At 45.6% G+C, this 143,478-nt stretch overlaps 2 protein-coding genes across 12 annotated transcripts in view; one reads left to right on the forward strand and one right to left on the reverse strand.

Moving 5' to 3' along the window:
- The first annotated feature begins 7,857 nt into the window (after positions 1-7,857).
- On the forward strand, positions 7,858-121,324 carry SLC8A3 (solute carrier family 8 member A3). Of its 11 annotated transcripts, XM_026060959.1 has the most exons (10): positions 7,858-9,623; positions 92,757-92,868; positions 95,172-95,207; positions 97,951-97,975; positions 102,016-102,040; positions 110,985-111,021; positions 116,528-116,635; positions 117,141-117,240; positions 119,695-119,970; positions 120,948-121,324. In XM_026060959.1, exons 1-10 carry the CDS (start codon positions 7,858-7,860, stop codon positions 121,322-121,324), a joined length of 2,862 nt encoding a protein of 953 aa, XP_025916744.1. The 11 variants fall into 11 exon arrangements, with proteins under 11 accessions (XP_025916744.1, XP_025916745.1, XP_025916748.1 ...); XM_026060960.1 differs by lacking the exons at positions 95,172-95,207; positions 97,951-97,975; positions 102,016-102,040; positions 110,985-111,021 and adding exons at positions 101,512-101,544; positions 113,696-113,720 and having other exon boundaries at positions 92,757-92,863; positions 116,524-116,635; XM_026060963.1 differs by lacking the exons at positions 92,757-92,868; positions 95,172-95,207; positions 97,951-97,975; positions 102,016-102,040; positions 110,985-111,021 and adding exons at positions 94,298-94,403; positions 101,535-101,544; positions 113,696-113,720 and having other exon boundaries at positions 116,524-116,635.
- Positions 121,325-138,497: 17,173 nt separating this feature from the next.
- The window catches only part of SMOC1 (SPARC related modular calcium binding 1), a 133,557-nt gene continuing 128,576 nt past the window's right edge, over positions 138,498-143,478 (reverse strand). The window contains exons 13-14 of the mRNA XM_026060989.1: positions 139,343-139,393; positions 138,498-138,532 (exon numbers count right to left, since the gene is read on the reverse strand). Coding sequence (XP_025916774.1) covers positions 138,498-138,532; positions 139,343-139,393 — 86 coding nt within the window. The remainder of the gene's footprint in view (positions 138,533-139,342; positions 139,394-143,478) is intronic.

Below are 143,478 nucleotides of genomic sequence, written 5' to 3' on the forward strand. Positions count from 1 at the left end.
AGCCTTGCTGACTGCTGGGAGTAAGGGGGGTATTTTTATAGGCGTGGTAGAAATGGCAAGGGCGAGCTTCACCCTTTCTAAACAAGGTGCCTCCTTGTACATACCTCTCCCAAGTTGACATACACATAGTAACTCTTGATTTTTGAATTTTTCTGAAGAACAAAATCACTTATTCACCTGGCTGAATCCTACACCTTTTGGGTGCAGGACCTCCCCAGTGCTSTTGATAAGAACTAAGAAGTAAACCTGATGTCTGTCTTTGGAGAAGATGGCAGTGACCTCTCATAGTTGTTTGATTACCTGCAGAAATTTTAAATCATATTTTGGTGTCTAATGGAAAATCCTTGATTTCTGTGGGATCAGGATGCCTGAGTGGATTAAAGGGCTGCTCCATTAAGCTTCTAACTACCTTTGAAAATCTGGCCCTATGCGACTCCCTTGGTGAAGTATCCAAGACAAAGCATGGTGAGACCATGGATGAGGCAAAGGACGAAGTAAGTGGTTTTGTAATGGTGAAAGAGAAGACATGTAATGGTGACTAGCTCCAGACAGTATTTCAGATTATCTACCCTTGAAAGAACAGAGGGAGGCAGGCTGCCAGGGAGGGCAGACAGTAAGCAGACCTGCAGTTGAAAGACTTGTAAAGAAAAAAAGGTGAATAATCCTGTCTAGTGATGCTGTAGTGAAGAGTAAATCTCTGCCTACCTACACGATAGAGATCAGAATGGCATATGGCTTTATACAGCCCACAAGAAAAGACATCAGAGGGTGGGGGGAGCAGAAATGAAGGTGGGGCAGAGAATAGCCTAGAGAGTGCTGCCACTTACTGTAATTGTTGTAACAGATCAACTTCCACTGTTTGTTGTCCGTGTGATCTCTGCAATTACCATATGGTAAATATGACTTGAGTCTCTAGCAAATAACAGAGCTAATATTAAGAGAGAATCTGTAAACAGCTAGTGCATAAATGAACAAAGAGCAATAAACAGCCTGGACTTATGAAGACTGAATTAATCATGCTGGATGTGAGGGTTTATTTTTTAAAGCAATTGCAGAATTAACAGCTGAATAAATGCTGAAGCAGTAAGATATCTAAATCATCGGTAAAGGATATTGTGTCAGGAAAGGGTGAGAGTGCTCTGTGAAATCTTACTTGAGAACTTTATTCACCTGGGTGAATTTACAGGTTTTGGCACTACCAAACAAATTGGGAAGTATTTTGAGGGTAACCTGTAGTTCAGTGTATGTTTCATGTCTCCTGCTATACTCAGATCCACAGAAGCAGTGTGGGTGTTACAATATATTACACTTCTTTCAGCTTAAGAACCTAACTCCTTGGGTGAAACCCTGGAAATCTCTACTTTATTCCTATGTATTTCAGTCAACATGGCAGTCCACCATCAATGGCAAGCACCACCAATCTGGACACACAGTAAAATGGTGAAGAGATCTTCAGAAATTTGAGCAATAAAATGAACTGGTATAAATCAATCTAGATTTAATTTTCAGAATGGTCCAGTACCTCATAAAAAACTATTGTATGACAGATCTGAGGGATGAGACTTAATTTCCCAGGTTCTGATTACCTGCTCCGAAAGGAACAGGAGATCTGCTGATTTTGGTGGGAGTGGATGCTAGGATTTGGAGCTCCCAGATACCAGGCTGGTTCTGACCATTTAGAGAGATCAAGAAGAGATGAAGATAAATGATTAAAGGGCTGCCTAGGCTAATTTATGAAGATTAAAATAAATTTGTGTGGTTTGGCCAAAGAATAACTGCAGAGGAGAATAGCTATTTACAAATATCTGAAGCATGTAAATCTCAGGACGGGAGGAGAATGGTTGAGAGTGTTCCAAGGACAGTCTAATAAGAACTAGCAGCATAAATTTTCTTAATTTCATCCTAAATATAAGGAAGACGTCTAAAACCTCTGAGATAAATTACATCATGGCATAGTCTCTCTGGGAAGTTGTGGAAATGCCATCACTCGGGTAATTTAAAGCAGGACTGGACAAAGTACTGGAAAATAATGTTCACAAAGGGAACAATCTAGCACTAGCCCCTTAGGAATGGACTAGACAACTCTTCTGGCTCTAGTTTGAGTAATTCTGTGAAATCCATGCTAATTGGGTTAAGCCAGAACTTTTCCTACCCACCTCCTTTTCTGTGCCTGTCACATAGAGGAGTGTAAAAGTTTTCAGTTTAACAAAGTGAATGACAAGCTTCTTGTTCTCTGCTGCAGTGGGGAAAATTATTTCTGAAGCGTAGCCTTTTCGTCCCGCTCCCTCGTTGCCTTCTGCCCTGTCTCCCCTGCCCAGTTTATACTGCTTCTGCCTCCATTCTCTTTTTCAATACTTTCTTCCTTGCTGAGCCAGGAATGAGCACTTCTGAGTGGAGTTGTGCAGAACCCAGACTTTCTGTTGTGGATAATGTGGCATTTTTGGTAAAACATATTTTTTGCTGTATCCAGACCAAAAATAAATCAGAAATGTGTTTTTTCTTTTTCCTTGGAGGAGGACATAAGAAAGAAACAAGTTGGTCCCAGGTGAACTGGAGTAGCACTTCCCCCAGATGCCCAGGTTAGCTCCCAGCAAAGCTGGTGGCTACCCCAGGAGCCTGCTAGCTGGCAGGGGAAAGGCTCACTGCCTGGCTACTTGTTGCATCAAACTCAGCATATCACATGGTGTGCTTTGTTTTTTTCAAATCAGTGTTTTCTGTCAGAAAACTTGTTCAAACTTGTATTTTTCTTAACCAATCCTGCATCTAAAGAGGTTGAGGTATGACTACAATGCTTTTTCCCCTCTCTTATTTATCATTTAGCACACCTCTGTGTACAAATAACTACTGGCTCTGCAGCACAAATGCACCATTGGGAACAAATCCTAGAATCTTTAATTTTAGCAGTTGCAGATCTCGGTCACCTGTGTGCTAGAAAAATGTCACAAGATGCCACTGTCATCTTTCCTCTAGGCTGCTGTTAGCTGCTAGATAAGTTGCACCCTGATGGTGGCACCTGAGCTAGCAACATAGTATGTCCTTGATACAGGAGCAGTAAATAACACGCACTGTGTGCTACCACAGGCAGTACATAAAATGTCTTTTACTGACAAGAAGTTTTCCTCACACCACTAGAATCATTTTTTTCCCTCCTACTGCCCACCACCCCCTCAAAAGTCGTCGTTGCTCCTTATAAACCAGAGTGAGGAAGACTGGTGGCGTGTGTTCTGGAGTTGAGGAATGTGAGGTAATTTTTTCCTTTTCTGACCAACCTTGTTATTAAGGTGAGCCTCATTTCTGTCTCCTCCAGCCTAGAAGTGGGGAGTGCTGCAATAACCACTAATAGCTGTACTGTATCTGCCCTGTTCTGGGACAAATGCTTGCCAAGCAGACAAAACCCTTGATCTTGAGATGTCTGTATCTGTACCTAGTGCAGCGCCCAAGCCTGAGCGGGGCTAACCCAGCAGTCTTTCATAATCAGCAGCATTTCCTTGCTAGTCCAGAGTCAGGGAGAGAGAGTATGTATGACCACAAATATACTCAGTGTGTCTGATTTATTTGGGGGGTGGGAGGGAGAGCAGAAGGAGAGGGAAATGCCAGATGACCTGATTTTATTTGCAGACAAAATCCAAAGATTCTATTTTTGATGGTGGCTTAAGGGGAGTTTTGGCTAAATAAGAAATGAATAGAAACTTGGAGCTTTGCTTTTGATTTTGTATTTATTGACAGTGATCTTCAGAACTTGGTATGTGGAGGATATGTGTTAACAGCAATCAGTGTGTTATCCTACCTCCTGATTAGATTTCTTATTGTGAACACTTTCTTTTGAAAATATCCCTGCCATTAGAGTCATGTGGGTAGCTGTATACAAAAAGCTAAATTTTAAGGTATAACCTTCCCAGCTTTCTACCTCTTTATAGACCAAGAGCACACAAAACATCAGCATTCTGAAACTCAGCTATTGTAAGAGGTATAACTAGCTTGATAGTTGTTTGAAGTCATTTTCCATCTCAGGTCTAATGTGACAATATCTCCCAAGCGCAAACCATGCTACTTTCTGGACTGTCTCCAAAAGTATTTCAAGAACTGATCCTTTCTGTTTATGGATTTTATTTATGGATTTATGGATCACTTGGCCATTGTCAGCTCTTGTAGAATAAGGCATTCTCCCTGCTAAAATAGCTGTTATGCATCTTCCCCAGAGCCTTCCTACTGAACACTAGCTTGTTCTGTTGCACTGATGCTTTCAGCTTTTTGTCTCTGTTGCATTGATTGAATGCTTTCATAACTTATCCTACCAGATAGGAGAAATATCCCTCTGTACCACTGCCTTTATTCGCATGTACTCCATGGGATAGTGATAGCAGGCACAGATCTGTGTGAGCAGAAGATGTCTGATATCAAAGAGGTGGCAGAAATCAACAGACTCATGATCCTAATGGTGTCAAGCTGAAGATCACTCAATACTAACTGACTTTCCGCTATTGCTGCAGTCTCCTGTTGTTTGTATCCCACACAGCCAAGGCAGTGACGTAGTTGGACTTGCACCTCCCTGTACCAGGYGTGGATTTGCTGTTTTGTTGGACTGAAATAGGAGGAATGACACTGACTCCTCCTGGGTGACTTGCTGTGACTCAGGACTGTGCTCCAGACCTGCCTGCCAGATGAAGGCTCGATCCTCAGAGCAGGACTCCTGCTGAAGGGTAGATCGTGCTACAGTTAGCCCTGTTGAGATCAATACCGTTACTTAAAGGAAGGATGGGGAATGTCTCTACTTCATTCTGGGGAGGCCAGAGCTACACAGATCCCCTCCAGCGATTTCTGAACTGAGTTTAGTAGATATATCTGAGGGCAAAAGTGGATCTTGTATAAGCAACATGGCTGACCTAGAGTTAGAGTGTGAATTTTAACTCTTCTATCCTCTGACTTCTGAATGTTAAAACTGTTACCTCAGTGTTTTATTAGCAACAGTGTTAAAATCTAATAGTCTGTTCTGTGTTATAAAGTTCTTTTACACCAATTCCCAAGGGAAGGGGGGCAGGGGTAAGAATGCTCCACTGTGTTTTTTAGATTGGTTAGGTTAATGCTTTTTGTATTACTGAAAGCATTTTAAAATCTTATCAGACAGTGTCTCTATGGGCAAAGTTCCTGTTGATTTCACTGGGGAATTTTATCTGTGTCAAAGAATTGCAGGATGGGTCGTTGTTGTATTGTATTAGAAAATGATTTTGACCTCCACTTAACATTGAGATGTTCATCAAAGCAAATGAAAACCAGTGAAACAACTTGCTGCCAAATTCTGAGATTTTACTCTACAACCCGTAACTTGAGTTTGGAGTTTCAAAAGTATAAACAGAAGCTACCTCTGATAGAGGTTGTTTTTGAAATCATGCACAATTAGTTTGAGGAATAATCAGTAGACTTACCCTCTGCTTAAAATCAAATTAAAAATTAAAAAAGAACTGGCAAAGTCTGGAGTGTTTTGAGGAATGGCTAGCAATAGAAACCATTACAGCCTTATATAAGGTAGACAGATAGTGTTAATTACAAAAGGTGGCTGTACCACAGAGAGGGAAGTTGGTGGTAGCAGTGATTTATTTCAGAGGGCAGTGTAGTCATTGTACTCTTCCTAGACAAGATTCTGAATTAAGTGATACTTAGATTCTTAAGTCATTTTTGAAGCCAAATTTAGGCACTTGAGTCACATAGATGTTTTTGAAATTATTCCTGTCTTTCCGACAGCCGTTTCTACATGACTTACCTTGGAAGACACAATGCCTACTGGCTGCTGTACAGTTAACTAGACTCGGGGAACTGGAAGAGTCAAGAGGTTGGTGGATACCTGCCAGCAATTGCAGTGCAAAAAAAGGATGATCTGATGTGCCCTGGGTGTATTGGAGCTACTGTGCGCATGCAGTTGATCTGTGCATGCACCTTGAGTCAGAGGCACCTGGAACATGTCTTCTTTACTGTGCATGTGCACACATCTACCTTGCAGCCCGAATGTCCTGGGCTTGCTGCATACAGTTACTCTGCATGTGTACTGTGGCCCTTTCTCAGGGATTTCCCAACATCCTACTGCTAGAAATTTGGCAAAATATCATGCAAAAAGGAAAGGGAACCAAAATGGCAGAGTCAAACTATACCCAAGTTGTACATATTGGATAGCTCAGTCTTCCCTGTCACCCTGAGCTATGCAGACAGCGAAGCATTTTAAAAAGACAGCAGGGCTGGTGCTGGTGCAGCCTAACAATGCTCACTGGGACTGTGGTTCCTCGGATCCCTGGGGGTTCAATCAAGCACCACATCTAGGGTGAAAAGGAAGATAAGTAGACATTTGAGAAAGCTAATGTGGGAGAATCTGTCTCCTTTGAATTAATCCAGGTGACATGAAATGTATTATTTTTTCATATCAAGGGTGTTTGATATGGATTTGTGATCCTGATAGTGCATAATCAATTCTCTTCCCTCTGCTGGGCTTTGTCAGGAACAGTTTTGTTCATTTGCAGTCCTTGTTCATGCTTTTCTTCCTGTTTTGCTTGTCTTTATAGATTTTTATCTGAAAGTTGAAAACATTTTTGTTGATGTCGGGGAGATTGCACCTGCTTTTGAGAAGATGCAAGTGACACAACATGATGATAAAATAACCATTTGAGATGCATTTGTTAATGCTGATAACATTAAAATGCTGCCTGGAATACATACAGTGCAAGGGGGAAGGGGAGGGACCTTCTGAAGTGTTCAGGGGCCATTTCATCTCTTTGAACTGTAGCCATCTGAAGGTTAGGCATCTGCTCTAAACTGGCTGTCTGGGCACCCTCTGYAGACCAAGGAAAGAGAGGAGAAAGGATTAAATCCCTTCTGGAGATGTGTGTCTTAAATACATCTTTCAGGTCAGATTGGGGTGGGACACAAGGACTGTCCCCTGGAAGTGACTGTCTCTTTCCACTGACTACAAAGAGAGACTAGGTGACTTCTTTTAACTTACTGCTCAAGCTTTAGATAGTTACAGTAGGGGGAAAGAATGCCAGGCCTACTGATTTAAGAGTACAAATCTCAATGACAGTTAGTGGGAGCTGAGACTCTTGAACCTTCCAAGTGTTTTAGATAATGCTGCTATTAAGTTTGATGTTTCCTGTGAGATACTTGGCTGTGTCTGGGCTCACAAACCTTGTGATTTGTCAGTTACTAATACTGAGACCAAGTTCTTCCAGAGGCTGGTTATAAAGGAAAGAGAATAGTATGGTTCATGACAAGGTGAAGGGCTGAGAATCCAATCTTAACTGATCAGTAAGTCCTTGGCCACCATGGTACCTCATAACTGAGTTATGTCTTACAAACAGAGTTTCATTTGGAGACTGCTCAGTGGCCAAAGATGGTGCTTCTTTTGTTGCTGGTGATTCCTTGATTTGTCTCATGCCCTGGATGGTGAGACAGGGGAGCCATTAGATTTGGTTTCTTCTGCTGAGTTCAAGAGCTATGTTCTGGATAACACCGTGGCATCATTAGATGACTAGTAGCTGAGTGCTCAGTATTCCAGCTACATATGTTGTAGGCCAAGAATGGGGTATTATGTACAGTTTTCCTCCGAGCTACTTTTTTAGCAATTCATCTTCATCTGTTAGGCCTGTAAATACTGCAGTTTGTTAGAGTTACCAGCTAACGGTAAATACCTTCTTCAAAGTGACAGAGAGACAACCCATGCATCTCTACCAGTCCTCTTCAGTGGTGAGATACTGAAGCGCGTATGGGCAAATGTTGCATCTTCCTTTTCTCTCATGCTTCCCTCCACCCTCTCTGTTTTTTTTTTCCAGGTTCTCGGCCTTTTTGGATCTACACAGTGGAAGTTGCATCTTGTGTATGGCGTGGTTAAGCTTGCAGCCTCTCTCCTCGGCCTTCCTCCATTTTGGGCTGGTTACTTTTGTGCTGTTTTTGCATGGTTTGCAGGTGGATGCTGGCCTGACGGGAGACTCAACCAGTTCAGTACAAAACAGTTCATGTTCAGGATCTTTTGACTGCAAGGAGGGTGTTATCCTTCCAATATGGTACCCAGAAAACCCATCCCTTGGGGACAAAATTGCCCGGGTTATTGTATACTTTGTAGCACTGATCTACATGTTTCTTGGAGTCTCCATCATTGCAGATCGTTTCATGGCATCTATAGAGGTCATTACATCACAAGAGAAAGAAATCACAATTAAGAAACCCAATGGAGAGACCACAACAACCACCATTCGGATTTGGAATGAAACTGTTTCCAACTTGACCCTCATGGCTCTGGGCTCTTCTGCTCCTGAGATCCTTCTATCACTGATAGAAGTATGTGGGCATGGATTCATAGCTGGAGACCTGGGGCCTTCCACGATTGTTGGCAGTGCTGCTTTCAATATGTTTATCATCATTGCCATCTGTGTCTATGTGATCCCTGATGGGGAAACCAGAAAGATAAAACACCTGAGGGTTTTCTTTGTCACAGCTGCATGGAGCATTTTTGCTTACATTTGGTTGTACATGATCCTTGCTGTCTTCTCTCCAGGTGTGGTTCAGGTCTGGGAAGGTCTGCTCACACTTTTCTTCTTTCCCCTTTGTGTCCTTCTGGCTTGGATAGCAGATAAACGTCTGCTTTTCTATAAGTACATGCACAAAAAATACCGTACTGACAAGCACAGGGGCATTATCATAGAATCAGAAGGTGATCACCCTAAGGGAATTGAGATGGATGGCAAGATGATGAACTCCCACTTTCTGGATGGAAACCTAGTGACTGTGGAGGGGAAGGAGGTAGATGAATCTCGCAAAGAGATGATTCGGATCCTTAAGGACCTGAAGCAGAAGTACCCAGAAAAGGACTTGGACCAGCTAGTAGAAATGGCTAACTACTATGCCTTGTCTCATCAGCAAAAGAGCAGAGCTTTTTATCGCATTCAAGCTACCAGAATGATGACTGGAGCTGGAAATATTCTGAAGAAACATGCAGCTGAGCAAGCCAAGAAGAGCACCAGCTTGCATGAGGTGCGGCCAGATGAGCCTGAAGAATTCATGTCCAAAATTTATTTTGACCCATGTTCCTACCAGTGTCTTGAGAACTGTGGTGCCGTTCTCCTGACAGTGGTGCGGAAAGGAGGGGACATGTCCAAGACCATCTATGTGGACTATAAAACAGAGGATGGCTCTGCCAATGCTGGTGCCGACTATGAGTTCACAGAGGGGACTGTTGTCCTGAAATCAGGGGAGACCCAGAAGGAGTTCTCTGTGGGAATTATTGATGATGACATCTTTGAGGAGGATGAACATTTCTTTGTGCGGCTCAGTAACCTGCGTGTGGTGGAGAGTGAGGAACATCCAGAGCTCAGTAACTCCATAAACACAAAGGCCATACTGGCCTCTCCTTGTGTGGCCACAGTGACTATACTGGATGATGACCATGCTGGCATCTTCACATTTGAATGTGATGTTATACATGTCAGTGAGAGCATTGGTGTGATGGAAGTCAAAGTCCTAAGGACATCAGGTGCTCGGGGTACAGTCATAGTGCCATATAGGACAGTAGAAGGGACAGCGAAAGGAGGTGGAGAGGATTTTGAAGACACTTATGGGGAGCTGGAGTTCAAGAATGATGAAACTGTGTAAGTACCCCATTAATTTCTGTTCCTGGGTCTAGTTTTAGTGTTTAACCCTACATTTTCCCTCCATTACAGGTGAATGCTGACAAGGGACAGGCTACTTTCTTCAGCTTCCCTTCAGTTTCCCTACTTACCTCTTTCAGGCAAGAACCGACAGCAGGATTCAAGAGCTCAGAATCTCTTCTCCCTTCCCTCTTGGGAACAACAAACAAAGGCTTAGAAATATTGTGGGAGTGGGAAGAAAATATATTATCCTCTGAGAGCCTGTACTCAGAATAACGGGTTAATTGTGAGTAAAGGCAGAGAGAGAAGAAAACAGGTGAAGCTTTCACCTGGCTGGGCAAATATGGGAAAGCCTCTAAATGTGTGAGTAAAATCTTTTTGAAAACCCAACATAGAGGGCACAGGAGTTTCTTAATAACCTCAGATGAAAAGTGTGCAACAGGTATTCCCAGGCAAGCAAAAGCTGCTTAGTAGACAGGGGGCTTTCTTTTCACAAGAGCAACACATCATATCTGTCTCCCTAGGCTGCCAGTGCAACTTGCAGGTCGATGTGGTAGCTAATTCATAGCACAGGCACAGTTGCAAGCTGTTCTGCTGGACTTGTACAATCATTCCAGCCTTTATGTCGCTGTGGTCTACCCATATCCCCCCCCCCCCAACCTTGGCTGTCTGTTCTTTTGCTACCTGTGGCTTTTCCCCTTACAAAATACCATGGCAATTGGCAATAATGCTCTTAAAGCACTGCAGCTCGCAGCCTGTCCATGTAGCTCCATGACCCAGTGTTTTCATACAGAATAAAGAAGGGAAGCAGAATAGCCTGAACTGGTCCTGTTAATTCAGCTCTTATTGCCTACGAAGTAGCTGATATGCTGGTAGGAAGTAATAAAGACCAGAGAGGCGATAATGTCTAATTACTTTAAGTACCTGCTGTTAACATTAGTGGGGAAGGAGAAAAATCCCTTAGCAGAGTAGAGAGAGGGAGGGGGTGTGGACCTGGTGCTAAAATCGCTATTGTTAAGTGCCTAGGTTCCTCTTGTTAACACCTAATCACTTGAGCTATCAAAGGAAGAATTGTGCAGACTTGCAACTGGCATCAGAGAAAGGAAACCTCTGTACCAAGCCTCCCTATACAGTACCCCAAAAGATGTTAATATTTAAATGCTATGGAATAGAGATGTTCTAATTCAATAGCAACTTCTGCCTTGACCGCTAAACCACTTAATCCAGCTAATATCTACAGTCCTGATGCTTGATTCTAGTGTGTGTTCTTTCCGTTCCTGTTTGGCTGGATTCAGCCATGATCAAAGATGGAAAAGGATCCACTGTTCTCATCTGGCCTCTCCAGGAAGATGGGTCAGGCAGGTTAGTCTCCTTAATTGAGCCTCAAGCTGATTTCTCTAGAGAAAGGGAAGAAGAATGTTAGCTGTGTGATTACAGTCTCTTGTGAGGAGACTATCTAAAATATGGTGGATACTACCATGCTCCAGACAGGTCTTCAAGAAAACAGACTTTACGACCCAGCAGTGAAAGGCCAGCAGGTTTGGCTTACCAGAGAATAACCCCACAAGCCATTTCACTCCAAACTGTGCTCCCTTTCTTTCATCTCCCTGTTGATGGAAGGCTTCCTTTTTTCTTTGAAGAGTGTGACAAAACATACCCACATGGATGCCTTACGTGGCTTAAAATAAATGATGTGCAGTAGAGCCATGAGCATCCTTGTAGGTCAAACTCTTAAAAATTTAGGCTGGTCCAGACAACAGATACAAGCAGGATGCTTAATGCTGTGGTTTGTGACCCAAAGAGGATGTCCTGGAGCACAGCTGAGGCCTTTGTGTTGTACTTAAATTGTGCCCACATCTAATGCATTACGGTGACTTTCCCTTCTACTTCAAAAGGCCTTTGGGAACAAAGCCTCCTAATTACAGGGGAGTTACTCTACCCTTTAGGACACAGTGACCATGGARACCATGCTGCTAACAGAGATGAGTTTCTTTTGAAACTAGAATTAGTATAGCTAGCTGAGCATAGTGCTTAATCAAACTAATAAGCTTAACAAGGAGGTGAAACACACTAGCTTGACCATGTAGTTCAGCAGGCTACCTTTATTCACACCAAGGTTTCATTCCAACTTGCCAGGTCTTCTGGGAATGGAGTCCTGAGCTAGAAGCATATGAAGTTTTCAGTAATTATCCTTTGGCCCCTAAACTCAGTAAACACCGTTTAGTTGCTATACTTTACAAGTTCTATCCAAGAGGCAGGTGAATACAAACACAGAAACTTGCAAGAACTGAAGCTTGGGTTTAGTCTCTTCCTCCGTTTTTGTTTTCTAAATCTGAATGAGGAAAAATAATTTTGATAACATATTCAGGCTACAAACAAATTAGAGGCAATTCAGATCTGAATTTGGAGTTTGGACCCATATTCCACTATTCCTACAATAAGTGTCTAGTTTTGGTCACCTCTAGTTTATAGAGATGTGTGGATATGGTGTTTGGGATAGTTTGGCTTAGTTTGGGATAGTCTGATACTGACTGATAGGCTACTGGTAGTCTGGGCTGACCCAGATGACAACATGKGAATGACTGGTCACTGTATCACTTCAAGGCTGTATGAAGACACTGGGTCACTGAACAGCCTGGGGGTTGCCTTGTTGAATATTCTGGGGAGTACTTTTTAAATGCCTTGCTGCTGAGGGGAATCCACTGCAAGGTATTAACATCCCATACATGCTGAAGGGATAACTGAGGAGCCACAAAATCCAACACAGAAGAGAGGGAAAAGCAGGAAGATTAAAATAGTCAGTGGACAATGCTAAGGACAGGGGACCAGAAAGCAATGAAAAGTATGTGTTCCCCTCTTCAGTCTAGTGATTGGGCTCTAATATAGGAAAGGGGAAACTTGGGCAGTAGTTTCTGTTCTGGTGCAGGAGCAATTTATGATTTTACGCATACTTGATATGGATTCCTTGCCTCCTTCACTGTCATTCTCCTCATGGAGCCCTTTTTTAAAAGATCTTTGACCCATGGAGGAAGCAAGTGAATTAACACCATCTTGCAAACACATAAGACAGTGCTAAGCTTTACTGTGGTTATGCATGTATGCTGAGGAACTGCAGAACTGCAGCCACAAAGAAAGCTCTGATCAGTGTAAATTGAAGGAGGGTAAAAACTTCAGTTTACGCTCTCAGCTCGTGCATTAAAAACTTCAGACTGTGTTCTGCAGCAGCAGACCCTTAAGTATAACAATGTCTAAATTAATCTGAGGGTCACTGAATTACACAGCAACTTTGAGATTAAGCTGTTGGAGAGACACTGTGATCTACCAAATTCCCAGGGCTAATGTTCTGGTGATGCTTAGAGCGGGCACTTTCCCTGAAAAATAACAGCAAAGGGAACTTCACTTAAATGTAATGAGATAAAATAAACTATCTGAGGGTTGATTTTTAAGAGGCTTTCCCTAAGGAATGTGGGACTAAAAACAGATGAGTTGATGCATAAATTACAGAATGAGAGGGAAATGGATCCTGCCACCGGGTCTTGCTTATTGCCTCTGTGATTCTTTCTAGACTAACATGGTCAAAGTTTCCTTACTCACGTTTGGGTGGGAGCACAAAGAAAGCAGGCTGAAATGAGGAGGCTTGAAATAATGCAGTTATTACTGAAATATTGTTTTATGCAATGTGTGTGTGTATGGATATGTATGGGTGTTGGGTAGCTATAAATCACAACATGTAATCCTGTACAGTCATCTCTTGAGAATGGAATTGATCATATCTCAAATATTTGATTCTGCTGCAGCTTTTTCAATACATTTGTTATTTCTGAATTCCTGTGAGGGTCAGATATGAACTAAGCAGCTGAAGTAGGATCCTGGTTCTCTTGTTCACTAAAAGGAAACTCTCAAGAGATCAAGTCCAAAACTTAGATTTTTTGCAAGATGACTAAACACTTTTCTATTAAACATTTTTGTGTGGAAATAAGTGTTGGGTTCTTGGAGATGTGAAAAAGCAAAAGAGGGATTGATCTAGATGCTTTATCATGTCCAAGCAATACAGAAAACATCAGGAGCCAACAGCAAAAAGTCAATTGGATTTTAAAGGATTTTCTTTTTGCATAATAAAAGGAACTTTCAGCCAGTCAGGAGAGGAAAACTGTTTAAACTCGTATGGAAATTGATCTCTGTCTTGCTTTAGAAATTTTAGGAAGATACATAAAGTACCAGTAGTGAATTGATATGCTGGGTAGAAGACAAAGGGCCAAGTTCTGCTGTGACCATGTCATTTGCTGAAGCTATACTGAATTATATTTTAGGCCAAGAGACCTACTTAGTTGCTTGTCTGTGTTGCTGTTTTCTCAAGCATTTATAGGATCTGCAGCCTCCTAGAGATGTAGCTAGCCGTCTGCCATGAGTCCATAGTTCTCTAAGTATTGCCTATGACTCAGAAGGAATGGGGTGTTGAGAGAAGCTGTGGCGTTAAACTGTTATTAAATGGTCTGCAAAATCTCTCTGCAAAGGTAGCATGGCTGAACTTTCAGGTAATGTGTGGAAACCTATAGTCATTTCTCTATGTATGTTATGCAGAGCTCTCAGTGATAGAAGGGCAAACTCCTCTATTTATACGGATACTTTTGGAGACAAAAATATGAAGACCACCTTGGTAGGCAGTGAGATGTTTTTTGCCTTTGGTCTTCAGAGTTTGGGGAGGAAGCTCTCTGTAAGTTACATGCTGCCTTCTTCTATGGCTTTTCCCCAGAGGAGCACCTAAGCTGTTGTGTGCATGGCTATGGCTGCTCTACTGAATCTCTGTGCCTGTGGGATACATGATCCTTGGCCAGGGACCTGTCCTATCTCTGAGTGTATGCTTAGCTCAGTGGGGCTGACCCTGCAAAGTGCTGCCACAACACCAAGTGATGGAAAACTGCATGCCTTTCTTCCTATTTGGGTCTTCAGACATTTTCTGGCAGGAGCATTGTTCACTCAGAATGCAGGGTGTGGGGAAAGGCATGAAGGCCAGAGCTGTGCTGGAGGTGGACCTCTCTGTGTCAAGTTCAGATTGCAGCTATGTCCCAAGTCTGGTGGCTGACAACTGCCCCATGCAGCCACCACTTGCTGCTGCTGCCCTCTCTCCTGGGTGTATTACCACACTTGTTTGGTGAGAAGGTCAGTATCTGTTCTTCCTTCTTTTCCACCCATGCTTGGACCCAGAAATATTTGGGCCCTAACCCCTAGCTCATAACCCTGATATGGTGGTTGTTAACTTGCCCCAGTAGCTCTGATGAAGGTGATAATGAAGAAAGGTGACTGGCAGTTACCTGTTTGAAGGACACCGTACTGAAGTTTGGTGCAATTAATTGTCCTTCCTTTTTGCAATTCAGTGCTTGAGGAAACTGTCAGCTTAATTTTTTAATTTGATCACTTACACAGCCATGGCTATGGCATTTTGAGAGGAATGCTATTAATGATATTTAGCTCTTTTGCATGGCATCTCATCAGTAGATCTAACAGCACTTTGCAAAGGAGATTGAAGGTCATTATTCCCATGTTATAGATAGGGGAAGAATGCAGAGAAAGTGACTTCTCTTACCTATGGATTACCCTGCAGTTCAGAGGCAAAGATGGGAATAAAAAATATCTCCCTGAGCTGCTGGCCAATGCTCTATCCAGAGGAGGGTCTGCCTACATTAAGCTTGTAATTTCATATGATTTAAAACTGCACTGAGTCTAGGCAGATTCATTGACCTCTCCCCAGCTATCACCAGGCAGCTTGTACAGATATAGGCAGTAGCTGAAATATTTTCCTACCTCCCCAAAACTGTCAACAGTAGCTATGATTTTGGGTGCTTATTTTCTTAAATTAAATTTGGGTCACATAACGTGGAGGTGTGCTGAATCTGGAGACCTTGGTTTGGCTTTATCAGCCATGGTGACTTGAATTAATGACCTAGGTGGTGAAGGGACTGTTTTTATAATCTAGTCTGAACTCTTGTTCAGTATCTTTTGTTCATTATGTGCTGATCCTAACAATTTGTGCTTGAAGTAGAACCTTCCTTGAAAAATCAAGCCTGAGTAGTGGGATTCCAGGCAGTGAGAATTTGCCATGCCAGGCAGACAGTTTCCTTCCCTCAGGACATGCTTCCTTCCCATTAGAGCTCTCTTTGGATTGAACTTTTAATGAAACCTCCAGACTCTTCTTCAGTCTGTCACCGTCTGTGGGTAAGCTCCTTCTGGCTTTCTCTCTCTGCCCCTTCACATAAATTAGAATTTCTTGGTTCCTATTTTAATCCAAATTAAGGAAAAATAGTACCATCTCTTCCCAAAGGGAGATAGTGGCAGTACAGAGAACACTGAAGTCTCACTTCAGAGGAGAAGCTCCAAGGCTATTCTGTGGCCTTGTTTAATGATTTCCTGAAGAGGCAAGAGACGGTCAATTTTATTTCCCATGTTTAGTTAGCCCACCTGTCCATCTGAATTCTTATTTGCTCCAGGCAACAAGTTCTTTCTAGGCCTTGATTTAGTTACTGGTATTGACAGTCTCAGAGCTGGTCCCAGTTAAAAAACTTTCCCTCACCATGTTGTGGTGAAAGGCTGTTGTATTTAGTTCTTGCTCTGAAATTCTCTTTCATGTTAGTATTTTTAACAGTATCAATTTCTAATTTAACTGAAGTTATTTTTACATATACATATTCTGAGTTTCTGCTTTAGTCCTACTGGGAGTTCTAGGTAGTGTAGTAGTCTATGGGGGATTAGTATGAGGTGTCAGGGGACTGTTCCTGGAGTGTGTGTAAAATCAGCCCGTAGAAATGTGAGACTGTGAGACCATCCTCGGAAGAAGAGAAGCCCTGAACTGACCTTTACCTTCCCAGGTAGTTGAGATAGTTGACAGGTTTTGACCGGAGTTACTTGTCATCTGTCCATGAAGAAGGACAAATGACATCTTGTCTGAAGGACTGTGACTTGTTGCCCATCAAAGGAGGCATTTGTATGAGTTTATGCAACAGCATTAAACAAGGGGAGCCTGAGACCCCAGCTCAAAAGAGAGAAATGCAGTAGTGGTCAGTTTTCAGAGCTGCTATGTAGTCTCAGCTAACAGAGAAGTCACCAGAAACCTTTCAGATGCCTGAAGTACAAGACCCAATTCGGGGTGGGGGGGTGGGGGGGAGTGTTGAGGCAATATTGTAAAGGGCAGGGATATTCCTAATGAGAGCAAACACAGGGAAATTCCCTGTGCCAAACAGAACAACCAGGTTTGGGGTTTAAAAAAACAAGCAAACTTATACCGATCCAAGATAAAACTAGTTTACTGTGGCTTGAATGAGTTTTGCCTCCTTTACTCATTCTGACTCCTGTATTATTGCATGAAGCACCTTAGCAAATGAGTGACTTGTAGGCATGTACTTTACACACAGGTTGGCAGAGGCAGAGATCACGTTTATTCCCCCTTATAAAGAGGAAGAGAAGGCCATTGTTCAAATAATGCAGCCGCAGGCCTGAGATGAGATGGCGTTTTTATGCATCTCACATCTGAATGTTAAAGGTAAGATTCAACATTGGTCTTCACCTCTGGATACCCAAGGAGAGAAATGGGAAGCAGACAGAACTGGATTTGCACACAGAGTTACCAGCAACCTCCTCTTTTGGGCAGGAGAAATGATCTGTCTTTGTGTGGAGAAGGAGGAAAGAAGGAAAGGCACTTAAAATAAATAAGACCTAGGGATGAGCATCATACTTCCTTCACTTGCTTTACATAATTTGCATTTGTGCAAGAGTAGCATAAGGCAGCGAGGTTGATGGGCTAGCATTTGAGATGCATTTGCAGATATGTTGTCCTTGGCATTACAACAGAGGTAAGATGTGCAAAATCTTCCAACATACACCAACTCTGCTCTGTGGAGACAGTGACAGAAGTAGGATATTAGTCTGTGATGAGGCTCAGACAATTTGCCCTTGAAAAGCAGGCAGTGGCTTTTGGGGTGCTTCAGTGCGCACTCTGAAAAAGTTCTGCAGGCTTTAACAAAAGGTGTAGAGGATGGCACAGAGTGTTTATGCTTTGCTTGTGTTGCCCACATCCTCCCTGTTATGCAACTGAGAAGTAGCAAGATACTTCACTCCTCCTCATGTCCCACTGACCTGTCAATATTGGGAAGATAACCACTGTGATACTGCATGAGCTTTGATTTGGGACAAGAAGAAAGATTGGAATTGAATGAAATGCTTCCAAAAGTCCTAAAGCACTGACAGATGGGACAACTGTTGCTGATTTAATYGGGTTCTTGTGGCTACTCCGTGTCCAACCACAAGTGCTAGCCAGCAAAGCTGTGCAAACCTTAGGTGGGGTCCTGACAAAAGCCCTGTTTTGGATACAGTCTGGTGTGCCAACAAAACTTTGCCTTTTATTTTGTGTGGGGACTGGAATAAGTTCCTGTGGCCAAAGTATGTTTTTGCTAGCATGATGCGTATCCAAATTCAGCATGCTTTGTCTGTATCTACTAGGTCTGGATACACTGGATGGGGCATACCAGAAGTTGGCTTTTGTGTACTATGCTAACATCCCTTGCAATATGTACTTATGCACTGGTACAAATACCCTAGCACAAAATTGGTCTCGAGTACCAAATTGCTAAATACTTACGATTTAGGATTAAACCAAATTAAAATAGTTTCCATGATGGTATGTATTCATATAGATAAAAATTCTTCCTGCTACACGAGTCCTCTTTTAGATGAAGTAGAGGTATTTATCTTTTTAAAGCAGGATTTTTAACCCATCTGGGCAAAGCTTGACATACCTGACATCACTCCAGTACAAGTATATATTTTTTAATCTAAAGTGGGAGTATTACTTACAGCATCACTGTGATGAGCCTGTGGTTTCTAACATACCAGAGTCCCAGCAAAGTTTCGAAGTTAAATGTGAGTGTATCATTTTCTTAAAGGGGAACGGCAGAGTTCAGAATCTCCTAAACCAGAGGTTCTCAAGCACATTCCTGATATGGCTAAACAGCAGCAGCTGCACTTGGTGAAAATAGCAGCTGTTTTAAATAAGAGATGTTTTACCTGTTAGTAGCAATGTGGCTTTTTTTTTTTTTTTTTGGTATATATACTTTATTCATGTCAATATAAAAGCTAATGATAAGAGAATTTAACCATGCTGGGTAATATAAGCACTGTGAACCAAATTCATCCTCTGTTTAGCTGCAGTGAAGACAGCACATTTAAAGCTGGGAGGAATCTGGCCTTATACATATTTACAGATGTCTTGGCAGTTGGACCTTTGACAGATGAGACCCCTCAAGTCTCTGCTTAGATCCCAGTACTGGCTGCTGTTAGCATTTCAATTGAAGCCTGTCCCAGTGTTGAGCAGGCACTAGCTACTCTGAACACTGGGCCTTTTGGATGATTTATGCTAGAAAGTCAGCATGCTGGAAGTTTAAGCCTCAGATTTTGAACTAGGATCAGTTCTTTCCACCTGGGTTTGCAAGGCCTGTTCTTATGAGGCGAAAGGAAACATCTGCTAGACTGCTTCTAAGCCTGAGCAATCTCGGATGGAGCACGGCACCGCCTTGTCGTATCCGACTGTACCCTGTGACCCTGTTCTTCCTGAGTGCCTGCCAGCTCTCTGCTTACGGAGCCATTTCTCTCTTGAATGGCTCTGCCACAGGCCAGGCTGCAGTGCCCCTGCCCTTTCCAAAGCTTTCCTTCCTACTCCCAGCCTTGTGCTTGGCTGCCCCAGTCCACCTGGGTTCCCTTTACTCTTTGGCTGCCTGCTTTTCCTCTGTGCCTGGCTGCCTCCCAGCAGGGCAGAGTGAAGGGAGTGCCTGGAAATCCACCTTCCCTCTGGACTTTGGGTGTGTGTCAGCTTCCACTCTTTCCTTTTACTTTCAGAAATAATTTCACACCAGCTGCTCAGGCAGTGATTGATAGAAGCAACAAAAAACCTTTCCCTTCGCGAGCTCCTTCCAGATGCTGGTGGTGTTCAGCCATTCTGGGTATTATAGGAGCCCAGGATGAAATGCTATACCACATGTAAGTAAAAGCTATCGATCTGTTCTCATGATCTCTGCATCACTGAAGATCTTTGGTGTTTATAAATGATGCTGGGGAGAAAAGAGGGTGGTTTTTTTTCTCTCTTTAATGCTTACCTATCCAAATGGAGTTTCCAAGAGAGGTTGTTCCTGCCTTTGCTGAGGCTCTGTTGTGATGAGTGTGTCATAGATGGTTTGTCTACTGCTAGGCCTCTTTAGTCCTCTGTATAAAAGCATGCAGTTAAAATGAAATGTGGTAGGAATTACCTTTTGTGCCTTTGTGTATTTCTTTCAATGAGACAAGCAAGCCAAACAGCTCCCACCCTTATAAAAATCATCACCTGACCACTGTGCTGCTCTGCTTATATCCTATAAGAAAAAAGCATGATAAAACCATCAATATTTATTTAATTTAATTTAATAAGTTATCTCTGCCTTACATGTCTTTCCTGTTGAATTAAAATATCTCTTCTGTAGCTCAGCAGCTTGATCATGTTGGCTTGATACTTCTGTCTCCATCTCCTTTAGTAAAGACACGAGTGGACCACAGTGGTGTTTAGGAAGGATGTGTCAGGAGCAATATACTGTCAGTGCAAGACTAAATAAGCACTGAGCCATCTGTTTTCTAAGACATCAAACCCACTTTTTTTTTAAAATGCCCAAAGCCCTTTTGGGGTCTACTATGGTCAGTTTTGATAATTCATAGTAGTTTTCTCTTTCTTTAGTGGAGYTGGGGAATAAAAATGTGTGATTTGGCAGTTTTTCACAGATGTGTCCTGTTAGCTGACAACACCCGAGGTGGGCAGAGCGGTGAATAATTCAGAAGTGCAGCAAATGTACTATGTATGAGCAAGAACTGCTTGCCTAGCAGCCAGACTCCTGAATTTTGGGCAGTTGTATACTGCAGTTGCAGCACAGTACCTGAAAGATGTAACAGGGTGAAGTATATTAGACTCCTGCTAACACACGAGGCTGCAGCACTGTGGAAGCCTAAGCAGCTGTGTGCTTTATCTCGGTGGTAACTGTGGTGCATTTCCTATAAGAAGTTCTTTGTCTTCTATAATTAGCAAGTTCTTGGCATAACAGTCTTTCTTGCTCTTTTTGTGGCCTGACAGGTGGAATGGTGCTGGACGTGGAAGTGACCACAGTTTGTAAGAGTCAGAGCTGATGGCAGCTTCAGTAGGTCATTAGAATTTGTGGTAGGCAGCTGGTGCTGTTTTTCCCCTTGAGGTGACAAAAAAAATAGGCTCAGGGGCCTGATTATCCCATCCTTTTTATGGTACAGAACAGCAAAAAAAGGCACAACAGATGTGACATCTGCCCTGGATGACAGTATTTTGTAGACAGCAATCTCAGAGCATGTGAGCAGTAGTATGGGGTGATTTCTTAGTGTGCAGTCCTCAGAGGAGAGGGTAAAGAGCAAAGGACCTGTTGCCTGGGCTGTACTCCCTCTGCCTGCCTGGTGTTTCTCAGGTGTTTGGAGAGCATCAGTAGCTGGCCAGTTTCCTGCTTCTCAAGGAATAATGCAGCCTTATCATGCCTTTCCCTGAGCTCTGCAGGGGAAGGTCCCACAGGTGACTCAATGTGCAGTTCTTCTGGCCGATTGGGAAGTCAAGGAGGTGTGCTGCGGAAGTGCAGAGATGGCTATTAGTGATTTACGGGTGCTATTCCCCAATGTGCTTGCTTATAGACAGGCTGGAGTGGGTCATCAGGGGAGCTTATTTGGCAAGCCAAGTGCTGCAGCTTCCCTGGGAAGATCTGATTCATGAGGAAAAACTGAATGAGTCCAGAATAAAACAGAGAGCAAAATTCAAGGGCTTGATTAGGCTTCTGGGAGCAAAACTTTGGGCACCCAGGTGAGGAAATTGGGTGAGCTGAGCTGTTCTTTCCCAGGGTTGCTTTGTCTGTCACTGGAGGGGGTTGTGGTAGCTGTCTGCAGCTCTCAGACTTGGTGGTGTTTGCAGCTTAGTGGTGGTTGAGGGCAGGATGAGCGAGTGGAGAGCCTGCGTGCCTGGTGCTGCAGGGGGAACCTTGGGAGCATGGGATGCAATGACTGAAGCTGATGCTTGGCCTGGACTGGGATTAATGTTCTGCCTTTGGGGACTGCTTCTCAAGGCCTTTTCTGAGGAGGCTGAGACCTCCCTTGCACAAGTAGGCTGGCAGGTGGCAGCTTGTGCAGCACCATGTCTCCTGACCCACACAGGGAAGGGACCTGAGTCATGACTAGGCAGGGGATGCAGCTGCCCTCGATGAGTTTTCTACCCTGCAGTGCAGAGCTGTTTTGCATTACAGGTATGGGGATTTCACGGGATTGAGACATTGCAGGGCTGAGTGAGCTGAGAGGAGTCCCAAGAAACAAATATGCAGCGACAGCAAACTCATGCTAAAGACACTTTCCTTCAAACTGTTGGGGGATATGATTTTTAACCAAATTACTGCATAGAGGAACGGAGTGCTCCCTGGAAGGTACATCTAATGGAATTAAAGGGTATCTCTATCTTGTTCTGGRCGGTGAAAGCTTCCTCTAACCGCTGCCCAGAATACTTGTGAGACACCCTATAATTCAATTAGAAGTACCCTCCAGGGAGCATATAGTTATATCATATCTGTGAAACGTAATGACAGTCCCCTCATATCACATGGTGAGCAACTCTCTACTGCTGCCCAGAACCTTTCACCGGTAAGGAACTAATCTGCTTAACACAGATTGAACTCGGCAGTGTACAGCACTTACCCAAATGCTTCTGAAAGGAATCCCTGCCAGCGGAATAAACCTGTTAAAAGTGCACGGGTACCACACACCATGGCCTCCACCTCCCTGCTCCCTACCCTCAGACCTCTCAGACCATGGCCACTYGCCTCTGTGCTCATGGTCCTCTCTGATCAGTTTGTTCTCTGAAGTTTCCTGGGGATTTTAAAGGACAGGAAGTTTTCTTTAACCTTTTCTTTCACCCTTGTTGGGTAATGCAGCCTGTAATGACGAGTATGCTGAAGGGAGTGAGCTCCATAAAAGGCAAAAGTATCTTACCTTCCTGCCCCTAACTGGTACTCTGTAATATTTTGATAMAAGTGGGTGTGTTCTGGGGAGACAAATGGTTTTACTCCTTTTTGAAATGCAGCCACCTCTGGTGTGAAACAGTGTCACCAAGTACTCTCCAGCCTTTGAAACAGTTTAAGGCTAAAAGTGAGGAACACTGAACTTGACTGAAAGGTAGGGAATTTCCACAGGATACTGGAATTTCAGTTAACTCTCACCAGAGGCATCAACTCAAATCAATGCAGAGAAAATCCAGAGAGGGAGGGAGGGAGAGGTGGGGTCTCMGAGTGACTTTCTGTAGCATAAAGAAATCATGTGGAGGAATTTCCTTCTCCACAATGAAAGTCCACTGGGAAACCCAGCTAGCTAACTTCTGCTGCCTTGTGATCAAAGGACCCCCCCTAGTCTGTGCAGGTCTGAGAGATGCACTTTCACTGAATTGCCCCCAACCCCCTTGTAGTTCAGCGGCTTCAAACAACTCTCCCAGAAGATTCTTCCACCCACACGAATAATTAAACCCATCTACCTGTCACGAGACTGTAGCTACTGTGAATGCTGTTGCATTACTGCCTGTCAGTCCCAAAGCATCTGAGTAAGTGGGATGCCTCTGGAATACAAGATTAAAGCCGGGAAGAGCGTAAGGAGCCGATGTCTGAGAAATGACTGAGGGAGCGAGTGAGGTTTGCTCCCATTAGGAGGCAGGAGAACATTGTGTTGACCTTGAAGGCAACTGATCTGAATCCCAATGTGCATCATTGACTGGCATTTTGGGGCGGGGGGTGAGGCACTAAAGGTGGAGCAGAAGCATATTTAGACAGAGTTGTTCTCTCTTCGAGGATGACTGCATGGGGAATCACTGGCTGTGGGGAGATGTCTACGTGCTCAAGAAGGAGCTTCGGTGTGGATTGCTAAGTACTCTGAAGAAAAGCGGCTGGAGAACAGGGTGGTTGTAATGAGAAGGGAGAGATGTTTGCTCAGAACAACTGGACATTGTTCTTCTCCTCCTACATTGCACTGGAGTTTGATTTCTTATGGAAAGGTCAGTACTTTAATCAGGATTTCTCAGTCAGTCGGAAATGTTTTTTGAGGTGGATTGAAATTTATCTCCTGGTTCACCCTCCACTAGCTGCTCGGAGAAAAAACTTTCAGCCTTACATGCTGGAGAAGCAAGCCAAGGGGAAGAAGGGGCAGTTTTCTTTTCTTTTTGTTCTTTTGTTTTTTCCCCCCTTGCTGCTGTCTCTGCTCTGACTCCCCCAAAAAACTATAGCATTTTGGATTCTACCTTCTTCCTCTGTATATTGCTTACAAACACTTCAGGTCACACTGGGAAGCCATGTGACCTTTTTCAGCCAGTACTGCCTTTAACTGAGTATAGCTTGGAGCAAGAAGAGAAGAGAGAAGCAGCTCTCTTCCCTATGTATATCTTTTTCTCCCTCTTGGTATCCAGATACTCATAATGACAATCCCTAACTCCAAAGCTTGCAGCAAAAGATGAGATTCCACACAAAAGAAACTTTTGAATCATTCTGTAAATCCTGCTGGCTCTCAACCACCATGTCGTGGTCTAGCCTGTATTACCAGAACAAGTGAGAAACTTAGTAGAATGTTTGTTCTACTTGCCTGATTGCCTTTTGCTCTTGCCTGATTGTGTTAGGGGTTATCTTTTCACCACTGTCCTGGAGTAACTCTCAGTGCTCACCTACATTTGCACAAGTAAATCATGGTGGAATAATGCCTTGGCTTTCTATTCCCAGGTAAATTTTTACCAGCTGGCTCATGCTTCACTTGCTCTTAGAAACAGTTAAATGCTTTTTCTGTAGCAAGATGGTGGGACAGTAGAAAGCCCAGAGTTATCCAACCTTCTGTAGGCAGAGCACAGAGATTGCCTAAGGAATATTGAGGTAATATTATTTGGTTACCTCAGGCAGTTTCTTGTAGCAATTAGAAATATTTTCCATTTGTATTTCTCCTTTCATATGGAGGTATGCCAAATTGTTCAACAAATTGTGCAGAAGGATAAGTTTACAACTCAAAAGCAACTGCCTGTAGGCACCGGCTGTTTGATAGCCTGCAGCGGCGCTATATGATACTGTAGGACAGGAAGTGATTGATGGTATCAGCAGACTTTGCTGGAAGCTCAGACAAGGGTTTCTATTCTGGCAGCAGCAATCATGATGCCCAGTGTACACCTCCATCCCTATAATTGTATCCTAACTGAAGTGGCTGCTTTTGTGTGATGCTGAGCCCAGGCTAGGAAGCCCCTGGGCACTGCAGGAAGCAAATGCTGCTACCCTCTGCATACACAGAGGGATCTGAGATGAGGCCATACTGGAATTTAGGAGGCAAATATCTCATTCTTCCAGGAGAATAAGTTGCTGTATGTCAGGGATGGGCAACATCAGGATGCTAGAGGGCTTCTCTTATCCCCAGCCAGATGTTCGCAATACAAACAGTAGAGTCATGTTTGCTCAGCAAGAAGCTTAACCCAAGACACCTTGCTGCACCTGGCCTGGTTTGCTCACCCACAGCCTCATGTGCCCCRTGACGTGTAGCCGTATTGCCAGTTGGTTGACCTCCACACCAGCCACTGTTTCTGGGGGACAGACACCACAGGTCACTGGCTGACTGTCCCTGCTGCATATTGTGTGCCGAGAAGGTGCAAGGCACCTTCCTTCCTCTGCGTGTTGGGGAGTGCCACACGGCTCAAAGCGCCTCACTACTTGTTAGGAGCCCTCTGGGTGGCTGGGCTCTTTTGCTTAGATTTCCTTGTGGCTGCATCTCATTCCCATGGTGTTCAACTGGGAGCTGAGCAAGCTTCAGTACTGGAAGGATTTATCAGAGAGAATTAGGATGGTATCCAATTGAAAATTCAGATGGGCTCTGGATAGCAAGGTCATCAGTGCAGCTAAGATGCAGGAACTTAAAATGCCCACATTTCTTCAGAAAAAGAACAACTCTTACGGAAATCATGGCCTGCCCTCCTGTACAACCTCAGAGTAACACCAGGCTTTGGGACAAAGCATCCCTGGGGTGGCCAGTCCAGCATTGGCTCCGATACGCTTCAGTCAGCACAGACAGATGAGGCATGTAGATCCTACTTGGAAACAGAGATGTCAGTGGGCTTAATGTCGTAATGTAGCACTGTTACCTCCTGCCACCTCTGTGTTCCCACAGTGCACTGGTGCCTACCCTCTCTGAGGAGACGATGTTGATCTAAATGTCAGTTATTGCTTCAAGGCTCCTGCAGGGATGTGGTTTCTTACCAGAGCCCTGCCATTTAAAGCATCAACCTCTTGCTAACGTCTTAGCAGCCGTGGAAGTATTTATCTACTTTATGTGTTTGCCACAATCGGACATAGCTTTCCCTCTCTCTGACACATGCACACACGCCATGTATATTGTGTGTGAAAGAGGGAAAGTAATAGATAAGGTAGGCAATAGATAATTTTTTTTTTCCTTGCAACACTGTCTCTTCTAAGGACTTGCTCCCACAGACCCTGGTGAATACCTCTGTGACTTCTGGAGACCAAAGTCCCATCTGTAAAGGCAGCAGGAGGGCGATATCCCAGCCTTTGCCTTCCTCACCACCTGCCTGTTAGCTGATGTTACAGGATGTGATGGGGGCATGTGCCCATTTGAATTTGTGCAGTAAGTCCTTACTCACACCAAGCCTCTTCCCAGAGACTGGTAGGTCCTGTAGTTGGTAACAGCTTTGACCTGGACCAACCTGAGAACCAACAAGGAAAAGATTTTGTACAGTAACAGACAGAACCAACTTTCAGTGGATATACATTAGATTGTGCCATTTTTAGCTATGTGAAGATGATTAGGAACAGTCAGCATGAATTTACCATAGCAGATGATGCCTGACTAACCTGATTGCCTTCTGTGGTGAGATGCCTGGGTCAGGGTGCATGGAGAGAGCAGTGTGTATCATTTACCTTGACTTCAGGTTTTTGACATGGTCTCCCATAGCATCCTTTTAGCCAGATTGGGGAGATATGGACTCAATCAGTGGTCTACAAAGTGAATAAAAAAACTGCTGGTTTGTCAGGCTCAAAAAGTAGTGGTCAGTGACTGGAAGTTTAACTGGAAGCCAGTTGTTGGAAGAGACCCTCAGCAATGAAGACTAGGACTGATACAGTTTAGCATCTTCATCCATGACGGGGATGGCGGGGTGAAGTGCAGCCCTGCCTCCGCAAGCCCACAGATGTGGCCATCTGAGGGGGTGGCTGGGGCCCAGGGCTGCCTTTCGGAGGGGCCTCAACGAGCTGGAGAAATGGGCTGGCAGGGACCTCAGGAAGCTCAGCAAGGAGGAACGTGAAGCCCCACGCCTGGGCTGGAGCAAGCCCTTGCACTGGTACAGGCTGGCTGTCCAGAAAAGGACTGGTGTTGCAGGGAAAACCTGCTCAATTCATGCAGTTTAAACCAAATCAGGACTGAAGCAGTGTATTGATCAGTGACATACAATTAACCAGCAATCAGTGAACTATATAAGCAGGATCAATATCAGCAGTATGATGGATAAACCTCACTACTAGACACTTACAGAATGTTAATATASAATACAATTTTCTAAACACCCTTCTGTAAGTAGTCCCAAAAAGTTGTAATCACGCACACTGTTGCATACACCTGGTGCCCCAGGCTGTGTGGGCAGCAGTGCAGACCCCTCTCCTGGGACGTGGGCTCTCTGCTTGCATGTCCACTGGGTGCCCCAGTCACACGGCCACCCATGCCGCCCCCTGTGCCCTGCATGCCCTGGGAAAGCCCCCACTGGGTTGTGGGCATGCACCAAGGTGGGTCCTTGCATGTTGTCCCAAGCTGTCGGTCACCGGCTGGCGCCAGCTCCCTGCAGCACCCCACCGCTGTAGTTGGCTGCTGCTTCTTGCTTTTCATGCTTCTTTTATACTTCTTCTCAAGCTGATGCCTTCTTTGCTTCAAAAGTCCCTTTGTAATGCCCTGATTACTGTTTGATCTGGCTGATGGTTGTCATCCATCCTCTTCAGCATTGTTGGCTTGGAGCAAACAACCGCCTCAGACAGTTTTGTTCATACACACTGTTTATCCTTGCATACCTGTCTGAAAGCTGTTGTTACCCAGGCTGTGTTGCCCAGGGTGGGCCCCATAAGCACCCCACAGACCTGACAGTCCTGATGGACAACAGGTTGAACACAAGTCAGCAGTGTAACAGATCTTAAATATTAACCCAGTATTTTGGTGTTACTGACTTTTAATTTTGCAGGCAGTGGCAGAGGTTTAATCCCTGCTAGAGCCAGTCTGGAAATGATGTAAGAAGCTGCAGCCCTCACTCAAATTTCATGGGAAAACCTCCTCTGGCTGCCTGCCTTCTCCTCCCCACTTCTTGAGGAAAAATAGCCTGTCTGAGCAAAACTTTCATCTCCCCCCTGGGTCTTCAGATAGAGCTGGAAGAAAGTGGGAGCAGCAGATGCTGCTGGCAGAGCAGGGAGGTTGGAAAGAGCAGGGAAAGCTCAGCACCTGCAGCTGGTGCTGTTCTCTCCCTTCCTCTGGTGTGTGAAAAATAAGCTATTTCCACCCTGGTCTTCTGTTGAGGAGTTCTGGGAAGGTGAAAAAGCCCTTGTCCCCTGCTCCCTCCTCACACCTGGAAGAGGGGAAGGAAGGACATGGCTGCAGTTGTCAAGACCTAAGGTCAGAACAGGTACGGGCATGAGGCAAGGCAGTCGTGGGCATCCGAAGGGGCACAGGTTCATTAGGGCGGCTGGACTCTGTGCTGTGACATGAAGCCAGTGAGAGTGCTAGCAGCAGGGATCAGAAACATCCAATGAATTTGGGAGGGAAGGCAACCTGTGGTTGGGAGGAGTTAAAATATCAGAGCATTAAAAAAATGTGTGTTTAGTGCCAATCTTATGATTTGTTCATTTGTTTTGAATTTTGAACATAAAACTGATCTCTCATTACGTTTTGGAAAGGATCAGATGAAGACCCAGCTACTTTCCTGCAAACGTATGAGCCTTCGTTCCTTATTGCTAAGTGAGTTAGAATTTCCCAGTCAATGTTCATTTTGTGCCTTTTTTGCATCTGGAACAGGAGAGTGCTTTTAGATGCACACTGATCACTTTAGATACTGGTTATTAAATTGTAGCTCCTTGAGAACACAGCCCTGCGGGTAGCAGTTTGCCATAATTCTGCAAGTGCCCTCATTGTTTAACAACCTGGGTGGTGTTAAAGTATGTTCTTCTGAATGATTGCTACATGTGATGTATACTCACAAAGTTTTGCTGATTATCTGTCAGCACAGATGTACACAGATGTTGTTGGCTGCTGGAAATGGCCTAGGAAATACAATAGTGTATGCTCCTACTAATCTGTTACTTTAACCTTTGTGTGGCATTCATAAATTTGAAAAGGCCAATGCTGAGGTTTAGGGGGCAAAAGCCATTGCTACCAGACTAGACAGTTGTGTGGAACTAGCTGATCCTGCAGTGGCAATTCCCCAAAACAGATTTCTGCTCTGGACTCCGGTATTGTAGCACACTGGAGGTTTTCCAAAAAGGGAGAAAAAGCAGGAAAAACATTCCAGAAAGAATAGGTAAAAAGTGCTAATGATAAATAAGGCAGGAAGGAGGAGAGAMGTGGCATCTTTTTGAGATCTCAAATGCTATGTATTTTGTGCAGAATAACACAAAAGTCAGCCTGGCTGTCTTTCGACCCTAATGCCTGGTTGCATTTCTTCTTTCTTCTGTTAACATTCAATTTTAAAAAGAGTAGTCTTCTAAGTGCCTGAGCTGAAGCCTGTTGCATTCACTGGAAAGGCTCCTGCAGTCGGAGCAGGTGGAGAGAATTCTGTTAACCATCTCTTTGCTGGTATTTGCTATTCTGTTGACAATGACAATGTGTTTTCACACAGCACAGAGCACTTGGATGTTATTTTGACCTGATCGGYTGGAAGAACAGAATCCGTCTAGTCATGGCAGCTTATTTAAAGCTTCCATTCTCAGGCAGTCAAAGCATCTCTAGAAGGCCACGTGCCATGAGAACGTATCGGTAAATAGCCATGAGACTGGTATGGTTTTAATGAAGATCCGCCAGAACTGGAATGCAAGCAAACATTGAAATATCTAAGTCAATCTGATATCTACCAATATCTACCAATCTGATAGCCTTCTATGATGGAATGACTGGCTGGGTAGATGAGGGGAGAGCAGTGGATGTTGTCTACCTAGACTTCAGCAAGGCTTTTGGCACTGTCTCCCATAGCATCCTCATAGACAAGCTCAGGAAGTGTGGGTTAGATGAGTGGACAGTGAGGTGGATTGAGAACTGGCTGAATGGCAGAGCTCAGAGAGTTGTGCTCAGTGGCACAGAGTCTAGTTGGAGGCCTGTAGCTAGCGGTGTCCCCCAGGGGTCAGTCCTGGGTCCAGTCTTGTTCAACTTCTTCATCAATGACCTGGATGAAGGCACAGAGTGCACCCTCAGCAAGTTTGCTGATGATACAAAACTGGGAGGAGTGGCCGATACGCCAGAGGGCTGTGCTGCCATTCAAAGAGACTTGGACAGGCTGGAGAGGTGGGCAGAGAGGAACCTCATGAAATTCAACAAAGGGAAGTGCAGGGTCCTGCACCTGGGGAGGAATAACCCCATGCACCAGTACAGGTTGGGGGTTGACCTGCTGGAAAGCAGCTCTGCTGAGAAGGACCTGGGAGTGCTGGTGGACACCAAGTTAAGTATGAGGCAGCAATGTGCCCTTGTGGCCAAGAAGGCCAATGGTATCCTGGGCTGCATCAGAAAGAGTGTTGCCAGCAGGTCGAGGGAGGTGATTCTCCCCCTCTACTCAGCCCTGGTGAGGCCACATCTGGAGTACTGCGTCCAGTTCTGGGCTCCCCAGTACAAGAGGGATGTGGCACTACTGGAGCAAGTCCAGCGAAGGGCCACAAAGATGATTAGGGGACTGGAGCATCTCTCTTATGAGGAAAGGCTGAGAGAGCTTGGCCTGTTTAGCTTGGAGAAGAGAAGGCTGAGAGGAGATCTTATCAATGTGTACAAGTATCTGAAGGGAGGGTGTCGAGAGGATGGGGCCAGACTCTTTTCAGTGGTGCCSAGCGACAGGACGCRAGGCAATGGGCACAAACTGAAACACAGACACTTCCATCTTAACATGAGGAAAAACTTTTTCACTGTGAGGGTGACAGAGCACTGGAACAGGTTGCCCAGAGGTGGTGGAGTCTCCTTCTCTGGAGATATTCAAAACGCGCCTGGATGCAATCCTGTGCAATGTGCTCTAGGTGACCCTGCTTGAGCAGGGGGGTTGGACTAGATGATCTCCAGAGGTCCCTTCCAACCTCAGTGATTCTGTGATTCTGTGAAGTCCTACATGGAGTGGCAAGACTTTCTTTTCCTAGCTGAGAGGGGATGGAGATTTCACAGGCCCAGAAAATGAGAGAGTTTCTTTGAGAACCTCAAATTTTTTGGTAGTGTTTTTTTGTTAAAAATGAAATGAGGGCATCATGCACTTCGGCTGCATGACATCCAGTAACTTGAGAGTACAATAGGAAGTAATGAGAGGATAAAGTAAGCAGTAATAGCTACCATTAAGGGCTTTTCCTGCATTTGTTCCCACTTTTTCCCTGGGTTTCACTGAGAGCAGGAATTTGGGTCTCTTCCATTGGCTTTCTTTGTCTGGATGGAGATCAGAAAGTTTTCTCTGAAGTCTTCCAGCTGTGACTACATACTTCAGTCTTCAGAGGAGTTAAATCAGAATGATCAGGGTTGGAAAAGTGACACAGGAGATTAGATCTAGAATGCCATTTTGCTGGTGTGCTGATAACAGGATCTTATCAGGCTGCCACTCTTATTTGATTACTATCACTTGGTACTGCAGAAACTGAAAGGGAGAGATGGGAAGTGGCTATTGATTGGCAATCAATAGGGACTGAGGTGCTTTCATCAGTCCCCTGGAAGGCAGTGCATTCAGCTGCTAATTGCAGCCTGCAAATCCCAGTGGGGATGCTCTGGGTGCTGGGTATTGTCCTGGCTGCTTGTTGTACGATCAGACCAATGTGAGAAGAGATCAGTCTTGAAATTAGTGCCTTTGGCATTGGCCCCATGTAAGCTGTGCCATCCTGTGACAGAGCCACCTCTGCTCCAGCCTAAGGTTAGCAACATTGACTAGATTCATCATATATACTCGGGGAGGATGAAGAACAATGCAGCACTGTACAGTGGGGATGACTGCACTCATTGTTTGAGCACTGATTCTTCCGTAAACAATAGGGAGTTGTGTAGCTGGGAAAGGGACCAGGCCTCCATGCTCTTGAAAGAAGCCAGATGGAATTTTGTCATTTTTTTTCTCTCTCTTTTTCTGCATATACTTCTATATGTATCCTTTCTCTCCTCTCCTCTAGCACTACTTCATTTCTTGATTCACTTGTGCTTTCCCCTCCAAGTGCACCTCTGGTTCCTACACTTTAAAAGTCCTTGAAGAGAGGAGGCAGGATTGGCAAGTGATGCAAATATTAGAAAAGCCAAAGAACATCCTACATAACATCAGTGTCACCTTCAGTAAGGGACTTTTAAGAGATTAAAAAGGACAGTTTATCCTACAGCCCCTTGTATTCAACACACTGTTGTGGATATAGACTCGGGCACAGATGGTCCTAAGTTACTGGTTACCAGAAGCCAGACTACTAGGGAAAAGACCACTTTATTCATGCCCTGTTTTGGATATTCTTCCCCAGTCATGTGTCACTGGCTATTATTGGAGACCTGGTGCTGGTACAGACTGTGACTTTTGGTCTGTCCTAGTGCACTGTTTCTTACATTTCTTAGCTAAATCTCTTCCCTGGCCAGTGGGAACAATCACCAGCTCTTCCAAATCTGACTCAAAGCAGGGTTTATGGTTTAAGTGTTATTCTGAGTCCACCAAAAGAGGAGAAATGTATTATTTAAAGACTTATGTCTCCCTTCTTCCCACTTGTAGTCTTGCTGGCACTGGCCCTGTTTTTCTGCGTATTCAGCTCCTCCACCATTCGTAATACCAGTTCCTGCTGTGTAGGAGACCCTGGTTTCTCAGGGCTCAGCCTCCCTGCCACCTCCCTGCCACCAAGGTTTCATCCCCTCTGAGTCCATCCTCCCTCGTGTTAAATTTATATGCATGTCAGGAGCAGAAATCAAGCTGTGATTGATTGCCTGATGTAAAATAGAGTTCCCTTCTGCTCTTTCCTGAGTTAGAGCTGATGCTGGGCAGGGCTAAACTGTATCCTGCCATTGCTTGTTACCAGTGTGGAATGAGGAACACTGCACTGTCACGCGGGGCCATTAGTGGCAAATTGGGACATCACTGGACTCAGCTAAATGGCGTTTAATGCTCAGTACACATAAGCGTGACAGGCATTTGATGGCACTCTTGGCATCAGGCAGGGAACACAGCTTTGTTCTGCACTAACAATTGCTGGACTGCATTCAGCCATGGGAACCACACAGAACATAGACTTTTGGACATGGCTGAGTTTGAGATGGATGTCCATGAATACTGTGTCTTCCAGCTGTTCCTGCTTTCCATCTCCTTTTCCTTCCTTCCTATTGCTAAGACTGCATTTTCCATAGTAAGCCAATATTGTCAGTCACTTAACCATAGCGAGCTGATCCTCAATTCTCTTGCAAGGTCAGTAAATCAGTTTATTCTGCAGTGTTGTGGCATCACTTGCAGCCTCGGGAAGGCAAGGCTGGGCGTCCTGGTGCTGCTGGCCTGTGGGCAGTGCAGGGCTGTGCCAGCCCCAGCACCAAGGTGGGCATGATGTGTGTGCAGACTGTGAGCGCCTACCAGTTCCAGTGCTGAACTTACCACAGCTGCTCACCRTGCCTGTGTAACCTGCCCCTGCCACAGGTGTGAAGCAGGTGCTGGGGCAGGATGCTCTGTAGGAGAACCAGAGCCCTTGTGAAATATTAAGTGAGGTAGGAGCCGAGCGACTCTCGGATCTGCAGGGTTGGACCTCTGCCTGTGGTTTTCTGAGTTGAGCTGCCCAGGGCAAGTGTGTGGTGCATCTGACAGAGGGTGTTTTTGTGCCATTTGGCTAAATTATTCCCTGGGATGCAGCTCCTTCTTTCTTTCTTGCATTCTCCATTTAAACCCGAGAGAGGCTATTTTAAAATTCTTGTTAAGAGAATGTTCTATTTGCATGATTAAGTCCTAAAAGTCGATAATGCCAAGCAGAACATAAATTCTGCCCCCAGTGTGTGTATTTATAAAATGATATTTAATTACACAATTACAAACTGTTTATCTGATAATCAAATGTACTCTCTGTGTCTTCCATGTTCACAGCTTCATATATGAAACATCTTGTCATATTTTTGCAGCCCACTATGCTTTCACCAATTTAATTATCCTGATCCTGCCACATGCAGCTGAATTGGCCTGTGCCTAATTCTCTATTAATTTTTACTGAGCCACTGGTATACATGAGGAGGTGCTCCCTTGGCATTAAGAAAGTTACACTGTTGTAAACTGGGCAAAATAAAATAAGGATCTGGCCCTTAGCACAGGAGCTTTCAGCCTTTCTCGATTGGTGGGTCCTTCAGAATATCCTAGGGGATACATGAACCCCTTTAGAAACATCTCATATACAGTTTGCTGTATACTGTATAGTGATCTTGTTTTTCTCAGTCACCTTCCTTGAACCCCTTAAGAAGAGTCCACAGTCTGCAGTCAAACTGCAGGTGGAAAGCCACTGCTCTAAGCTTTTTAGGCAAAACTTTCCTTTCCAAGTTGATGGCTGTATATTATGCCATTCCCTGTCCATTAGCATTCCATTTTAGAGGGCGAAGCAGTTAACTTCAGAGCTATTTTAGCTGCAAAACTTAGGTGGCCTAAATATGCCTGCAGCATTTCTGTCTTATTATGTGCTCTTATATTTAATTTCTAGTATGTTGTGTAAGAGCAGTTTATTGAATTCTTTTCTCATGAATGACTCTGAGAAGTTCTGTCTGTAGTACATAAAGGGATTCACAGTACTGAGAGGTATTGTACTTATGGATATAATGTGACATTACGATATTTAAATAATAAGATGTGGTTATGTTTTTAATGTCTGCACCATATGTGGAGAAAGAATTACATTTGGGTAAGTATCTCTGTCATGCCCTGGGACAAAATTAATTCTGCCATCATAATGTTCTCCGTGATGTTGCACTTTTATCTAATTTTGTTGATGTAGTATGTATGCCAGACCACTAGTGAATTAAGAACACAGTTTCAAGCATCACTTTCCGTAGCAAAATTGGATTACGCTTTTTAATGGGTGTTATTTTTTCAAACAGTTCAGTGCAAGCATCCTTCTGTTGATTTACTATCTCATTCATGAAACAGGTACTTATCTTAGAGCAACAAAATAATAAAATAACAACCAAATGATTGCAATTTGCTGGCATGTAGAAATGTTCTGTGCTGACCAGAATCAGCTGGGTAGATCTTGGTCTGTATGGTTAATAGCTATTCAAAAAAAAGAACCTTTAACTGAAGCAATGGGAACTGTGTGCTTGGGATAACTGAGGCTGGTTTCTGTCCGTGTGGCTGACTGGGACGCTCTTAGTAGCTCTGGCCTCTATGGTAATGACAGATGTGAAATTTCTGGTAGTTGTTATAATATTTGGCTCTTAACTTAGAGAGAAAGATAACCTCCAATCTGTGATAAACTTAGAAAAGGAACAGAAATGGAGGGCAGTGCAACTGGTGCCTCGGTTAGCAGCCACCAACTGAAGGCTGTCAGAAAGGCCCTAGCCTCTCAAAACCACGTTGGGCCTGTTTTATTTTTGTTGACTAAGGGGTTGTCTGCAGACATTAGTTAAAGTCTGTTAAATCCTAGGGTGGATGTTCTCATTCCCGTGGCTGTACTCTAGCCTAATTACCTTTGCGGGAAGATTAAGCTAAACTGAACTGAGGTGATGTGACCTCAGAGTGAGAGTGTCCACACAGGGGTTTCTCTTGCCTTAACTTCACAATCCTAATTAATTCAGCCTAATTCCAGAGTGTCCCCAGGTAGACAGGCCCTTCCCAGTGTTGCTGGACTGCGGTTTTCTTATGCGATGCCTGAAGCACAGGTCCTTCTTCCTCATGCTGACTCTAGAGCACTGGGGAGGAAATAGGCTGAACCAAGTCTGAAGCCATCAAGGAAATTTGCAAATACCGCTTGGAAGTGCTGCACAGCTGCAGCAGCGCTAGAGCATCTGGGGCTTTCGACTTTCGACCTGGATGCACGTAAAATTTCTCAGAGATCTGATGAAAGCAGAGCTGTTGGCACTGCTAACAGTGGAGGATCCAGCACAGGTGCAGCTTGGATTTTATCCTGAACACAGTTGTGTCCTGTTGCACTCCCCAAAACTGCCAGGGCAAAACCCAGCTTCACTGGTAAAAGAAGAGTCACGCCTTTATTATGTCTTCATTCACTGTAATCCAGTAGGCTAGGCTTGGATCATTTTTTACATTGTGTTTTTTGATACATGATTTCATTTCTGTTGGGATTTTTTTCCAATGATGATGCAGCTGAGCCTCTTTTTTTTGTTTTTGGCCATGCTTAACAGCCTTTTATGATGAACTCTGGCAGCTCTAAGGGGAGCAGTTTAGGAAGTATCTCTGCCCAGCTATTAGTTAGCAGCCCTTGTGGTAAAACTGGTAAAAGAGTTTGTGAGTGCACCTAGTCCAGCTGAGGACCAAGGCTCCCAGCTTAGCATAAAGGCCCTGCAGCAGCAGTCTGACCTGCTGAACTGGCAGTGAGCTGGGAGGAGGAAAATTTGTTTTACTCTGTTACAAATGTGTCCATGGCTTCTGCAGACCTGCCTGGTTAGTTCCCTTTTCCAACCATTGCCTTGTAGCACATAAGATGGGGAAAGCTGGCTCCCTTTCCTGGATCTGCCTCTGATCTGCTGGGCAGCCATGGGGAGGTCATATCAGTGCTTTGTGCCTCAGCTTCTCTGCTTGTAAAATGGGGATAATGTAGCAGCTATTAGCTTTTCTAATGTTACATTACCATGGAAAGCCTCTTGCCCTGGATCTTGTCCTTGATCACTGCTTTATTTGAGAGAGACCCAGAACTGAGCATCTCTGCCCCATCGCCCTCCTTGCAGAGGAGGACCCATCTGAGGTGATAATTAGAGGCATGTCAAGTCTCTTTAAAGCAGAAGTGCCTCAGGGGCTGTGCTGGGTACAGAGCATGGATGTCTCTGCTTCACGGAGCGCAGTCTGGTGTGTTGGAGAGATGGTGCCAACTGCGAGAGCCTTCCCTGCCTTTCCCTTTCTTCTCCTCCCCACCAAGGACTTCTGAGAGGGAGCCTGTGTCAGGGCTGATTGGTTTTAGCTTCATCAAACAGCAGTCCCTGGGTTTCCCAGACAGGCAAATATGTGTGGTCTTAAGCCATTCTGGCCTGACTGTCCCACCTATGTGTCCCAACCAAGGCTCCCATTTTTGGTCTCTGCTGGTGTGTCTGTGCCATGGAAGTAAACTGTCTGCTCCCTGTTTCCTGGAGAGTCACTGGTGTGTGCCCACCACTCTGTTGCACATGGCTGCTGCCCCATGCACCCCTGTGAGCTCTCTTCCTCCACAGCACATCCCCCTTGGGGATGGATGAGGTAGTTGGGCAGTTGCAGCTCTTCTCCCTTGTGACCCTTAGCACCCAGTCATGAAGCTGTGGAAGCAGGTCTGGTCCCTTGGCCAGCAGAGACCTGGCTACATCATCCAGAGACAAACATGCAGTCTCTGTTTTCCCTCTGTTTAGAGAAGAGCCCCAGACTTTACGTTTTGGAGCAGAAGTTCCAGCACAGGGATAAAGCCCTTGAAGGCAGTGGGGATTCTCATTTCCTTCCACTTGTTGTGGCTGGTTGTCTTTTAATAAGGGATTTGTAGAAAGAGTCAAAGTGATTTTGAAGAAGGCTGGAACCTAGTCAGGGAGTAGACAACTGTCTTACCAGCCTGCTCAGCAGACAATTAAGAATGAGGCTGAAGGCAACTGTCTTGCATTAGGTGCCAGTATGGCATGGCACTGACTTCAGCAGAGCTCCTTGTAGGACTAAGGCCTTAGATGTATCCAATGTCATGGGCTGAGGGCAGGGGAACAGTGAATTCAAAATTCATGTAACATGGGGCACCTTCAGTGTCATGGTCCAGACAGGACTGAGCACCTTTTTCTTGCTGGGGGCCAAATAGTTTTTTGCTTTGCTATTGAAAGATGCTAAGCTGTGAGTCAATGTGTAGCTTGCTGAATATACTTTAAAAAACCTATGATGTGGCATTAGACTAAATGGGTTGAAGTCACCTGCTGTATTGGGTCCCTAGATCTAATGTATTTGTTTATATATTAAACATGGAAGCATATTTTCTTTCTGATTGAAAGGAAAGATCTTTTTAATTTTACTTTCAGGGCACTGCCAGTTTAGCCATCTCCATATTGTATTTCTAAAAGGAAGAAATGTTTTGACAAATATCCAAATGTTCCTACCTGTATTATAAATCGCATCACGTATATTTAAAATGGAGATCATTTTTGAAATTTGAGCTACTTCTCATCACTTGCATGAGGTCATGTGCTAGTGTGAGGACCTGTACTTTCCACACTCTCTGCATACTGCCTRGCTCAAATATATCCACAGGGGTGAAATTATCTTTATCAAGAGGCGTCTCTTGCTAGCTGGGGTAAAGTTAATGGGTCTGTTCAAAGAGATGAGAGGAGTAGAATATTCTTTCTTTGCTTCACATGGAGGCTTAATCAATAGGAGCACTTCCTTGCTGAAGGACAGCATCCGTACTTGGTTTAAAATAGACAGGACAGATAGGGTAGACAGGGGCCTCTAAGCCCTGGTGGTCCGACCATCTCCGGTGAGAGGGAAGACTAACATGGCAAGCAGAAGCCTCATGAAAATCCCTGTATCAAGTTTTGGATGAATTCTCCTACCTGCAGAGGGGGGTCCCCTCCAGCCTGCTCACGGGAGAAGGGAGAGGCTCAGCTGTTGGGATCTAGCCATTCTCCATTAGGTGCCGGTGCCTACAGTGTGGTGGAAAATCATGCCGTGGCTCTCCCAGGCTCCCACAGCTTACCTTCTCACCATGGTGGTGTAATGCCACTAGAGGTGGGCTCGGTAGCTCTAAGAGAGCTGTCAACACAATTTTAACTATGTGGTGAGCAAAGATATGATATGTTTCCTGATCAGAGTCTGAGGGAATGTAATGGATACAGGACAACAAAAATAACTGATCATTCCCTTTCTCTACAAACTTCACAACTTTTCTGTTATTCAAGGCCTGGTCTCTCTGTGTGAATCACCTCTGTTCATTCAGCCAATATGGATAAGCTTTCCTCAGTCTTCCAGAAACAGCAGAACTATGGAAAAATAGACTGGGATGCTTTCTGGTTTATGCATCAGCACCAGGCTTTCCTGTATAATTACAGGGCCTTTATTACTGGGGAAAGTTTCAGGAGGAGACAAAGCCTTGTCTGACTCTCAGATCCTAGGCTGGACTTGCAGAGGTGGCAGTTAAAAAAATAGTAATCTTTTGACTTGAAAACTGAGCCTATTTCATATGGGAAGTATTGCAAGAAAACAAATTACAGAGTCCCTCTAACACTAACCACACTCTAGGGAGCTAAATATGTCTCCCTCAAACATTCAAAGCATCTAATTAGCAAAGCCAGGCAGTCACTAAGACYGCCAGCCACCTCAGAGCAAGACACATGCATCTTACTGGCAGTATTTGCAAGGTCACCTCTCTCCTATCTTTCCCCTCCCCACCCCCCAAACTGACATACCGGGGAGCATTTGCCATTCATTTCCCCCTGCCAGGGAGTGACAGGAAAGGTGCATTGAGAAGATGAGAAGCATGACTGATGGCAGCATAGCCTTGCTGAATTATTGTCTCTTGCATGGGGAGCAGAGATTTGCTTTTGGGATGCTGGATTCTAAATCATCCATCTCTTTCTTTTAAAGGTGAACCGAAGAGCTTTGCGCAAGGGAAAGAATTAACCAATTATTTAAGAGCACAAGACAGTATTTGTAAGCTTCAAGCACAGATGTGTTTACTTATTGAAAATGAGGACTGAAAATCACTTTTTTTCTCTATTTATTCTCTACCACGGCCTGATTTTGGGGCATTGCTTTTGTTTAGTCAACAATGCCAACTAAATCAGTGTCAGAAGGGGTTGCTGTATTTTACTGCTGTTCTTCCCAAAGTACCGTATGTTCACTCCTGTCCTGTCAAAATGCAGCTGAAGTGAAACTGCTGTTGTGTCTTTTTGAGATGGGACTGGGGGCTAGTCACCACAAACCCAGGATAGTTGCTTAGACCCCTTATATCTAGAGTCAGTCAGGAGGTACTAGTCAGTTACATGCATACATAAATCTTGCTTCTGTGTTGGCAGAAAATGCAGTTGCGAATACACATCTGTATCTGTGGCAAAATTTGGGATACAGAATGGGTTTTTACTGAGATTTGCATGTTGTCTGACTGAGGAATCCAGGCTTGAGTTAAAAGTGATTTTAGAGTAACTGGCTAACATGAGATAATTCTGTTTCTGTGGGTGTGATAATCCTTAGGAGTGAAAGTACTGGGGCACTTGTACAGTATCCCAGTGCCCAGTGCGATGCCCCTCCACGAGGCTACCCAGCCTGGGTGCGCAGCCAGCAAGGCAGGGATCCTTATGGAGTTAATGCTTGAACGCTGGGACAAGAGCCCCGTAGACACCTTGGACCAGTGGGGAGAGCACCAGATCATGGCAGAGCCAAGGGGTTTGCAACAAAAGTGCTGCAGCATGAACACAGCACACACAAATTTAGGCAGCAAATGAAAACCACTCTTTTTTCTTAAAAAGAAAAAAAAAAAAAAGCATTTGCAAGGGAATTTAGAAAGCCCAAAGATTGCTGGTCACAGTGGAATTTGTCTATGACCCCTGTGTTAGCCTACCTCTGGAAGAGTGCTGTGCATAGTTTCACTGTGGCTTGCTTTGGTTTTTAATTTCCATTTGACACAGAGGCCTTTTTTGATGTCTTGCTAAAGAACATCATCCCCAGCACCACAGTGCCTTCTGGCTTCTTACAGAGACATTGGCCCGGTGCAGAGGGAAGAGCGCATTCACCGAGTTTCCAGTGCTGCTGCCACTTCTGCCCAGGTCTGTCAAAAATACTGAGTGGACCCTCCTTGGATTGTACAAGGGCTTGGGGGAGTATCAGCAACTTTGGGGATGTTGCTCACCCTTGGAGATGGCTCTGGGAAAAGAAACTGGGTAAGGCAGGTTGTGAGAGAGCAGAGAGGTGCACATGGGGCACACAGGCCAGAAGCTGGGCTTGCGCGAATCAGTGTTGCCCTGTTGGCTTCTCTGAGTCTGCAGTGTCTTCAACTAGCTATAGAGGGACAGGTGTGTGTGTGTATCTTACAGTCTTCATAACAACAGCAACTTTCTTCTTCAGTGGCACCTTTTCAGCATCCCTTATAGATCTAATGCACCATTTCACAAATGAAGCTAAGGCAAGATTGCAGTTTCGCAAAGTTGAACCATGAAGCTCTGCAGAGGGGAGAACAGGACATAGGCCTCCAGGCTCTAAGGACTTTTCCATGCCACAAAACCCTCCCTTTTTCCTTCTCTTTCTTTCTTTCTTAGGCTGTAAAATATGGCTCTCCTTCCTCCTTAGAAATAAAAGCATAGCCCTTACAGTGGCATTGCAGAGCACATCCCGTCTGTCCAGGGAGAATATTGGTGGGTGTCACTGTTACCGCAAGGAACCAATCTGCTGAGTGCTGAGGGAGGTGGGGATCTGGAGTGGGGAATGTATTTCCTGGTGAATTTTAGTGCCCCTGGTGAGTTTGGGAATGATCAATGACTGCTGGCTGGAAGCAGCGCCAGAGAGTGCAGGAGCTGGTCTGCCTGTTCTTAAATCCTGATGTGGGAGCATCAGTGCTGCGCACATGGACATGCAAGGTCTGTGAAGGGAGGAAACCTGCAGCCCTTAGATGGTGCCTTCCTCAAGCTAGGGAGACCTTGTCTTGCCATTCTGTCTACCTGAGCCTCTCAGTAAGGGACCCCAGATCCTGGGAAGGAGAGATTGGTGTTTTAGTTTTATTGACTGTCCCTCATTTCATGTAGGAGCAGAGATGAATAAAGGCCACCACAGAGGAATTTCCTCTGTCTGCAGCAGCACAGGGATATGGTGTCACTGGGCAATTCCCCTGCCTGGAATGGCAGGGAGACCTGTGTCATTGGGAAGGTGTGTTGGCAGGAGTGGGCAAAGTTTTGGGACTGGAGCAATGGCTATTGCTGTGGCTCAGGCCTCAGGTGCAGTGGCAGGAGTAGGACAGCAGAAGTGCTCTGGCACAGTGTGTATCAGCTCCCTGGTTCAAGCATCTCCCTTCCCCATCTGGTTGCTCTTCCACTGAAGGGTTTTAAAGAAATCCAAAGTCATATACTCCCTCCTGTTTGAGTTGTCTCTGCTTTCCTCCACACCCCCCACAGCTGTGTTATGTGAGAGTGGGTTGACATTACCCATTCCAGGATATGAATTGCTCACTTGCATTTGGTGTGGTCTGTCCCGGAGAACAGCATTCCCCAAAGAGCCTGCTTGGGCTTTATTGAAGCACTGCCTGGCTAGGAGACTCCCCCAGATCTTTCCATCTCTTTTTTGTTTTTATTGCTGTAATAAATCTTCCAAGATTTCTCCAACCAGAGGGTTGGGAAGGATTTCCTGTCTAGTGCATTCCAGGTTTTTATTGACTGTCAAAAGTAGCAGTAAATCTGAAGCAGAAGGTGGGCRCAGCACCAATGAGCAGAGCACTGAGTGTCATTGCCTCTGGCAGGTGAGGATAGATTTGAATTGCTTGTTACTACCGCAAAAGAGCTTTAAAGGCTCTATTCTGCTGTGGCAGTGAATCTTGAGCGGCCTGAGGGTGGGTGGGTTGCACAAACTTCTACCTTTGCCATGCTCACTCCACCTGCCACTTCATGCTATGTGTAAACTTCCCGTGCAGGCTTTGCCTCCATATATTACCCACTTTCTCCAGAGCTTTCCAACTGCATGCTCGGGGGAACACTCCTGCATTTGCAGGGTGTGTGTAGGGTTCAGGTCTGCCCCCGCCTTGTTGCTCTTGCCGCAGAGCAGGGGATCCAGCCTCGTCCCTCGTCCAGCTGGGCTTACATCCTTGGTGCAGCTGAGTAAGACGGGTCATATGCTTCTCCAGGGCTAGGGTCAGTGTGTCTTTGCAGATCTTCAGCAATCTGGGAGCAATGTAAATTTGACAGAAGAAAAACTTACCCTGAAATGTTCTAAGTGGCACCAATGAGATGCTTGAATGTCTGGCTTCCAGGGTGTTTCCAGCTAGCTACTTAATTTAGGCCTTTTTTTTCTTTTTCCATCTCCAGCCCCAAAGCCCAAMCTATCTTTGCTTTTTAGGCTTACTAATTTTTTCCTGTTACAAATTCCTTCTTTGTGTTTCTCAAAAGCAGCATGCATAACAAGAAATCCATGAGACTTGCGTATAATGCCTTTTCATGAAGCCTAGCAGAGCTGGGCCTCAGAGCCCTACAGTGCAGCTGCAGCTGGGGCAGCACGCTGCAGCATTTAATTATAGGTGATAGCAGTGCTGTGATAGTGCTGAAATCCCTGTTCTTGTCCTGTTTCAGATTGTGATATTTAAACTCCAGAACAGATAGCCTGAGGGGCTTGTGGAATCTCTGTCAGTGGAGGATTTAAAAAATAGATTAGATAACTGTCAGTCAGGAGTGACATAGGTAAAATTCACTTTGCCTGGAGGAAGGGGATGGACCAGATGACCTCTTGGAGTCCCTTCTAGCCCTTTCTCCACCTGCATGACAGCTCCCGAGGTGGGAAGATGCCCACCTCTTTATGGTGCCCGGGAGCCTGGCAGGCAGCATGGCATTGCCAGCACTGGTAGAGGATGCCTTTTTATTTGTCTCCATGAACATCCTGCCCTAACTCAACCACACCAGTGCTCTGACACACACTTCTTGCAATACGATAAGAGGACCATCAGGGCTGGGAAAGGCCTTTCCAAAGCATGGGCCTCAGCAGTCACGAGCCTTGCAAGGCCATGTGCTATGGCTTTGACAGCAGTCTGAAGTCTGGCTGCTGAGTGCAACCAGGGCAGCTGGAGTGCAAAGGGAAAGGGGCCACTGCGCAAAATGTAACACTACAACTGCCTTTCCTCCTGTGCGACAGCTGGAGCAAAGGCCAGGACTCCACCTTTTCAAAAAGCATTATTACAGTCACATCTAAGGGCCTTCGTATGGATGTAACCTCTGAATGTAGGTGTTAACAGTCCTTCCCAGCTGCCTTCAGAGAGAGCACATCGTATGATTTCATAGTAAATAAGTATTTAATACCCACCAAAATGTTGTAAATAGTATTTGGAATACTTATGAATACCTTTTCCAACAAAAGCTATTAGGCAATACATCTGCTGGGGATTTTAATACATATCATCCCACTTTGTCATGTTTAAATGCAAGGTTGAAATGTAACATTTGCACTTCTTAACTTTACTGCACACATACATAACTACATTTCCCTCTGACTTTTTTCAGAGATGCTTTCTCAGGCTCCTTGGTGAGAATGTAATGTGGGGTATGTGTCACCTGGATTCCTCTAAGTTGGGAAGTATGGCAATGTTTCTCCTCTTTTATTTTTCCCACGGCACATCAGGCTGTGTCAACAAGTTGAAGTCCAGGGATCCTTACAGCTAGCAACATCCTGCTGTTAGGGTAGGATTAGAGTGTTCTTCTCAGTTGCTGGTAAATCATAAAATCTCTAGCATGTAGTCCAGGTCAGACAGATACAGAGGTCTGCCTATAAGAGAACCTTTCCTTGGATTTTTGAAAGAATGTCATTTTTTTTCTGTGCAAATCCAGCAAGTTAGATAAGAATTTTCAGTTCTCCACTTCTGTGAGCTCTCCCTACTCTTTTAAAGGGAGAGCAAATCCTAGCTCAGAGCAGTGATTGAAGTGACTGTGGTCCCTCTTGCAGTGACAGGCACTTCTTCCTCCAGTGTCATTCAAGTGAGCAGTGGAGTAAAATATTATTCTAGCAGAGGGACACTCTAAGCTAGAGAGCTCACTTAAGCTAGAAAGCCCCTGCCTGTATTCAGCGTGGGACAGGACCAAGCCCTCACAGAAATTGTAATTAGATGAACAGGGCTGGCTTTAGATGTTGTATTTACAACCCATCCTTGTCCTGAGGAAGCCCTGCATGATTGATTGCCCTTAAAGGTAACTTCTTAGTTTTAGAAACCGCTGTGGCAGAACAGCTGCATGCTGTTTCTGGACCCCTCTAGTCATGATATTCTGCTCTCTCTGTAAGTACAGACATACAGATTTAAAAAAAATCTAAGGTCTGCCTGAGCCAAGATGGTCCACCCAACTGCTAGGTTCAAGTTACGCCAGCTTTTATAATTTGTGGCATGAATGGTATTGCTGTAGCTAGTATCTCATCCTTCTGCCTTAGATTCCCCTTAGTTATCATCTTAAGGAATCACGTTAAGGAATCTTCAGAACGTGGCTCTGCTTCCATAACAAAGCATCTTTGCAGTCTGACCCCGCATCCTCAGACAGGAGATACCCACACAGAGGTCTGTGTCCCTTCTCAGTGCTCATCTCTTCTTTCTTCCCATAGATAAATGGGAATGCTGGACTACAAAGCCTGTATGCAGTCCCAAACCTGGAAGGGACCTTCCTGTCTTTCATGTGAAATTTGGATACTTTTTACAGCAATTCAGCTAGAAGCAAGAAGATCTTTTCACATTAGATTTCAGCATGCTGACTGTGTTCCTGGCCAGAATCTGGCAGTTTCTTGGCAGGAGGAAATGAAAAGGAATAGGGGGCAATTTTTTTTTTTTTTTTTGTCGGATTTTTAACGATGCTCTAAAACTGATGATGCTACAGAAATGGGCAGGGATCTCAGCCCTGTGAAATCAGTTCTCACATCCTTAATTCATAGCCTGTTTCACCTGAGCACTTGGGCCAAATGTCTTGTCAGGGGGAAGACTGAAAACATCTCTACCGCAGCGCACACAGCATAACGTTCTAGTGTGTTGAGGTAAAGCCTGGTAAGCAAAGGGCTTTTTCTTCTCACACCTAGCCAGCTCCCAAATTAGCCTTGCTGCTCATCTTCTGTTGGCCTTGGTATTTATAGAGGAGAATGCCACTACTCTGCTGTTGTACTTTACCATCAGTCAGCATTATTGCCTGCCTTCACTTGGAAGAGATTGTTCATTTCCCTGGCACCAACCTGCCTCCCACCAATGGCAATAAGTGCAGTGTCCTGTCTTACAGGAAAGACAGGCAAGGAGAGTGCTCTTGGCAAATTCCCCATGGAGGAAAAGCTCAGTATGTGGAGTGTTACAAGGGCAGCCGACAGTCTACGAAGCTTGAGGGATGACCCCTCTGAGAAGAGGGGAATGTGTTCCACTTTCCCAAGCTACTCACACTGCCTTTTGCTTGGTTAGCTGAGAGTAGCATGGCCATCTAAAAGATGCACCATGGAAAAAATAGGAACGTGGACAATACATCTTCCCAGCCTAAGACGGGGCCCCTGTACCTGTGTCATTTCTGACTGATGCTTATTCAGCCTGTTTTTAAAGATCTCTGGTGCACATCTACAATATCCCTAGGCAGTCACTTGCAGGACTTCACTATCCTAACCCCTTAGAAAGATGTTCCTAATTTTTAAGCTAAGTTGGCTCTGCTCCAACTCAAGCCTCTTATTATTTGTTCTGTCCATCAGGGACATGGRAGATCCATTGATATATATATATTTTTTCCCCTGGATAAGCTTTTATATCCTTGAACACTGTGCTTGAAGGTTGCACCTCCCCATCCTTATTCTCTTCTTTTGTAGGGTAATCCCAGCTCCTTTAATCTTTCCTCAAATTAACCAGCCCTCCTTGCTCTCCAGTTGTTTTCTTTGCTCTTCTGTGGACTTCCTCCATTTGGTCCACATCTCTCTTGAGGTGCAACACTCTGAACTCAACCCTGTACTCCAGCTGAGGCCTTACTGGTGCTGGGCAGAGTGTGGGGATGGATCTGGTCTCAGGACAGCTGGTCAGTGACTAACTGCAGAATCTCTGCCATCTTCTCCAGACCCTGCCAGCCTGGGCCGGGCCAGGCACTGCAGCAGATCTTTCTTTCCAACTCTTTTTTTTTCCTCCTTTCCTAGCTAGTTAAAAGCGGGTCTCATCTATCTCTACAATTAGCATGGTTGCCAACAAAACTTCTCATGTTTGATGAGTCTGAAGCTTCACCTTCTGTGTCTGCTCTCACCCCTTCCTCACAGCTTTGTGCCATTGTAAGTCCTCCTTGTCCACTCTTCTTGCCTTGTGATGCTCACCAGAACATTTGCTTTCCTGCATCTGGCAGGGTGCACTGGTTGTTGAGCACACACCTGCTGGCCTAAGGACTACTCACATCACACACACCCAGACTATGAGATGGGACCGTTTATCATACTGGATAATATGCACTCTGCTGTCCCTCTGCCCCTGACATCCCTGAATTCAGCCTTAACTGGCTGCTGCAAATGACCCCTGTGCATTCCTCCTCCTGTTGCATTTGAGTTGTCTTTGTCATCCCTCTGGCTACTGGAGGAAGGACTTCAGTAATATCTGTCAGGTTCTGTATACTTATTGACATACCGTGAAGTCTGTAACACTCTCATGATTATCCCTTTACCTACCAGGAGAATATTTTGAAAGCTACTACTGGTTGGGGCAGACATCTTGATCCTATTTTCAGAAGGTCATTTGGCCTATTAGGAAACTTTCTGGTATGTCTGAGGGGACATTGTATTCCTACCATGCTTTGTTTGATGATGGGTAATAGGTGTAAGGAGAGAAGTATGCTCTTTCCCTAGATGGAGGAAGAGAGTGAAATTATCAGATAAGACAAGCCCTCCACTGCTGTCACATGCACTGTCTTGATATTCAGTTCCCTTACAAACCCACAAGATCTCAGGGCTGTGGCTCTACCCCACGACAGGGCGGGGATTTGTTCATTCACAACACGCTCCTTCCCAGTCATTAATGAAAAGGACTTTGGGAGGCACTGCATTGCCCTTCACCTTGGGTGTTTGTGGAGCTGTCAGTGACTCCCCACGCAGAGGTGATGCTGATACATCGCATAGGGCTTGGTAGGATGTGTCCCCTTTCAGTGCCTCCCTGTGGGTTCTTCTCCATCCATGTATGACGTACTCATGCGTGAGTCTGCAACTGAGCAAAGCCAAGGGAGTTTGTCAGCAGTGCCAGCAGTACTCTGTAGAGGGTGGGTGCATGTGAGGACAGGCTGGCATTACCTGTCTTCTCTTCTTTCCTCACTTGCCTCACAGTGTAACATAAGCCCAGACAAGTTTGGTGCTCCATTCAGGGAACAGCAGAATGCAACTCCTTAAATTCTCGCAGCTCTCACCTTTCCTTAGTCCCTCCTCCCATTTTTACTCTCTGTTTAGCTCTGTCCTACCCTTGCTCCCCTGTGTCTGTGAAGGTTTCAAAAGCATTTTGGAGGAGATGGCTTAATTAGTACCTCTGGTTTAGCTGTGCTGCTGACACAACTTGGATTTAACTGTGTAGATCTTCTGAGGGCTCAAATGGGGATGCAGTCCCTTAACCATGTCCTTTACCCCCACAAAAGCTGCATGCAGACAGAGTTCCTGAGGCACTAGATATGATGAGAAAATCCTCTGAGTGTTTTAAATCACAAAGGGTTGCTGCTGAGTTGGGCAGAGGGCATTTGAACAACTTCCAGAAATTCTGCAAAGAAAGGAGCAAGAGAGTGTCTTGTTTTCTCCTTTGGTCACCTGTGTGAGGTGGTGGGTCTGGATATGGAGGGAGTCTGTAGGCACCAAGTCTGGCTCTAGTATTGTGCATCATTAATAATAATCAGTCAGTTGAAGAGACACTGAGACGGGAAGGGACTGAAGAGAGTGTATAAGTTGTTAGGAGAGGGGTTGGTGAGAACAGATTTTCTTTCTCAAAACAAATGGCTTAGATCAGTCTTTGTATCTGTCTGGGGTTTGGGGATATCCTGAGGAAAAAGAATAGATATAAAGGATGGGAAGGAGGGATTTATGGAGAGGTAGATATGGCATGGCAGATAATGGCATCAGGGTAGCAAACCAGTGACAGATTGGGCTCCAGTGGGCAAGGGAGGGTGAGCTTTGCTGTGACTCCTTATTTGGTAACAGCTTCTCCTCCAGTGCACAAGGCCTTTTGCAGCCCTTTGTGAACAACATTTGTATGAATTAGACATTTCTCTGAATAGGAGTAGCATCAGCAGTTGCACAGATTAGGATGGAAAGAGTCCTCAGGCTTCAAGGAATGAGCTGAATGCCAGCCAGGGTCAGGAAAAAATGAAGACTATTTAGAGGCCTCTAACATAGGTAGTAGGTGTGCTCCACGCCCTGTGTCCAAACCAGCCAGAGTTGGGTACTGCCAGGATGTTGAGGTGGATCAARCAGGTCACCTGTTCAGTGTGGCAAATGTCTGTTACACTGTAGTGGGGGATTAAGGGAAGGACAGAGCCCATCCAACATTTTCTGAGAAGTGAGAAATTCCAGATTTTTTTTGCCGTGGAAAAGCAGGTGCAGCTGGTGGTGACAACTGCAGATGAAGAGGTAGACTGAGTGCCTGGGATGTCTTTTCTCTCTGCCCTCTTGAGGATTTCAGGAGGCACTTCTAGAAGACATTACCTTGATAGCAAAGCTCAGAAAGAGCTATATCAGTATCATTGCCACCACTCTGAGTCAGAGGGAGGTGCAAAGAAGTTTACCATGACTAAATATTGGACTGCTTCCATGAACATCTAAAACCTCATTTGTGGAGAAGGGTTTAATGTTTGCTTTACAAAGCGTTTTTAACAATAGTTATTTATAACTCTGCATAACTTTGTTTTACTCAGCATATCTGTTACGTTTTTGAAGCTTGATGCTTTTTGGGGACATGCTGTAGTTGTTTATCATACATGAAGTGGACCGTCTTTGTACTATGTAAGTTGGCCATCAGCTATTAGTCAGTCTCTCCACTGGGGCTGCACAGGAATTAGCAATTTAAAGATGAAAGTCCCCCAAATCTACTAGCAACTCTCTGAATTACCCAGGCCCTGGGAACAGTTCTGAAACATTCAGCTTGTCCCAGTTCTCATGGTGAACTGTTATGTGATTAATGCCTGAAGTTCAAAGGAGACAACAGCTCCCCTTCTACTGCGGTTGTGATAGCATCAAGTCAGGCTAGGTGTTGCAGGCAGGCTGAGATATACTGTGTTGGTTCTGTAACTATTTTGTCCCCAGCCTGCAAGTGGTGAGGAATAGTCCCCACTTTTTCCCCCTTATTCCCTCATCAGGTCCATCATGGGCCAAGCATACCTGGGTTTTGGATGCACCCACTTGCAGTTGTTATGTGCAAAAGAGGGACTCTGAAGGCACTCATCATTTCAGTGTCTCAAAGTCAGGCTTGGGTCACAAAAATTCAGTGACACCATTCAGATGTAAGCATTCCCCTCAGTCTGCTGCTCCAAACCTGAAAGCTTCCCCACCTCCCGGAAGTGGGTTAATAGCAACACAAATATCATACATAGTACATTGACCACGAACACTGGAGAGAATGCGTTGGAAAAGGGATTCAGTCCCCAGTGGGAAGCTGTATAGCTAGGTGTGGTCTTTTTAGGTTTAATCTTCAAGGTAGCTGGAAATTCAGCCTTTCATTCCACTCAGAAATATTTCTACTGGCCCCATGAGCTCCCTCCCCCTCCCACAGACCTTGCTTTTTTRTGTAGAGTGTTTTTTGTACCGAGACATCTAGTGTGCCTGCTTCCCTCAATGGACACTGATGTGACATGCAGAGCTGAGCTGTCAGAGCTCTGGGGTGTTTTTTTCTCCTTCCTGTGATGAGCTGTGACACTCCAACTTCCCAGCTCCACAGGCCACTTCTTGATGCTTTTGTTAACATTTCATTGTGAATGCAGCAGGGGTCCGGAAGCAAAAATCAGTGGCTAGAGGTACACCCAGGTCAGGGGAAATCTTGAAAATTAGTTTTTCAGCTTTCCTTGAAGAATCTGGAAGGTGGCTTTTCAGATTATTCCTGTCCCCGTTCACTGTTTCTTCTTCACAGTTCTTCTGTGAAAATTTTTCCTCTTATTCTAGATTGTCCCAGCCATTATCTTCTTCCCCCTGTTCCTCTTCTTTCTAGCTCAGGGGACCATTTTTTGGGTGGATCATAGGCTCTTTAGGGTAAATTTGCATCTCTCAGTGATGCAAATTAGGAATTGTATTATTGGAGTTGGTAGTGCTGAGCAGCGTAAGTGAAATGATCCCTGCAGGCTTATTTCCATGGAATAAAATCACACTGGTTATGAAGAGGGAGCCAAACAAGTGTGAGTGGAGCTTCCYTGTTAAATCTTGTTTAACAGCAATTGCAAGGAATGAAGTTTCATCTGTGCCCCATACAAGAGCCAGCTGGTATGTTGGGCAATCAGAAGGTGAGAACCGGGCCTCCAGCCAGGCTGCAGAGCAGAGAGCTGGCTGGGAAAGCCAGGAGCCTGGGAGCAGCCTGCTACCTGCGTCCTACTGAAAAAGAGCAGATTGAAAAGAGACAGGCAAAGCTGTGGGCTGTCTGGGGTTACAGAGCAGATATCTCTCGTAGCTAATCTGACTGTGCTGCTGTATTGGGCAGAGCGCTTGGCMCATTTGCTAGCTGATACATGGTCTTTGACCCCTGGATGAAAGTGGATCCCATAGGCTGATCCTACTAAGATTTTCAGCAAAAGCCTCCCTGAGGTTTTTACCCTTCAATGTGTTAAGGCTGAGGTCTGTCTCACCTTGCATCTCCTTTGCAGTAGCCTCTCTGGTTTTAACCCTTTGGTGGCCTGGTGCTGTTCAACCCTGATGAGCTGATGTGTTGGGGTTTTTCACATGGGACATCTGGGATGTGGAGACACCAGGCATGTCACAGGCAGTGCTGCATAGCTGAATAAGAGGCTTTACATTTGCAGTACAGTGTAAGAAGAGTTAGATTAACACTGCCACAAAGTGTGGTGATACCCTGAGCCTTTCAGCTTCCTCTCTGGACACCTGAGGTCATGCACTGGTTTGAGAAAAAGGATGTGAATCAGAGGAGATCTCTCTGTAGCCCTGCAGGGCTTGTTCTCCCTGTTATGTAAGGCGCTGTGTTGCTTTGCAGTGTGCTGTCACTGGGGACCAGCAAGGCAGTGGGTGCTGCAGGTTAGGCAGGAAGCACTGCCCTGGGGCTCGGAGCTGTGCTGGCATGGATCGCAGCAGCAGCCTGGCAGGCAGGGAGCTGCGCAGGGCTTGCACCAGACTCCTGTTGCCGACAAGGACAGGGGTTGTTGCAGCATGGGCTCATATCTGCTTACAGCTGCATGTCTCTGCTTCTCAGTTCCCTCCTGTGCAATGGTGGCAGCTCCAGGATGCTGGTGCCTGGACCAGAAAGATGTGATAAGCTGTGATTGCTTGTGGCTGTGCACTTCCCCAGGCTCTTCTGCTTCTCCCCACCCGTGAAAGCCTCTTTCCTTCCCCTCCATGCTGCAGCCAAATGGGAAATGTTGGTCAGCTGAAAAACTTATGACCTCTGCCATTTTTGTGCTGCCAAACACAAAATCCCTTCCCTGCCCAGCCTTCCCCTGGGGTCTTCCTACAAGTCTCACCTACCCAGAGCTGGGAGCTCGGGCCACACGAATGCCAGGTCAGGAAAGAGGGTCAGTGTGCAAAAGTACATTAGCACAGATCTACCAGCTGGCTCCCACTGCCTCCAGTCAAAGGCCATCATTTTGTTTCTGACCGCAACCTAATTACTGCAGAGCAGTCGCCCCATGCCAGATGCTGGCACAGCCTGCCAGGGCTGGGGACGTGTCTGCGCTGCAGCAGGCAGGGGAGCGGGGGGTCTGTCCTGCCTGCAGAGGTGGCCAGGGGCCTTTGTTCAGCTCTGTCTGTGGATATGTTTCCCATATCTGGGAAAGATGCTGACCATCTGCTGCCTTCCTAGGATGCTAAAGGGGGAGCAGAGTGGAGATGGGAGATTGTCTTCAGGGCACACTCTGAGGAGATGCAGCATACAGAGTAGGTTTCCTTTTTAGGGATGCTGCTGAGCAATTATACTACAAGGATGTTTGTGTGGCCTGGATCAAGTATGTATTTTTCTCTACATTAAGGATGGGGCAGTTTATGCTCTATATGTCCCTATGCCAAACCGTCTCTGGACACTTCTGTGGAGTGTCCAGCCTGTGCCTGCACTGTTCCACCTTGGTGGCCAAGGCTGACCAAGTGGGAAAAATTTTGTAGTCTCACAGAGGAGACACCTGGTTGTAGAAGAGGTGAGATCTGAAGGGGAGAAGATGTCTAGTTGTTTGTGCCAACTGATCCCAGTTGCACATCAAGAGTGGAGAAGCTGAGCTGCAGGCAGCATCGTATTTTGCTCTCCCCATGAGTCACAGTTTTTATTTTTTAATTTCCTTTGGCTGCAAGCAATGTCAGAACGTCTCACAAGTGACCTGTGACTTGTGAAGTGTGGGCTGAGAGCTGGCCCTCTGCAGTGTGAGGCAGCCCAGCCTCTGCACGGCAACCTCGGTGCAGCCCTGTGTGGGCCAGGAGCAGGGCTGGCCGGGGAGAGGGGAGGCAGGAGGCTGGGTTTTACAGCTGTCGGATCACCCTTTGCAGAGCAGGAGCAGGAGGAGTGCTGGCGCAAAGTTGCAGAATGGAGAGGAGAGCAGGCTGTGGGTTGGCTCTGGTACTAGCCTCTGCTGGAAAAGGTAGGGGAAAGGCACCTTTCTCTGTTGCAAATTGTGTCATTTTAAACAGTAATCCAACTATGTTCCCCCCTCAGAAGTCCAAGGCAAGGAAAGGGAGAGCTCAGAAATGCCATGCAGGGTCACATTCATGCCAGGGACTGCGGCGTGACAGCTCATGACTCCCTGGCTTTAGGGAAACCAATAGCTAATCTGGGGGAGAGTGGATTTCATTCCCAGCAGATGATTAGTGGGGGAGGGTTGTTAGGATTAGAGTCCTTTACTGGATAAGGCTGGGAATGATTCCTCAGAACAGTGTATTTTGGATGGAGAAATCTGTGGCTATGATGAATGAGGTCAGTCACGCCGCTCAGAGCTGTGTTTCAGACTGCTTGCAGGCTCAGGACAACAGGGTTGTATCAGTTAGTTAACATTTTGTAGCCAACTTTTGCAACTATGAGAGCAAGAAACTTTTTTTTTTTTTTTTTTTTTTGAAGGAAGTCTGAGATTCTTAAATCTTCTAAGAAACCTTGTATCTAGACTGTGTTCCAGGCGCTGCAGTATTAAACAAGATCAAGTGTTGCAAAGTATCAGTTGTCTTCTGGCAGATACCCTGGCAAGGAAGCTGAATGGAAATCTTCAGAGAGATTATCCTGATTTCTTCACAAACAGTGAAGCATGAAATAGCATAGGTTATTTTAAATATTAACAGTAATTTAACATTAATTTTGACTTTGTTGCTGGTGGGAGGTACTACTGTGACACTCCCAGCCAACTGAAATCTTCTTACCCTTCTCAGTCTTACAAAACTGAGAAGGAAAGGACAGGAAAAAACTGACAGAGCAGACACTTTCCTGTGCTCCCCTGCAAACTGGTCTGGTGGGACTGCACCTAGACATTTAAGGGAAGATCTGTGCTTTATTAGATTGTTAGCCTATTTTGATGATTCTTTGACTAATGGAAGATCTTTTGAAAAAAAGCTCCTTGTAGTGGTGGGTTTTTTTTTTCCAGGTTATAAAGAAAGCTGTCGTCATTCCTAAGGGAACTGTTTAATTTGCTGGTCCAGCATCAGAGGAGTTTTCTCCACCCCAGCTTCCCAGAACAGCTAAACCCACCTGCTGGCAAAGAGGCTGTCCACATGCAGCAGAACTGCATTCATGCTCCACAGCAGTGGTGGTAACTGTGGACATTCATGGATACTAGGGCACTACCRTTGGCCTACAGATCTTCAAAGACCTAGATGCTGGGCCTCCTACTGCTGTAATTGTGTTGAAAATGTTGCTGAATTTGGAAAAGTAATCTATAAATTAGATCTGTTGCTGCAGACCCACTGCCAATGATGGGACTTGTGCTGTCTCTGCAGGGTTAACTTTGGTGCTAGCTTGAGTGAACATTGGATTGGGCTTTTTGACTCTGATAACTTTAAGTCTTTCTAGTGGGTGTTTTGCAGGATTGCAGTGTTCTGTGGCCAGATGTTGGGAAGGGCCAGCCCTTCTGCTGTGCACTGGTGTGCCCTGGTGTGCCCTGGCAGGGCTTGTAGCTAGTTTTGCTGGGCCACTGCAGGGCTGGGTTGGCCAACCTCTGTGCAGGTTCTCCCAGCAGAAGAGCTGGGAGACTCTCAGGTCAGGACTGGAGTGCATTGGCAAAATGGTGTATGAAAGTGCACCCAAAGCCTGTCCATGCTATTACATTAAATCAAAGCCCTTTGTGGATTTGATTATACAAATTTCACGAGATTTAAAAATGTTTCGCCCCATGCCTCTGTAGCCTAGCTGTGTTAGAAATTCAACCATGTACAAATAAGTGAAAGTGTTAGGCAGTGAGTGCTTTAGAAAAGCCCAACTCTCTTTTTTTGCAGCAGTAGTTGAGATTTTTCCAAAGCTTTTAGCAGCAGAACTCATACAGCCATACCAGCAACCATGGCTGTGCAATTCCTGCACCTCTTCTAGACAAGCAACATCTGTTTGCCTCTGTGAATGTGTTGTATGTTCCTTTTTGTCCCAGTTCCAGAAATTTTTCAGATTTGCTAATAGTGCTGGTTGAAATACAGCCAAACTCATATTTGTTGGAATATTTCCTCAACTGCGCTGAAATGTCAAGGTATCATCTTTGTGTCCTGGCTATGTGAGGAAAAGAAGGCTTAAGATACAGCCCTTGCTTCCCCTGAGCTTTGTGTGTGTGTGTATGCATGTAGTCAGGGATCCTTTTTTCCTGTGCTGTTTTTCTCACAGGTTTATTTAAATTGATAAAATTTTACAGAGCTGCCATTTAAAGCACACATTGGAGATAAAAAGGTGATGATGAAGCCTTCAGGTACCCTCAGTCTTGTGAAGGATCCTACTCTTGCTCTTGTGAAGGGTGAAGGCAGAATTTAGTGTAAATGGTATATGCAGAGCGCTGAGAGAACTGTCTTTCAAAATAAGATACTTCATAATGTTCTAGCAAAAGTAATGAAAACTCAAAGGAAAACAGAAGGTGACTGCAGGTGTTTCTTTTCTATGCTTAGCCAAACCAAGCCTTTGGCTTTTAAGCTTGCGGCTCTTAGAGACACTTGAACAATAACCTTTCCTCCCTCAACCCAGCTATCATGCTTTTGGGATGACCACTGATGACCCTATTTTGCTTAAGCAGGGATGAATCATGCCTCTGCATATGTCAAGCTGCAAGAAACAGCAAAGGAGAGAAGGAAGGGAATGTCTCTTCGCTGTAAGAGCCCCTTCCCACATGGTTCTCCTGGTCCCATTGTACTGATGTCCTCATGGTTCTGGCTGCACCACCAGATGCTTTCRCCTCAAAAACATCTGCTGCAGGTCTCCTTCCTTTGGGCACAGCATCTTGGGTAAAAATAAAAAGGTGCAGTGCCTTTTCAAAGGAAATCATGTGTCTCACCCTTTTTGTGAGTTGCAAGGGTTAAGGAGATTAGCTGTTTCAGTGGATTAGTAAGGGGCTGCAACATCTGTTCATCTCTGTGTGGCTAGCTGTCTTGTGAGTGGATGCATTGATCATCTAAAAATAATTCAATGGTTTGTGCAAAATATTGCTCAGGCTTGTTGCCCTCAGGCACACGCTCACTTCCAGAGCACCTCTCTCCTAGCGTAAAGTCCCACCCAAAGAGCACGAGATGGGGAAGGATCCCTGCTGATGAATGCAGAGACAGCTTAGCAGCCCTGTGCCTTGAACCCTCTCGACAGGCAGGCAACCTTTTCACATGGCTATGCGACTAAATATTCTGCCTCAATGGGACACTGCATATAGATAAAATTCTTGCTGTCCCTGCCTCTGTACGAGCATAAAGCTATGAGTTCCCCACTCCTCCTGCCCTAAAACCAACTAGACTCCCCCTGCAACACTGCTTCACATGCTCAGTTTCTCATTTTCTTCTATCACTCCTCCACACCTTGGCCCATCTGCTGCCCAGCCTGTCCCCATGACGCAGCATCACTCCTGGCAGCCCCGTGCAGGGCCYGGGGCCTGCCCTGAAGCGGGCAGGAGGGATGCTGCGTGCCACGGGCAGGGCACGAGGCAAGTGTCCTGGTGGGGACAGGGTCTCTCTGGTACTGGAGATGCTGCATCTCCCCTCGCTGCTGGGGACGTTTGTCAGTGGGAATAGTTCTGTGTCCAGACACCCAATATTGAACTTCTGTATTGCTGCAATAACAATCAGTGGCCCTGGGCATGAAATGAGCTTTGGAGGTGTATTGAAGCCCTGGCTGTAGATTCTCCATCTGTTTCAATATATGAAAAATAATAAAATTTTTATAGATCCCTAAGGCATCTCTTAGGCATGGGAATACTTTTCATCTTATTGGTGCTGGTGTTACTCCTGCCTGTGTGCTGCTGCTGCAAGCTAGAGGTCCCAGTGGTCTCCAGTCAGGGTTAAAGTCACTATGCCCAGCGTCTGCAGCATCCRTCAGCAGGATAGCAGGGAGTGTGGAGTAGTGGTTAGAGAAAGGGATGAAAGTGGAGGTTCCTGGATTCTTTCCCATTTTTTCCACTGAGCTCCTGAACACGCTGGCAGGTTGCTTACTTTACTGTGTCTTATTTTTTCTGTTTGTAAAATGGGAACGTGTTTCACCTCACAGGGCTATTGCAAAGCTTAATTAAGATTTGCAAAGTGCTTTGGTGCTGTATAAATGCCAGTCAMTTTAATTAATAAAATGAAATGGCTGTGCATTCTTGGCTTCTTTGTTTACCTTGATGTAAGCAAGGAGCAGCTAGCATGATGATGTGGAATACAGCTGATATTCCACACAGTTATGTTTTATAAATGTCCTTTTTCCTGAAAGCATCTTGGGATACCTATCCTGACCTGTTAGACTAGCCTGCTCCCAAACTGGACTTCACCCTTGGAAACCAGGGATGAGTATTATCAAGTCATGAGGCCTGCCTTACTGCTGCAGATTGCCATCTGACAGGGTATGTGTGAGGAGGCAGTAGAAAGCACGTGTGTGGATACATGCTTCACAGTCCTGCTTTCTGATACTCACAGAGCAGAACAAGCTGGCTGCACGTACCCAAACCCTGATGGCTCGGTGGTGTGTAATATAACTCCAGTGAACATCAGCTGCTCAGGCTGAGCATAGCCCAGCTGTGGAACAGATGTGATGCACTGGAGAAGAGTAATCTCATGCTTGGCCCTCTGTAGACCAGGTACCTTCCTGCAACTGCTTGCTCAGGCTGATTCCCTGTTAGTGGGAGAAGCTGAGCCCTGGAAGCATGGAGACTGGGCTTGTGGTTTCTGTAGCACATGCTCCACTGCGCTCTGCACCCCCTCTCTCATGAGTTGCTTGGAGGCATTGCAGAAGGGTGGTGTCAGGGTGCAGCAAGGGCCGGCTGCTCCCTTGGGGAAGGGAGCTGGGACAGCGATAACCAGGCGGGCAGCACCAGTGGTATTGCTAACAAGGGGGCAGTCCCACCTCCCAGGAGGGACATAGACAGAGCAGGTCTGGTGACAGAGCTCATCAGCCAGCTGGCCTTGAGCACAGGGAAGTGGGACAGTGCGCTCCAGACCCTGGGAGGTGGGAGGACCAAAGCAAGCCATGCAACTGGCTTTTCTTTCCCTTTCAATAGTTCTCCCTGACCATGTTTAAGGAAGGATTTTTACCAGCCAGGTGTGGCTGCATCTTTATCTGCATCTTTATAGACAGGCATATGTCACATTCATGAGATCTAAAAATGTCCAGAAGGGAGCAATTAGAAAGAGGCTTGATAAGAAACTTTTTTCTCAGTTTTCTAGGTGCCAAATAGTCTGGAGAGTTTTCTCAGGTTTGTCCCTCACTGCTTGGCCCAGATCTCCAGCAGTCTCTGTGAGTGGTGCAGCTCATGCCAGGGTTGCTTCATAGTGCAGTGACCTGATGGTGTCACAGGCTGATCCAACATGAGCAGCCTAGAGACCAACAGCCCTTCCTTTCTGGCTAGTTTAGATCCAGATCTGAGCATCCTTGCTCTGAAATAAGGAATCAGAACATGAGATCAGCAGTCTCTTGAGTTTTCAGTAAGTTGGGCATTTAAACAGTGCACTTTGGTTATCTCTGTGAGTACTCTGCTCTCTGGATGACTGAGAACAGATTGTTCAAGGTGGAGCCCTCTTCTCCTGGGGTTTCCCCTCTTCTCAGGGGAAAGGAGGCCATTGGGATAAAGGACAACTTTTAATCCTGTGTTCCTCATGGAACAAAACCTTTTGTCTCTTTCAAAATAGCAACATTTTTGTGCAGGAGGAAATGTGGTTTGGGTATTTGTGATCTGTTTAAAAATTCCCAGATAAATAACAGTGCGAGGAAGGAAGAATTTGAATGAGTGCTGTCCTTTACTGGGCAGGTATCCCAGATGAAGGCTGGTGGAAAGAGCTCTCTGAAAGCCCATTTTCAGAGTTATTAATAACCTAGTCTCTCCTAAACTCTTCTCACATATAGACACTGGGGATGAGACTTCTTCCTTTCTTTCCTTTCTTTCCTTTCTTTCCTTTCTTTCCTTTCTTTCCTTTCTTTTTCCATGGGAATTGGATGTTGTTGCCCTTGCAATGTATAGTTCCCTTTTCTGTGGCTCTACCCAGCATGGACTCAGACCTGTCCCTCTCCTTTGCAATTACAAGTATTGAGTGGCACTGGAGCCCCATCTGTACGGGGCTACCAGGTGGTACCTGCTGTCTTTTAGCCCTTTCATCTGACTGTAACCGCAGCCCCTAGATGGGGCTTTATTTTTCTCTTCCACCATTGATTTCAATCCCCATACTTTAGGCCAATTAGGCAGTTTTCTGAATATGCAAATTTTCTACCACCTGTTCAAGGCCAGGCTTGTCGAGACCACCTGGCTAGCTGGATCCAGTGCCTTTCTGCCTCCTCCTCCCCTGCCTTTCCTCCTGCCCAGGCCTCYTGGGCATGAACAAGAAGGAAGGAAAGTATTCTGCCTAATGTCCGTCCCTTCCCCCAGGCTGGGCCTGGCGTCCTTTCTCTGTCAGTGAGTGATACTGCAGTCGAAGGCTGAGGCACTGTAGGTTGTGCGCTGGCACGTCGTCTCTCCTGGAGAAAAGGGCGTAGGTGTGCATGTGATCCTGTGTCTCCTGGTGGGGATGATGTTTAAGCATGTAGGTATCATTATTGGCACACTGTTAACATATATTACTGTGTGYATCTCCACACCTATCATTTGTACTATAGAGAAGCACTACCTGTTATCTCGCAGTCTGTACCACAGGGCTGTGTAGGCGTATGTGTAGGTGACTGCTTTTTTGAGCTGCCAAAGGTTTGTACGTGCAGCCCGCTGGGGTGCTTGTGCTTGAACATCATGTGCATCTCTCTCTCTCTCTCTCTCTCTTTCTTATCCCATCCCTCTAGGTAGGGCCATAGGAGTTTTCTGGGTGATTTCTCAGCAGTCACCTCTGCGCTAGACTAAAACTATCCTTTGGCATCTGATTATCACACCACAGTTTTGGCTGCTAAGTAGAAATCTGTATCATCTTTCTTCCCTTTCAGAATATGAATAACTCAAAGCACAGACAACAGAGGGGGATCAGGGTACTCATGCACTCTCATATTGCTGTTCTTACTCATCTCTGTGTGACCCTGATGTTATATCACAGCTTAATATGTTGTCCAGAATGTAATGTGTTAGCGTAGTAGCAAGTACCAGGGAGAGTCACAAGATCAAATTAAACACCGTACTACTGAAAGATTTGATTTCAGGAGTGAATTTACAGCAGGGGCTGTGTATTTAGAGTCTGATTCTGAGTCCAATATGAATCTCAAAAGTATAATTAGGATCCAGGCTTCTTTAAGACTAATAGAGTTAGGATCAGGATTATTTTCTTATAGCCAGTTACACTAATAGTGATCATAATATGCTGTTATTTAATCTTAAAAGGGTGATCAAGAGACAGATCTGGCACAGCTAAACCTTAAAGAGGTTATTGTCTTTTGTGGATCTCACCATTAATATTGGATTAGCCTTGTACCTTGTACTCTGAGGAACAATGTTTTCACTAATTATGTTGTTTTTTTAAACATACATGTAAGCCAAGGATCTACTGGGCATCTCTACAGTGGTTTGCACCAGTTTAAGGCTATCAGATTTTAACCCATTTTAATTAATCCACTACAAAAAAGAACACACTACTTGTTTGGCTGTCACAAGTAGTATCTGTAATTCTGTGGTGAATATTTGGTTGAATCAAAGTTATAAGACTTTCARCATGTCCTATGCAAAACATGAAGGAATATGCTTTCCTGGTAACATCTCTGCTGGTGAAGACAAGACTCTTTCTGGTTGCCAGCCTGAAAAGGAGATGAAGCCACAGAAGTCATTGGGGGTTTTAAGTCATTTTAGAGGCAGCTAGACCTTGCAGGGGAGGTCAAGAGGGGATGGCAAAAAGCCACATCCCCATCAGTGATGAGGCAGAGTTCAGCCTACCTTTTCTCAGAAATATCCTCTTCCCCCTGAGGTGCCAGCATTAAAGGACCAGTGATGTGCAGTGACTCAGCTCTGATAGAAATCCAGTAGAGGCCTCATTATTGCAAGACTAGCTGGTACCATACAAAGCAAATACAGAAGCACTGGTTTCTGTCCTTATTGGATAGTGCTGTTCGGTTTGAAAAGAGCCATTGACTATGGCTGAAGTCATAGTGGCTTTAAGGACTGACAAAGTCAGGACATGCTCCTGATTGCAGAACACAGGCAGTGAGCCCTCAAGGTGACCTCAACAGATTTGATTAAAAAAGTATCCAGAATGTGAGTGTTTAAATGARTTCAGACCTCTTCAGAGAGGCTGAAACTGGAACTTCACTAAAAGAGGCCTGGCATTGCCACTGTGATGCTGAACATGATAGGCACACTGTGAAAACAGCATTCGTCTACTTAGCCTTTTTAGCATCCGGACCTGGAAATGCAAAGAGCAGTGAAAAGTTAAAAAGCTAAATAAAGTCCTTTGAAAACTCAGGAGTGGGGTTCAGTTCAGATATTAGTAACAAAAGTTCAGAGAGTTTTTTTTTTCTTACTATAATAACACTTCACTCCCAGGAACATTGGCTGAGATATTCAAAAAATACCATTCATTTACTGAATGAATGCCACTTCTCAGAAATACTGAGTGACCATCCCACAGCCACCTGGATGCTGTAGCAGAGGAGCAGACAGGCCTGTGGGGCGGCACGAGTGGGAGGCCAGGCAGAGGGGCCCGCAGAGGGGCATCCGCCCTGAGTGTGCTGGGTGCTCAGAGCCCCCTCGGGCTGCCTGCACCCGGCACCAGGGCTCCTGCCGCCTTACTTGGCATGCACTCTGGCCCAAATTGAGCGATTTTGACTGGTTTGTTGGCTGCATTAGAGGACGTGCCTCCTCCTGAGCCATTTCTTTACTCAGGCTGGGGTGCCCAGTTGTGCTTGCCAGGCTGTGACCGGTGCGGCCCTGGGAGTGGGAGTATTTCCGTGATACAGATGCTGCCAGGTCTGCTGACTCACTGTGGGTGCCAGTGGCGCCGTGCTGCGATCCTTCGCACGGAGGGAAGGGAGAATGAGCCCTCGCAAAGATTGGTTGGGAGATAAGGTCACCTAGTGCCTCGAGTCACCAAATCAAACTAGCACTATGTCACTTCCCCACATGGAAGAAAAAAAACCCAAACTCTCCACATGTTACCCACAAATAGGTCATGTTTGTAACAGCCCTGACTTCATTCAGATATGGGAATTAAAACTACATGTATCAGGAGGGAGATTCAGAACTGATTTATAGTGTTTGGCTGGCCTGTTTCGATACACTGAGAGTGACATCAAGTGAGATGAGCCCGCTGCAGGGTGTTCAGGCTGTGTGAGGTGTGCGGCACAGCGTTCAGGGATATCCTCTGTCTCGGTAGGCACAGGTATAAGCCCCACAGATCCTCCCTTCAGGTAAGACTCGTCTCTGACTCTAATCCCATGTTCATATCAACAATATTTTATTGTGATACTTGTTGTTAATTCTCCCCAGGCTTGAACAGCAAATGCCAAGACACTGTGATGTCTTCTCTGCCAGACACAGCCATGCCAGGCAGTGGAGTGATTTCCTGCAGGAGCTAAGGACCTCCACAGACTTTACTGCCTCCTTCCCTAAATGCAGGATACCTTTCTTCAGCTTGCAGTGGCTAACATAACTACACAGCAGCAAGTGCCTTGAAAAAGGAAAAACCCTAAACCCTACCAAGACAAAACTGTGTACTGCATACAGAGCCTTCCCCCTGCGGGGAGGATGAGAGTGATAACAGAGCACATGTGACAAGTGTTAGTCACGTTGCTTAATGAACGGCTGGAAGGCACTTGGAGACTGCACACCCTAAATAGATAAAGACTGTTCATGTGGATTTTCTGGCCCTGAAGTTAAAAAGACAGAAGAGACCTTGTTCTTACAAGATTTCAGGTCAGGTTTTTCTAGGCAAGAGATGCACCTATTCAGGATAACCATGTGGGGGAGATTTTCAGAGTGAGCTGAAAGTGAAGGGGGTTTGGGAATTCCTTTTCTTTTGGAAAATCATCCACCAGGCAACTGGGATTTCCATGAGCGAACCTCTCAACATTTTGAACTTCCCCAACTTCTTATTCTCTTCTTTTATCCTCTCAGTTCTTGACCCCCTTCCTTCCCTGAGRCAACTATAGTGCCAGGACTAACTACCCAGAAAAGTAATATTAGCCAGCATTTTAGGAACAGTATGAGATGACAATCCTTTCAGTGTGGTGGGCTCAGTTGCCTGGTTAGTCCACCCTGACCGACATTACATTTGTGCTGTTTGCTTACTTTCTTGACAGATCATTTCATAGATTAGTTCCGGTGCTCCTTGCATTGGTTGCAGTCCTCCTTCTTTTAATTTAGCTTTATTGATAGTTTTTTTTTTTTATGGCTTCCTTTATACATTTCAAATTGGCCATCAAAAGGAGCCTATGGAGAGCCTGGTGCCTAGTACAGACAGACAGGCTTGGATTCTCTTTTCACCCAGCTGGTCAAAAATAGTCCCAGGAAACTCTGTGAATCTTGGATGGGAGTAGAAAGAGCAGGACATGTCACTGTTTGCAAGGTGACAGATGCTTTACCGTTGTGACAGAAGCTGTTCTGTGGACCATGTAGGAATACTCTGCAGCCACCGGTGCCCCACAGACCACAGTTTAAGAACCACTGTCTGCCATATGGATTTTTAATAACTTAGCCTTCATGTTCTTTCAATCACTGAATTATTTAGCATCCTTTTACCACTCTGCATTGGCCGTTCTAGTTCAAGATCCCAGGAGTGCAATGCTTGACTTTTCTCTCAACGATTTTCAGCCTCCATAACAAACAGGCTGTATTTTCCTTTTAGAGCAGAGGGATAGGAAGTCTTTTCCCTTAATCTGCTAGTGGAAGTCCAGCCAGTTGTTTAATCCATCTCAGAACGGGGGTCACCAAACCTCTTTCCCCTGTGGACATGTCATGGAATCAGGTAGGCAGGGGGGAGACCGTTACCTGTCTTTATTCAGGGGGACAGCCTTAGAGAAGAAGCAGGAGCAGCAAGAGTTTTCAAGACTGAAGGAGATAGATATCAGTGTGTTGATTAAATACATGCAGGCCAGTGTAACCAAATTTCCAGAGACGTTACGGCTATCATGAGCTTGAGTCTTACAGGCCTTTGCATAAGTCCCAGACACAGCACTAGCTTGCAGATACTCTGCTTGCATTGGTTTTCTCACATAACATGCCACCATTGCTTGGCCAATACTGGTTTGCTGTGCCCTTTGGGGGATGATTATTACTTTATAAGGAGGAATGCCACTCTTGTCATTTTTACAGTGCTTGACATCTTAGCATCCAGTTTATTCACAGGTTTTGGTCTTGTTCAGTACATTTATCCTTGTCAGAGATGGATGCATAGGTATAAACAGTCAGTGTTTGTGTGTGTGTGTGTGTGTAAGAAAAAAAGCATTTGTCAGTTGGTGACCCTCCACTACACTGTTGTCCTCAGTAATGGTCACAAAGCAAAGGGAATTGGTTGCTAGTACCAGACGAACCACTGCCCAGTGTGCCGTGCACGTCTGTTGCCTGACAGATGTTCCCCTGGGAGCAGTGGGAGAAAGGCAACTCTGAATTGCACCAACAAGGTTTCAAGGTTAAGGCTGGAGCCCCAGGGCTTGGCTGACAGGGACACAATACTGATGAAGAAGTTAGGCCTTTGTTTTCACAGCTCTGAGCTCTATTTCCTTTTTTTTTTCTTCAAAGTCAGTCTAGTACTTTTCCTAGGAATCCACTTGCACACCCATCTTCCACATAGCTGTGAGCCTTGTGAACCTGCTCTCTCCTCTTTGCTTTTTCCCTTTCCATTGCAGAGCTGCTAGTAAGGAAAGTCAAATCCAGCCTGTAAGCCACAAAGCTCTGCACCTGGGACCATGACAGAGCTCTGTGAAGAAACAACTTTATATCCAGTTAAGAAACAAAGATACCAATCCAGAGATCACCCTCTGACTTTTCAAATATCACCAGGGGCAAAGCAGATGAGGAGAGGTTGAAGTGCAGCACTTCCTCCCACCACTTCCCCTGAAAGCTGATTTTCAACCCAGGTTAGAGCAGGCAGGGGCTGCCTTAACTCATGCCAGCTGGCTTCCATCCTGCAGGGCCCTGGTGCCAGCTGGGGAGAGCTGAAGTGCTGCTTGCTCCAGTTAGCCCCTTTCCCTGTAGCAGCAAGAACACAGGTAGTGGTGGTGTGGACACCAGTTTGGCCCCGGCACCAAGGAAATCCTCTGTGAAGGACTGTCGGTGGTTTGTGCTTCCTTAGGTCTGTGTGTATGCAAGGTCCTCACATGGTACGTTTTGCTTTGTGGCTAAGAGCTTTGGGTAGTGCTGCAGGGGAGTCGGGTGCTGTGAGAGCTAATAGTCTGGAGGAGCCATGGCCAAAGCTCCCAACCAAGGTAAAAAAGACTTATATGTGGAAAGAGCAGGAAGGAACTGTCTACTGAGCATCTTGTGGTGAGGGAGGTTGGGGTGTAGAAAGGATAAAGCCTTTCTCTTAGACCTTTCATTTTGGGTGTGTCTGTGCTGTGACTGCATCTCCTAGAAAGAGACCTGAGGCAACCTTAAAACAGTTGCAGTAGCTTACAGAGCAATATAGTCAGTGGATGTTTACCCAGATTTTCAGGTAGCTTTTGGCCTGTGAGAAGCTCTGCACTGCTATGGCTACATTACTAGTAGCCCCCAATCTAGCTGGTGATAGCCAGCATGAGTTGCTCAACAACACTTATAGTTACAGCAGTGATTGCAATATAGACACAGCCCTTAGCAGGCAAGCTTGAAAATATTGTGTAGTCTACTCATATGTAAATCTSTGTGTGTGTATTTATTTGTGTCAAGAACTCAATTAAATAGAAATGGATGGCTTGCCAGGACTATAAAAATGTCAGATTTTCAAAAGAGCCCCATCTCTGCAAGAGCATTTGAAATACTGCATGTATATTGGAGGGGATTAGAGCCAAATGAGAAGACACCAGACAGAGCAATAAACTGAGCCTCACAGCCTGTTGTCTCAGAGCTTAGGAGAGAAGAGACTGCAGATCCACCTTGCAACAAACAGAAGTTACTCTTAAGACTGTGGCAGGTTACTCACGCATGCAGGAGTGGGCCCAACTTCACCATGCTTGTGTGATATATATTTTTTCCATTGAGCTAAACAGAGAGGGTTTCTTACATGAGTTCACACTTAGTTTCTTCAGAAAATTACCTGAAAGCTGGGGGTGGGTTTCTAACATGGGGAGGAAAGTGAGGGTGGCATACTAGGAATAGTATGTGAGCATATACAAGCCCTCAGGAATGTCTTCTTTCAGTCTCCAAGTCAATGATTGTTCCTTTTGAAGGTTTAGATATATGCTGCCACTTTTGACCAAAGCAGTTAGATTAAAAAAMCCCAAAAAAACAAAGCCCCAACAAACAAAAGCAAACCTTCCCCTTCCCCTCTAAACTCAAGGTTTAGTAGGCTGAAATAAGAGAACATGATGAGAGCCATATATTTGCATAGACCAAGTCCTGATTCTTATTCAGCCTGTAGATTTTTTACCGTTGTTTCTTTAGTTTTTGTCTGATGTTTCCTCCTCCATCACAGAGGTCATTTTTCCTTCCCCCTTTTCACAAAACAATAGTTAACAGGTCTCTTCTGCCTTTAAATGTCTTCATTTGGGGTAATAATATGGACACTCAGTTTCAGCAGTCTGCTCTTTGTTATTTGTTATCTTTGTTACAATGAGATTTTACCCAAGTTATACACTACAAATCCATTACCTTTTGGAAGTGATGGCAGTCTGTTCTCCAGAGATGACCAGGACTCAGATGACAGAACCACTTACAGAGAAGAGTTGAAGACCCTTCCTTGCCCACCCATTTCTGATCTTTCTTAAAAGCAGTCAAGTAGTAGAGATATATTTGTAAGTGGTCAAAAAAGAGCTGGTAGGACTAAATACATTCGGCTCTAGCTCTGATGGTCCTGGTTACACCAGGTTTCTTTCCAGGATCCAACTTGGTTTTACTCAGAAGGGTTCATTCCTGATGGGCTGGTACAACCATGGGGAGCTATACTTGCTTCTGCTTTACGGAGTGGGAGTTTCAGCCACCTAAATCTCTCTGGACAATTTGCATTGGACCCATCAGGCTATGGCAGTGTTCAGGCATCCTCTACCACTTGTAGCTGCCATTACAGGAACCCTTGTCTAGTGGAGAGCCTCCTCCTCATACACCTAAACCAGTGGCTGGGAGCTCTGTGATGCTTGTGCCACTGGGCAGCTGGCTGGCTGCTGTGGGTGGGAGCTGTAGCTTGTGCCTTATTCTTTGGCTCCTATTTCATTGGCATGGTACAGTGGTACATTCATGAATGTGTGCGAGACATTTAGGACGCTAAGGGTCCTGTAAGAGAGCAAATCACTAGAAGTGACTGTGGCCTTCCTATTCGCAGCAAGCCTGTATGCTCTGCCAGCCAGGCCTGTAATTTATAACATGCACAGGTTGAAGAGTCTGTGGCTAGACTTTATCGTTCTTGACAGAAGTGCTGACTTTTGGGTTGCGAGAGCTGGGGACCCAGCAGGGGTCCTGAACAGAGCAAGGAGCAAGCCTGACCTCAGCCTTCGTTCAGGTTACGTGCCACGTGTCCCTACCACAGCATCGTGCTGTGGGCCATGCTTCTGCCAGAGGAGAGAGAAGGCAAGTGGTGCTTGAGCTTGTCAGCTCTTGACAGCTTCATTGCCCTTACAGGCAGGGTCCTCCCTGCCTTTGCTCTGTTTGCCAGTCTCACATTGATTCTCCCTGCAGGTGTGGGTGCCTGGGTATCCAGAGACCCCTTCCACAAAACTGTTGCGTAGGGAAGGGAAGGAAAATGGGACAGTCGCAGCTATCCAGAGAAGGTTGTTTCTGCCCTGCTAGGAGCATCCCTAAGGAAAAATCCTGGAAAGGCAGATGACCCAAAAATCCTGGAAGGGGAGACTACACAAAAAAGCATGGAGGGTGTCTGAGACCAGATGTCTGAGCTGCTTGGTGAGATGGAAACTTGTCAGGGTTATCTGCCTTGCTGTAAAGCATGAAAACAACCCACATGCAAAGCCTGTGAGATTTGCTTTGAGACCAAAAAAGGAGTTATCTTATTTTGTATATATAGTAAAGAAAGATTTCCAGTCAGTCTGGAAATGACGTGGTCAGTAACGTGGCTGACAACAGGCTGGAGGAGGGAAGGCAGGAGAGGTTATGCTTTGGGACTGCTCTGTGGCATCTTCTCTGCTCCCATTCTCCAGGGAGCAACACTTGGCAGTGCAGGGAGGTCTCTGATGGCATGTGCGGTTCCAGTACTCACAGCATAATCAGTTATTCCCAAATATGCTGCATTTTTCTTATGTCCTTGGTATATTCCACTAGGTTCTTTCTCTTTTTCTAAAAAGTCCAGGAGCTCCTTTGTATTTCCTAAAAGGAACTAACACCTATCCTGCTGTTCTTAGTGAGACCAGTGCTGATGTCAGTTTTTACAGGATCCTTTCTCAGGCAGACTTTCATCAGTCTTAATAAGGACTGAATACAYATTCAAGAATGTCATTAAGAGTGTGGCCCACTATTATTCCACTTTTTTTTTTCTTTCCATATATTTTTACACCATTTATCATATCTTACCACTTCCCATAAGTTACTGTTTTACCATGTTGTACGATGTACTACTTATGTGGCTAGTCCTGTGATTATAGGGCAAATTGTCTGTGTAAGTAGACAGAATGTGCTGCATTCCCTACAATTTGAGCTGTATGTTGAAACAATGGTGGAACATATTGTGCAAAAAATACTTGAGGTTGCATCTATTTGAGTTGTCTGAAGTCAGAACTGTGGTGGAAACCTGAAGTGTTTGTAGAAGCTGATGAGGGTGCCTGCTTGATTGCTTTCTTACCTTTAAGTAAAAAGTTAATTAGCTATTTATGTTGTTGTAAACTGTGATGGTCTAAGGATGTGAGAGTGGCAAAGTCTCTAGAGGAGAGGGAATACAAGCCCAACTGATTAGTGTGAATTCCCAAGAAAAAGCAATTTGGGACCATGCAGACCATTTTACAGGTTTAAACAGAAGCCCTAAATTTCAAACTGAGTACATGTTGGACACAAATCCCTTATAAATAATAGACTAATAAAGCCTATTACCTCTTCTTAAAAACCTTGCTTCTGTTTTTTTTTACACATTTCCAGCATTCTTTCCACCGTAATATCAAAGAATCCTGAAATATGAATGCATTCATGCTTATGATGTGCTTTAGAGGCRAAAGAGTGCTTGTTCCCAATTTACAAGCAAGGGAGAAAGTGACCATCTCAAAGTTGCAAAGAAGGACATTGGCAGGGGCAGAACAAGGACTGCATGGTGGCATCTGCCAGTGCTGTGATTTCTCTGATCAGGAAATCTAGGTTAAGCTAAGGGGCTTCGAATGGAAGACCTCTATACTCTCACTCTGTGCTATTCATAATTTAACTGTACATTATGAGTAACGATATCAGATTGTTCCATATTTTTAAACCAAACTTGGTCTTCATGTGAGTGATGGTGTGCATGCTGGCAGGCTTCCCATGTCCCCTCCAGTGCTGTGCTCCAGCAGCCCCAACACCTCCTTTGCAGCTGGGGGATGCTGCACTAGCTCCTCACATCTGCCTTTCCTGTGCTTCCCCAGAGAAAGACACATGCAGCCTTGATGTCTGTCTATTTATTTCATAACTCAATGGAGTGGTGCATTTGGGGTTTGAATTGTATAATTGTACAATGCAAAATGATAGCCCAGGCCTATTTCAAGTCTGATATTTTTAATAGAGTTGCCAAAAGGAGAGGAGAAAAATTTTCAGGAGGTTTAACCTCAGTGGTTCAGATAAAGTTTCCTGAGAAAGCAAAGCTGCATGAGCTGACCTGTACATTTATCACCTTTCCTGAGAGGAGACAGCAAGCAGACCAGCATGAGGTCAAGAGACCAGCTTTACTGAACCAGGGTGTTCTGTGTTAGTTGCCTGAACCCTTGTGCCACAGAGGCTTGAAAGCCTCTTTAACCACTCTATGTGAAGCATGGATGGATATTGATGGTGAGGTTGCAGCCAAGCAGCCTCTGGCTTGTGATAAGAGAAGCAGAAAGTGAGGAGGATGGCTGAATAGGCAGGGTTTTCTTTTCAGCTTCATACCCACAGGTGGCTGGGACCAGGGCTGCTGTGGTGCTGGAGATGTTGCCACATTAGTGAGTGGCAGTGGTCAGTTTTCTGCATGGGTAACAACCTTTTATGTCCCTGAATTTTCTCTAGTGGTCTTAGTATCTCAATTTGTGCCATCAGCCTTAGTGCTGTGCATAGTTTAACGCACACCACATTCCATCCCTGCAGCAGCCACTTTCCATGGGTCAGAGAGGTGATTTTCTATTATGTAATTTGTGAAATGCTTCATATTGTGCTGCAGTAGGCTTAAAACAGGACATGGACCTGTTGTAGCAGGAGAAGTGTAGCTGATGGGAGCTAATGTATACAAACCCAGCTTATTTAAGAGTTAGATGCCTCCATGTGAAGACTTTTCACATCAACAGGATTGGCTCAAAATGGTGAAATTTACTGGGCAGATTTCTCAGAGTTGAAGGACACTTGAAAATGAGGAGCTGAGTCAGAAGAAATAGGAAGCAATGATTTGTTTTTAAACATTCGTAAATACAGGTTTCAGGCTATGTTAGGGTGCCTAGCTGGGGCACTTGATTTTAGGGGCACTTGATTTCAGCCAGAAATTTCAATAACAGGTTCCAGTTCTGAGCCCTGATTTCTGTCTTCCCAGTGCTAAATACCTAGGTTTTRAGGGAGGCTAGATATTCTCTTTTCCCAATGATTTCTGTTGAAATTTTTCCATGCCTCAGTTCTTCCACCATCAAAGTAAAGATGTTAGTTAAGGCTTACCTTACTTTTGCAGTTGCTTTTTGGTCYTTTGAGAGGAAGTAGTGTCTTAGTACAAGGTTTATATTACTCTGTAAATGAAATAAGAAGAAATCCCTGGAAGAAATCTGTGTGTTTTTCTTGTTTTGTTTTCTTTTCTTTTGTAACCCCCTAAACATTTTCCAGCAAAGGTGTCATCCTCTGAATAGCAAATTTAACCAATGGGCATGAGGGTAGCTTTTCTGAGTTACTTTTTGCACATGTCTTAGAAATAATCTGTGCACCCCTAAGCACCTGCAAGCCACAGAGCAACACCAGTTGATCTAATACTTAGAAGCATGCATACCAAGCGGGATATTCAAAGTGGGATATTGGCCAGTATGTATATGTATAATACTCTTATACATAGTGTAGGAGGATCAGTGTGGAGAACAAGAGGCAGTGGTCTTAGTTTTATTCTTCTTTGAAAGCCARACTCAGTGTCTTTTCATCCCAGATTCTTCATCAATAAGTGTGTGTTTGGGGGGGCTGTGTGTTTTTTTGTGTCTTTTGTTTGTTAGTTTTCCTTGCACCACCACAGAGGATGCCACCTATGAAACACCAACCAATTCCACTTATCAGTGACCTTAAGTGTCCTCCTGGCTCTGTATTGGCCAGATCTGACACTATTCTGTGAGTGCCGACAAGAGCTGGCCTTTACTGAAAAGGTTTTTTTTATAGTATTGGTAGACTGAAACAAGCTCTGTGATTTATCCCTATTTTAACTTTTCTGTCTGTGGATGATTGAATTTAATTAAGACTGACTAGTAAATATTTATCCTCATGACAGAAATAGATCCAGGTTTGTATCTTAAAAATACTACACAGATTGGCTCTTTGGCTGCAGCTGACTGAACACTTGAACGTTTTCTTAATAACAGTAAGGAAAACCTCAAACCCAACCTTCACAAGCTTTTAACTGTGCAGTTTTCCTCTGGCCAAGGAGCGTCTCTACCCACAAACAAGCCCCTTCTCCTGTCTCTCTCCTTCCCTCCCCCCCACCTTGCCTGGCAAAATGAAGCTCGTTACCATGGAAGCCTCATTAAATTTGCATCTTGCTCAGCTTGGGCTGCATCACGGCTGCGGGTTGTATTTTTAGCCCGTGATGGTTACATAATGAGCGAGGGGGAGCAGGGAGGCTCCACTGGGAGTGCTGCCTGCGTGCTGCCTGCGCAGCCGCCACTCGGCCAGCCCTGTCCAGCGGGACAGCTGCGGCGCTCCTGCGGCCCGGGGAGCCACGGCTGTCCCCATTGCATGTCACCCGCTCAGCGGCTGCGAGTCCCCGTGCTTTTCCTTTCCATGAGCTCAGCCTGGGTAGTGGATGTCACTTAATCCAGGGGAGATGATTGACAACCGCCTGCGGGGCAGGGTGGCTTGTGGTGCCGAGTGTGTTGCCCAGTTGGCAGTGTGAATCTCCTGGTCCTGTCCCATGAGGACGGGGAGTGGGATGGGCAGCAGTGCCTTTGGGGGGACAGAACAGCAAGGCCAGTTCAGGGGACACGTGGCAGTAGAGGTCACTTAATGCCCAGCCTCACTGCCACACTCAGGGAGCGTGGGGGCCCTGCCTGCCCAAACTTGTGCTAGCCCAGGCTTCAGGCTGGAGATGGCCACAGCCCTGATCCCTCCAAACCTGTAGGCTGATGTGCCTTCTATCTTGACAGATAACACTGCCAACTTGTACTAGAGTAAAGATAGGTCTGTATCAGGAAAACTCTCTTGGGCTAGGTAGTCCTCCGTGGTGCCTGTGCGTTGTTAGAGCTGAGTATGGGGCAGATATAATGGACAGAGCTAGTCCTAATGGGAAAATGGTCCTTTCCTGTGGTGGTAGTGTACCTACTCCCAAGAGCTCAGAAGAACAGGGATCCTTTTAGATTACACTAAAAGGTGACAACCTCTCATGATTCAAAGCAAAAACTTAACACCTGAGGGATTAGGAAGAAATTCATCTGAGCTCAGCCAAAGAGAAGTGTTGTGCTTACAGCCATGCGTGTTTCAGGAGAGGTGATGTACTATAAGCACATGGCCCAAAAACGCAGAAAACAGCTAGAAAGTGTCATAGATGCTCAGGGCCAGATCCATTCTTGGGTGCAATCTTGCCCGAATCCATTTTTGCAAGGACTGAATTTGAGCCTGTCACCCTGCTTGGGGAACACAAGGTACTGCAGGGTCTGAAGTCTGTTTGCTGTACAAAAAATCTGTGTGCTCCCTGTTGGTCATTTCAAATCAGATTTACTGGCACTGGGAGACAAAGAACAGGGAGGTTTAGTGTCTGTCAGCACTATCAGGTCTTCTTGGCTCAAAACACTTGGTTTTGAGCCCTTTTTCTCTCTCAGCAGTGAATCTCAGCAGTGCTAAATGTTCCATAAGCCAGATCTTATCCTGAATTACACCTGGGCAATCTTTCAGTTTTCAGTGGGCCTCACAGATGGCCAGGAGAGCCTTGTTTAGCCTGCAAAACTGTTATTACTTGTGCTGAGGCATGAGAAGGAAAGAGTCCAGCTTGACTGTAAACCAATAACTCTTGTCTCTAATAAAAGCCATCGCTTTCTTTGGAGGCTGTGAAAATTTGATCTGAAGTGGTTGGGCTAAAATTAAAATAGACCCCAATGCTGCCATCCTGTACAGCTGCTCTGTCAGAGCAGAGTTGTATTTGAAGCTCCAAGGRCTAGTAGGGGCTGTTACTATCATTGCTTTTTAAAGAGATGGCGATATCATTAGAAGGGGTTTTTTTTTGTTTTTTGGGCTTTTTTTCTCTCACAGTCACAGACCTCCAAACTCCTGTCTCAGCAGGAGGCACCAACTGGTAAATAAACATTTGAGAAAAAAAAAAAGGATTATTTATAATTTKCTGGAAATGAGATGTGAGTTGGTTCTTTGTAGGTGAGTGTGCTTGAAAAAGTCAGCTTTTGCAGCTGTAAGGCTGGCTCTGCAGACCCTTCTCAAYGTTAGGACCATGAAAAAGCCAGAGCATTTGGTTTGCAGGCATTCACATAATCTCCTTTGCAGTTGCAATGTGCATAGGAAGTGCAGCTCTCCTTCAGTCTTGGTGTGAGTGTAGGGCAAATGACCTTGCCCGGACAGTCCCATCTCTCCCAGTCCAATATCATGATTTTGAGTCTTGCCCAGCTTGAGAATGAAATGAGAGTGGAAATATAGCTCAGACCCTGTCAGAAAGCCCTAAACATCTTACTCTGACTCTTGCCCAGGCCCTGACTCTGAACTAAAGCGTACAAGCTAGTGAGCTGCCTGCCTGACCCAGGGGAGTGAGCATGGGACAGGGACCTGGAAGGCTCGGAGCACTCTTCCTTGCTCTCTCACAGCCTCTGTGCACCAGCGAGGCTGCTGTAAATGGGTCACCGGACAGAAATAGTCTGCTGTGTTTCGGCATGGAGCCAGCACTGCGCCACTTGGGCAGCAGCCGCAGGTGCAAGGGGTGTTCCCAAGCAGCAGGGAGGCAGGATGAGTGCCCAGGCGTGGGGAAGGACTGGGGGTGTCTCTCACTCCTGGGTTTCATTCCTGGCTGCTCCAGCTGGTTGCTCCATATGAAGCCAAGTAAGTCTTTGATATTGCCTCTACTTCAATTCTACTTCTGGAAAACATGGCTTACCCGTAGGTGCAAAGCCATGGGAGAACCTCAGACCAACAAGATGCATGTCCAGATCTGCTTTGTGGCTGATCAGGATCACTAATGGAGGGGTTTAGCACGCAGAGAGAGTTTATTTCTCAGCATACATTTACTCTGGAGCCTTTCTGGGATGGCTAAGGAAGTGGAGTGGGAGGATGAGGACAGGGAACAGAGCTAGGGAAAAAGTCTGGAAAATAGAATAAGCCACTGATAAACACAGATACTCCAGTAAACAGACAGACAGAGCGGAAGGCTCCCATTCCTGGCACTCTCCCTAGTGTATAGCAGTTTCTTTGCAAGAGCTCTGACACTCACTGCAGGGCACATATGAACCGAGCTGGAAGACAGCGGAGGCTGGAGCGGGAAGCAGGGAGGGAATGAAGCTCAAGCATTTCAACCCAATTGAATTCTGGCTGGGCAGGGAGCTGTGTGGTCCCTTCTTTCAGAAAAAAATCAAAATCAGCTTGAAAAAAATCAAGCACTGCTCTTCCCTTTTCTTCAGAAGCTCCTTAACTTTGATATTTTCAGTCCTAAGAAGTCTTCTAGGTCCTGAAACAGAAAAGACTTCACGAAGTCAGGGAGTTATGTTTTTAAGGCAGGAGGGCTTGGAGGGCAGAAAAGTAAAAGCTATTTAGACAACAGTCCCTCCACCGAAAACAAGAGATTCACTGTGAATGTCTGCATGAGGTTTTAGCCTTCAGAGCTCCCACTAAAGTCAGTTGTGTCATGTTACTAATCCCCCAGGGACACATTTGCTGAGGCTGGAGGGAGGGGTACTGCAGTAACACACTGTTGCATGGAGCTGCTTCCCTGTGCTTCTGAAAGGCTCGTAGCAAAGTTTTGCCTTCAGGGGTCTGCTCCTTGCTTGGTCATTTGTACCCATGCAAAAAGCACAGCAAACACTACCTCTTCACATAGTAGTATGTTCGTAAGTGATTGGCAGCAATGGATAGGGCTTCACAAAATTCAGAGCAACAGTTATACAGGTTTCAGTTGAATCCAGTACAGGATAACGTGGGGTGTAATTGTTTGTTATCTGATAACTGACTGATGGCCTGTGTGCAATGAACTGGAAGTGTAAACCTACTGCCAAGTTGGGTGAAAGAGTTTCAGGGTTGGAAGAACTGTTACTTTTCATTATCAGGTTATGGTTCTAAGTAGATGGTGAGAAGTGTGTGAGATTAACCTGCAAACCAAAAATTCAGTGGAAGTTTGATATAACAAACTTTTTCAGGAATCTGGTTGGGCTTTGTCAAGACAGAATTTACATACAGTTTAAGTCAAACAGTTGTCCAGCAGTGCTGCCAAAACTTGAAAGGGAGAAGACAGAGCAGCATCACTTATTAAGGTCTGAGGGGCTGAGGGAGTTGTATGGGAGGGTTTTGACAGTGAGATGGGGAAAAAGAGTTGAGGAGCATGTTTGGATGAGGGCAGGGCAAGTTCTTAAGAAGGGCGAAAGGTCTTGGCACTATCTTTTGCCACGAGGCAGAGGACGGAAGGAGACTTGTCTCTTCAGCCAGGGACACCAGGAGAGACATTCAAACCATCTGTGATGTGGATTGGTCAGAAAAGCTTGCCACTTTCCACAAAGCAGGATCCACATGTGAAGGCTGAGATGGGAGCAAGTGTTATGGTGGAAATTATAGGAGTAAGATGATAGATTACTATGCAGATTAAAGGAGACCTATTTGGCTGGATGACGGCTGTGCAAACTGTGGTTTGTTTGGTCTGTTTGATCTGGCTTTTTGCAGAGCTTGTGCCTGCATGCAGGACTTATCCCCCCTCACTGATGTGGGATTGTCCTGTGACGGGACTAGCTATGGCGAAGCAGAGAAGATGCTTGGCATCTTTCAGTTTGGGAGTCGAAGCAGGGTCATCTGTGAAATTAGGCAAGGCTTGAGCAATGCCCTGCTGCTAAATTTAATCCTTCTGAAACAGTCATTTTTGCTGCAAAGTTGGCTCTGATGAGCTAGTTTTTGTTTAGTTTATGAACAATGAAGTGGCTCTTTTAAGGTTAAAAGCCCACACTATTTCTAGATCCTGGAAGCACAGACTCTCGTTATATTGCCCCACAGTCAGCTGTGCTGACCCACAGCTGCAAACCCAGCAGTCCTGGCCTCCTCCCGGGGACTCTGTCTGAGGCACTAGCTCTAAGAAGCTAACAAATGGCCCTGTTTCTTCTTCAGTGTTTTTTATTTGGTAAGAAAAAGAATGAAAGCAATCCCYAGGAGTGAAATAAAATGGTGTAACTGAGTATCTTCTACCCTATTTTCAGTGCTACAGAGGGGAAGTAAGAAAACAGTGAACCTGGTTGAATGCACAGTGGCTTGGACAAAGAAAGGAGTTATGATGCAATATTTTGGCTCTGTGTAAATGATTGGGTATGTAACTTTGATGTTGCCTTGGCAATTTGGTGTGATGTCCCTTATCTTGGTCACAAGAAGCCTGTGACCAGAGCCCAAGCACCCCTGATCCAGCTCCAGCTCCTTTTGTTCATATATAATAATTCTATCTGAAGTTTGCAGAAGAGACTCATTTCAGACTGGCAGCTGAACAGTGTTGTTTGTAGCTCATTAATTTCCTACAGATTGCTGCCTTGCTGCTCCATTGAATGTAGTGCAACTCAAACGGCTGGGCTGAACACTGCCCTGCTGAGTTGAAAGCACCATGTGCATGTGTATGTGAGAAAAGCAGGGGGAGGGAGAGAAAAGAGGGACTTGCTAGGCTGTTGTGCAGAGAGGTTTTCCTGTAGCACCAGCAACTTGTGATGGAAGAGGCAAGTTTCTATTCCTAAGCTGCAAAGTGTGAAGAATTCTCGTAGTCATTGTGTCTGTCTGCTGGACACTCATTTGTTCCTCACCCATGGGCCTCTTCATGGGCCTGCAGCATGTGATGTGAGCTGACCTATAACTGCCACAATTTTGTAATTTTTTTCCAGCGAAGAACTGTGTTTACGAAACCACAAGTTTTGCTAGTCATGTATCATACCTGGTGCCTGTCTGTCTTCATGACCTGTAAAGCCAGTCGGAGTTTGCTTTGCTCACCACCATTTCCAGTGTGCTTGGAGTACTGAACTCTGGGGATGCTGTTATGTGCAGGATCCAGGAAAGAGGTCTAGGCAGGCATGGAAGAGTTAAGATATGCTGGCTCCAATGCTGCAAACTGGGGTGACCGTTCTGACCTCTCTTGGTAAACAAAATTTCAGATGTAAGTAAGCCTAGAGCACGGAGTCCTGGGAACAGCCACATTAAGAGGAACTTTTGGCCTCTGCCTTTATTGTCTATGCTGGAAAGAGTAGGGACTAGTATTTTGGGCAGTATGTGCAATCTCTGCTCAAAACTGCAAGTCTGATCACAGAAAGTCTGTCTGTGTCTGTTGCCAGCAAAGGGGATGTGGATATGTCACGGTGGGAGGTCAAGGACCTGTAATCCCTCCCAGTGGTAGCCACCTTCACTCCCACCGCAGCCTGGCTCCCGTGGCAGTAGGATCTGCAAGCTCAGGTCTCCATAGCCATCAGCCTCCCTTCCTGTCCCAAGTGACCTGCTGCCTGGCTCACCCCTGGAGCACCAGCATGCAGGCTGCCTACCCTGCTGGCAAGCCTTGGGCCAGCTCTGTCCCTAACTGGGACTTCCCTTCTGTCTTGGCAGCAACAAAGCTGTCTTAGCAATGCAAGGAGCCAGCCAAGACCATTGATAGCTATAGAGGAGGTCACTGTGGCCATCTTTTTCTTGCTCGCTTCCTTTCCTCAGTGAAATTTATGTACATATGAACAACTGGAGTCCATGTCCATAGGCACCTTATTTTGGTCAAAGCTAGTTAGGACTGACCCACTCTGTCATCAGTCTTCTGAGAAATAGCTAGTGGCATTTTCACAGGACTTTGGCCTTCCTTCCTGCTTTCTAGTCTTCAGTTCCCAAGCTGAACTGAGGCACATTACATGGGGTTGTCCTTCTGTTAGAGCTTTGATAAATCAATTTTCTTGCCTCTTTTTCCTACCTGAACACCTGAGACAGAATCAATATGAGCTTGTAATTCATCATGGCAGGCATGGAAGAGTTAAGAGACTTGGGTGGAGCTCACAGAGGGCTTGTTTTGGCACTCAGGCAGCAGTGGGTAGTATATCTCCAGTGAGATATCACATGCCATTGAAGCCATGGCATTACATTTCTGGGCTCCCCATAGCAGAAGGATTCTGCAAATCTTTTGGGAGTTCAGAKAATCTGTATTCTGGAGAGATTAAAGAAGTTAGGGTAGAGCTCAGCTGAGCAACAGTCAACAGCAGTAACATGCAGCCCTCTAGAGCTATGCCAAGAGAGGAGGTCCTGAGGATGTAGCTGGTTATCAGCGCTCACAGGGGTGATGAGCTGGAGTAGGGAGCTGTGCTCAGAGCACACTTCAGGCTGACAGCGAGCCCTAGTCATTGGGAGAACGTTCTCCCAAAAGAGAAGTACCCAAAGGCCGGTTGTTTAGTCTCTTAAAATCTGCCATGACAAAAACAATACACGGCAGGTAACAATCTGGCAGTGCCAGAGGGATCATTTCAGCTAGCAAGTTTCTGCAATTTTTGTCCTACAAAGAATTTAAAGACTTCCCAGGCTGGTGACTGTTGTTTTGAACCTGGCACTTCTCATTCTTCAACTTCCTCTCCCCCTTCATCCCCACCTTCTCATTTGTGCCAGCATCTCCATGGCAACACCGTGTTGCTAAAGAATAGAGAAGACATCTAAATATAGCTTCCAAATCTCCATGCCTTCGGCTAAAAGCCTAAAACCAGGGGTGACAGCTTGAAGCACTAGACTGCTAATACCAGTCAGTAAAGAACGTCTTGCAGATGAGATTCAGGAGTGATTTGGTTAAACTGGGGTCATTTTCAGCTGAKTGCTTGTTTTGTGTTTGCTCAGGACATTTCAAGACATCTTGAGGTAGTTCAGCCTACCCTCTCCTGTCTGGGGCATTCCCATGCCTTCACCCTATTGGGTTTTGTAGCCATTCTTCACAGCAAACAAAAATGACTCCGGTACTTTATCTGACTATCAACATCTGTGATGGGTTTGGACATCAGAGGCTCTTGTTGATACATTGGACTAAGCTGGCAGCAGAAAAATTGAAAGGCCTTCAATAAGGAATCAATTCTCCTATTTTCTTCTTTCTCCGTGCTATACTTTTTTTTAAATTCTGTGCTGTGTGACCACAGTGGGGTTGTGGCTGAGGTTTTGCTCTTTTTAGAGTTACTTTCTAAAAGGAAAGGGTACAACATCATCTCAGAGAGGCTGGTCCCCGGGAACAAACTTAATGTAGTGAGGAGGGAACTGTTCACACCTGGCACTGCATCGCACCTACACCAGGCTGATACTCACCAGAACTGACATTTCATGGACTGGCCAAGTTGAGTTATTACCTCTACTAGACATGCTTGTTGTACAAACCTCAGCAAATATCTCCACAGATCACAAAGACTGTTCCCTCTTTTGCCCTTTAGCAATGAGTCTCAATGGGCCAGCAAGAACAAGTTGACCTGCAGCAGGCCATGCAAGGGCTGGTTTGTGTTTCTACACACAGGACTTAAGTCTTCAGAGCTGACAGTCTAGAATGTGTCACACAAATCAACCTAGATTTATTTTTTTAAGAGAGGAATTTGAACAAAGATTATAGCCAGGCCTGAAATTGTTCAATATTAAAAATAACTTTATTAATCTGAATAGAGGAAAAAAAAAGCCTATGGAGGTGGGCTATTAAGCTCATCATATAACCCAAATCAAATATCTCAACTCAGCCAATCAGCAATATGGACTCAGCTGAGAGAAAGGGCTTTTAAAAAAAACATATTCTTCCCTTCTTTGCAGAAATTCTTAAACCAAATCGTGGCATCTTTTCTGAAGAAAGAACCCTCTGTATTAGAGAATTCTATCATGTTTGAACAAAGTGAAATATAAATAGAGTGCTTTGGAARTCTGCTTGTCTAGCAGGGCTGACCGTGTTAAGGAAGCTCCCAAGGCATTTTGTTGTGCCTCCCAGCATGCCTTTTTCAGCTCTTCCATGGCTTCAGAGTTGTGTTTGTAACATTTGCTGTTTAATAGTTCCAGTGCTGATTCCTGYGGTTGACACATGTACCGTATCAAGTACTTAAGGATTTTTAGCAAGGAATGACAGTGCTTAATGGGCTCACCGGCCTGTCTAGTAACTTAGCAGCTCTGATTTYTCATTGCTTGTACAGTTATTTGCACCTTTGCAAAGTAGGTATGAAATTCTGTCATGTGAATTTGACAGTATTTTATGTCTCTTTGCATGGCAGTGAAGAGTGAGGGATGCGCTGCTGTGGSAGGAAAGAAATATGAACTGAAAAGTGAAGCTGACCACAAGCACAAAATGACCACTTTAATTTTCCCATTTCAGGATGCAGGAAGGATAACACTTAGGCAGATTTTTATCTGGATTCATTTTTTACCAGCTATCATTATAAATCTCTTACTGGTAACATTTTAAAGTTTTCTAATACAAATAAAAAAAGAAATATGGCTTTAGTCTTGGCTATGTCCCTTTAGTTATCATGTGTCAGTGACTAAAGCATTTTCAATAGCTCTAATTCAGAAATGAGCCAATTTACTAATTAGCCAAGATTACATGGGGAATACACAAAAGGAAATCACTTTTTTGTGTTAATATTTCCTTCTTTATCCCTTATCAAGACATGGTGCAACATCAACAGTGGCTGCACAACCAACAGCCAGCCAGACTAAGCCCTTGACTTCCCACTGGTCCCAGGTGAAGTCCCGCATCGTACCAGAAGGACAGGGAAGGAGGGAAACCAGGTTTTCAGACCAGGCTGCCTGGTTTCCATCTCCTGATACATCTACTTTGGGCACAGCTGGGAAAGTAAGCATCTCTGTCAGCATACATTTTCCCCTGCTGTGATCCCCTGTGGCAGAGACAGATGTTGGCCCTCGTGGTGAAGAGAGCGGAGGAGCACTCTGGGCTGCCTGTGTAGTGAAGGAGAGCAGCGGGACTTTGTCGCCTGTGTAGGTCCCAGCTGCAAACTCTGAGAAAATTTCTCTGCCCAGCTCCCTCTGTGCCACCTTCTTTGCTCCCTCCCTGTGCTGGGGACAGACAGCAGGGGACATGGCATTGCCTTTGCTACTTGTGCCAGGAACCAGTGCCGAAGGATTCTTCCCCTTCCCTTCCTGAGGAAGTTCATACCTTATGAGTCAAGTCAGACATTAGGCAGGACTTTCTAAGGGTAAGGTGATAAAACATTGGGCAAGAGTGTCCAGGACAGGTAGAAATTGTCCAGAAAAGTCTCCACCATTAAAAGTTTTTTAAAAAACAGCTGGGCAACTGCCTGTCAGGAGTGGCTTGGTGGRACTGGTTCTGCCCGGAGTCAGGGGTGAACTAGCTGAGTGCTAGCTGTTGCTTCCAGCCCTGTTTTCTGAGGCTTTTTGGTTCCCCAATGACATAAAGGAGCTTTAGCCAGGAAGAGGAGATGCCCTAAAGAAATGAAAAACTCCCTTCAAATCAGAGCCAAATTAAATGAAACAGTAAGCTGGTATTGATCCCACTTCCAGCACCACCCAAAGCGCTCTCTGCTCCCTTCCCTCACCCTGCTTATAACTGTAGCATCTACCAAATGAGCAGCTCAGATGTTTTGCAAGTAATGACTGTCCCCTACGCAGGCTCCTGTGAGAGAAACAGGGATCACAGCCACTGCGTAGATATAGAAACTGAAGCACAAAAGTATCAAGTGATTGCTTGCATGGCCTCAGGCTTGCCTGGAGAAATACAGAGGTCATGTAATGATTAACACTACAGACAGCCCTATGATAATGATCATCTAGTTATTCCATTGGCYATCCTGAAGTTAAGATTAAAAAAAACCCTTCCATTTATTATTGGACTTCTGTGTGACTTTACAACAGACTGGTCTAAAATGGTCCAGGCTGTTCTCCCTATGCTTGCTGCACAGAGCGGGATGTCCCTTACATAGCTGCTCTTCCAAGGTCCTAATGAATGACACAGCCAGTTTCTGGAAATCAGCCCACAGTGGCTTGTCTCGAGCTTCTGTACTAGCACCGGTTCTTTTGTAACGCATACATCAGCGACTTGTACATAGATGATCTGCCTGAAACTCTATCCTGAGAGTTTGTCTATCCTATTGGCATCTGCTTAGGTAACTGGTACGAAGATCTGCTCTGACCTTGGAGACACCTTAAATTCTGACCTGGCTGTTAGAACAAACTGTGACTATCACTGGTGACTGCAGCAGCATGCTTCAAAAACTGTTTCCCTCACTACAGTCCTCATGGGAGCCAGAAATCTCCTTTCATGGGCATGATCTGAAATCCAATGTATATCCTGTCTGTCCTGGTCTTTCTCTGGATGGGTCCTTAAATTACCATGATTCCCCATTGAAATGAAGATCACTTATCATCTCCTTGGCAAGTTCTGGGAATCTGCTTTGGGATTTAATGCTTTTCCTCCTCAAACACTTCCCTCATCTTTTGCTACATGGCAGCATAACCCTTTGCTTCAAAATGGCTCTGCTTGTCCCAGCCTTGGTTACTTGATGTGCTACTCCATATGACCATGTGCCTTGCACCAGGGCACCTTGTCTGCCAGCGCTGTTGCGTTGCTCTGTTAAATGTCTGCCTCCCAATGATCCAGACAAAGCCAGCTCCCCACTCTACAACAGCCTTATTTAACCCCCTCTGATTTGCCTCAAATTTTGACATCTTATATGGTCAGCATTGCTGCAACATGACTTCTCAATGAGATCTTCTGGCAGAGAGAATAGGTCCTATGCATATATTTCCTTGCTGAAAACCCAGTCCAATGCCAGCAATCACATGCAGGGCTCTGGGGAAGAGCAAGACTGGCATCACACATTTTGAAATTCATGCTGCAGAGCCTGTACCTGCAGCAAATCAGATGATGATTTAGATATATTGAGATGCGTTGAGAATGCTATGGCTTGACCTGATGTGCGTCCAGTAATTATTCACGTTAATGAGTTACTAAAGATCTCCTGGTACTTCTCGCTGTCCCGGGGATGTTTACCTTGCTGTCATGGCTGCTTTCCATCCTGGCTAACAGCATCCCACCAGGGACTGTAAATCCTGCCCTTGCACAGCCCTGCCTGTTTCAATGGTATACTCTATGTGACATTTCCTGACTTACTCTGTTTTTAGAGCTGAGCCTTATTTTAATTCCAAAGTCATGCAGACACATCCTCTTAACCTGCACTGCAATAATTCCTGCAAATGAGAGACTCCACACAGAGAGATACTCAATATTTTCTAGCACATTAATCAAATAAGCATTCAGTCATTGCCTTATGTGTTGGAAGAGGACGTGTTGTCAAATAAAATGATTTTATAGATTATCCTCCGTACTCCCCAGATGGGGAATTTAGCAACGTCATGTGCATGAAGTCCTTTAGGAGAAGATCAATGTCTATTCATTTCATCTTCTGGTGCTTACTCAGGGAAAGCTCCTTATTAATGTTGTTCCCCAGAGGAGCTTTCCCATCCCTAACTTTTAAAAACAGTGATTATTTTTAAGTATGTGTCTAAAGGAGAGCCTGGACTGGCACAATCTGAGGGCTATTGGTGACAGTGTGCAATGTCCCCAGAGAAAACAGGAGAGAGCAGCTATTCTGACTTCTGTATGCACGTGTAATCCCTGGGAACTACAGATCTCGTGTTGTCCTGCTGTATCACAGTCCTTCAGTTATCTTTGTCCTTCCCAATTAGAAGCAAAGGTACAGCTGTAGCAACAGTGGGTCACCTATGATTTTGCATCAGAAGTTGAATGGTTTGCTCTTTGTTTTTTTCTGGAGATAGGTCTCCTTGTCTAACACAGTAAGACTGCCTCCAGAGCAGGAAGAAACCCCAGCAGCCCTCTAAGAGTTATTTCCTAGCAGTCTCAGAAGCTGCCACAGCTGTATGCTTTTGCTATTGAAAGGCCTGTTTCTCCTCTCGTTGTGTCTGTGCAAACTACTTGGCAGCAGAGGACTGGGGACTCACCTGGAGCTTATGGAAAATATGAAAATGGGTCAGCTTAACTGATCTGGGCAGGAATCTCACTCAAACAGATCTCGTGGAAGACTGAGGCTCCCTGTCAGGATAGGAAAATCTGTGTTTCAGTACTTCTGGCGATTGCCTCTTCCAGGCCCAGTCTGACTCCCAGACACACAGGGAGAAGGATCAGCTACCCATGCTTTTCCAAATTAAAAGCATTGTTCAGCCTGTTGAAAAGGCTACTGAGGCCTGAATTAAAGAGCTATTTCCACAAGTCAACCCATGTAAATGTTGATATTGAATTAAGCTGTGGGTTGGTACTGGTTGTGGAGCTTTTGGGTTTGGTTTTGTCTGCAGAGTGACTCCTCCTTTCCAGCTCCCATTGGCATTTAATGAAGGCAGTTGATTGCCAGGACAGGCTTTTGGATGGCCTTTGTTGTTCTCAGCTTTCGAACTGTCTGAGGTATGTCTTGGCCATGAGGAAGCTGTCAGAGAAAGAGGAAGGATGGAAAGTGTCTCCTTTCCCTGATGCAGAGGCATCAGCTGTTGGGGAATGAAAGCTGCCCGGCTGAGCAAGGTGTGTTTCAGACCTCTTGCTTCCCATTAGGGGGAATGTTCCTATCAGGCCTGTTGTGCTGCAAGACCCTCTCATGCTGGCGTCTGCCTCGATTAATTTCAGGAAACTGTCAYGATGTTCTTGCAGCAAAATGTTCCCGAGCCTCCTGCTCCGCTTGCCCTCTGGCTCTCGCTGTCCTCCTGTCACATCTCTCACATTAACGTGATGTCTTCCCAGAGTGGTGTTATGCTCCAGTCCTTCTCCCCATCCATCTCCTCTGCTCTCCAGGCATTTTTAGGAGGTAGCTATCAGTGTGGTTGCAGGTGAGATATAAGGGCAGTGTTGCAAGGGAGCAATCTGTGTTTTGGCCTCAAGACGATTTACTGCAGCTTAGGATGTAGCCATAGTTACAGTTGCTTTTGTAGCACTAGGGAGGAGTGAAATGCTCTCAGTAGTTACAGAAGTTGCAGAGCTTGGGAATAGACAACTCTGACCCAGCTGCACCAAGCTGGGAGGAACTGCCTCGCCGGCCTGACGGGCACCAAAACGCCCTTTGTCAGCGCTGACCTTTCCACAGCAACAGTCACCGAAGCAGCGAGCCAGCTGAGATAAGGGCACTTCCCCACTAGGAAGCGAGCTGAGCCCGGTGCCCCGTTCTTTGCAGTCTGCTGGGCGGCCCTGGGACTGGAGGTGCTTTCTTCCCACTGCTGCAAAATAATAGCAAAAGGTTAAATATTCCACGCTATGCAGCGCTTGCTCTGTGAGTGGTCACCCACCTCACAGTCCCTGGAAACTTTTCTGTTCCTTCTTTCCATTCTGCCTTGCTCCTTTTTCCCTTGCACAGTAAAGTTTGGAAACTCGCTGGGACTGGAGTGATACTGGGCAGAGACTGCGAGCGTGGCTGGAGCTTTCCAGGCTGCGCTGGCCAAGTGAGTGTGGTGCCAGGGTGCCTGAGTAGCCAGAGGATCCCTATCACACAGCCCACACCTCAAGGCTGCAAGGTTGGGTCCCTGAAGCCGTGTAGTCCACAGTGCTGTGAAAATGAGCACAGGCTCTCAGCAAAGCGATGTAGGTCAGGTATAGCACTGTCCTGGTGCAGCTCATCCTCTTTTGGGCCTAAAATAGGTTGGGTAAGGGGTGTAAGGCTGCCTTTGTCTGCACAGGCCACATTCAGCTTTGATGTATGAAGATTAGCTGGTGAAGGTGACTTTGGCCTGATCTGTGTATATTATGGAGTCTCTGTGTCCTCTGCTTAGGTTTGGTCCTAGGTGTTAATGTCAGTGTGTTGACTTCGCTCTACTCTGCCTCCATTAATCAGCCTTATGCTTTGCTCTCTTGAAATGCCWAGAAAGAGCAGCACCCAGTTAGAGTTCCCTTTGCTGTGATGGAGGGTGAGCCCTGAACTGAGATGTGCTGCCTTGAGGGGGGAGGCCGTGAGAAGGGCTGCCCTTACTTGGATCAGCTGGTCCCCTTGGAGGTGCTAAGTGGTCTCACAAAGGGCTCGGCACAAGGAAGTGTCCTGCTGTCATGTTCAGGAGGACAACAGGTGTTGCATGAGACTTGAAAACAAAGATTTTCCTTGTAATAATAACTTTGCCCTTCATCTTTTGTTTAAGAGCCAGGTAAAAGTTCCTTTTCTCACTACAGCTTATAATAAGGGGGAAAATGTCAATTCACTGGATTTGTCACCAAATTCAAAGACCCTTTTTTGAAGCACAATGTGAGGCTTGAGTGTGCAGTAACAATCCAGTTTGTAACAGAGCTGAGCTGATGCAGGAGTTCAGAGGATTTGCTCTGTTGATTACACCTGTACAGAGATTTTTACCAGCTATCCTGAAGGCAATGCTTCTGCCTTTGAGTTAGACTTTAATATTGGGGCAAAACTTGGAAAATCTGTTTCTCTTTAGAGAGAAGAGAAAATCTGAAAATTTGTTTCTCTTGTTCCCCTCAGCTCTCCCAAGTATAGCCAAAAGTTACTTCTTTTTCCAGCCAAGTTTTATTTCCTTCTCCTTGAGGCAAGCTCGGGAGGTGTTGTTCGTGTCCCTGGGGCCTGGCACAGCCCCTCAGGATTCCCACCGAGGCGCTGTCTGTGGGTCAGTTTTGTCCTGGGGATGCTGGCTCATGCTGTCATTCCCTTTGAGCCACCGAGTGGCCCTCACCTTTACATCCGTGTTAAACTTTGCTGCGTTTCAGTGAGCAGGATGACACATTTTTATTTCACTGCAGAGTGACTTGAATCCACATGCAGGCGGTGGGGGGGAAAGCGTGTTACCCACTCACATACAACCAGGATTCAGAACCATGTGATCCTCTGTACATGCATGTGTCAGAAACAGTTGATTGAGCTCTGGTGCTGGAAGGGGGCTTTTCAGGCATGGACAGAGTTTTGCAGTTGGACTTTCCCCTTGTAGAAACCAGTGGGAAAAGGGGGATCATCAGAGAACTGGACTTGAATTTTTGTTTAGAAGAGACAATGCTCATATGGTGGGTGAATCAGGCCTGTGGTGTGCGAGCCAGCCAGCCAGAGTGTGTGAGGTGTTGTCCTGTCCCTCCCGTGCAGCAGAGAATTAGGGCAAGGGGGTGGCCTGGAGGGCTGGCAGCCTGGGGCGGTGATACCAGGCAGAGATCAGCAGAGAGCGAACAGGAATGCACATAAGCCCAAAGAAAAAAAAAATTGGAGGTACTGGAGGCAGTGCCACATTACTTGGATTTATTTCTGGGTATTAATACATGGCCCTATCTTTCTGTGTCCTCCCAAAACAAGTAAGATCTAAGATACAGCCATATAGCAAGCAGAGGGCTCAAAAGTTTGCAGAAAACTCTGTTCGCTCTCAAATAACTTCTGTTCACTTTCTGCCTTGTGTACTTGAGAGTCAAGGGGCCAGTTGCCAAGAGTGCTGAAACAACAGCCATTCAGACAGGGAATACTTTATACTGTTTGTAGCCCCTACTTGTGCTCTGGTCACATATATGTGGACACATCCAGTTGCAAAAGGCATACATACAGGCATATCATACACAGGCATATTTTAAAGAAGGTTCAGTGGAAAAAAACACACCCAGAATCAGAAATCCAAATTTGTATTATTTTACTTCTGCCCCTGTGTATGGACAGCTTTCAAAATACCTTCACTGGTATACTATTTTTAGTCTGCCAGCAAATGAGACAAGAAGTTTCTTCCCTTTTCATTGTCAGCAGTATTCAAGGATTAGCATGTGGATCTGTTTGGCCCCAAGCATGAGGCAGTGCCACCCTAAAGGGAGGAGAAGTGACCCAGTGTCACCTGGGGAGGTGAGGCAGGGCCTGGGGACTGCAGCCTCTGGCAAAGCAGCAGGCAGAGTAAAGGTTTCCCAGTGGTCTTAGGAAACTACACTGTTTCCTGACCTCAGGGGGCTTCCTTTTGTAATGTCAACATTTTAAAGTGCATCTTCTCTACAGAAATCCACTGAGTTTTCTTTCTCTTTTTTTTTTAAATTAAAAAATGACAACTATAAAGAAATCTCACCCCTGTGGAACTACTTAGTAGGCTTTATAGACCACTCTGCACTTAACAAAATGTGCACACAGTGAGTCATTACTTCCTTGAGTCCACAGCTTTGAGTAGTCATTGTGCGGTTGAGTGAATTGTGTAAAATCAGGCTTTCCACACACAGCCATGGAGATCATCTTCCGTGCACACTTTCTCATTAAATGGGTATTTCTTCTCCACTTCAGTATGCACATACACTACTCATGGAAGTGGGAGAGCCACCTCATAAAAAAACAGTTGCTGTAAAAAGACAGACTCAAATAATGTGCATTCCTTATAGGTATTGCCTAAAGCTGTAGAATGGCTTTATCATGATACCTAAATTGGCCTCCAGGAAACAGGGTCTGCATCCTTTGCAGATAAATTTTGTTGCAGATACTGAGTAAAATGGGGCTCTTCACACTGAAGACCCCTTTTGAAAAAAAAATTTTTTGTACTTTTTCTGCTTTTTAAAGTGAAACACTGATTTCTTCCTTGTTTCTTATTCCACGTATTTTCACTCTGAAAAAAGGCTGAGGAAAAAATTAGCAACTTAAAGTCATGAAAAGTCAAAAGCTAAAAAGAACAAAAGTTGCCAATAGTTCAAAAATGTAAGCAGTGCTATTTGTGAATGGGATTTTCAAAAGCAACTGGAGTTTAGGAAGCACTGGCTACTTTCAAAAATCCCACTTTCTGTTTTGTAGTAAGAGCAAGAAAGAGATCAGAGCTATGAATTAGATATAGATTTAATTCAGCAAATTGAAAAACCTTTGCAAAATACTGGGGACCCAGACAACATGTGGTTCAAAAGAGAAATTCGGTCAACCTCTCCAAAGAAAATGCAATGAAATCATTATGATGAAGTCTTAGCAAAGTACCAACATTTACACCAGAGACGCATTGTTTAAAATCTTTCAGTCTGGATTAGTAGAGATTGAAAAGGTCTAGAGAAGGGAAATGAGGCTTGCTAGCATTAGTACAGGTTATTTGCAGAACAAGCACTGGCAAAAATAAAGATGATTTAGCTTAGAAAGAAGAATCTGAGGTGATTTTTCTTGCATATTCATAACACTGAAGGATATAGCAAAGGTTGTTAAAACTCTTCCCCAGTCCCCTGTGCCATCATTGACAGACAGGGTTGGGATCTGGTCAGAACAAGAGCCAGCACAGGGAGCAGGATTTCCACAGCCAGAGTGGAGACCCAAAGATGACTCAGGAGTCAAACTGTAGGAGAGCTGGATAATTTTGTGGTCGTTAACGATACCAGTAGGCATGCAAACTGCAGGAACGAAAATTAATCAACCTTCCTATTTCGTGTCATGAAATGGTGGTTTTCAGGTGGTCAAAAAGCCTTCCTCAGGTATTACACAATTCGCAAATGCTCTTTTCCTCAGCTGCTCTTAAGTGGAGCAGTTGCTTAGGTGTTAGCTAGTAAGCGTAGGTCAGTGCTACTGCATTCATCCAGGCCTGGCTCCAAGGGGTGGCAGTCTGAGGTCTGTACTTTCTGCTCTTAAACATAGCTGGGCCTCTAATAACCTCTAATAACCACCTACGCTGGCAGGAGCTGAAGTCACAGCATCCCCGGGATTCGGGACCGGAGTGCTTACTCTCTGAAGCGCTATGGGATCAAAGGTACTGGATATCATTTAGTGCCTGATATTCAAAACAGTAAGGCCATGTACAGTTTTTTATTCATAACAAGGTCACTAATGTATGGGCTAAGGCACTGAGTGAGTGGGCTGAAGCCCTCATATGTACCCCCGCCCTGAGGATTTCTGGGATGACTGGTGACGAATTAGCAGTGAGGGCCACTGACTGAGTTTTGAGACTAAACTTGCAGTGGTTCTTCTTGAATTCAGCAGAGTGCTCAGTGACTCCAGCCCCATACTGAAAGAGCGCTAAGCAGTACCTCCACAGACAGCCTGGACTAGTTCAGCTTCTCATGGGAGCAAAAGAAATCATTCTCACTGTCCCGGTGAAGGGAGGAGCTCAAGTTCCCAACCAACAGTATGTATGAGAAAGATTTCCAAATCCCGCTCACTTTGGCAATAGATGTGTTTGTTGATGTACACCACTGTTGTAGCGCATCAGTCCTTTTCCCAACAAGGCAAAGGGTAGAACAGTGTAATGCTATTTCTTAGGTCTACAGCACTTCCTGTCAGTAGGTTTGATTGTGTTTGACAGTCATAAAGATCCACATCTTCCTGACAACCCTGTGAGCATGTTAGCACAGCAGCTCACTTACGGGGAAACTGAGACACATACAGTAATTTGAAGACTGGGGCTATTTTGCTCGGGCTCTATGATCTCCAGTCCTGCTTTTCTCCTCTTTTCTATACACAGCCAAGACAAATTATAGATACAAAATGCACCAGGGGACTGATCCAAATGTTGAGGATGGGCAGGTAACTTGCAGTGGTCGTTGCAGGAGGGCTGTGGGGGAGATGTGCGTGTGGGTACTAAGCTGTTGGATGGGGAAGTCATTCCCTGGTGAGATGGGCAGCTGGCCTGGTTCTCAGGAGCAGTTGTTTTGGGGTAATGGAGATGCACTTTCTGTGGAACTGACTTGTCATTTAAAAAAATGCAGTTCCAGTTTGGGGTCATGGCTGATTGGAAGTCTGGGAGCCCCGAGATAACAAATGCATGCCCATTCAGAATGTATGCGTATATGTGAGCATATAATTATACATGATCATCGGTGCATATGCAGACAATTTTACATTTAAGAGGGTGTGAGATCATCCCAGAGTGAAAGCACCAATCCTTTCTGTCATGAGTGAGGGATGTAATTTTATCAAGTCTTTCAACTGATAAGAAAGCAAGCAAAGTGCAGGTATAATTTTCAGCCTGAGACAATCAGTGCAACCCTAGCTGAAAGGGAGACAGCATAATTGGCAAAGCCATCGAGTTGTTTAGATTGTTGTGTTTGTGTGTGCATGTGTGTAGGAGTGAGAGCCAAGGAACTGTGGCCTCTGTTTAGGACATCTGTTTGCTGTGAAAGAAACCACGTCATGGTTCTTTCATTTTTTTCCCACAGAATGCTCCTGGAACTCATAAGAAATTTGCCTGAGGAGAGATATAGGATTTTCCACCCAGCTAGTCCAGCAACCAGCGCTACTCAGAGTTGGCTGCAAAGGCAGGTTTTCCCTTAGGCAGCTGACTGACTAGCCTCACCTRTGGCTCATTTTAACATGAAGAGCTCAGAGCTAAAGGTTGCAGCATCTTCCCATCTGGTCACTTAGTGTCTCTCTGAAAGACTAATGTTCCCGACATGGAAGTAATAGCTTGGTGCCTGTGTGGTGTGTACTTGTGCATGTGTTTTTATGCATGTGTGTACAGAGCGAGTAGCAGTGTGAGCAGAGCGTGCTTCTCTGTGTGTCAGTCAGATTTCATTGCATGGACACTGTGTTATGAGCGACTGTGCTGATCTGTATTGCAGCTCTTGAGCCCCTTGCCAGTTTGCGAGGGGACCAGAGCTATTTGTGTTCAACTACATTTTGTACAGTGTATCTGTCTTCAGGCCTTCTGGTTAAACAGAAGATAGGCCAATGTCACTGGCAGTAGTGGGCTTTAGCCTTTCTCAAGCGCCATGTTGAGCTTGTTCAGTGAGTGAGAAAACTTTGACTGTCTAATGTTCCCATGCAATTCCTTGCCTTCCTCCACTTCTGCTTCTCTATTCTCTTCTCCCCTTTATGACACTTATTATTTTTCCATCCACAGCAAAACAATTCACATCAAGGTAATTGATGATGAGGAGTATGAAAAAAACAAGAATTTCTTCATTGAGCTGATGAGCCCACGCATGGTGGATATGAGTTTACAGAAAGGTGTAGTACTGGCCCTGCAGACTAATGTTAACATTCTTCTTTCCTCTTTTCTTTTTTGCCCTTTCTCCTCTTCTCCTTTTCCTCTGATTTCTTTTTGTTTCCAACTGCTCTATCCTAAACACTGCTGTGCACACACACCTGTGTCACATGGTATCTATGGAGCATGAGTGGGATGGGAACTGTGTTGGGGGGGGCCTGGGAAAGGGGACAAGGGAAGGAGAGAGAGAAGGATAGTACAGTCCTAATCATCAGTATTTTTGCAATGGCTCAGAGAGGGACCTTCCATCATTCCCATTGATGGAAAGGACTGAGCCTGCTCAAGCAAGTCTTGTAGCATCAGTGGGAAGACACTTTCTAGAAACACGGCCAGCATCTTAGGAGATCATCACCCTGCCCTATTCCTATGAGGTATCCTGATAGTCCCACATTAGCAAAACACAGAAATCAAGGCCTGGCAGAGTAAGAGCCCCTAATAAATTCTCAGAAGGACTGGGTAAAGGCTGTGAACCCTCCAGTCCGGTTGCTGCTGAGCAGCTCTGGGAGTGACTGATCAGGGCAGGGAAGAGAGCTGACACTCCACCTTTGATTTGTTTGAGGGCTCACAGTAGCTTTATGCATTGCAGGGGTGCTAGACTTAGCCTGGAAACCTGGCAGCAGGGAGAAGGAGACAGCCCCGCTCCAGTGTCAAGGGTATTTTCATTCAAGTCTCTGAGGTATTTTAGTACCATTCTGTCTTCTGCAAGCTCCCAGCAAAGCTGTCTGCTCTCACAGAAAGCTGAGTCTCTCGGTCAGGGAACATTCAGGTCATGGAGAGGAGGCAGACAGTATCAAAGAGCAGAAGCAATAAGATATGCCATTTTAAAAATGGAAATTAGAAATATCAGCATCCTTTGAAGCTAACAGAGCTATAGCCTGACTGCAAAGACCTGACGCACCCCCACTGGGGAGCATGTCTGTGAGTACGCATCTCTCTCTCTTCTTCTCAGTCTCCGAGCCCAGAATACCTACAGATTTATTACTAATTGTGAGGGTAGGAGAAGCAACTGACCTTTCAGCTAAAATGTGCTGGGTACCCCAGGGTGGCTCCTGGTGATTTCCGGTCAGCCAATACCCTTTCTATTACCATGTGACACTGAAAAAAACGTGCTGCAGAAGTCGCCTCCCACTAACCATCAGCAAGGTCCGAACCCCTTTCCCCTTCCTCTCCACTCCCTTCCTCACCCCCCTCGCCAGCCCCATCTGCCCCTAACACCCTCCCGCTCCCCAAAGACCAGCTGCGACCGATGCGCCAGGTCAAATGAGCAGGCCAACGGCACACTGCCCCAGGCAGCGGGGAACGAGCTGCATGCGAGAAGCGTGTGGTGCTGCTGCTGCTGCGTCTCCTCCAGCTGGCCAACCCGCTGTACACGGTTGTCTCTCTTGTTGTCCCTACAGGAAGACCGTAAGGGTTAAAATAGTAGATGAGGAGGAATACGAAAGGCAGGAGAATTTCTTCATTGCCCTTGGTGAACCGAAATGGATGGAACGAGGAATATCAGGTGTGAGATCCTTTATGAAAACAAATGAAAAAAAAGAAAAAAAGAATCAAGTCTCCAAACCCCAACTCTAAAAATATAACCCTTTTTCTCCTATTTCCCCTCCCTCCTTTTCTCCTCCTCCTGTAGACAGATCGACTTTTATTCTCTGCCCTCCTGTATTCTCGCTCTCACCCTGTTTCGGTGTCATCTCTGCCTTTTAGAGCCTAGCTTACTTCTGATCCTCCTTTTGTGCAATGCTTGAGCCTTAGAGGGTGTATTATTTTGATTGGKTTTTTTTTGTTTTGTTTTGGTTTCTTTCTGAGCACATCTTTGCTGTTCTCCCCTTTCCTCCTCCTTTGCTAGGACCTTAGGGAATGTGATAGACAAGGAAAGGGCATAATGCATGGCTGCCTCTTAAGCTCATCCTGTACACCCTACTGTCCTTCCCTCTGTTGTTGCCTGCCAGTGGCATTGCATTGGTGCTATTGGGTTCCTATGAGGTGCGATGAAAAGCCCACAGAAAAAGAGGGAAGATGTGAGCTAACTTGTTTTGCTTATATTTTTAAAAACAGTTCTCAACATCTTTCATCTAAAAAAATCATTAATGTGTTGTAAATAATTACAGCCTTTCATCCAGAGGGTGTGGAGCACTGCTAATGTCCTAATTTAGGGTTGGATACAGTGAGGTTGAGGATCCTGTAGCAAATCAGAATCATATTGTGAAGAAGCCCTGACATTTAGTCATGCCTTGCCTATATGTAGCTTTGTCCTTGTTGTGTCCTCTTTCTCAGTTGCTGAATCTTGCCGTTGGCTTCACCATCTTTGGGGTGGCCCAGGAGGGACAATATTTAAACAGAACCACTTAACAAAAAGGAATGCCACCTTCTGAGTGTCTGATACACAGTAAAGACAGATGTATGTGCCTAAGGGCTTATTTTCACTCCCATGTACTGCTGCAGGTGGTGAGAACATCTGGCAGTTGCCAGGGTGTCACATAACTTTCCCTTGTTGGAATGTCTTCTGTCTCTTATCTCATGTGCACAGCAATATCCTCTAGCCCGTCCTAGCTTCCGTGCGCAGCTCTCCAGGACATTCGGGATAGACACAGCTTGCATTAGCATGGCAGTGTCACATTGCATCCATGGATTTGTTAAGTTTAAAGCCAAAATGAATTCATAATTTAAAGCCATTAGACCCTCTCATGCGGCCTGTAAGCAATGAGGGACATTAGGTTTCACTGTGTGTTGAGCACAGGCCCTTGAGTTTCACCAAAGTCTGACTTTTAGTAATGCATTGATTCTTGATCGGAAGAAGTGACCAGCCTGCCATATCCCATGAGGGTACTTTCCAGCAGTTAATTGCCTTCCAGGGTAGTTGTGGGCATGACTTCTAGAAGGAAGTTGTCTGGCTTCAGCTTATAGCCACTGGTTCTTCTCATACTTTTCTCTGTTAGGATAAAGAACTGTGTGGTGTCTCATGCTTTCTCCTGTGTAGGTACCTACATACTATATACATATTACGCTCATTTTTCTTTTGGGGAGATTAAGGAGATTAAGCCCTTTCAGTCTGTGACTGCAAAGTATTTTCTTTAGCTCTTGAATCACCCTGGGGTGTCTTCTCTGCACTTTTCTGTCCACAGGGCTCCCACTTCCATCTCACCAGTGCCAAATACAGAAGGAAAATCACCTGCTTTTGACTCACTCTCCTGCTTATACTCTCAGCAGTCTATAGCATCACACTGAAGTTTCTGCTTGGTTGTGGTCTCTGTGAGCCCTGAATCCTTTTTTAAATATGCRTACCTCAGGATACAGAGCCAGGATTGGGCTGGTTTTTGTTACGTCCTGCATTCCATGTTCCTATATATGCCTGTTGCATCTGGCTGAACAAAAACACTTATTTGAACAAATCTAGATAGCCAGTTAAGATGGTTCAGTCTGTACAATTGTCCTGTCCTCATTGTTATTTGGACTATAACACCAGTTTGCAGTGGATATTGGGCTTGTCTCATTTACACCAACATAAATTGGAGTCAGTGTAACAGACAAAGAGGAGATCCAAGTCAGACTAAACGGTCTTCAGGAAAAAGCCTGGAGATCAACCCCTTCCTCCACCAGAAGTAAGGGGAAACTCTTCATCAGACTCTGCTTACCGGTAAGAAGTGAAACATGATCAAAAATCATGAAGAGGGGAAGATACAGAGCACTTGTTAGCCTCATTAGAGAAAAGTCAGAGCAAGAGCACTGTGCTTTTAAAATCCTAAGAGGGAGTTTAAAATGTATTTGTAAATGTTCCTGACAAAAGGTGGCACAGTCACTACATGAATTGCAGGTCCTCTGGAAAGATCCTTGCTCTGTATTGCATGCCCACTATGGCATCGCCCAGAAGCTTATTTTGTGCTGGGGATGGAGAACAAGGAGCTACATGATACTTCCAGATACAGCACTTCGGGATCGATAGACAGCAGACACTGTAGCCAGCAGCTTTACAGGGCTGCCCCTGACACAGGTTCACATGCAAGCAGATGGATCCTGGCAGAAATAAGGAGGCTCAGGGCGTACATTGGCTCTCATGCACTCATGGAGGCAGTGCACACCCACACTGCTGTACAGGCAGTGTCATGTGCACTCGTGTAAAGGGAAGCACACATAGATTTTCATGCTGGCACCAACAATGAAGCAGACGCATGTTCCTACAAGTGTTGCATCATTCCAAGATGCGTATAACACGTGTACAACCAATACAACCCCACTGGTTCTGAGGTCAGACTGGCCACCTCTGTGCAAACAGGCTCTTGGTGACACTTCATGGATTCTGCCATTGCACCATCAGCCACAGAATGGGGGGAAAAAAAACATAAAACAGCCACTAATATCCTTAGCAATGAGTTCTGTTGTTTTTATTATCATGGTGATGAATGGGCCTCCACACAACTCAGGAGGCTAGGGCAAAGCACAACTCCTGGCTCTCTTGGGAGGTTCAGGCCAGATTGCTTTTGATGAGGCAGTCTCTCTGGATTTCAGCTGCCCATACATTTGTTCCTAGCACCACAAAGGATGTGGTTCTCTTGACTGTGTGGCCTCATCTTGTTGTTGCTCCCCACTTAGCTCTCTCATATTAAATCTGTGCCTAGGGTGCTGTAAGAATATCTRATGTTTTCAGGCTGTTCTTCATATTGTCTTCAAAACATTTCCTCCTGCTCCTTTGGGAGCAAGAGTGTGTTGCTCGCCTCAGCGGACTGGCAAGTCATGTTTTGAAGTAATCTCCTGTCAGGGTCATGCAGAGACAGACAGTCCATCTCAATCATGCTTGCACTGTCATAGCTTCGTGCCGGGGGTCTGCCCTTGCCCGAGGACTTTGCTTTGCAGAGCATAGCTGCTAGCTCCTCTTAAGGATAAAAGCTGGGAGTACTGATGAAATGTGCCCATGGCTTGGTGTGGTGTCCCTTCTTCCTGGAGGAAGGCAGAGCTGACAGCAAGGGTGAGCCAGTGATCAGGTGAACAGATGTGTGCTTTTCAAACCATGCTGGGGCAATAATTGGACAGTTTATTTTGGATTCAGGTCTTGGTCTAGAGCCCTGTATTCTTAAAAATCCCTTGTGCTGTTTCAGAGGGGACCTATGCTGCTGCTGACTGGCTTTAGTGGTTTCTGACAGACACATAACTGAAGAGGATACCACCCAGGACAAGRATGGGTGGGCAGGGTGCAATACCGTATGGTTGATTTGAATTATTGGCTTGGTTGTCCCATGCACATGCCTATACAAAGCAGTCACCACCAGTCAAAGGAGTGTCTGCTTGGCCCTGACCAGAGCTGTGGTGTAGAGGGGAATGGCCTGGTCTGTTGGTTGCTATAGCAGACAATATTGGGCTGCATAGTTGTGTGAGGCATGCTTGGGACTGTGTATCGATAGAAAGGTCTCTGGTGAGGGCCAGAAATCTGCAGGAAATTCATCCTATTGCTCTTTCTGTTTGGCACCCACCAGCACCACTATCAGAGGAAAAACATCTCCGCTCAGGAAGGTACCTGTGGTGGTCCAAAACCAAATTCCTATCTGCAGGCTGCTCAAGGCCCACACAACACATAACAGCCTCTTCAATGTAAATATGGTTGTTCCTCTTATCTGTATGAATATCTGATATAGCCTTTCAACTGAAAAATTTTGCATCATCCACAGATGTTGCTACCTTACTGCTTACCCCCATTTATATCAGTACCACTCCTGCTCTGAGCCTTGGAGCACTCAGTTATTTATCCTTTGCTATGTGAGGAGCTGAACACTTATGCCTGTTTGTTGCTTTTTCTCCCTTACGTAAATGTAACATCTACCATGCTAAACTTCATCTTGCGGTCCATTTATTCTTTTTCACCCATTGGTTTCTGTAAGGGAGTTTTTCAAAGTAGTTTGATCATCTGAACCAGTCACATTAGATAGTTTTACTTTACCAGCTGATGTGCTCAGATAATTCAGAGAGATTAGAATAGATCTGAGATGGGTGTCTTGCCAACCTATTTTGTGATGAAACCCGATATTGACTCAGTAGTGGCACATTAGATGCAAAGAGTGCTAGCAAAGATGGTGCTTGCTTCAAGCTAGTTAAGTTGAAGTGAATAAGCAAAAAGAAACCAAAAAGAAAACCACATTCTTTGCTTGTCAAGACAGTGAAGAGTGTGCTGCTTTTCTCCATCGTGCTGGCTGTCTCCCAGGTTTCCTGATTTTTTTGTCTTCTCCTTTTCTAAGGAATTAACCTCTGGATCCTTCTTGTCTCATCTTTCCTCTGTATGTGCAGTGACATAAAACAAATCCCTGTCTACAGCATAGTGCTGGGCTTCAAAACATCACAGCACTCTGAGCCACCTTTCTGGCCATCCTTTTTTCAACACCTTTTTAAAGTGTTCCTGTGGTGAAACAAGACTTTTCTTTTAGTACAAGCTGCTGTCTTTTGAGTTGACTCTTACTCTCATGGCAGCTCTGGTATCACTTAGCTCACAATTCAGATCTAGGTTTTTGCTTATCTCAGCCCTGCAGGATTTCAGAGAAATCCAGACTGTTTCTACTGTCTTCACACATCAGCTTTCACACTTTGTATGCAGTCCTGGATTACAGGAGCAAAATTTACTCTGCTTTCCCTGGAAAAAGTCAGTCTTCTGCTTAAATTGTGGTTAGCCTTAGTGTTGATAAAGCCAGAATGACAAGTGAGGCTACTTTGGAAGATTTCGTCTGATAGCAGATAATGGTGAAAATCAGGTTTGGAAAATTATGTTTCATGAGGGTAGTTGGGAGCCTACTCGTGAGAATTCAGCCAGTGGTACAGTGGTAGGAGATTCAGCCTCAGGGATGATGCATACTGATGAATACTGATTCTGGATTGTTACACTTTGTAAAAGGGACCGACATCCTTCTTGCAAAATTTTGCTTCAGAAAGCATGTCTCCTATAAGATATGACTTTACTGGAAGTGGGAACACAGTTGCCCCATGGAACACTATTAAATAGATGGTATGACCTGGCTTGGGAAGATTTTGTCTGAAGTCCCCTCAACCCTCCCAGCACAGAGTCACCTGGTGCAGACAAGTCTCTCGACACACCTCTGTTTAATCACGTGTCAACACTGCTTACAGGAAAGCTGCACACCCCAGAGGGGCGATGTGGCTGGGATTCACAGAGTAAGGATTAAACTGCAAAGAAAGATGGGTTCCTAGGTTGGATTGATCAAACCACGTTATCTAATTCAAAATATTGATGAAGATGATGTAACTTGGTACAAAAGTTCATGCCCAGATAAGATAASCTGCATCAATATGTAAGAACACACATGGTTGCAGTTTCTGAAGTGTGGGCAGATTCTGAGAAGCTCCTTCTTCCATCAGCTATAAATGGGAAWATCAAAGAAATGTTAGATTTCTGTTACCTTTTTCCTTGTTGGTATAACCATTTGCTTGCTGCACTGTGATAAAGCTGAATGATGTTGGTTCTCCTGATGGAGAGAATGCATCTGGTTCTGTTTCTCAGAGTCTGTAAGAGCTTTGCTATTGACTTCAATAGTAATAGGATTCAGGCTAATGCTGCAAAATCTCTGGCTTGTTTAGCCTATGAAAAAAAAACAGCTTTACAGCTCTCCACGGTCCTTTAGGGAAACTGTTCGCTCACCTCAGCTTGGTATGGAGTCGGAGTGTGTGGATACTTGCATCTGGAAGATGAGTGGCCCCTACCCCTTTAGGGAGCTGAGCCCCAGAGTGTGTGTTTGCACCTTGCCAGGACCCCCATGCTAATGCTCCTTGACTGGCTGCAGAACCAAAACAAGGCCTGCTTCTGGCTAGCTGGCTGCATGGATCACTTCTGGTGTGGTGCCAGGTGCTTCCAGGAGCCAAGCAGCTAGCTTTGCCCGGCACATTTGGCACTGGCACAGAGATCTGTATTAGAGGTCCATGCTCTGCAGTGTGGACGTACTCTTTAGAGATGCAGTAAATAATAGCCTAAAAACGTTAGTCATTCACCCCTCAATTTGCAAGGTTACTGAGCTCCTTTGGATGTGCATGGGATCTGGGCAATGTGTTCTCCTTTCCTTTTGCTTTCTGTGATTATGCTGGGTAAATGCTTTCTTCAAAAACCACAGCTTCCCCCTCCCTAATATCAGTTCACTCTGTATGTAAAGAGTGTATATGTTCACTCTAAATGTATGTAAATAACATACATTTGACAACCTAGGAGAATCCTCTTATCTATACAGTGCCTTCCTAGAATCTTTAGGTGTATTGATTAGAAAAGATTTATGTTAATGTTATGTTATGTTAATCAAGAAAGAGTCCACAATAAAGGATATAGCATGGTCAGATCCCTCTCTGAGGTAAAGTGTAGAAAAGGGTATTCCATTGTTTAGAAAGAGGCTGGGATGCACATTTAGCATCCCAGGTTGGTGTAAATTACAGGATTACCTGATTTATGATCTCTGCCCATGCCAAGCCAGGTTCCTCTTGCTTTAACCTTCTTTGGCCTCAGTAGAGTTAAAGCAGGAGGGAATTAAAATCCTGACCTGTAAACTACACCAACATTTGTGTTGCCGCAGAATTTGACCCCTTAGCATATAGAAAACATGCAGATGAAATTTTTTATTAGTCATTGGCTTTTTAGCAGCTAAATTGAGGTCTAAATTGYAGGGTTTCAGGGGTGGTGGGGAAGCAGAGTTCATACATACAATTTTGCCTAATTAAAAAACAGGTCTGCAGGGCAGAGAAATCCCAATAAAGGAGAAAATGGGATCCAGAGTTTAAGCTGGGATCCAGCCAAATACAGTATCACAGAGCAGCACAAGGAAGGCAACTTCCATAAAGGGGAAAGCCAAGCTGCATCTGGGAAGTGCCCACATGTGAAGTGCTGTTTTCTCCCAGCGCAACCCTGCCACTCCGCACGGCTACGCTGCAGTGACTTCCCCCTCTGCTGCCGGGAGTCCAACCAGCCGTCACCTCTTCCCCCGGTGCTGACCCAGGGCACCCAGGCACGCGTATGAGGGAAGCATCCCTGCAGTTGTTGCGACGATGCCTTTGTTGCCGGCTGCCCTGTGCGGACCCCTTTGTGCCTCTGGAGTTCCCGATCTTCAATGACCAGCTCCTACTTCCTTCTATGTTAATCAAGAATGAGTGAGGCAGCATTTGGCACTTTGCACGTGAACATGTTCAATGTTTCATGCTAACAGACTAGTTCTTGCAAGGCAGTGGCTTAATTAATATGCAGAGGCCAGGCTTAGATAGGAAACCTTTATGTATTACACCCATCCTTTTGGTACTCACAGCARCACTGGAAGTCACACTGAGCTTGCATGTTTTTTTCTGTGTATCGCTCCTATGTGCTTCCTCCTTTTAGCATTTAAAATGCCCACTGCCTTCTTTTTGTATTGAAGACAAGGCTTCATGTCTCCTGAGAAYTGAGTGAAAAGCAGAGTTAGTGTCACTTGCCTTGTCTGCAGGTACATGTATTTGTCTGCACTCACGCTGTGCAAGGTTTAGGTAAGGGATACATGGGATTGCTATTTTGGATTTGAATACTGAGCTAATTTTAGCAACTTCCTGTAACAATATGCTTGTCAAGCCTCTGAGAGTACTGGAGGTGCCAGAGCAATGAGGCCATGCTACAGAGCTGAGGTGAACTGACTTGGCCACTCAAAAGGAGTGACTTGAGGAGCAGGAATGGAGGAGAGGATGTACCCTGGGGACAGAGCGAGGGAGCCTGGGCTGGGGGCAGAAGAGGGAAGCTTGCAGGATGGGAACAGCACAGGAACTGTCGCAAGGGGCCAGTGCAGGTACAGCATCCCCAGATGGATTGTCAGGAAACATTACAGGTCAGGACTAAGGGCATATTAGCAGATGCATGTGCAGGAAGGAAGCTTTAGTCCGTGAAATCATTTTCTTGCTTGCATGCACAGCATTCACTCAGAAATATAAAGATAAAATAATCCCTTGGCTTTCTGCATGCCATATTCTTGATGTTTCATTCATAGCTTTATAGGCTTCTTCAAATATTCATGTATCATAGCATAAGTGAAAGGGAGAAAAATACTTCTTTTGCAGGCTCAAAAGGAAATGGGGAAAAAAATAAACTCAAATCCCAGAGCTCTAGAATAACAGTTTTAAAATACATGAGGAACGAGTGATTTTTTTTTTTAATAACCACTGTAGCTTAGGGGCCCAGCAATATTTCATTATATTAAATTTGAACACCGAATCGACACATTGTACTAATGGTTATAATTGCAAAAATGTAAATTAAATTTTCCCATGTTGTCTGGAGGACCAGAAGACCATGGAAGAGCAAGGAGGCTACAAGGAAGCATGGAGATGTGATAGGACAGAGCTACAAGGAGAGTCAGATTAGCTCTACAAGGAGAAGTGGCAGACCTGAAACCTACTGGCAAAGCTGTGTGAGGGCAGGAGGTTATGTAGACAGAGCAAATACCCTGTTGCTTGTCCTGGCTCTGTGGCCATGCTACTTGCTGCAGAATTTATTCATGACCATGTTCCCAAGAGATTCTTGACTCTCAAAAACATTAAAGATGCTCAGCAAGTGGCCTCTTCATCTTCCCTTCCCTTCAATCTCCTTTCACTGTACCCAGTATCTGTGCATGTGGACAAGTGTGTTCCCCTGAGTGCCCTTAGTATCTTCAGTTGAGGTGATCGTTAGATTGATTAAGACAGTTCCTAGGTGCTAATAGAGATGCAGTGAAGGTGCTAATAGAGATGCAGTGAGTTCAGAGGCTTGTTGCCTGTTTGTAGCCCTCCTCTTGCCAAATATGCATGCACGTTAATATATATAGACACAGAAGGACACTGAACTGCTGCCAGGCTCCACAGTGTCTTGGGGATGATGTGGAGGGCCACTGGCATTTTCTTCATAGTGCCAGATCGTGTGGCTGATCTTGACTGGTCTGATGCCTCTTCGCAGTCTGAATGAAAAGGTATGCCCATGAGTGTTGTCTAACAGAGCACAGAAGAGACTGCGAGCCAGGAGTCAGGATTACTTTTCTTGACTCTGCCACTGATGTGCTGTGTGACCTTTGACGAATTGCTTAGGAAATCACTTTCAGACCAGCATAGATAAAATTAGGTACCTCTGTAAAAGTGCCTGCTTTTCAGAGGCCTGAACTGGCAAGCCTTGGTAAATTAGCACTTTTGGAATCCATCCCACTTCTGAGTATGCAAAATGTTCCCTTTAGCCTCTCTTTGCTTGTTTCACCATCTGTCAAATGGGGATGTTAATACTGTACAGAGTTTTGAGCTTCTGAGACTAAAAGTGTATGATAATAAGTGTTAGTAATTACAATACCATCATAGCACACAAACAAGTCTTGAGAGACCAGTTTGCTGTTTGAAGGACAGGTAAAAGTCAAAGCTAAGGCATGGAACTGGTGCTTAGCCCCTCTCAAAGAAGGTTTGATATTTTTTGCTGTGTGATACCTTATGCAAACTCTCTTATGGTTAGTTTGAAAGTTGGATGCAGGCCGTGGCTTTCTACAGATATCACCTAAGAGGAATCCAGCAGGATGTTTCTTTGTGACATTTTTGGGGAGTGGGGAAATCAAGGCAGAAAAGGGTCATGAAACCACTGTCCAAGTCAGCCAGAGGGCTGTGCTATGCCTTTATGGAAAGTCAAAGTAAGGTTGTTCCTTACAAGGATCTTCTCCCCCTTCTCCTCCCTCCATCCCAACTCATGTTCTGATCTCACAGGACCATGCAGTTACATTTACTGTGTAAATGCAGTTGCATCCTGCTGTGATGACATTGCACAGCACATGCCCATGCAATACTGTCAGGCAGACATGCAACTGGGAGCAAAGAGACCTGTGAAGACTCAAAGTGGTGATGCTTTATGCTTGCCTGTACCCCAACTTGGCACCCTGAATCTCTGTGAATGATACCTGTGGGATGCAGGGTAGACCCAGACAAGTCAGAACATCCCTGGGGAGTCCTGGGGATGGTGCATGGCAGCATTACCCCCTGCTCTGTTTCACGCYGGTCCTGAGGCCAGCACCCACTTTATAAACACCTACCCCTGATGAAGTTCTTGATGGGCTCCCCATCATCTTTGGCCTTCCTCTCTCTTCTTGGCCACACAAGTGACTAGCAACACTGCATCGGTTTACCAAGACCCTCCTGGTTCTGCCAAGCCTTCCCTCCACAGCCACGAACTCCTGCCTGAAGCAGGGACACCTCCAATGCCTTTGGGTCAGGTTGGGTCATGTCAGACCCTGATGGCAAGTGTGACTGTCTCCTCCCACTTTTTCCTTCCCCTCCCTGCTCCTTCCCTCCCACATCCCATACCTCTGCCTTTGCTCATGGGGGCAGGGGGATACTTTTGGGACCCAGAGCCCCAATGCTCACCTGTTCTCTCCAGCCTCATTTCCATCTTGCTGCTACTGGGCCTGCTCACCAACCTGCACCTAGCATGTGGCTACAGAGAGCTCACACACTGCATTAAGCCACATTCATTGCTCATTGAAAGTTGCCATCTGCAAAACAGCTTTTACAGCTCTTCCCAATGAGATATTAACTTTTTCCCTGTTTTCTTCTTTCTTCCTGTCTTTCTTTTGTTCTTCTTTCCCCACAGCTCTACTGCTCACTCAAGGTAAGACTGCTTTTCTCCTTTCCTCTACCTGCTTTGACTCTTTTCGTCCTCTTCAGTCAGGCCCTCTGTGTTTGTATTTGCTCTGTTGCAGTAGTGACGGACAAACCCAGCTCAAGGTATTAATGTCTAGCAGGAACTATTTAAGAGAAATGTCTTAAGAACATCAAAGTGATTGATATGTAAAAGCCTTCCTCAAATTCTAGCATTTTGTCGCATTTTTGGGAAATGACCTAACCAGGATTGCAAAGCAGAACATGTAGTTTGGGCTAATTTGGGGTAATCACTTTACTATCTCTCTTCAGGCAGCTCTGGTGCTTTGGTTTTCCTGAAGCACCCAGGAGCTGCAGGGGTTTACTGCAAACTTTGCAGGAAACAGTGGCACCTGTCACCCCGGGAGGGTGGTGCTGGGACCAGCATAATGGCACTCCAGGAGTCCTTCCTGGGGCATGAATGTGATGTTACCTGCATCAGGTGAGCGTGGTGGTTTCCCGACCGTCCGAGTGGGGCAAGGTGTTCATGACAGCGCTGTACAGCGTGATGCAGGGCCAGGCCTGCCTCTTCCCGTATAGGAGTCTGGTAGCAGTCTCGTCCCTAGGCATAGCTCGTTGCTGTGCTCCGGCAATGCACTTTTAAATATTTTTAAGACCCTTTCCATCTGAGGGGCAAGGGCACACAGAAATGGGCCCAACATGAGGGCAGTATTACGAGGATGTGGTGAAAATAAACACCATTTCTCTCTTCACCCTCAGCACTGGCTCAGCACTCTTCAATTCCTTTCCATGTGGCAGTATTTTACATTTATTAATACTGAATCCTCCTTCATTGCCTGAAATCCCCATTATTCTGGTTTCTCTTGATCACATTGCGGTATGATTTATGCTTCCTGTATTTTTCTTATTCCTCCAGTTCCAGATATGATTATAGTTGAATTTGCACTAAAGAAACATTTGTCAAAAGATAAAGCCCAGCATGCAGGGTACAGAGAGGAGCTTGAATCTGACAGGTTTGTAAATAGAGTTGAAAAATAAAAACTCAAATTTAGAAGTTCTTGGTCCTGCACTGGCCTGCAATGATGAGGCAGCAGTGCTGCTTGCAGGCTGAGCTCCAGCTTCAGAAGCCCTCTTACAAGAGCTCTGTAACCCTTTGGGTCTCCATAGGCCACAAAGTTTACTGCAAGTCTTTGCTCTACATGAAATTAAGGCACTGGTTATGTATGTTCATATGCCTGAGCTGTGCTGCAAATCAAAGGAGCAGTATCCCTGCTGTGCAAGCTTCAGTTTCTGCTGCTTTTAAAGAGTATGCTAAATCTGCTGTCCAGAGGATGGCTTGAGACCACAGTATATTGGGCTAATTAGGAAATTGCTAGTGGCAGGCAGAAGTCCCAGGTTCCCCAAGTATCAGCGTAGGGTATTTATGGAAAACTCCTCTGACCACTTTAGACGTTTTCCTTTGTTACTTCTTCAGGTCCAGGAGGACTGAAATTAAGTCGACCACAGCCTTCTTCACARTAATTTCATTGCTTTAATTCAGTAGCTGCCTAATTTGATCAGAACCTCAGGAACCAAATAATTTGTATTAGAATAATACAATTTTCACTCTCTGTTGTGATCCAAACTGATTGCTTCTGGCAGGTATTATTGGATAACGTGGTCACCAGCTATAGAAAGTCCCTTTTCAGTTAAAAAAAGTCCCTTTTCAGTTAAAAAAGAAAAGGCCATATCTCTGCCTATGAGGAAGGGGGAAGGTCCCTGGGGTGCGAGTCCCCTCCTACCACCCCCTTTGCCAGGCTGGTTGGAGTGGCCTACCTGCCCAATGGCGTGTGCTTGACCTGTGGTTTGGGCTTGCAGCGCTCAGACTGGGTGCACTGTTAAAGCCAGCAGCCAGCCCGAATGCTAGCAAGGCTATGCATGCCATCCCACCACAGAAACACATGTTGGAGTGTCACTCAGCAGCAACCATGGCTAATAAGCAGAGATAGAAATGACGTTCTCATTTAGTCTGTGTCATGTTAGATTTAGATTACGTAGAAATGCAGGAATCTTTGTAAAAACTGCATTATTGAACATTTCAGTGGAATCTGTCAGTCCCTCTCCTCATCCCTCCCTCCCAGGAGCGTCTCACACCACCTTTTCCCGGSCAATGCCCCATTTCCCTTTGGCTGCCTCTCTCGGACCTGGCTCTGCACCAGAGTGACACCTTTGTTCTGTCCCAGAGCCACCTTTAGAGTCTTCCTAGGGGTCTCCAATTTCTCCAGTGTTTCAGACAGTGGCATGTGCGTACTTGTTCACACACACATGTGCACATGCGTTTCACATCTGCCACATAGCCACTCGGAGCCAGTAGCCCTTACAACCCAGATTTCTTCCCTCTCCCACCTACAATGCAGAGCACGGCCCTGTGGCGTTTGCCCCGTGTCTGGCACCTTGGCAGCCTGTGGCCAGCTGCAGCACAGCCCTGGATCGTGCCACTAGACCATCCTCTTCGCAGGAGCCCTCGGACCCTGACTGCACCGCAGGCGTATAGATGGACCCAAGCTAAAATCCACCTCTTGTCCAAGCAGCCCTTTCTTTGGAGCAAAAATGCCAATCAACTGCCCTGTTGGGGACGGTTGTGTCAACAATAATCTTGAGGCAGAGCCAGGAGTGAAATTATGCACAATTCCCAGTCCTGTGTTTTAGCTGTACGTTAGTCTTCCCCTCATGAATGTGTAGTGTTTCCGAGTTGGCATTAAGGACACTGGGGCATGTATACTGGATGTATCACACCTCAAAAATAGCTTTTGGGGCTAAGTAAGCAGATTCCTCCCTGTTTAGAAAACAGCATAGACTGTTGGTGCTTGTGGGTGTGCACGTGTTTCATTAAAGGGCATATCAATATGCTAACCTCAAAAGCCAGAGTGTCTTTTAGCCAGCAGTCTTCCCCAGTTGTAACTGATGGACTGACAGCACTCTGGAGAGGGGAACTCATTCATGCTCAATGTTTACTTTGTTTAGCTGGGATTATATTTTATTGAACTGCAACAAAAATCCCATTTTGATTGTTGTTTTAATTTCTTCCTAGCAGCACAGCCCCCAGAAGGGGTGACCTTCATGCAGATACATGCCCACTCTAGAAATGGATAGCTCAGGGGGTAGGAAATGGCCTCCGTAGCAGACTTGCATGAATACATTGCTGGTTTTAATCCAATTTATTCAGCAAGTAACAGAGAATACAAACTGGTCTGTGGCTGTTTGGTAATCTTGCAGCATTTCCTAGGTGATAGGTATCTACCTCTCTAGCAGTATTATGGGGCCTTCCTGTTTTCTGCTTCTGTGCAAAAGGTATGGTGGCCAGATTACCCCCACAGAAATGATCTTTATCTAACTTTGATTTATGATGTGTCGGGGGGCCACAGGCAATGTCCAGTTCCCATTTGGTTTCACCTGATCTGAAGGCATTTGAGCTAGCAAGCACTCATGCAGTACCTTCCAGGAGCCATACATTATGTGTGAACACGGCTCTGTTTTCTCTTGGAAGAAATACCAAGAAAGGATCTCCTTACAGTAGTTTGATCCCAAGAAACTACCTGTCACGTGTAGATCTGAAAGCATTTTGCAAATAGCAATGAATTAAGTCTCAGGATGCCCATGTAGGAGTAAGAGTCATTCTCATTATGTGGATGAAGAAACTGCGGAATGAGCAAGAAAGGGATGTGGCCAAGGTTGCAGAGCATGTCAGTGGCAGAGCTATAACTGGGAGCTGCTGACCCCCCCCCTTTGCCTGTCCTACCTTGTCTGTCTGAATTATCTCTGAATGGGACGGAATACGTCAGAATCAGAGCACAGAGTGATTTAACCAGAAACCTCTTGTCACTTCCTTCAAGGAAGTGTTGGGTCCGGCACCTAGCATGTGTGAAATGTGGCCATTGCTACAGACTGGGTCCTTCTCATTTCTCCCATCCAACCTTTGATGTTATCAGACCTGTTCTTCTTCCCTACTTGTAACATCTCCTCTCTGATCTGTGAGCAACCTGGGATGAGGAGCAGAATGTATTTCGGCAGTACCTGGCACAGCAGGCCCTGCTTGCCTAACCTTAGCAAACTGTGTGTGCTGCTGTGGTGTAGGTGCATTGTTAGTGCCCGATGCTAGTGCACACCTATGTTCCAGTGCTGGAAGGGTGTTGGGGACTCCTCCTTCCCCACCTTCCCATTTCCAGGGAGGAGGTGGAGGCAGCCCAGGAGGCCCTGGCAAGCTCCCTTTCTTGCCTGACATATCCAGACCTTATCATGCTTAATTGGGGTTGACAGCTGGAAGTCCAGGGTGCGATCTGCATTGAAAGGTAGGTACTGATGCTGATGCAAACAGAAATCAGGGCTAGTTAATAATTAAGCTGCAGTTTGGCAGCATTCACCTTGACAGACTTGACCTTCCAAATTAAAACTTTGTCTTTTCTTCCCCCCCTGCTTTTCATTTATGTGTGACAGCTCTTRATAGTCTTCTTTGATGCCTAACACACCTGGATGGAAGTGGGTAGGGCAGAGCAGAAGTACCCTACTGATGCCCTGTCTCTGCTTCCTGGAGGACCCCTCTAGCGCCCCATTTCTACACCCATTTCCTCACAAGTTCAGGGCCCTCCAGTCAGAGTAGTCCACATGAGAGCATGCTGCGCATTTTCTGCAGAGACAGTGCCTGCTGGCTGAAGTGCTTCCCTGAAAGGCAGGAGCTGTCAGTTTAAATCTCAAACTGATGAGGAGTCAAACCCAAGTCCATGTTTTCCTGGGTGAGTTCTCTACCTTGTACATGATTAAACAGGACATATGTTTCTGAGCACTCGTCTAGCACTTCAGMCCTTGTAGGAGACTTTGGTGATAGGGACAGCTAATTTGTGACCTCTCAACAGCTGCAGATGAGAGACACCTCTGACTTCTCACAGGGTTCAGGAGTCTGCACTGAGAGCAGTGCGGGAGACTTCTGTCCTTCCTGGCCACACTGTCTCTGGGCCACTGGCCCAAGAATGTGCCACAGCAATGCCATTCTGTAGCAAAGAGAGAAATGAGATGTAGAGACATGAATGAGGAAACCAGGAGCAGGAGCAAGAGTTCCTTTCTCTCTAAGGGTGTCCCATGCAGTGGGTTGCAGAGCCAGCCTCCTTTTTGGTGGGTCTCTGCCTGCCCTCATGTCCCCTGCATTTCTCTGTGCAAGTGGGACAGGTCATGACATACTCACTTATCACAAGAGAGTATGGTGTTTGGGAAAAGTAGTCAGTGTGGGATCAACCTCTATGGTTACATCTGTACTAACAAATAAAACAGGCCGGAAAGTGTCCTCTGGTCCTAAAGGTAAGCAGCAGGGCACTGCCTGCTTCCATACAGGTAGACTTCCTCTGCTGTCTCCAAAATGGAGGCTCTTAATGCTGCTGCCTTCTGGGAAGGGCTCCCTACACTGTGCTAGTCTCCAGACCAGGTGTGGGTATTGGTTGGGAGAGTGCTACTGGCCAAAACTCTGCCATGGAGCCTTCTAACAATTAGTAGCATAGATGATTGCAGGCCAGTGCCTGAGCCCATATCCTGGCCTTGTTTATTAGTACAGATATAACCATGAGGCAAGGGCCTTGCAACCCAGCTGTCCCCTTCTCTGATGTGTGCTCTGTCACTGGGATGTTGCAAGGGTTTGTTACCTCTCAGCTGTTGGGTCTCTACACACAGCACTCAACTCAGTACTCAAAATCCTATGGGAACAAATAGAGCCGGCATGTAGGCCTGATGCAGGGAGAGGCCAGTGGCTAGTGTTTTGCTGTGGCTGACACTGATTCGTGCTACAGTGTTCAGGTTCCCTGTAGAGTAAGTGAGAAGAGGTAGCAGATTCATGCAGCTGCTTTGTATTGCTCTTTGGAAGTGCTTAGCTCTTTACCTTGATTGTATGGGGAGTGCAGGTTTGGGCAAGAGACATGTTAACTGGACCTCTAAGGTCATAGCTTGTCCTTATTATCACAAACACCACTGGCTTATCTTCAGAGGAGAATCAGCAGCCTGGCATGTGGTATCTGTGTATCACTATCACTTGCATGAGTACATCGAATAAGCTATAGTGACTCTTATTAAACTATGTTTGTCTCTTACTTTAGGACAGAGACTCAGTGAAAATACAAGGATAGATTAAATGTTTTCAGATTCACCTTTGAAGTTTGTTAGGTTTCTGTACTTTGCTTGGCAGGTTCTCTTTCCTGTTGCACATTTACAAATGTAACTACCTTCTTTACAAATCATTCAGGAATTAACTCTTTCTTTTATTTATTATTTTTAAGCTTCTTCTATTAGCATTTCTGTGAGACACCCTTCTGAGCTCACCACCATCAAAATGGACAGGCAGGACTTTTAGATGTGTTGCCTATGCCTGTTCCCCTGCAGCTTGTTTGCAGCTAAAATTTGACAGACTTACCCTGGGAGTAGTATTCAGTCAACTGCCCCCATAGGACATCCTTGATATGCATTCTTGGGCAAACATGTTTCTTGTCTCTGCGCTCCAGTTCCCCGTGCAGGCTCTGCCTGATGACAGCGAGGCCTCCATTATTAATGTCTTAGTAGGCATGCTGTCAGCAGGCTGCTGGACTCCATTGCTGGTCAGCTTGTCACTTCAGCTTGTGTGGCATATGGCCCAAAGGTGCCTCTGGTGGCACGTCTTCAGCTAACAAGGTGCCCGCTGAAAATGTTCAAGTCCCACAGCCATTTGGTGCAGTGATAAGTACAAACACCTTTAGTTTGGTTGAGTGCCCAATCCCACGCTTGCTATGCAAGCGTGCCAGAAGTCAGGTCAACTTTCTAGATGGCCTCTCTACTAGTGTTGCCCCGACCATCCCAACTGCTACCACTGTGTCTGACCGGGGCAGCCAGAGCTCTGTTTCCATTCCTGGATATGGAAGTGTTGATTGCTTTTCTCTCTTCTAAGAGCCTCCTGGCACATAATTTCCATTTTCATCAAATTAGTAGTGGCCTGAAGAGGCAACAAAGTGACCTGCCAACAGCTGAAGATCTTGCTGCTGGTGACTGACACAGAAGTATTCTGGTGTAGTCTGTCTGACAACCTCAGGCACACAGTCAGAAGAAACTGAGCAAGCTCTTGCCCTTCAGAGGAGAATTTCAGATTTCACAGTGTCCTGTCTGGCACAGGTGCATAAAACAGCATGAATAAGGTAGGATCTGAGCTAAATCCTTATTTGATACTGCTTACTATGGGGAGGAAAATATATTCTGTAATGCATATACTTACGGAAGCATGTGAAGATTGAACTTTCCTAGCTGGCTAATATTTGTCTGAGACCTTGTGTTGTCTTACAATGTCAAAGATAAATCAGTTAAAGCTATGCAGGGACTGAGATTTTGTTCTAGGGCTTCTCCTGGATTTGTAAAGCCAAGGAAATTCTGTCAGGTATTCCCATTTTTCTGGGAATATCCTCTGATCCCAGACATTTGGTTTCTACATTGTACAACAGCAGTTAGTGGGCAAGAGCCCAAGGAACTGTGCTGCCAGCTGTGACCTGCAGTTTTTCTGATGCGGTTACTTCTCAGTGAAGGTTGTAGTAAGCCAGATTGTCTCTGAGTTTGGGCTTTGCAACCTTGTTGGGATGACTGCTGTGCTTTTCCCACAGCTCAGCGCTGTCAGCACACGTCAGCATGCTTTTGAGTTGTCTGCCAAACTGGACCGTTGCAGAGCTCTAGGCACCTTGTCACCTGAGCTTCAGATTATGGTAGATCTCAAAGAGGAGCAAGTGACATATGTGGTAAGGCTGGGGGACTGATGTGTAAGCACCTGCATTTTTAACGATGTATACACCTTGTGATCTTCCAGGTATAGATAGAGGCAGAAACTGGACTTTCTAGATCTCTGTCATGGAAAAAGAGATGTAGATTTCATCTAAATCCCTGCTTAAGTGGATATAAGTAACTTGAATCTTGTTCTTGATGATCATCAGTTCATGCCTCCAAATATAGCACGATACAGAACATTTTGTTCCAGGTTCACTCCTGTTTCTGCAGTTCTCCAGCTTAGCTATCTCTTCCCCTTGGGTCACCTGGCCTTTGCCTGCAGTTGTCCTCCACATTTCTTGCATTCTGCGTTGCCTAGTTGCTGCCATCTTTTTCTCCAGGTGCTGCTGTTCCTCTGTCTCTGTCAGCATTTGTAAACTTTTGGGGATTCCCAGATCCAGAGTACACTGTGTTTGGGCTAGGCAGTGACGATTTTGATGAACTTCAGTGATTTCAAATGATGGATGTAGTTGTTTCTGCTTCTCTGATGGGTTGTAGTAATGTCACCTGCCATAGGGGTTCTTATACATTTTATAAACTGTGCAGGTCTTACAAGGTTTACAGTCTTTGTAATCAATCTAGCAGGGTTGATGAGGAAAGGCAGTTTATAAACTCCATGCAGAGTTTGCAATTTCTGTATGTTTTTTGGTGAAGAGTATGAGAGAGGTTGGAGTCCACATAGGACTGATGAACCCCACAGCAATCCAGAGGTACCTAATAACATCTGAGGCATTACCTGTGGTGTTTGTAAACTCTGCAGGAAACCTTGGGTAACATATGACTCACTGCTCAGCCAGAACAAGATGCTCCTCATTTGTGCTACCTCCCTTCTTTCTGCAGAGCTCCCATGCAGGCTTAGCTGGGTGGTGTGCTGCAATTTGGTAGGCCAAACTGGTCAGGCACAAGGAAGTCAGGGGAAACCCATCTTCTTTCTTTCCAGAAAGCCTGGCACAGGTATTAATTGACTCACATCTTCATTCCCTAGATGTTTTTCTTTGTAAACACAAAGATCTTGACATTCCCAATCACTGTTAATAAAGGAGGAGAGTCCTCACTGATTMGCAGCTGCCTCCACCGCAGGGATGGATCTCTGTCCCAGCAGGCAGCTGCCAATACATACTCCTTGGAGCAGCATCCCGAGTCTTGGGAAAAGAGGAGTGGTGGTACCCACAGCCTACATCCTGCCAGACCTGTGACCTTCCTCCTACACAGGACTACCTCTGTGTCAGTGACCAGCAGCACAATCTTCAGCTGCTGGCAGGTCACTTTGTTGCCTCTGCAAGCCACCTGTGGTCAGCTACTGACTGACTGGCAGAAGGCAGCTTGGGCTGGGTGATATCATTCAAGTAATGAATTCTCAGCCTTATACTAGCCCAGTGAATCTTTTCCACCTGGGCAAATACCTGTTGCTGAAGCACTTTTGTCTACTTCAAGCTCTTCCTTTTCTGGTTTGCTGGTACTGTCCCTGAAGGCACTCTTGGTTTCTCTGCTAGTGCCTCCACCTGCTGTGAGGTTTCTGCTTTGTCCCAGCAAGAACAGCTCTCTGAAGCAAAATCCACCCCTGTCTAGTTGCTGTCCTCAAGCTAAATGCAAAATTAGGAACCAAGATGCTTCAGCTAGTTCCCTCTCCAGTCCCACAGTCTTGCTGTATCTGCTCACTGACTTACTATTTCACCTGGACATTAGCAATGGCCCTCTCACCAAGAGCTTTGCTGTGCCATACTGTGTTGTGTCAGGGCACCAGCAGGATGCTTTTTTACAGCACCTGACCCTCAAAACTTATTCACACTTCAGACATCTGGCACTGAAGTGTGTGCAGAATATCTGTAGATGAGATACTCCTCTCTTCAAACTTGTCTTCCTGTGCTTTGGGCTCTCTTCATCAGGCAGGCGTTGTATTTATTGCTTTTTAGAGAGCAAGTTTCTCATATTGATCTTCACTGCCTTATACACACATCCCCAGCTTCATGGAACCCATATCTGTGGAGTCAGTCCAGGAGAGCACTTGAACATGAGTAAATGCATTTGCTCTTGAGATCTGATATTTATGTTCCTCTGAAACATTTGTATTCCTGTTTGATGATACAAAACCCAGTGGGAAGGCAAAGAAAAAAAGGGATACAAAGATAACATGTCCAACCTTCATTTGCAGAACACTCTGTGAGTGCTATTCTCACCCCCACCCCCCTTGACACATGCCTGCACCTGAGTGTATGGGTGGGAGAGGAGACATTGGTCATGGCCAAGGACAGTCCCAGGGCACCCTTCCTCCTGGGTGCTCCCTCCTGTCCAGGCAACCAAAATGTCCCCAGGCACCTTGCTGTGTTTGCCCTGGGCATCAGCAAGGTGAGTCTGCCAAGGGGTTGTCTCTGCATGCTGCCCCTCATGGGCAGCCCTGTAGGACACCTCCACTGCCTCAAAGTGAGCTTCTACCAGCCTGGGAAACTTACCTTTCTTCCAGCAAAAATTAAACATCCAATAATGTGAAGACAAAAACCCACTTGGCCACTGGCTGATTTCTTCCTGCTCATTTTTTCCGAATGACAGGAGTCTCACAGGAAGTGCACAGTGTGGCAAAAAAAGTAGTTACAGTGCAGAATGAAAGAATGAAGTGTGTTTGTGCGTGTGTGTGTGTGTACACATATATATATGTATGTTTTATATATATATATATATATATATATATACACACATACACACAGATGTGTGTGTGCATGTGTGGTTGTGACCGTATATGTATATCTGAGAGTTAGATAAAGCATTGAATAGCACAGAGTGCCAATGGTGATTTTCTAATCAAAGGGAAATTTCATTTGAAACCAGAAAACATACCAGAACATTAAAGCTAAGCTGTCTTAAAGGACACTTATGCCAAAAGGTAGAAAGAAAAGGTACTTCAGTCTTACCAAAGATGTGGCTGCTGCAGGGATGATGGGAGGGTGTATGTCATCCAAGTAAAGAGCTCCAATGCAGGCTGAAGAAACATGTTTTCTTTTTTAATCAAAACCATATTTTCATATGTTCTTGGTGATTAACTGATATACAGAAATCTTTGTCCTTTATTTTCTGTAGTCTGACATCCCACCACAGTCACCCAAATCTCTGTGAGAACTTAGCGAGTTGTGAAGGGGTTGCACAAGGCCCTGTGCTCAGGCTGTCCAGGGAAGCCCCACCGTGGTGTTTCCCTAGAGCTTGAAAGAYGCTCTCTGCAGCTTAGTGTTGACCTTGCATTCACAGAAGTGGCTGACAGGAAGCTAACGGTTGAAGAGGAGGAAGCCAAGAGGATTGCAGAGATGGGCAAACCCATACTTGGCGAGCATCCCAAACTAGAAGTCATCATTGAGGAGTCCTATGAGTTCAAGGTCAGTAGTTGTCCCAGGGGTCCTCCAAGAAGGGAAAGTCCTGTGTAATTGAAGACTAGTCATGGAGGGCAGGACCAAGGAGACGGGGTAGCAGTATATATGAGAAAAGAGCATCTGGAAGACTATCTGACACAGTACAGGGTGGGGGAAGCCTACAAGAAATGACAGGGAAGTAGCTGGTGGAAGACAGAGGTGAAGGGAGAAAGACAAGTGACTCCTCCTTTTGGAAGCAGAAGAAGCCAGCATGCAGGAGAGGACAGGAGCAAAGGTGTCTCTAGCAGTGCCAAACAAGCAGACTGTGGCTGAGGTATAGGACAGCCTGTCCATGGTGAAAGTGGACCTGAATCCAGCCATGGCCTCATCTGACTGGTAGGAGAGTGTCTGTGGCACCTCTCTTTGGGAAAGGAAGAGGCCTCCACTGGACACTTGTGAGCTCAGCCTTGACTGCTAAGACCTGGTGTTTGGTACGCTGGTTTAATCTTCCGCATCTTTGTTCCCATGACAGAGCACCGTGGACAAGCTGATTAAGAAGACAAACCTGGCTCTGGTTGTAGGGACACATTCCTGGAGGGACCAGTTCATGGAGGCCATTACCGTCAGCTCAGGTGAGAGGGAGATCAGCAGTCCACTGACCTCAACAGCAACTCCAGAGGCATGCACAGCCTGGGATTAGGTCTGTCTAGACTCAGGAGCCACCTGAGACAGCATCTGCCTAGTCGGTGATGTTCAGCTGTTGCATGCAAGGTGCTCATCAGCTAAATCAGTTCAAGGAGCTCATTAGCTCCAAATATACTGGCCTTTTGCAGATAGGGAGCCCAGGAGATCTTGACTGGAAAAACCATTCCCTGAAGGCCAGTTTTCAGACACATTACTTGTACAGGCTTTGCTCCTTCTGCTTTAGTGATCTAATAACCAATGCAGACCGCAGAATCCCGTCCTTGGTCGCAATGCTGGATGTTGGTGTGGCTGATGTTGCCCTTTTTAAATATCTCCTGCTGCTGAAAGTTTTCCAGACTGGCCCTGCCTCATGGGAAGTCCTCCTGGGGCTCAGATGCTAAGCCCTGCCACACAGCAAGGTCTTACAGAGGCATCGGAAAGGCCCTGAGACCTGTGAGCTGTTGTCTGGGCAGCCTGGGAAAGCTCATGGCTTCCAGAGCCAGGCAGCCTTGGAGCTGACATTTTAGGGATGTCTGTGCTATTAGTGATACTCAGGCTCTCCAGCACCTTTGTTGACCTCTTTCTAATTGTCTGGCATCTTCCAAGAAGCGCTGTTTTCACCTAGCCATAAGTGCAGTAAGCAGGCAGGCAGCTGAGCTGGAGCTCAGCTTGGGCCAGTGGCCACAAAGGCTTCTTCTGACACGAAAGAAGAGACACAGGCTATTTGTATTTCTTCTTTCTAGCAATAAAGTGAAACTGGCTCCATGAAAATGGTAACTCCTTCCTTGGAGCAATATTCTTTTCCAGGCCTATTTCTCTCTTTCTTCTCCTTTCTCCTTCGCCTTTCCTCTACCCTGTGGTTCCTATCTGCTTTCTCTTTCTCTATTTTCTTTGTCTGGTATCCACCCTTCCAAAATCCACGTTTCCCCTCTTCTCATTGCTCGAAATGTGATGAGAAGTGCCCCTCCACTCTCTGCACCTGATTTTCTAGCCTTTCCCGCTCAAAAGCTTGCTCAAAGCTGCTCTCTGGGTTTCTAACTGGGACCTGTGCTGCTGCTCTGTGCAGAGTCCCGTCAAGGGGCTGAGCCTCAAAGGTAGCCACCCTTGCACAGAGCAGGCCCACTCACACTGGGACAGGCAGAAACAAACCCACGTGAGCTCAATCCTCTCTCATTAGCGCTGTTTTGTGATTCAGTTTTGTCCTGAGAAAAAGAAGAGCTGGGGAGGAGCTGAGTGGGAAATCTCTGTACAGAAGAGTTTGGCCTCACTGCAGAGCTTCGGACATCTGAAAAACCAGCAGGACATCTAGCCTCAGGGGATGACTTGGCCCACTAAGTTAAGGAGGGAGCCCCTCCAAAGGACTGCACAGCTGCTCGTTTTACCCTCATACAGATGAGGGTTCTTGCTGGGGCCTCGCTGTTGATCGGCCCATACTCTGGAGTTAGGACCAAGAGACTGTGTCATTCCAGTTTTCCTAATTGCGGTCATTACACTCAATTCCATAACCTTCTACTATTTTTCCCCCCAAATTTCACTTACCTGTGTGACTTTATGATGCCAATCAACAGTGAGTTGCACAGATTAAATATATACTACATAACTGCCTGTGATATTTTTAACCTTTTAAGAAGACCTGCCTTTTGATTTCAGATACTTGCTTTTTCTTATCCGCTGGGAAAGGGGAAACAGGCATGCCTGACTGGCCTTCACTGTTTTCAGGATAGGGGTTAGGTTGCTATGATGATAAATATGGTCATATCCTCTGGGTACTGGTACTAGGATAACACTAGGACAAGAGGAGACAGCTCCATTTTCCACTCCACTGCCCAGCAGCCAATGCCACATCAGGGCCTGGGACCCCAGGGTCCGGCCACGCGGGCCCTGCCGTGCTCGGATGTGTCGTGGTGGGCGGCCATGACGCGGGAGGGGTGAGTGGCCGTGGGGTGGGGGAGGCTTGCGAGCGTGGTCCCTGTCAGGCAGCAGGTACCGGTGCTTGGGAGCGTTGGCGGTGAGATCCCGGTGCCCGCGTCGCTGGGCAGCGGAGGTCACGGCGCAGTGCCTGGCTCCCCGCTGAGCCCCTGCAGCTGCTGCCGGGGGCCGCAGCAGCACGCAGAGCGCCGCTCACGAGCTCATTGCTCGGCTGCAGCTCAGAGGCTGCCATGAAAAGCAGCGTGGCGCTGGTGTGGCTCAGCACCGGCCTTTCYGAAGGCCCCAAGGGAGCAGCGGAGTCGGCAGCCCAGCAGCAGGGGGGCCACGCACAAGGTGGAGCCTGCTCCTGCGAAGGACGTCTTGCACCCACTGGCTCAGACATCAGCTGGTGCAACACAGCTGGGGCACAGGATGGGCGGCCTCTCAGGAGCCCTGTCATGAGAGCTGGCCCTCTCTTTTCACGTTGTTTGCAGCAGGCGATGAAGACGAGGATGAGTCTGGCGAGGAGCGCCTGCCATCCTGTTTTGACTACGTGATGCACTTCCTGACCGTCTTCTGGAAGGTGCTGTTTGCCTGCGTGCCCCCCACAGAGTACTGCAACGGCTGGGCCTGCTTCGTCATCTCCATCCTGATCATCGGCATGCTCACCGCAGTCATTGGAGACCTCGCCTCACACTTCGGCTGCACCATCGGCCTCAAGGACTCAGTGACTGCCGTCGTGTTCGTAGCCTTCGGCACCTCCGTACCAGGTGAGGAGGCCACGGGGGAAGGCGTGGGGCTAGGAGGAAAGTTGCCTTCCCCATGCCCCACAAGTCCCCTCGATGGTGGGGGCTCGGGGCCTGCTGGCTGAGCCTCCCCACAAGCCTGCCAAGCGGTGCAAGGCCAATGCGCTGAGGAAGCCCTGTAAGCCGGCAGCACACAAAGCCCAGGCGTCCCATTGTTCCCAGCTGCCCCACTGGCTGTGTCCTGGCCCTCTGCACAGGCAGCCCCATCCCCCYGAGGTTGCAGAGGCTGCCCCCAGGCACCAGCACTGATGGATGCCCCAGCACAAAGTCCTCTGGGGCTGGGGAGCAGCTACCTGAGCCTGCTTAATGTAACCATGCTGGAGGCATCCCTCATGCTTCAGAAGAGACCATCTCCCCTTTTTCTCTTCCACTTGTCTGTCCCCTGCGGTTCATGTCACCCTCCTCTTTGGCACACAAGGCTAGAGCAAAGCTTGAGTCCGGGGTCCCCCTTCCTCTCACTCTCCTGCCTCCTGGACAAGCTCTCTGGGAAGCAGCCCTTTAGCTGGGACATGGGTGAGGCTGGGAAGTGACTCCCTGTTCATGGGCAAGGTCTGTGCCTGCCTCCAAGCATTCATCCCTGCTCGGTGTCAGCAAGGGGTCCCGGCCACGTCATGGGGGAGGTGAGCTGCTGAGGTGTGTGGTGTTGGTGGCGAGCGCCGTGAGGGCATGCCCGGGACAGGAATCTCAGCCAGAGATGCACCCAGAGCGAGAGCTGGCTGCCCAGCACTCACCCATCAGAGAAGGCAGTGCAAAACATGGGTTCGGGCCCATTCCTCAGCCTTTTCTGGTATCACACTTTGAACCCCTCAAAGTGAAGGGTTGGCCATTTTTTCCTGTTGGACACAACCCAGTGACCTGGGCTGTCTCACCATGAACCTTGCTGCATGCCCTGCTCCCTGATTTGCCGATAACTGTTTCTCCCTCCCTCTCCCCATCACTAGACACTTTTGCCAGCAAAGCAGCAGCCATCCAGGACGTGTACGCCGATGCGTCCATCGGCAACGTCACAGGCAGCAACGCAGTCAACGTCTTCCTGGGCATTGGGCTGGCGTGGTCGGTGGCGGCGATCTACTGGGCATCGCAGGGGCAGGAGTTCCAGGTGTCAGCGGGCACTCTGGCCTTCTCCGTCACCCTCTTCACCATCTTCGCGTTCATCTGCATCAGTGTCCTGCTATACCGCCGGCGGCCGCACCTTGGAGGGGAGCTGGGAGGCCCCCGGGGCTGCAAACTGGCCACAACGTTGCTCTTCGTGAGCCTGTGGCTACTGTACATCCTCTTTGCCACCCTGGAGGCCTACTGCTACATCAAGGGGTTTTAGGCGGTGGAAGAACGGTGCTGCCGGGGGGAGGCATCCCCCTCCTCCGATACCTCACTGGACACCAGTCCTCAAAGCGCAGTTTCACCAGAAGGGACAGCTGTCAGTCAGGTGCCGCTGTTGCCCAGACAGTAGGACAGCTGGGCATCGAGAAGGGCAAAAAATCATCATAGAACAAGCGAACAAAAAAAACAAAAAAACCCACAAACCCTTCCAAAATCAAACAAAAACAAAGAATGCAACAATGGCAAGTGTTCAAATAAAACAAAACAAAATAAACCCACCCACTGACCCCATTCAATGAAATTCAGAAATTTCAGCCATTTTCGAAGGTCACATCCTCTGTAGGTTCTTGCTTCCTTTTTTTCCTGAAGACCCCTCCATTGTAAGGATACATAATCTTTTTTTTTAACTCTTTGGGAATTGCAGAAGTCTGAGTGGGAATTCTATTTTTTTTTTCTTTTGCTTATTGCTTTTTGGTTAGGGAGGGGGCATATTGCTTCTTTTTTTCTTTTTTATTACTTTCAGGTAAAATGTTAAAAATTTAAAATCAAAAGCTTCAAGCTGTCATCAGTGCTGGAATTGAACATGTGTATTTTTTTGAAGCCACAAAAAAACAGTGACACAGTCGAAGAACTTCACTATTACCATTTCTTCCGCCACCTCCTTCCATTTCTTTCTTTTTTAAGACCATAACAATACTGATATATTTTTAATACAAACATATATACACAGATGTACACAGAGAGAAAAATTCAGTGATGGAGGCTGGAGCATGTAGCATCTCAATCACCTGCCAGGGCTAAGAAAAAAGGAAGAAAAAACCCCCAACCCTCTACTATAATATGTATCATGTATATTTTGACTGTGGCATTTCTCTTTGTATAATTAACTTTGAGCTTGTGGTACTGCAGGGAGAGAAATTATGTTAATTTACAAGAGATAAAGAAATAAACAGATACACAGAAATAGCCTGCCATGTGGGGAGAAAAGGGGCCCYGGAAAACTAGCACACGTTCCTTGTGATCACAGTGGTGTTGTATTTGATCAGCTGTGAGGGCAGTGGAGCAGTCCCTGTTCTTGCAGGTGAAAACGAGTTCATGTAAATAATGTGTTGCTCTCACGTAGTGGTGCAAGCAGGATGCCTCAAGGCATAACATGTCTCTGAGAGGTTTCTAAGCATTATGTTACCAGGCTGAGTTCGTTCTTAAACCACATGAGTTTGCAAAAGGGAAAGGATCCTTGTCCTTCCCTATGATCCCTCCCACCCACTTGGCATCAACCCACCTCCCCCCCCCAAAAAAACAACCAAACCTCCCCAAATCTGTGTCCTCATGGAGGAGGCACACAGCTGCTTACTGTAACTCACTGGCATTTGCTGTGCCGAACAAAGATGGCACCCGGCTCCTTAGAAAACAACAACAACAGAACAAAGGCCAAATGAATGACAAGAACAGGAAAACCCAAATAGTGTGACTGTATTTTCCTAGCACACTCCTGCCCTGAGCTGGGCTGTGGTTGCTATTATTTCACTCGTTTGCTAGCCTAATTTTCACAGAGCCCATGTCTCCAGTGGTCTTCAGTCCATTGAAAGGTATGAGCTTAAAAACTGCCACCTGTTTCAGGCCTCCTGTTATCACCTGAAGTACGTTTTAGGAAAAAACAGACAAACAAAAAGACACCCTTTTCATTTTAAGAAAAAGAGAGAGTATGTCATGAATTACATCAATGGCTGTGAATTGAAATGTTGGGTTGGTAATAAAAATAAATAAAAACTATACCTATATCTATATAAACAGTGCTATCTATAAACATATTTCTTAAGTGAGAGAACTGGAAGAGGGTGTTAAAATCTTAGTCTTTTTAAAATGTTTTCAAGATAAGGATACTTTGTTCTATCAAGAAGCTTAGGTGCTGTAAAGGGAAACATGTTCTTCATAAATTTCACCATAGTAAACCAAACCTAGGGAGTTAGCAAGTAAAAAAAAAAAAAAAGGGAATGGCAAAAGGTACTTCTCTGTCTAAACAGTGCTTTCTGTTGCCCTTAGGGGCAGGGAGAAGGTGTCTGCAGGTTAAAAAAAAAAAAAAAAAAAAAAAATTCCCACTCAGACTTCTGCAATTCCCATGGACAAAAAAAAAAAGATGCAGTATTATAGCAGGTAAATGGAAGAGAGTGACAATGATCCTTAAAAAAAACAGATGAAATATTTATTTTCATACAAAATGTTTATCAACTATATATATATATATAATATATATGCATAAATGTGAGGCAGAGAGGAAGGATCCTTCACATACGAGCAGTGGAAGCTTTGTCCTTTGAAGCTAGCAGTGGTTGAAAACTATCATCAGATTTGAAGCCAATAAGCATCCAACCTTCTGCCTCCTTATCCTCCCTTCACCAGGGCTTTTGGGGAAGGCATGAAAAGATGGAAAAGGAATCTTGAGGCCGGATGTCTGCTGAATTTGCCGATCTTTCTGGCCTCTAGCCACGCTGAGAACTACCTAGAACAGCTTTTGCCAACTTCATTCACTGCTTCTGCTGCCATCTAGGCTGGGACTCCAGAGCACAGACGTGTGACACCAAAAAAAAAAAAAAAAAGGCCCTCAAATGGTCTCTGTGGGGTTTTAAAGTGTAGCTCTCAAGGGGGTTTTGTAATCATCATTGTTTTTAATTTGGACATATAAATTCTGTTAGGTTTGTATTTTAACCATACCAGTTTACCCATTTCTGGCTAAAACCTAGGCATGGGGAGCTGAAATGCTGTTGTTCTGTTGCTTGTGCTCTATCAATCACATGCTTTTCATTTGCTTTCTTAAGCTCACTTTGCTGGGGAGAGGATGCAGGGGAAGGGAGCAGCTGCTGCGATTGCCAACTGCACAGTAACTTTGCTGCCCTCACATGCGCTGAGGAGAGCTGCACCAGACCAACATCAGTGGAGCATTTATTTTATTTTCATTTTTTACATCATTAAAGAATATACAAACTTAAAAAAATTTGGTGCCTTTGGGAATTTTTTTTTTCTGAGGCTTTTATTTTTTGATTTCTGCTTTACTTGTTTGTTTGCCTGCTTTGTTGGCTGGGAAGGTGCATGGAAGTGTTCGCATTAGCTGTGGTTGCTTTCCTCCCCTCTGCCCCAGCCATCGCGGTTCAGTTTTGCTGGAAGAGGCCAGCAGCAGTTGTATGCTGGCTGTTTTGCATACAGGAGCTTTTGCTGCTTTGTTATTTAGAGCGCTCCCTTCTCATTGTCATTGTTCCTTATGCTTTGTTTTTCCTGTCAGCTTCGCATCGCAGTCTGTAATAAAAGCTGCTTTCCTTTTTCTGTAGCCTTCTTGCCTTTCAAGGCACACGTCTCGTCTTTCCATTTCCATTCATACAGGCTCCCTCTTTCGTCCTTCACAATTCCTCGCCGAGGCACCTTCGCTGCTGGAGCTGGCTGAGGCTAAACAGTGGGTCTTCACATCCAGAGGGAAAACGCAGAGGTGACCAATGGTGCTACTTTATTCCTGGTGATCAGCGGGCCACATGGGCAAGCTGGGAGCAGCTCGTGGCAGGGAGCACCGCGACTGCCTGGGGGCTCACGCCGAGGCTGCAGCCGCTGGGGCCCCCACGCCACCCCGCCGCACGGCTCCCTGCTGCTGAGAGCGCGCCCAGCCCCAGGCTGGGTTTTCACTGGGGAAGCTGTTTGCCTCAGCTTTGAAGATGGTGACACACGGCCGTTGTTCTCCTAGCAGATGGCTCAGCGTGCTTTGCATAACACTCTCAGAGACAGACTGTGTGTGACGGGCAGGTCAGAGTGGGGCCTTGGTTTTGGGGGTGCAGGGTGCACAGCACCCCCCCACACACCCCTCCCCCCATGAGTAAATTTGGAGTGCCTCATCTATTCCAGTCAAAATCAGGTGAAAAAACAGTTGTATGAAGAGAAGTCACCCTTTCCTGAACTCCTCGACATGGAAGGGAATCATGTCATAGGTACAGCCGGTGCTGTACTGCCGCCTTTCCCAGTTCCCAGTCACCCAGCACTCACCTCTCTGCTTTTTTGCACTTGTATTTGGGTCCATGACTCCAAAAGTAGCATATGAAGGCCACAGGACACTGTGGTGGCCTTTACAGTGGACCTCAAGTGAGAAGCGGCCTCAGAAGTGGCTTTCAGCAGCAATGAGTGTTGGCACAGTGTGCAGCCCCGGTGGGAGCAGAGCCCTGTCCAGGGACGGGCGCTTTACTGGAGTGCGAGGGGATCACTGCAAGGTGGAGGGGTAGCAGGGAGTCGAGGGGCAAGGTTAACTCATGGCGCCAGTGCAGCGTGCTCAGGCAGGGAGGGAAGAAATATGGGTTGGGAATTGTGCTGTGGGAAACGCAGCCCCTGGTGGAGCTGGCTGCGGAGAGGCTGGCTTCTGCACATAGCTTCCTCACAGTGGCCAGAGATCTGGCAAAACCCAACGTGGTCCCAAAAGGGCCAATCTTCCCTGCTACCTACTCTCCCTCTGTCTCTCTTCTGCTCTCCAAGACAGATGCTTCAATGCTAGACACCATCATTCCCCCATATCCACCAAAAGCACTTGAGACGACAGACACCATAGAGGTGCCAAACACCATTACTAACTCATAGCCTTTATGACCAGAGGGAGCTGCATTTCAAGGGGTGAGGACAGTCTGCCACATCCTCACAGCCTCCCACAGCCCGGGAACATCCCTGCAACGAGATGGCCATTGCCTTGTTGAATCCAAGAGGATGATAATCTCCCTGCAGTGCCAGCTGGAGAGCATAGGTCTCATGCTCATTCCCTGCTCCTTTGTATTGCTCCTGGGATAGCCAATAGCACTTAAGTGCTTCGCAAAGGAAGCCCTTCAGGACTGTTATCCAGAAACTGTCTTGGGCTAAGGGGTGCAACAGAGATACAACCTCTGTTATTTCCCATGTGTTGCCCTTTTGACTGTTTCATACTCTCCAAGAGCCATTGGCCATGGCAGTGAGCATGCTGCTCCTGATGGTGGGGGTTATGTGCACTGACCACTAGACTCATTAGCAGCTCTTGGGAAACTGAGGTAATGCCAAGCAGACTCTGGCTCCAAGGACAGAAACTGAACCATTGCCTTTGACTTCAGTGAGTGGGCTGGGGAGGGATTAGAGCTGCTTTTGTAAGTGTTTGGGAGTGCTGTGGTGCCTTTTAGGCCTGGCTTGTTACCACCACTTCCCCAGCACTTGCCAGTCAGCACAGGTGTGGAGGCTCAGGTGCATATCCAAAGGGCACCATCCCTAAGGGAGTTGGAATTAGGTGTTATACACAAGTGAAAATTAAACATTCATTAGAGCTATTAAACAAAGGTTTTAAGCCAGGGATGAGGGCATTTAGTGCTCTAGGTTTGGGTTTTGTTACCTTTTTGGTAATTATTGTTTTGTCGGTGTGATCATGGCTTTTCTGGCATGAGCACAAACAAACACAAAAATGTTCTGTTATTCACATTTCCTCTGATTCCACAGCTGTGGCTATTGGATTGATCTGTAAATCATTTGTCCCTAGCATCAAAGGACCCCCTGGCCCCTGGCCCAAAGCAGCAGCGCCATCTCACCTCACAGCACCATCTGCAAAGAGAAGCACCTCATCAGCTGCATGTTTTGCTTCACCCATCCTGCCCCCTGACCATGGCRGGCTGATGCCTTCACCAGCTGAGTGTCTCACTTTGGAAAGCCATTTCAGAGGGCACCCAGTACTGTAGTACCTGGACTCCGGTGAGATAAAGTGTAAGCAGCAAGACCTTTGAGGAATGACTATCATCCAGGCCTTAAAAATGTGATAGAACAGATGGTAACAGAAGAGCTGCCAGGAGGATATGTGGTCATGTTTGAATGTGCCACCAGACAAAGTTGTGATGGCTCAGCTCATGCTCTGTCACATGTTGAGTCTGTGCTGTTAGCAGGAGGCAGGGCATTCCTAGCACCGTTCACCTGCAATGGCTTTCTTCTGGGGAAAAAACAAACAAAAACTTTTCTGGGTTAATGTTATCAGGGAAGAGTTGCAGCCCCAACTTTGGTGCAACAGCCAGCCAGCACGAATGGGAGCAGCGAGTGCTCAGACCTGGCCCATCCTGGCCATCAGCCCTTGTCACCCAGAATAACCTCTGGAGTATTATATGGAGGGAAAAAAAAATGTTTTTAATGATCATTGTCATTTGTGTGTGTGTCTGCGTGCCAGAGGCAGCCAGCTTGTTAAAAATAGTGATGTTTGTGACAGTGCCACTTAGCACCCAACAGAGAAGACAGTCCTCCTAACTTGTCTGTGTGGGAGTGGAGGGGATTAAGAGGACTCCCAGCATTTAAATGAACTATTTAAAATATCTAGATAATTAACACCATGAGTACATTTACGCAGCTCTGTACTGCAGACTGTCTCTGTAGTGGGCAGTCTCTGTGTCTGCTGTGGGGACAGGCGACTCTGCCAGACAGCTGTCACTGGAGACTGCAAGGAGGGTTTGTGTACCCAGTGCACGCAGTGCACCCTGTTACAAGTGTTCCTTGCATATGGCTAGAGGAGGGAGGGACACAGCTGTCTTGGGCCTCCAGCTTTCCTTCCGAATTTTACAGCAGGGCTAAATCTGGTGGGAAACAGGGTTACAGGACTGCCACACTGCCAGTGTGCCCAGGAACGCTGTTTCTGAGCAATGCAGCGATGGGAATGGAAAACAGCTTCTGCTGTGTGACAGCTTTGGCTCACTGGTGCCCCCCCCGCAACATCTTTGCTAAGGCTGTAATCAACTTTGCACTGACAGCAGAGTGCTGACCACTTTGTTACCTAGTGAAAAACAGAGTGTTCAAGCCTTAGAAGAACAGCAGCGGCGATAGAGTAAATTTCCAGGTTTACGAATAAAAATCAGCAACGAGTCTGAGTAAACTCAGTATAGGGTCCATGGAGAACCTAACTGTCAGGCTTTTAATTTTGCCCTAAGTGACTCAGAAATGCTGTCTTCTGACTTCCCCACTCGTAACTTTGTAAAAACCACTCCTCCTCATCACGTGGAGACGTTTTTAGGACTAGTGGTTAGGTTTAGCATTACCCCTCCTGGAATTTTTTTCTTTAGTAAAACCAGACCACAAAGGTGTTTATTCCTTTCCAAGATTTCTGGGAAAGCCACCACATCAGAGCAGCTGCCATCTCTGAGTGCTGCCACCAGAAATGAGCCCAGGATCTGTTCTCAGTGAGGATGCTATATATATATATTTTTTTTTGTCACTGCTTTCTCTCTGAACATAGGTCTGTGATCATATTTGAGTATAGTTTGAGTTCTTCAGCACCCCAGAAAACCTATTTTATTGAGGTTTTATTGAGGAAAAAAAGAACACGCAAGAGGAATGTCCTGATTTCTCATTGGTTTAACGTAAGAGCTGTTGACACTTCACATGGCTGTTATGAAAAACAAATACAGAGAATTCCTATCCCTGCCTTGCTAAAAAGCAATGCAAAATTGCATCTGAGTTATTTAAATGTTCTCTTCTATCCAGGAAATGCAAAAGAAATCTAGCCAGACCTCTAGCTAGAGGGCTTGTTCTTCTCACAGGTGCTTCTATCTGTAGTTTTAAAATTGTACAGAAAGAAAAAAGAGGCTTTCCAGGATGTAACGCAGCCCTAACAATAGTGCACTTGTGTGGGGTTTTGTGTTAAGTAATAAAGGTTCCTTGCCCTATATTTGAAAGCTTATGATTTCTTAATTGATTTATTTAAAATCTCTCCCATAGTCAGGTGTGACATTGCCAAATACAGGTAGATTCACATCTGGAATTTGAGCAGTGCTTGAACACACTAACTTGAAGGCAAGTGCTTCTGCCTTTGTCCATTACAGCCCAGTCCAGCTGGGTTACATGTGCCAGCTGCACACCAAGTTCGCGTTTACCATGCACACCCCATAGCCTACCTGGACCTTCCCTTCCTGGGTGTTCCATTTGAACAGAAGTTGTGTGGACAAATCCCTTGCCTGGCTTTGAAAAAAAAACCAAACTCAAGTGTTGTCCCTGGATTTGACTGCCATTTGCTGTTCCTAACTGCTTTGTGTATAATTACTTAGCCTCTGAGGTTCAGGAACCATGTCCATACAGATCCACTTGCCTACATACATCTTCATTTGCTAATGAACATGGGAGGGCAGGGTTTGAGTTAGGGACACCACTTGCCTGGTCAAGTCATCTGGGGAAGGAAGATCTGTATCAGAGCTCATTTTGAGTCCAGGCTGTGCTTATGTCCCTCGCACCTTGCAAAGCAATACAGAGCATACCAACACCCCAGACAGAGGAGATTACCAGGAAGCAAACCAAGGCTTGTGACAACAGACCAAGAAGGGATTAAATCACTGATATCCCAAATGAAGGGCTTGATAAGGCACACCTGAGGGCTTTTCCCCTGCTTGCCCACCTGCTGGGTCTGTGCTTCACCTTGAGCTGTGGAAGGGCTCCCAGTGTGGAGGTGGCAGTGAAGGGTGCTGGGTGTTCAGAGCCTGGGTGTGTGTTGCTGGCACAGGGCTTGGATTTCAGTCACACTTAGTCTGGTGGTAGTGTGGAGCTTGCCCCTACTGCCAGCAAGAGAAACCCTCAGTCCCCACAAATGGTAAGAGTCTTTCTTTGCATCATACTGGGAAACAAGACCTTTTTTTGCGCTCATCTTGAGGTGATAACTTTTGTCTCCGTTATTCTCACGCACCTTGATCGTGTTGCTGGACAATGTTTATTTTAGATGCAAACTCCTTTTAACTAAAGGTGAAGCTCTTCTCTTGACCTTCTCTAACTAAGAAAAAAACTTCACATAAATTTGAGCAGCACAGATTCTTCGTTCCCTGCACAGAGAAACTGGTCTTCTTCAAAGGGCCACGAAGGGGCAGTGACAAGCTAACATTTCCAGTACTCGCAAAGAGACAGAGCGAAAACAGAAGTCCTAGTGAAAATATTAAATAGTATACATGGTCTCGCGGGGAAGGGACTTCAGTTGGGACGCTATTATATTGAACTGCTTAAATAAAGCATCAGTGGAGCATTACTGACCTCCAGGCAGATTGTCAGCCTGAGGTTTTAATCCCCACATTCCCAAATGTGGGACCTGAGAGTGATATCCTGCAATGCTTCCTGAAGGTGGGTACAGTCACAGGAGGTCAGCTCCATCTCCCTGCCACACACACCTCCTTCCCCCTGTTCAGGAAAACCCAAACAATTTGGGGTTTGTTTTGAATTCTCTAGAATGAGCTTCACCCAGGTCCTGCTTTCATTCTGCTCAGTGATCTAAACATCATTTACTGTGCTCTTTTCCCCTTAATAAAATGAATTACACTAAGTATCTGGTCACGATTAACTTTTTTTGTGAAGACTCAGCAAAGAAGGCTTTAAGCACTCCATCTTCCCTTAAGTCACAGTTTCGAGTCATCTTCCATGTTATAACAAACTGTCTTCTCCCTCCATGTCTTTTAGATGGCTTGCTAGTTATAGGTACTTTTAGGTTTTAACCTTTCTGATTTTATGCCTACCTTCTCATGCTTTTCCTCTATTCTGAGCCTTAGCTAAGTGCCCTTGTTTCCAGGTTTTGGTATTATTCCTTTTCAAGCCTCAGGATGTTAAAGAGCACTTGATTCCCCATATTGATCCCTACCTTTTCTCCCTTCATTTTCTTTACAGCAGGATAGTTTCTTACTGGGACTTTGACCCCCAACTCTGTCATCACCTCTCCGATCTCTTTTATCATTTAGAACATCTCTTGACAGATGCTGCCCAGCAGTTTTCTGAATTCATTAATATTTGATATTTTATCTTCTGGAGTCCAAGTATTTTAGATTAACTCATTTTACAAAGACCAACTGCATTTTGAGCAGAAAAAAGCTTGTAACAAACATCTGAACACTTGAAACACTCATAGAAGCTCAAGGGATGCAAAAATGCATGTTCAAGCTGGACTGCAGGTGAACAGATCCAATTTCAGCTACCTTCACACAGCTTTGTCTGTCACAGCCTGCCAGTTCACCATGAGCACATCCAAGTCACTTCAGAAATAGCTCCATTTCTTCAGCCAAATGTTGTGTCAGCTCTTTTCTGACATAGTGAAGTCAATAGGGATTACTTGTGCAGTCCCAGCCAAAACCATCATGACTAAGAGATAGCAGTGGTCCTCTGTGCAATGCAAAGCCAGAGTTTCACTCTATAATGGGGCACCAGATAGTCAAACACTGTAGTTTTTATTGCTTGAAGCACAGCATTGAGCTACTGCAAACTGAGGTCAATGGTCATTCACAGTTCTGCGTCCTTCACATATCAAAAAGCAATGAGCAATGATCTTGTTTGTACCGGGATTGAATTTGTCTATCTTAATAAGGTGACCTGAATCCACTTATATTACAGACTCCTGTATCTTTCATTGAGGAACTACTTTTAGTTCCAAATCAGAGGCAAATAGTTCTGAATTGGGTGCAGGAGGGGCGGACTTGCTACCCCTGCTAGTACCAGAGAGCGGAGGCAAGGGGTGGAAACCACAGCCGCTGTGGGAACCACAAACACCTGCCTCCCTCATCATCTTGTGCAAGTCTCCTGTGCCCTCTCCCTGCCACACAGAGCAGGGTAGCTCAGGCAGGGAACAGTGAGCCACCGACTGCCAGTGCCTTATTCTTAAGGGGATGCAGACTGGCTGAGTACGCAGCAGGTGCACAGCTCCTCTGCCTGGGCCGAGAGCCAGAAGACCCTCAGCTTAGTCCCCATGCAGCGAAGGAACAACATAATGCAGAATAAAAGTTCATTCCTGCTTTTGTAGGAAACAGGGATATATGTTTGTGCTAGAACACGTAGCACAGAGCTGATGCTGTTTTCTGAACAAAAGCTAGTTGCTTTCTGGTGTGCAGAGGCAAGGCACCCTTAAAAAACAAAAACAACCACTAAAATAAGAAAGCAGGCCCCCAGATACAGAATGGCAGAATGTATCACTCCTTCCAAGGCAGCCAGCCTCAGGTTTTCTGGCAACTACTCCATGGAATGTATTTGCTGTTATATTCCTAGTACCCGAGGGGATATGTTTTTTAAACCCACTTTGTTTTCAAGGTGTTTTCCAAACTAAAGAGCACCACTTCTGCAGATCCTGCTGTCCAATTTAACATCAGCTTTTGGAGGATTGCCAAGCTATTTTGCCTGAAATTGCTTGTAAGGGCTGGCTGCTGAGAAGTCAAAAGGTCAGCATTCTGCTTGTGGATTTTGTTAGTTATGTCGAAAATAAGGGGGAAAAAGGCGGGGGAGGAGGACAAGTCTTCTGGCAATATCACTGTTGGAAGCAAAGGCAGAAGCAAGCTCTTTTTAATTCTTTCTACTTCCTTACAGAATTACTGCACTGCCAGGGAGGGAGGCCTTTTGTAGGGCCTTATGCTGACCCTAGAAAAAGAAAGCACGGCAGAAGTATTAGCATTTTCCTGAAATTCTTTTTCTATTTTTAATTATTTAATTTCAAACCTCAGAGAACTCTAGAGATGACATCTACTGCTTCTCCCCTATCCCCATTTTGTTATCCTGGTAATAAAGGGGAACTAGCTTGGTTTACCAGTTTATTCTTGACAAATCCAATGTCACTCATCTTCACATTTTCTCCCTAATGTTTGCAATACTTTCATCATTTAACTTTCATTTAAGGACAACAGTGGCAACAGAACCCTCTCTACCTACCTACAAACAAGGCAGCTCCTTGCCACTATAAAAGCAGAAAACCTCCCTTTGGGACTGTCTATACTTATGTAATTCCTCACCCTTTGATGTATAATAGACAAGAGCTTGTTAATTGCAAAAGATTTACTTGTAAACAACTGAAATGACATAGACAGTAATGAGAAAACTGGTCATATCTGCTTGATGGGAAAGGTGTGTGGCCTCCTGTCACAGGCCTGGCCCTGCATCCTCCAGTGAATGCCATCCCCCTGTAGCCTAGGAAAAAGCATGTTTTACAGTAATAGATGCTTCCTATAGCATGCATTGTTATTTGGCAGTTCTGAGGAATGAAATGTTCTGGTCACCACCTAGAGGAGTTCATTCCAGGCTCCCATGCAGGGAGGCTTGACCTGCAAAAGTACAATCTGAAGTCTTTTAAGTAAGAGGGGATGAGGAGACAGGAGGCAGCAGCCCTGCTTCCTGCTCTCCCTAGTTTAGGGAGACTGTGGCTGATATCCCACTTGGCTGCAGCTCCCACCTTTATAGCTCACCTCTACTCTCCTGCTGCAGCTTCAGAGCCTTTCAAAACATCCTGGGCAGATTCAGGCACCTGCCATCAAACCACAGAGAACAGCACTCCTAGGCATGTTTCAGTTCAACCTGGAGGCTTACACACATGAGCGAAACCTCTAAGGAACTCAACCCCCAACCAAAGACTGACACAGGCCCCTGGGAGAAGGAAAGTTTCCTTCCTCTCCTACAGCGCTGCCTAGGTAACAGTCTGAATATGACATGAGAGAAGGACAGAAATCAAGACTCAGAAAGAAACCACCACAAGACACTGGAGCAAAGTTATCTATTTTATTACAAAACCAAAATCAAACAGATGCCTTTCAGTCTAACAATGTCATAGACAGAAATGTGCTGGGGCAGGCTAAGTTCAATATATATTTTATCTTGTGCTTGAAATAGTTCCCCTCATATCCCCCAAAAGGCCGTGGAAAGCAGCGCCTTCCACAAAAGAATCCCATCTTAATGCAATTCCTTCCAACTCTCTACTTTTTGGACGATCAGCAAAAAAAGGAAGGCTTTTTGCTTCTGTCAGGAAGAGCAGATGACTTGCACCGTGGATCCCTGGTTCTCTTCTCTGTCCCAGCTGCTTTCAGCTGTCACTCAAAGCAGAGCTGGAGAGGCCAGGAGGACTTGGAGAAGGAGGAGAGATGTCCAGGGTCTGCTTTCAGGTATAACTCTGACACTCCCTCTGTCCCAGCTTCAGTAGGATGCTATTGGTGCAAGGCAGAGCAGAACACACTTGCCATCTCCAGAGAAGGATATATTTGATTATACCTGCCTTGCAGCCAGGGGGACTGGCCAGTTTTTGGCAAGAACAGCAATAAGAAAAGAGGGAAGCTGAGGCATTGCTCTGTGCTGACAACAAGCAGGCCAACCAGCACAAATTGCTTGAACAATGGATTGGATGGGTTTTATGAATTGGGACCAGGACGGTCTGTGTGAACTTCCAACACACAAACACAGAACAAGTAACCTAACTCCAGTCCAGACATCACACAATCATGCTGGTTGGGCCTTGCACAAATGTTGCCAGAAGCTGCTCAGAGGACTGTGCAAACTGAGCAAGTGAGGATGCTGTGACCCAAACTGTTCCTGTTAAGGGCAGAAAGGAAGACAATACAATCCTTGGACCACAATCCATTAGCAAAGTCAGTTTCAGCATAGCGACATGGATCCTCACCACCARTGCCAAAGCTAACATCAACAGCCACTCTTAGTTTGGCTTCCTTGGAGAGCTTACTCAATTTCAATTGCAAACTACATGTGAATGCAGCCCTTTTAGAGGGGAAGGATGCAAGGATGAACAAAGAGGAGCTCTGCAGTAGGATTTACATGACAGACAGTAGCATGGGCTGGCTGTTTTACTGACATTTCCAGAAGAAAAGATACAATGAGTTTTAGCAGGTCTGTGCTCCCCCCAGTCTTGTGGGGCAATGCCTTCCCCCAATGGCTGGATGCATATATATTAAAAAAAAAAAAAAAAAAAGAAGAAAAGCCAGAGCTTTTAATTCCTAAAACTAGCATATAAAGAAAAGGTGAGTTGTTTTTTTATACAGCTGGGTTCATTCTTCCCTCCTACAATAGGATTAGTGAATGATGGGGACATTTGTAATTATACACTAAACCAAATAATTTCAACACACGGAGAATATGTCCCAGGTATTTAAAAGAGATGATGCAATTGAGAAGATGGGAGGTGGTAGGCCACAAAAAATGCATCTATTGTATGTGAGGAACCATGGAGATCCAGCAGCAGTAGCTGCTCTTGTTAAAGAAGAGTTTTTCTTTACATTGTGCTGCTGAAATATACACTTCAGATCATGAGTGTTCTCAATCATGTCAAATGCTTTAATCAGTTCCAATCTCCTTCCCAGGGGAAGAGTTATTAATACTATTAAATAGTTATTTAAAGATTGTTAATTTTCTTAAACTTTCAATTCTGGCAACATGGCTCTAACTTGCTGAATCAGGACACTCCTGCTGTGATGTGTTTCTCTCATGCTATCATCACAATGACATCCCACAGCATGAAGATGCTGTGCCACAACTTCTTTTACCAAAGCAGCAAAGCCTTCAGGGGCAAGCCCCATCTCTACAGTAATGCAGTGCTGTTACAGGCAATTGCTGGAGTGATCTCATATTAGCATGGCATGATGCCATCCCTGACTGCAGGTTCTTGGTCCAGAGATGAGTGGCACAAGGATTCCCAGGCTGGAAGGGGAAAGCTGCTCTGAACATCCCCTACAAATGGGCAAGTGCTGCCAGAGGCTGGAAATGCACAAAGCAGAACACTGTGCTTCCCCTCACACGCTACCCATTCTGCTCAAACCTAGGGCAGCTAATATGGCTGTCCCCGCCCTACTGTGGATTTTACAATTGCATCTAAGGTTAAGTAGGCAATAACTTCAGGAAAAAATGGCTGGTAGTTGAAACAGCATCTGTGGCCTCCAAGAGCAATAGGCTCTTCAATCCAAGCATTCATTGCTATTTTAAAGTGACACTGCAGTGAAAAACACAGGAGGTACTGATTCCAGAGAATCAGGTGAAGGATACTGTAAGCTAGACAGGCATACCACTGAGCAGGAGAGGAGCTTGGGATTCACAACCACCAAAGGCAAGAATTGTTACTGCAAATGATCCTTTACCAGTGAGCATGGCCCAAGCTGTAGAATTGAACCACATGTAAATCATACTCTCAGGGACCAGCAGCATGATTGTGTCTTTCTGCACTGACAAATACATTCTTAGCTCTCCAGCAAAGCAATAGGCTTTGCTGTTTTTAGCAGACTTCTCAATCTTTTTGTTGTTATACATCATATAGATGAACACCTTGTCAGAAAAGATGATGTGTGACTTCATTCTGTTGACTCTACTAGGACCTATAGTTCCCATGTCCTTACAGTGTTAGATTCCCAAGACATGGCATATATTTGCTAAGCATGTCTTCTGAGCCTGGACAGTAATGCATTTGCAATTCATTTCTGCCCAAATTGCAACAGGTGCAGAAACTACCTTTGTATTTCCTTAATACAACCCTTCTCTATGCCTACTTTAAGCAGCTCTACAGTGCACCAATAATTAGGTGTAATCTGTGCTCTCTCAAAAACCCAATGCCTGCGCATTGCAAAGGGCTTTGCACTTAGAACTGATGGGGTTCAGCTGCTCCCAGGAAGCATTTGATATCTGTCTGTGGCACTGTGTGAACATCTGTGAACACAAGTCATGCTGATATGCTTGTTCCTATGTGCATGGGGATGTTAAGGAGATCAGTTTGCAAATAAAGGATGGCTTAGTGGCAGAAATCATTGCATTACTGTATCCATTAAATGCAAAGTGTCCCTCTAACTCTAACAGCCTTCAAAAGCAAAAGGAGGGACAGAACAGTGACTCCAACCCCTGTACAAGACAACTGTACAATTTACATATATATTTATATACAGTATATAAAAATCTCTTTCTTTGAGTCCCAGTGAACTCAATTTTAAGTTGTCAGTAGCTGTTCCAATTTTAGAAAGTCTTGATCCTGTTGTTCCCCCTCCCCCCCAAGTATTAGATAATGGCATTGAGAAGAGATTAAAAACATATCCAAACCCAAACCAATTATTAAAAAGTGCAAATGTTCTGGGTGCCACTTCTGCTACGTTGGATGTTGCTGATGCTGCATGCTTGCTCACAAGCAGCAAGGTGTCTGTCCATCTGCTGCTGTATCTTTCTTTCCTTTGGGTTGGCTCTTGCCTTCCCTTCCCCTCTTCTGCTCCTACACCAGGCGGCCTACTGAAAAGGATGGGGTAGGCAAAACAAACACACACACACAAACAGAAGCAGGGAAAGGGGAGGGAAAGGCAAATTAAAACCAAAATGACAGCCAATTGAGGTAAGATACAGTACAGCCTCTGTTGCGACCATGGCCCGCAGAGGGCTGGGATCCCAAAGTAAGCTGTGAGGCTGAAAATAGCGAGGGGCTAATGAGACAGCCTTGCTGAAAAAACAGTGTTGAATGAGTCACACAGAGCCCTAGGGACTGATGTATTTTAAAATATAAACCACCACTCTCCCTCCCCCTTCTTGGGAATGGGCATGCAGTCTGGACAAACAACCAGTCCAACATCTCTCCCACTCCTCTTCCTCCTGCTATGGTTGATGCAGAATCCCACTGATTTAAGGCAACTCTGCAACTATTGACCCCCTTGAGCAGCAGCCAGCTGGCCTCCTTCCCTGACAGGCAAGCAGGCCTTCAAGGAGGAAGGAATTCAACGAGAGTCCAAGCTGCCTCTCCTCATCTCTGCAACAGCAAAAGGCAGCAGCCTCCCTGCTCAACCATTCTTGAAGACCTTCACACACCATACACACTGAAGTCCACCATGCTACTGAATCTACTGAGGGGATACTTGGAGCAGGGAGTTCTAGGGCTCTGCTAAGCTATTAGAGTGTCCCAGTAGAGGCTACAAAGGCAATGCTTTGCCAGTCAGATGGATGTGCACACCCCCCACACCTGGTTCTTCAGAAAGCTTTTGTTGAGTCCCTCATCAAAGGCTCTTAAAGAACCAAAGTTCTTATGTGATCAGAGCAAGCGCTCTTTGTAGATTAATAAGAGGTGAAAACATGATGAACAGAAGGCAGAAGTACAGATTTGGCTTTCACAAAGGAGAAAGTTTACCAGAAAGGCCTCACTGGGATCAGTGCTATTTGACATGCCCTGCCAAGGGGGGTGAATATTGACAAGTGCAAAATTATTCAGGATAATCATATCTGAAATTGACTGCAGAACTTTGTTCTCACAATGCTCAGTGACTGGGTCATAAAAACAGCAGATTAACTTCAATGTCTATACATGCAATGAAATGCATGAGTTGGGGAGAGGGGTGACCTGGGTTACACTAAGGGACTCTGAGTGAGTAGGAAAGAGTTTGGAGCCATGGCAGACAGACAGCTCTTGCAATGCTTCTGCTCAACTTTTAGTGGCAGTCAAAAAGCAAACACATGCTCAGAACTGAGGACACAGCGGGAAACATCACTATACCAATGCATAAGGCTTAGCTGATCCTTATCTTCAGCTCTCTGCTCAGCCCATCTCAAAAGGAACACACAGCAGGACAAAGAAAGGTACTCAGAAAGGTAAGGAGGATGGGCAGAGGTATGGGAAGGCTTCTATCATTAAGCAAATAAACAACTTGGAGTTCTTCAACATGGAAAGACATCTAAGCAGACATATGTTGGAGGGCTACAAAATAACAGGTGGCATGGGAAAGACAGGTGGGGAATGAGCGCAAGAACTACTCACTGTTTCTCACAGTAGAAAATGAGAAGCACCCAATGAAACCAACGAGGCAGCAGGTTTAAAAGCAAAACAAATAAAAGTTGTTCTTCATGCCTGATGAAAGGGCCCAAATCACTGCTATAAAATATGGTGGAGACCAGACCTTAACTGGGACAGAGAGGAATCCTCATGCAAACTTGTCCATGAGGATAATACAATGTAAATACAACAAATTACCTGAAAAATACAACAGATCACTTGCTGGAAGCAGGGAGGATAGGCTAGGAGAATGTTCATCCCATAGTTCCTCTATCCTGTGCTAATTCCTTAGCCATGTAGTATCTGCCAAAGCTGAAGAAATGGTGCTGGACTATGAGCTGATGCAGCAGGGCTGTTAATATGTTCCCACCTCTTATGAACCCTTGGGTTCCAGCTGTTTCTATATTACTTTTCATAAACACAGGAGAGCAGGGGAGCAATAATTTGGGGATGCATGTCTATCATAGAAGAAATAGGAAACAAACATTTTAACAAGATACTCACTGAAGGGGTTAAGGCCTTGTCTTTTTCCACTGGGGAAACTGCTCAGGCTACCTGTAAAATCCAAGAACCATGTTAAAGGCAATAAATGCCATGGCATGACAAAGGAGCTCCTTCGAGTCCGCACATACCAAGTGCTGCCAGCGTTCCTTAGGACTCACATACAAGAGTCAGACTAACATGTTTGAGAAGTCAGATGTTAAGTACCTTGCATTGTAGTATCTGAACTTCAAGAAATCCAGAGGTTTGGTATGGGTAAGAAGCAACAAGTACAAAGTTAAATTAAATTGTGGAAGGAGGAAGAAGAAGAATGGAAGGATGCAAGAAGTGACACGAAGGTCCCAAAAACAGTTTTTGTGAATGGCAAACAAAACAGAAGAAAAATGCAGGCCCTTGTGTATGTCTTATAGAAGGGGGCAGCCAAGTAAAGTGAAGGTGTAGGGAATACAGATAGTCCAAATTTACTAATTCTCTAGTGACCAAAAGCTTAGACCAAACGATCAAACAGGTGCCTAAAATCAACATTTGAACTCATATCGAGCAGAAGGGGAGGAACAGACTGCACAGCTGGGACTGCATCATGAGATGTAGGAACATGCACCCTACACCAGATGGAGCTAATGACAAGGGCTTCGACCCTGACATTAAACCAGTTCCTAGGAGGTGCTAGGTATAGGCAACTCAGGAATCCGAGGGGCTTGGCACTCTTGAAAGCTTGTTATATTTCCTACTATCTGCTTGGTCTGGATTTCAGATGAGGGCCCATCAGCTGGAAATGGAAACTACTGTTTCCGGCCAGAACTAGTAAGCATGTTGCCACCCTTTACTCTAGCCAGGCAAAAGACTTATCTTTGATTTATGTGTACGTCTGACAAGACCGTACAGCTTACTTCACACATCTAAGTAATTTTACTTGCACTAATACATACAGGTGCTCACACCCAATAAAAAAAAAAAAAAACAAAAAAACAACACTTTGCTCTGTGCAAGAGAAGGATAAGAAGAAACTTAAAGAAATGGTAGGAGAATGGGAAAGAATCCCGGGAAGACAGGAAGCTGCACTATAAGAAGGAAATGGAATCACTGGAAAGGAAAAGAAGAGGGGGAAGAAAGGTGGTGGTGACTGAGTTTAAAATAGATCACAAAGTAAAACCTGTTGGCTTTAGAAATTGTTAATAAGAGGAACCATATAAATGTGGTAAGTTATTTCAAGGCCCCTGAACACCAGCCTCATATCAGCCATCTGTCCTGGCAAGATCAGAGGAACCACTGCTAACTTATTTCTGCGCCTGTATATAAAAAACAGGGCTCTGTTGCCAAAAGTTAGATTCTTCCAGAGCTAATTGGGACTCACTCAGGGGTCTGGCAATAAAAGTCCAGGATCTTTATGAGTCTCTCTGTCCTTTAGCTTATTGGACACTTGCAGATCTGGGCTTTTCCTCTGGCTGCCAAGTAATACAGAGGCCCCTAGAGGGTGCTGCTCTGTAACACACAGTTTTGGTCACCGGCTCTCTGAAGTGCTTTTCCAGGCCCCCACTCACCCGCCCGATATTTGGGTGCACACAGAAGCAGACTTTCCAATTCYTTCCCTGCCCCCTCCCACCCCTTCCCAACCATGAAACACCACATGAATTTAAAATGACATCACATGCTTTCTTTTCCAGAAATTGTCTCACTCCTTCTTGGCTTTTCACAGCTACTAAGGCTTGGTGTTAGAGGCCGCCTGGCACAAAACCATCTCCCTTTTACTCAGTATACGTGCAGCAAAATGTCTCCTCATTTGCTAGGGTTTTCACTCATCTTTGCTGCCACTACGGTACTATTCAGATCTGGCTGAAAGCTGGCTTCAGTAGCTCTCAAAGCTTTACTTCCCGCCCCTTCCAAATTTAAACAAGCTATGGCTTTGGCTAGGTTTTGGTGGAATGTACTTAATCCCCTTCTCAGTTCAAGCAGCCTGCACGTGTAAACAAGAACATAACAGGAAAAAGCTTTTGCACCCAAGGCAGCTAAGACTACTGTGTGTTGCTTTGACTGAGACTCATTTGTCTTCAGAAAGGCATGGGAAACTTCACCTAAATTGATACTGAAGTTCTGAAATGACAGGTGGGCTCAAGGCTGGGACAACAGACCTTTCTATCACAAAGCTCTGAGCTTTCTATGGGCTTGTCCCAGACACATCCATGCAGGAAAACTAAAGACTACCATGAAGCTCATCACTTTTCACTCCAATGGCAAAGAATATCATCTTCAGTCAGCTGCCTTCAGTATAAACACAGGCCAACATGCACATCTACAGAAAACAAAACCCTACCAAAACACAATATTGCACTGAGCATAAAGATGATATGAGACAGAAGAAATATGGCAGATAGTGACAGCAGGTTACTGAAGTATGCCTGGGAAGCACTTGGGTATTACAGAGATAACAGTGAAGTGCCAAGTCACATTCCCATCATTTAGTAAGTCTCATAATGCAAAGTATTTGCTCAGCCCCACAGATATGCTATTTTGCGCAGCAATTCTAGCTACACTGTATCAGGCCAGATATCTTTCAGAAGGAAAAGCCCCAAAGACACTCTAGCAGTTTTCCATAGGTAGAATCTATTCCTCTGACTTATTGGGCAGGTGCAGAAACACGCTACCAAGAGCCCTATATCTTGTGTCCTCAACACAACACTGACGTCCTGATCGGTACTAACACTCAGGTGAATTTCTGCTAGATTAAAGATGATAAACTACAGCACCCCAACTGAGCTCCAAAGGGGGATATCTGAACAAAGCAAACAAAAACAAGCACTGAATGAGTGAACTTGTTTACATTCATTAATTAAATATAATCTGAATTACAGGTTTAACTGAATCATTACCTGCTTGTATTCAACAAATGGTATTTTACAGCTTTCTTACGGCCTCTCAGACTAACATCAGCTATCTACCATAACTAGTTGTTCTTCATAATTCACCAGGCCACATAGTAAATCTCTTCAGTAGAGGCCTTTCCCAGATGACTGCTCCTTGCTAACTGTTCCCTCACAGCTGCTTGCATAACAGTGATAGAATATCACCCTTCCTACAAGGATACAGAAATCTATCACTACTGCAGAGACCAAAAAGAAGGGTCCTGAACATCACCAAATTAAATCTGTTTATATTCTTCAAAATTTTTTCTTCCTCCTGGTGTATTTGCTCAACTCCAGTAGAAAGTGACATGCTGTTTAATCAACCCATCCTGCACTTTTAATGAAGACATTTTGATCCTGTTTTTGGACTGCACTCTTAACGGTTGGCTGTTGCCACAGAGAGCTGTTGGGTTCCACCCCAGAAGTCTTCACGGCCTGTGAAACATACCCAGCACCTCCAGTCTGACAAGCCTTTGGATGGCAAAGTAATCATAGGATATGAACTGGCAGAAGGAAACTTCCCTTCATCTGGCAGAAGGACACTTCTTCCCTGCTTAATCCCTTAGCTGCTCTTTGGGCATGCACAACATGCTGACTTTGTCCTCTAAACTTGGAAGAATATAGAGGTAAAACTGAACTCCAACATTCTGCAGCCAGCACAATTAGTATAAGCCTTGCTCAGATCTACAGTTCTGAGATCACTAGACTCCAATTAATCTTGCGTTCAGTAACTTTCCAGCAAAGCTTTGCAACACGTGTCCATCTCCTCTCAAGGACCATGTCTTTGAACTGATGCATAGAGCTAAATTTGTCCTTTCATCACAGATGGTTCCCCCCTTGACTCAGGCTGTTCAGACTGCATTGATGAATGCTAACTTTTAACAGGTTGTAAATCAGTCTGTTTTCCTTCCACAATCCTTCAAACAGATAATCGTTGATCAAATGAAGGCAAAGACTGCTTCTGGTACACTATAAACTACAAGCCCTCCATCTGTTCTGCCTTAGTTTAAGGAACAATTTGCAGGTTTCTGCAAGCCATTCAAAGCTGACTCTTGGTGCCTATTCCATTCTGATTGCTGAGAATGACACTTCTCCATCAGAGTTGCCCCGGATGGAAATGCATCTGATTTAAGCAGAGTGGAAAGAGCTGTGCAAAGTGGCCAGACCTACTGGACTCCTCAGCAATTTCCTGGGTTATCATAAGGATGGAAAAGAGGAATGGCTGATGACTGACTGGGC

The sequence above is a fragment of the Apteryx rowi genome, unplaced genomic scaffold (assembly GCF_003343035.1).
Source record: "Apteryx rowi isolate R43461 unplaced genomic scaffold, aptRow1 scaffold_173, whole genome shotgun sequence".
NCBI lineage: Eukaryota > Metazoa > Chordata > Aves > Apterygiformes > Apterygidae > Apteryx > Apteryx rowi.

Excerpts from the sequence above, each read along its gene's own strand:
- SLC8A3 (XM_026060959.1), top strand. The coding sequence starts at position 7,858 with ATGGCGTGGTTAAGCTTGCAGCCTCTCTCCTCGGCCTTCCTCCATTTT. Across the intron at positions 102,041-110,984 it reads CAGCATTTGGCACTTTGCAC|CCTTCTAACAATTAGTAGCA; the intron begins GTGAACATGTTC and ends TCTGCCATGGAG. Across the intron at positions 119,971-120,947 it reads CTTCGGCACCTCCGTACCAG|ACACTTTTGCCAGCAAAGCA; the intron begins GTGAGGAGGCCA and ends CCCCATCACTAG.